We start from the raw sequence: 143,056 nt of genomic DNA, 5'->3' as shown, positions 1-143,056 counted from the left end.
TTAAGTCATGGCCTGTGCCTCTGGGGAGCTTGGGGAGGCTGCGGCAGAGCACGCTACCGATTGACTACCCCGTGCAGAGCTCCGTGCTGACCGTTGTCCCGGCCACGTAGCCCGTGCTGAGTGTTGCCCTACGTACCTGCATTTGAGGGAAGGAAATGTGTCTCCTGCTGCTGTGGTACTGTCCCCAGTGCTCGGCACGGCACCGGGCCTTTGGCTGCGCTCAGGAAACGCCGCTGGTGGATCGGTCGGGCCCGCTTGGCGTGGGTAGACTGCCGGAAACAGCTTGGGTGTGGATTCGGGAGGCGTGTGCTCACCGCCCTTTACCAGAAACAGGGGCGCTCCGGGGCAGCGTGGCCTGTTGCCTTATAAAATTTTAAAGCTAATGACCCAACCCGCTCAAATGGTGATTTTGGCAGGTGCCCGAGTGCATCTTGGGGTGAATAAATTATGGAAGTCAAAGGGAATTGTGATGGCAGTGGACCCCAGATGGGGTAACTGAGGCCCAGAGAAGTTAAGTGACTTAGTCACCCAGCTGACAAGTGGCGGAGCCGGGATTTGAACCCATGACCTTTGACTCCAAAGCCCGGACACTTTCCACTGAGCCACGCTACTCCTGAGAAGCGTGGGAGTCGGCGATCGTAAGTTCTCATCCCCAAGTGCTTAGTACAGTGCTCTGCACACAGTAAGCGCTCAGTAAATACGATTGAATGAGTGAATGGATGTATGTTTGTACAGATTTATTACTCTATTTTCCTTATACATATTTACTATTCTATTTATTTTGTTAATGATGTGCATTTAGTTTTAATTCTATTTGTTCTGACGACTTGACACCTGTCCACGTGTTTTGTTTTGTTGTCTGTCTCCCTCTTCTAGACTGTGAGCCCGTTGTTGGGTAGGGACCATCTCTAGATGTTGCCAACTTGTACTTCCCAAGCGCTTAGTACAGTGCTCTGCATACAGTAAACGCTCAATGAATGAATGAATGAATGAATGAATGAATGAATGAATGAGTTGCAGCCCCAGGGCCAGGGCAGAGGTGGTCAGAAAGGGTGGGATTTGTGTTGGAGAAGGAAAGGGCTAATGTTGAGATGGTCTTGGGTGGGTGGGATTGAGGCGGGGTGGGGGGGTGGTCCCCAGATAACGGTGACGTTGTGGGTAAGGAGAGAAGGACCTTTGAGACGATCCCCAGAGAGACTTGCTGGCACCTCTTGGAAAGTGACTAGAAACCCCAGGGGGAGGGGGATGTGGTGCTGACCACCTGGGAAAACCGGCTTGGGTCCTCACTATAGCATCTTCACCTGGCAGTAGCAAAGATCAATCAATCAATCAATCGTATTTATTGAGCGCTTACTGTGTGCAGAGCACTGTACTAAGCGCTTGGGAAGTACAAGTTGGCAACATCTAGAGACAGTCCCTACCCAACAGTGGGCTCACAGTCTAAAAGGGGGAGACAGAGAACAAAACCAAACATACTAACAAAATAAAATAAATAGAATAGATATGTACAGGTTAAATAAATAAATAAATAAATAGAGTAATAAATATGTACAAACCTATATACATATATACAGGTGCTGTGGGGAAGGGAAGGAGGTAAGATGGGGGGATGGAGAGGGGGACGAGGGGGAAAGGAAGGAAGGGGCTCAGTCTGGGAAGGCCTCCTGGAGGAGGTGAGCTCTCAGTAGGACTTTGAAGGGAGGAAGAGAGCTAGCTTGGCGGAGGGGCAGAGGGACTGGGGGCATTCCAGGCCCGGGGGAGGACGTGGGCCGGGGGTCGATGGCGGGACAGGTGAGAACGAGGCATGGGGAGGAGATTAGCGGCAGAGGAGCGGAGGGTGCGGGCTGGGCTGAGAAGGACAGAAGGGAGGGGAGGTAGGAGGAGGCGAGGGGATGGACAGCCTTGAAGCCCAGGGTGAGGAGTTTCTGCCTGATGCGCAGATTGATTGGTAGCCACTGAAGATTTTTGAGGAGGGGAGTAACATGCCCAGAGCGTTTCTGGACAAACACAATCCGGGCAGCAGCGTGAAGTATGGATTGAAGTGGGGAGAGACACGAGGATGGGAGATTTCAACACAGCAGGGGACTCATTTGAACGATCCAACTGAGCCAGTGTAATACATGTGTGCACACCAAGCCCGAGCAGCGGGCGGAGAAGGAAGTGGCCACCATCGCTCGCCTTCGGGGTGGCGTTCACAGGCGCCATGGGGAGTTCAGATGTGAGCTGAGTGCAAGGTAGGTGCTCTTGTCTCAATCAATCAATCAATCAATTGTATTTATTGAGCGCTTACTGTGTGCAGAGCACTGTACTAAGCGCTTGGGAAGTACAGGTTGGCAACATATAGAGACAGTCCCTACCCAACAGTGGGCTCACAGTCTAGAAGGGACTGTGGCTCACATAGGGTTCACACTCTTAATCTCCATTTTACAGATGAGGGAACCGAGGCCCAGAGAAGTGAAGTGACTTGTCCAAGGTCACACAGCCGACAGGGGCCGGGTGTCAGGGTCCCAAGTCGTTTGGTCTTTGGGTCCTTTGGCTGAAAGGGGCTTTCTGCTGGGAGATGAGGGTCAGCGGGTTTCGACACCGTCCTCGCTTGTGGCCGGGGAGCAGGGGAGGAGTCACGTGGGGCCCTGGCTAACCATTTGGCTTATGCTACAACCCCACCGGCCGGCCCTCGCTATTTTGAGCGGATCTGCTAACTAAATTTCCCAATGTTGAGCTTCCAGTGTCCTTGGTTAGGTTGAGAAGTCAGCATCCAGGTGGAATTGGGCCCGGTGCAGTGATGAGGGAAGACCTGGGGCCGGTTCCGCACCCCTCGGCGTGGCCACCATCATCATCATCATCAATCGTATTTATTGAGCGCTTACTGTGTGCAGAGCACTGTACTAAGCGCTTGGGAAGTACAAGTTGGCAACATACAGAGATAGTCCCTACCCAACAGTGGGCTCACAGTCTAAAAGAGGGAGACAGAGAATAAAACCAAACATACTAACAAAATAAAATAGAATAAATTTGTACAAGTAAAATAAATAGAGTAATAAATATGTACAAACATATCTACATATATACAGGTGCTGTGGGGAAGGGAAGGAGGTAAGATGGGGGTATGGAGAGGGGGGACGAGGGGGAGAGGAAGGAAGGGGCTCAGTCTGGCCCATCCTGAACCGGAGGCGGCAGCTGATGGCTGCAGGTCGTGGCCGGCCCGGCGGGGCAGGCCCGAGGCTACTAGCCCATGGCCCCCGTTGCCACCCCACCCATCCCCTGTCCGCCTGCCCCAGCTGAGTTGGGACTTGGTAACCACCGCCTGCTCAGCGTGGAGACATAGAGGAGCAAAGTAGGTTGGTCGGGGCTTAGTCGCACTGAGACCGGGGCTGCGCCATGGGCAGGATGGGGCAGCGGGGATGGGGACCGAGGGCAGCCGGGCTCCTTCCCTCAGGGCAACTCTGCCCCTGGGTGAAGCAGGGCCTGGCAGACAAACCACCCAAGCTTGCACATACTCTGTTTATTTTACTTGTACATATTTGCTATTCTGTTTACTCATTTATTTTATTTTGTTAATATATTTTGTTTTGCCGTCTCTCCCCCCCCTTCTAGACTGTGAGCCCGCTGTTGGGTAGGGACTGTCTCTAGATGTTGCCAACTTGTACTTCCCAAGCGCTTAGTACAGTGCTCTGCATCCAGTAAGCGCTCAATAAATACGATTGAATGAATGCACAGCTTCCCGGGTGCCCTTGCCCCCAGCTCAGGCCATCCTCCAGACCTGCCTGCTCAGACGTATTTCCTGCAGGCACCAGGCTACAGTCTAGCTCAGATACTGAGGCCCCGCTTCCTGACGTTGCTCCTGCTCCCAGCATCCCCTGTCTGTCACCCATTGTCCAGAGCGCAGAGGTTGGTCAATCAATCAATCAATCAATCAATCGTATTTATTGAGCGCTTACTATGTGCAGAGCACTGTACTGGTCCAGCCCATGGGTCCCTGTAGCCCGCTCCCTGGCACCTCTGCTCAGGAGGTGGGCGGACCCTGATCCTCCCCACGCTTCCGAGCCCTCACTCTAGTGAGAACACAAGACCTGGCTGCCTGCTGGGTGTGTGGAGAGCCATCCTGAGCACATGGGCACACACAAAAGGAGAGGAGACACAGTCCCTGCCCTCGGGGAGGACCCAGTCATACGGGGCAGACCACGCAGAAAACCTAGAGCCAAAAGCCCCAGGCTGAGCCCCCTTTTTCCTCTCCTCCTCCCCACCCTGCCGCCCTACCTCCTTCCCCTCCCCTTAGCACCTGTATATATGTTTTTGTACAGATTTATTACTCTATTTTACTTGTACATACTTACCATTCCATTTATTTTGTTAATGATGTACACCTAGCTTTATTTCTGTTTGTTCTGACGTGGACTTGACACCTGTCCACGTGTTTTGTTTTGTTGTCCGTCTCCCCCTTCTAGACTGTGAGCCCGTTGCTGGGTAGGGACCGTCTCTCTATGTTGCCGACTTGGACTTCCCAAGCGCTTAGTACAGTGCCCTGCACACAGTAAGCGCTCAATAAATATGATTGAATGAATGAATGAATCGATTTTGTAATCTTTCATCTCTGCTCAAGGCCCCTGGGGCCGCTCAGTTTGGTGTCAGGAAGCTGCTTGCCTTCCCAAGATGATTACCTGGCCCCCACGTATGCAGCCTGCGGGGGTCCAGCTGGGCCCCGGAGTCTGGGGTCTGGGCTTGCCATACTGAGACAGACACACTCACACACTCACACTCATCCTTATCTCCAGGATCCCCTTCCAGTTGGCCTACATTTTCACCCAGGGCGGGCCAGGGCCCAGATTTCCCCATCGGCGTCTCCGGGATCCCGTTTCTCCGCCTAATGTTGCTGCTGTACTTTGCCACTTCCACCCTCCCACACAGTAAGGGGCTTGTTGAGAAAGTCCCAAAGGATAAGTAGGAAGTGGGGGCTGCCCCCTGAATCTGGGGCTTGGGTGCGGGGAATGGGAATCGGCGTTATGGGTGCGCAGACTGGGTGGGGGGTCCCACAATGTGCAGGATGGGAGAACTGGGCTGATGCCTTGCGAGCTGTTGCCGTGAGCTGCTCATCTGAGAGCGGACGGACAGTCAGACAGACGGACCAACCTCGATCTTCTCCAGTGACATAATAATAATTAATAACAATGATGATGATGGTATTTGTTAAGCGCTTACTATGTGTCAAGCACTGTTCTAAGTGCTGAGGGAGATACAAGGCAATCAGGTTGTCCCACGTGGGGCTCATAGTCTTTAATCTCCATTTTCCAGATGAGGTAACTGAAGCCCAGGGAAGTGAAATGACTTGCCCAAAGTCACCCAGCTGACGAGAAGCAGCGTGGCTCAGTGGAAAGAGCCCGGGCTTTGGAGTCAGAGGTCGTGGGTTCAAATCCTGGCTCCGCCACTTGTCAGCTGAGTGACTTTGGGCAAGTCACTTAATCAATCAATCAATCGTATTTATTGAGCGCTTACTGTGTGCAGAGCACTGTACTAAGCGCTTGGGAAGCGCAAGTTGGCAACATATAGAGACAGTCCCTACCCAACAATGGGCTCACAGTCTAAAAGGGGGAGACAGAGAACAAAACCAAACATACTAACAAAATAAAATAAATAGAATAGATATGTACAAGTAAAATAAATAAATAAATAAATAGAGTAATAAATATGTACAAACATATATACATATATACAGGTGCTGTGGGGAAGGGAAGGAGGTAAGATGGGGGGGATGGAGAGGGGGACGAGGGGGCCTCAGCTCAGTTCCCTCAACTGTAAAATGGGGATAAAGACCGTGAGCCCCCTGTGGGACAACCTGATCACCTTGTAACCTCCCCAGCGCTTAGAACAGTGCTTTGCACATAGTAAGTGCTTAATAAATGCTATCATTAATAAATGCTATCATTATTGAGTGGCGGAGCCGGGATTAGAACCCACGACTTCTGACTCCGGAGCCCGTGCTCTTTCCACTGAGCCAAGCTGCTCCTCTATGCCCCAACGGGGGTGAAACGAGCGGCTCAGCCTCGGCACCGGTCACTAGCACCTGGCTGGACCCTCGACCCGGACCAGGCCGGAGTGGCGAAACTCAAAGAGAAGTTGGCCAGGCTCCATGGCAGAGGGTTCCCGGGCAGCGGCGAGCTGGGGAGTGGGTGGGTGATCAGGACAGTGGGCGAACCGGGCAGCGGAGACCCCAACAGTGACCCCACGGGTGCTGAGGGGGCTCCGTGGATCAATCAATCAATCAATCGTATTTATTGAGCGCTTACTTTGTGCAGAGCACTGTACTAAGCTCTTGGGAAGTACAAGCTGGCAACATCTAGAGACAGTCCCTACCCAACAGTGGGCTCACAGTCTAGAAGGGGGTGACAGAGAACAAAACCAAACATACTAACAAAATAAAATAAATAGAATAGATAGGTACAAGTAAAATAAATAAATAAATAGAGTAATACATATGTACAAATAGGTGGATCGATCAGTCCGTCAGTCAGTGGTATTCATTGAGCGCTTCAGGGAGGGACTGAATGTGGAATTCCGGGGCTTTTCCATCCCGGTTGACTGTGGTCCTTTTCATCGGGGCATTGGGTTTGCAGACTTGGAAATAAAAGTGTCCATTCATTCATTCATTCATTCATTCATTCATTCATTCAATCGTATTTATTGAGTGCTTATTGTGTGCAGAGCACTGTACTCAGCGACTGGGAGAATACGGTGCAACAATAAACAGACACAGTCCCTGCTCGTAACGAACTTACAGTCTAGATGGCCAGACAGACATTAATATAAATGGATAAATGATAAATAGATTATGAGAAGCAGCGTGGCTCGGTGGAAGAGCCCGGGCTTTGGAGTCAGTCATGGGTTCAAATCCAAGCTCCGCCAATTGTCAGCTATGTGACTTTGGGGAAGTCACTTCACTTCTCTGGGCCTCAGTTCCCTCATCTGTAAAATGGGGATTGAGACTGTGAGCCCCCCGTGGGACAACCTGATCACCCTGTAACCTCCCCAATCAATCAATCAATCAATCAATTGTATTTATTCATTGCTTACTGTGTGCAGAGCACTGTACTAAGCGCTTGGGAAGTCCAAGTTGGCAACATCTAGAGACAGTCCCTACCCAACAGTGGGCTCACAGTCTAAAAGGGGGAGACAGAGAACAAAACCAAACATACTAACAAAGTAAAATAAATAGATTAGATATGTACAAGTAAAATAAATAGAGTAATAAATATGTACAAACATATATACATATATACAGGTGTTGTGGGGAAGGGAAGGAGGTAAGATGAGGGCTTAGAACAGTGCTTAGAACAGCTCCCCAGTGCTTAGAACAGTGCTTTGCACATAGTAAGTGCTTAATAAATGCCATTATTATTATTATTATTATTATAAATTACAGGTATGTACATAAGAGCTGTGGGACTGGGAGGGGACTGATGAATAAGGGGAACAAGTCAGGGCGATGCAGAAGGGAGTGGGAGATGAGGAAAGGAGGGCTTAGTCAGGGAAGGCCTCTGGTTACGTATGCACGTATGCACGCACACATGTACACACATACACACACAGCTTCCTGTGTCTAACCCTGTCATAAGAGCCTGCCGTTTGCGGCTCTGTATTGTTTGTATTGTTTTCTCCCAATGGATACCCGCAACAAGTAGCCTCATCATCAGTGGCATTTATTGAGCGCTTACCGTGTGCAGAGAGAACTGTCCTAAGCATCTGGGGTCTGATGGTGGGTGGTTTGATTTAGGGGTTGACACTGTAACTTTTCGATCACAAGCCCCCTCAAGAGCCAGGGATCGGTCTCCTTCCCACCCGTGTATTCGCTCGGAGTGCTTAGCACAGTGCTCGGTATACGGTGAGCGCCTAATGAGTGCTGTTATGACAAGTTCCAGGAGGAACTGAAAGAAATGAAGCATCGGCCCGGCTCTGGGCCGCCGGCCAAGCGGCTGCCACTGCGGCCGCCGCTGCTGCGTGACTGTTGTTGCTTGTTTCCCTGGGTGGTTCTGTCTCCCTGCACCCCGGCCTCCCCGCTGCCCACCCTCATCCCTCTCAGTGCCCAGATTGCCGCCTCCGCCGGGCGCCCATACCCACCGGAACGGGTCCTGGCAGGCCAGAGGATTCATGGACGTCGTTCATCCTGGCCGTCACCGCCTCCTCCTCCTCCTCCTCTCTCTCCGCTTCTTTCTCCCCTTCCTCCTTCTTCTCACCCTCCTCCCAGGGAAGGGGCAGGTGCCCCCGGAAACCCCTCCGTGCTTTGGGATTGCTTTGCTTTTTGTTTTTCTGAGTTTCCTCTGGGAACTTTGGGAAAAGAAGGAAAAATCCCAATGGAAGCCTGGGCTGGAAGTGGTTTTTTTGTGAAATTCCCAGAGCTCTTTCTTTTACAGTATTTGTTAAGCGCTTATTATTCTTTTAGACTGTGAGCCCACTATTGGGTAGGGACCGTCTCTATATGTTGCCAACTTGTACTTCCCAAGCGCTTAGTACAGTGCTCTGCACACAGTAAGCGCTCAATAAATATGATTGATGATTATGTAAGCAGCATGGCGTAGCGGATAGGGCGCGGGCCTGGGACTCAGAAGGTCATGGGTTCTAATCCCAGCCCTGCCACTTAACTGCTATGTGACCTTGGGCAACTCATTTCACTTCTCTGTGCCTCAGTTACCTCTTGTGTAAAACGACAATTGAGACTGGTGAGCCCCATGGGGGACAGGGACTGTGACCGGATTTGTTTATATCCACTGCAGCATTTAGTACAGTGCCCGGTGTATAGTAAGTGCTTAACAAATACCATTATTGCTATTTTTTTTGATGGCATTTATTAAGTGCTTACTATGTGCAAAGCACTGTTCTAAGCGCTGGGGAGATTACAAGGTGATCAGGTTGTCTCACGGGGGATTCACAGTCTTAATCCCCATTTTACAGATGAGGTAACTGAGGCCTAGAGAAGTTAAGTGACTTGCCCAAAGTCACACAGCTGACAATCGGCGGAGCCGGGATTTGAACCCATGACCTCTGACTCCAAAGCCGGTGCTCTTTCCAATGAGCCACGCTTCTTCTATTATTATGCGTCAAACACTGTGCTAAACGCTGGGGTAGATACAGGTTAATTAGGATGGACACAGTCCCTGTTCCACATGGAGCTCACAGTCTAAATAGGAGGGAGAACAGGAGAACTGAGGCACAGAGAATAATAATGATGGTATTTGTCAAGCGCTTACTATGTGCAAAGCACTGTTCTAAGCACTGAGGAGGTTACAAGCTGATCAGGTTGTCCCTCGTGGGGCTCACAGCCTTCTTCTCACACTGGAGAAGCAGCGTGGCTCAGCGGAAAGAGCCCAGGCTTTGGAGTCAGAGGTCATGGGTTCGAATCCCAGCCCCGCCACATGTCTGCTGTGTGACCTTGGGCAAGTCACTTCACTTCTCTGAGCCTCAGTTACCTCATCTGTAAAATGGGGATTGACTGTGAGCCCCACGTGGCCTGATCACGTTATATCCCCCCAGCGCTTAGAACAGTGCTCTGCACATAGTAAGCACTTAACAAATGCCATTATTATTATTATTATTATTATTAATCCCCATTTTACAGATGAAGTTAACTGCCCAAGGTCACACAGCAAGCATTTGGCTGACCCAGAATTAGAACCCGGGTCCTCTGACTCGCGGGCACGTGCTCTTTCCACTAGGCCAGGCTGCTTCTCCTGCTCATTAGTAGCAGGGGCCCGGCTGGAAGTGGGATGTGCCAGAGAGAGCAGCATAAAGTGAGTTCAGATTATGCTCTAGGAAGGGTGGGCACAGGAGAGAAAGGAGAAGACATGATGCGAGAAGGGAAAGAAAGGAGTGAGTCCGGCAGAAAGTCACCTAAGAGTCATGGTGGACCTCAAACAGGTTCCTAGTTTATAGCAACAGCAGATGCAGCCATCAATCATGGGGATTTACGGAGCCCTTTCTCTGTTGCACAGCTCGGTATCGTGCTCGGGAGAGTACAACAGAGTGAGTGGACATGATCCCTGTCCTCAAGGAGCTTACAGTCTACATGCATGCAGAGCACTGTACCAAGAGCTTAGGTGAGGACAATTTGTACGTATTTATTACTCTATTTATTTATTTTATTTGTACATATTTATTCTAATTATTTTATTTTGTTAATATGTTTGGTTTTGTTCTCTGTCTCCCCCTTCTAGACTGTGAGCCCACTGTTGGGTAGGGACTGTCTCTATATGTTGCCAACTTGTATCTTACCTCCTCCCCTTCCCCACAGCACCTGTAGATATGTATATATGTCTGTACATATTTATTACTCTATTTATTTATTTATTTATCTTACTTGTACATATCTATTCTATTTATTTTATCTTGTTAGTATGTTTGGTTTTGTTCTCTGTCTCCCCCTTCTAGACTGTGAGCCCGCTGTTGGGTAGGGACTGTCTCTATATGTTGCCAACTTGTACTTCCCAAGCACTTAGTACAGTGCTCTGCACACAGTAAGCGCTCAATAAATACGATTGATTGATTGATTGAATGTAGCCAGCAATCATGGGTATTTACGGAGCCCTTTCTCTGTGCACAGCTCTGTATCGTGCTCAGGAGAGTACAGCAGAGTGAGTGGACATGATCCCTGTCCTCAAGGAGCTTACATTCTACATGCATGCAAAGCACTGTACCAAGTGCTTAGGTGAGGACAATTTGTACGTATTTATTACTCTATTTATTTATTTTATTTGTACATATTTATTCTAATTATTTTATTTTGTTAATATGTTTGGTTTTGTTCTCTGTCTCCCCCTTCTAGACTGTGAGCCCACTGTTGGGTAGGGACCGTCTCCAAAATGTTGCCAACTTGTACTTCCCAAGCGCTTAGTCCCGTGCTCTGCACACAGTAAGCGCTCAATAAATACGATTGAATGAATGAATGACAACAATAATAAATTACGGGCAGAGAAAGCGAGGGAGTTTAAACATCTGGACCTAAGTGCTGAAGGGGAAGGGTGGGGGTGAGTACCAAAGTGGTTAATTGACAAGAGAGAACTGAAGTAGCAGCTGGAGCGGTTAGGGGGATAGGGAGCTGAGAGATCAGTCAATTAATAATAATAATAATAATAATAATAATGGCATTTATTAAGCGATTACTATGTTCAAAGCACTGTTCTAAGCGCTGGGGAGGTTACAAAGTGATCAGGTTGTCCCATGGGGGGGCTCACAGTCTTGGCACACAATAACCGCTTAACAAATGCCATCATTATTATTATTATGGGTTCTAATCTCGGCCCCGCCACCTGCCAGCTGGGTGACTCTGCGCAAGTTACTTCTCTGGGCCTCAGTCCCCTCATCTGTAAAACGGGGGTGAAGACCGTGAGGCCCTCATGGGGCAACCTGATCACCGTGCAACCTCCCCAGCGCCCGGAACAGTGCCCGGCACATAGTAAGCGCTCAACAAATACCATCTTTATCATTATTATTATCCCAGCGCTTAGGACAGTGCTTGGCACATAGTAAGTGCTTAATAAATGCAAAGAAGTGGGGGAGGAGGAGCGGAGGCCTTCGACGGGGGTCCGCTCCGCTCCTCACTCAGTCAAGGAAGGCCTCTGGGAGGAGCTGGAATTTCAGGAGGGCTTTGAAGGTGGGGAGAGTGGTGGTCTGCCAGTGACAGATAGGTGAGGGAGTTCCAGGTCAGAGGGAGAGGGTGAGCAAGAGATTGAGGAGGGTGGGATGAGAGCGAGGCACAGCTGGAGGGGAGGGGAGTGTGCCAACTGAGGCAGAGTGGGAGAAGAGCCAGGATAAGTAGGGTACGAAGATCTGTTTGGACGCAGGCGGGCCTCAGCATCCGGCCGAATCTGCTAACTCAGTCTGACCCCTCTAAACTCCGGCGGAACAGCAGGACCCCACCCAGAGTCCTCCGAATCATCCCTCCCGGGGGGGCAGGATCGACCTGGATGTGGGAAACCAGGGGCCAAATGGATGACGCTCACTTCGCAGGACGGAAAAATTGAACCCAAGAGGAAAGGGTCCTGGAGAGGGTGGAGGGGGCGACTGAATAATCACGATGATGATGATGATGATGATCACACTGGGTAGTCATCGAGTGTTTTGATATGTCCCCTGGGCTTTCACATCAGTTGCCTCATTTTCTGCCCATAACATTCCCGGCAGGGAGGGAGGGAGAAGCCGGGAGTGACTCTTCTCTCCTCGTACAGACGACGGCTCTGTCAGTCCGAGGTGCCCCGGCCGGTCAGCGGCAGAGCCGGGGAGACAATCGGTCACTCAGTCAAGCAGTCAGTGGTATTTAATGAAGCCCGTACCAAGAGCTTGGGAGAGCACAGGACAAAAACGGTAGTTCCCTCGATGCGCCCGGGGGCCTCTGGGCCTCCTGATCATGGCACAGTGAGATGTTCCTACTCCTCCCTTCCAGTGTGAACCTCAGATCAGGCCGGTTCGGTCCTGCCCCCACACTTGGCAGCGAGGCAGGCAGCGATGCCAGGAACCTCAGCCCCGCGTGGGGATGTTTCCGTTGAGGAACAAAATGGAGAAATCAGCGATTGAGGGCTACTTCCTCGTTCTGCCTCTCCCAGCCTCGTGGGCAGCGGGAAGAGCGCTTGGGGTTCCACCTCCTTCTGTCTCATTCTTAGACTCCCAGAGCTGGAAGAAACTTCGAGGGGTCATCTGGGCCATTCCTCAGCCTCCAAGCGGGCAAATCCCTAGGCTGCCTGATGTTTTGGGTAGTTCTAGAGGACAGGTATTAAAATGCCCTGTTCTAGAGAAACGGCAGTTGTGCGCTCCCGGGCCTAAGCAGAAATTGCACCCTCGCTGCCACCGTCACCTTCCCCATTACCACCAGATTCATTCATTCATTCAATCGTATTTATTGAGCGCTTACTGTGTGCAGAGCACTGTACTAAGCGCTTGGGAAGTACAAGTTGGCAACATATAAATACAGTCCCTACCCAACAGTGGGCTCACAGTCTAGAAGGGGGAGACAGACAACAAAACAAAACATAGTAACAAAATAAAATAAATAGAATAAATATGTACAAACAAAATAGAGTAATAAATACGTACAAACATATATACATATATACAGGTGCCGGGGGAGGGGAAGGAGGTAAGGGGGGGATTCATTCAATCGTATTTATTGAATCAATAATGGTACCGGATCACCTTCATGAGCACCGTCTCCATTAACGCTTTTGCTGCCAAGGTGGGTCCAGGCTTGAAATAAGACCCAGGTTTTAACCCAAGCCAAGCGGAGCCATCAGCTTTGGTCCAGCCCTGCCAACCCTGACCTTTCCATTTCCAGATCCGACCTAGCGTGGACCCGACACCATGTTTCTCCACGTGTGGATGGTAGGTCTCGGCCTCCACGTTGGGGCCCGATCAAACTACCCGCCCACCCTGGAGCGGGTCCAGGGGAGGGGCCTGCAGCCCCGAGCCCCAGCTCCGTGGACAGCGGTGACCAGGGGCACGGGGAGAAAGAGGGTGACACCCGGGCAGGACCGGCCAGCTTGACTTTCCCAGGATTCTGGGAACAAGGCGAGGAGTGCCTGGCTGCCAGTGGCTGGACGTTGAAATGGCATTTGGGAATTTTCCCGGTGTTCCAACGGGGCAAGATTCTCTTTTAACAACCACCGCCTACCAAAGAGCTTCACCATAAAAACTCCTGCACCTAGTCGAGACCAATGTTTTGCCAAATATAGCCATTTTAAATGCATTCAGTGAAGTCGTGCAGTCGGGAACAATAGCTGAGTCCACGTGCAATAACTGAGTAATGACTACTTTGGAAGATGATTATGGATAATCACCCAGAAGTTTCCAAGTATCATTTCCGGCTAAGAAGGTAGAAAGTTTTCAGGAATAAGGGGGAATGACTCTTCCGGCAAAGCCTTCGGGAAGTTCAACCTGTTCTTCCGCACCCAGAGGAATGGAAGAGCTTTTGCGAAACACGGTTATTTCTGGAGCTCGCAATCCCTTTCTCTATTTAAATAATCCAAACAAGATAGCGTTGGAAACGCCTCAGTTTCCAGAACGGCAGTACCAGCCTATCCAAGAGGAGGGTTCAGGCTGGGGACCTGTCTCCGAGGTGCCCTCCCTGGGTGAAGGTAAAGCGCCCGTCCATAATTATAATAATAATGGTCTTTGTTAAGCGCTTAATCATTTATTCATTCAGTCATACTTAGTGAGCGCTTACTGTGTGCCGAGCACCTTACTAAGCGCTTGGAAAGTACAATTCAGCGATAAAGAGAAACAATCCCTGCCCACAACGGGCTTACAGTCTAGAAGGGGGGAGACAGACATCAAAACAAGTTAACAGGCATCATCATCATCATCATCAATCGTATTTATTGAGCGCTTACTATGTGCAGAGCACTGTACTAAGCGCTTGGGAAGTACAAATTGGCAACACATAGAGACAGTCCCTACCCAACAGTGGGCTCACAGTCTAAAAGGGGGAGACAGAGAACAAAACCAAACATACCAACAAAATAAAATAAATAGGATAGATATGTACAAGTAAAAAAAATAAAAAAATAAATAGAGTAATAAATATGTACAACCATATATACATATATACAGGCACCAATAACATCGATATAATTAAATAGAATTAGAAGGACTATGTGCCAGGCACTGTACTAAGCGCTGGGGTAGATACAAACAAGTCCATCCACCTGTCCATCATCATCATCAGCATCAATCATATTTATTGAGCGCTCACTATGTGCAGAGCACTGTACTAAGCGCTTGGGAAGTACAAATTGGCAACATATAGAGACAGTCCCTACCCAACATTGGGCTCACCCTGCCCGGCTGCCTTCTCACCCCCTCCTTCTCCAGAGCCCCAAGGGGCGGGATGGGGCTGGGGGAGAAGAGGGAAAAGGATGTGGGATAGGGGACTTGTCGTGATCGGATGGAAGTGGTTGCTTCTGCGTAAGGAAGGGCCACCGCGGAGCCCTGGAGTCTGAACAATGTGTAGTCACACCTCGGCCCCGCGTCCCGCTGGATTTCCCAGGCCGTCTCGCCCACAGCTCAACATGCTTGCCGACCGTGCCAGGATGGAGAACTCGGAGCCCGGCTGTCGGGGACGCAACGCCCCGGAGAACGCCGCCAGCATTTTTACTGCTGGAAAACGGCATCTGCTAAATGCGATTGGCCTCTTGGCTTCATTCAAAGAGAAATGCATTTTCCGCTCAGAGTCCCTGTTGGAAGGCGAGCCCTGGGATGTTAAGAGCGTGGGCACTCTTGAGGAAGGGCTTGTGTCACCCTGGCGGCAGCGGCGGGGTCCCCGGTGGGCCGCCCCTGGGCCCCGCCGGCCTCTCTGGAGTTCAGGGGAGGGTGGGGATTGGGTCACCCCATTATCAGAGAAATGGAGGCTGGAGTTTCCAGAGCCTGGACTTCTGGGCTCACCCTTATTCGCCGCTTCTTGGGTTCATCTGCTTCTATGTACAGATCCGCAGTTTGTGGCCAGAGCTGTAATTAATTTATTTATTCATATTAATGTCTGTCTCCCCCTCTGGACTGTAAGCTCACTGTGGGCTTACCAACTCTGTTGTACTATACTCTCCTAAGCGCTTAGTACTGTCCCCCTTTTAGACTGTGAGCCCACTGTTGGGTAGGGACTGTCTCTGTATGTTGCCAATTTGTACTTCCCAAGCGCTTAGTACAGTGCTCTGCACATAGTAAGCACTCAATAAATACGATTGATGATGATGATGATGATGATGCCCCCTCACACAGTAAGCGGTCTATAAATACCATAGATTGATTTTCCCCTCTCCTTTCATCAAAAAGGAGGGGAAATGGGCACCGCCCCGTTAGTCCGCATGGAAATCGAGGTGGGATGGGAGGAGGGAACTCCCGATGGGGTCAATCAATCAATCAATCGTATTTATTGAGCACTTACTGTGTGCAGAGCACTGTACTAAGCGCTTGGGAAGTACAAGCTGGCAACATATAGAGACAGTCCCTACCCAACAGTGGGCTCACAGTCTAGAAGGGGGAGACAGAGAACAAAACCAAACATACTACCAAAATAAAATAAATAGAATAGATAGGTACAAGTAAAATAAATAGAGTAATATATATATATATATATATATATATATACAAACATATATACATACATATATACCCCTGCCAGTCTTGCCCAGGGGCCGGCAGCTAGAGGGGATGAGGGATCCCTGGACATCAGACCCTCTCAAGCGTCCATCGAGATGCAGCGTGGCCTAGTAGAAACAGTAAGGGCCTGGGAGCCAGAAGACCTGGGTTCTAATCCCGATTCCCCGACTTACCCGCTGTGTGGCTTTGGGCAAGTCACTTCCCTTCTCTGTGCCTCAGTTCCCTCATCCGCAAAATGGGGACTCAATACCTGTTCTCCCTTCTACTTAGACTGTGAGCCCCGTGATGAGCTTGTATCTACCCCAGTGCTTAGTACAACGCTTGGCACATAGTAAGTGCTTAACAAATACCACAATTACTGTTAATTAGGGCTGCTTCTCTACCCCACGATCCTGTATCTCAGGGCGGGGAGCTTGCTCTGGCCTTGTTTGGTCAAGGGCACTGTTTAACTGGATGGACTGAGGAAGAAGCTCCGTGATTCCGCCAAAATTGGTGCCCGTCCCCCTGCCCCCCGCCCATCACACCCACCACAGACCTGCTGGGTCACCTGCCGCCAAGAGCTCCGTCCCCAGGCCTCTTGCCCGCCCACCCCGGAGGGGTCCAAGACGAATCTTGTCTCTCTCCTGGTGTGCTTCTAGACTGTGAGCCCACTGTTGGGTAGGGACCGTCTCTATATGTTGCCAACGTGTACTTCCCAAGCGCTTAGTACAGTGCTCTGCACACAGTAAGCGCTCAATAAATACAATTGATTGATTGATCGATTGATGAGCAGGGCGGACCTGTGCAGGCCTGGGCATGATTATCCGTTGTCAACCAGGGCCTGGGTCAGGCAGATCGCTGATTGCCCTTTTTCCTCTCCTCCTCCCCATCCCCACCCGCCCTACCTCCTTCCCCTCCCCATAGCACCTGTATATATATTTGTACAGATTTATTACTCTATTTATTTTACTTGTACATATTTACTATTCTATTTATTTTGTTAATGATGTGCATCTAGCTTTACTTCTATTTATTCTGACGACTTGACACCCGTCCACATGTTTTGCTTTGTTGTCTGTCTCCCCTTTCTAGACTGTGAGCCCGTTGTTGGGTAGGGGCTATCTCTATATGTTGCCAACTTGTACTTCCCAAGCGCTTAGTACAGTGCTCTGCACACAGTAAGCGCTCAATAAATACGATTGATGATGATGATGATGATAGGGGCCGTCTCTATATGTTGCCAACTTGTACTTCCCAAGCGCTTAGTACAGTGCTCTGCACACAGTAAGCGCTCAACAAATACAACTGAATGAATGAATGATTGTCCGGCAAAGCCCCAGCGCAGTTTCTCGGAGAGATTTATTTCACTTGTACATATCTATTCTATTTATTTTATTTTGTTAGTATGTTTGGTGACAGTGAGCCCACTGTTGGGTAGGGACTGTCTCTATATGTTGCCAACTTGTACTTCCCAAGCGCTTACTACAGTGCTCTGCACACAGTAAGCGCTCAATAGATATGATTGATTGATTGATTGATTTGGTTTTGTTCTCTGTCTCCCCCTTTTAGACTGTGAGCCCACTGTTGGGTAGGGACTGCCTCTATATGTTGCCAACTTGGACTTCCCAAGCGCTTAGTAAGCACTCAATAAATACGATTGATTGATTAGTACAGTGCTCTGCACACAGTAAGCGCTCAATAAATACGATTGATTGATAGATTGAATGAGCTGTCGGAGAGGGGGCTTATTCCAGAAAGGGTGTTAGTCTTCGGTGGAGCTCAACCAACTGGCTTGGGTCCTTCGGGGAGCTGCTGGGGGTCACCGGGAGCCCGTCGAAGGTCCCCGCCTGTGACACGCCAGCCGAGGGGTGAGGAGGCCCGGGTAGGGAGCGGCTTTAGGTAGCAGTGCTCTTCGGGTCACCGACACGGTCGCCGGCCAGCCGGCCAGCGACCAAAAGTCTGGCAGGGTGGGGCTGCGGGGGCCGCCACAGTAGGAACTGCAGAGGCCAGCAAAGAATGCAGTCCCAGCCTGCTGCTGCCGCAGCCGACAAGCCTCTAGTTCCTCCTGGCTGGGGGCAGCGGGAAACAGCTGGCCACCGGCCACACGTCCGAGATCATCCGTTCCTGCGGCCGCCCTCGGCCGCTGCTCTGTTGGTGCCCGGCCTGGAGGCCCAGTGGAGCAGCAGCCCAATCAATCAATCAATCAATCGTATTTATTGAGCGCTTACTATGTGCAGAGCACTGCACTAAGCGCTTGGGAAGTACAAATTGGCAACATATAGAGCGGGGCGGGTGTGGAGCAAATAAATACAATTGATTGATTAACACCCAGCTCTGACCACCAGCCCCTTCCTTCCTCTCCCCCTTGTCCCCCTCTCCATCCCCCCCATCTTACCTCCTTCCCCACAGCACCTGTATATATGTATATATGTTTGTACATATTTATTACTCTATTTATTTATTTTAATTGTACATATCTATTCTATTTATTGTATTTTGTTAGTATGTTTGGTTTTGTTCTCTGTCTCCCCCTTTTAGACTGTGAGCCCACTGTTGGGTAGGGACTGTCTCCATATGTTGCCAATTTGTACTTCCCAAGTGCTTAGTACAGTGCTCTGCACACAGTAAGCGCTCAATAAATATGATTGATGATGATGATGATATATGTTTGTACATATTTATTACTCTATTTATTTATTTTACGTGTACATACCTATTCTATTTATTGTATTTTGTTAGTATGTTTGGTTTTGTTCTCTGTCTCCCCCTTTTAGACTGTGAGCCCACTGTTGGGTAGGGACTGTCTCTACATGTTGCCAACTTGTACTTCCCAAGCGCTTAGTACAGTGCTCTGCACACAGTAAGCGCTCAATAAATACGATTGATTGATTGATTGATTGGAGCGGAGATACAGGCCCCGGCCGGGGCCGGGGAGGGGTCTGCCCCACCCGGCTGGGACTGGGCCGTAGACATCAGGCCGAGGAGGGGATGATGGATCTGCCGCTCACACCCTCCCTAGGCTCTCTAATAATAATAATTATGGTACTTAATAATAATAATAATGATGGTATTTATTAAGCACTTACCACGTGCAAAGCACTGTTCTAAGCCTGGGGAGGTTACAAGGTGATCAGGTTATCCCACAGGGGGCTCACAGTCTTAATCCCCATTTTACAGATGAGGTGACTGAGGCACAGAGAAGTTAAGTGACTCGCCCAAAGTCAGACAGCTGACAAGGGGTGGAGCCGGGATTTGAACCCATGAACTCTGACTCCAAAGCCCGGGCTCTTTCCACTGAGCCATGCTGCTTCTCCAGCTTGTTAAGTGCTTGTTCAGCGCTTACTATATGCTAAGCACTGTTCAAAGCCCTGGGGTAAATACAAGTAAATCGGGTTGGACACGGTCCTTGTTCCTCATGGGGCTCACAGAATTCACCCTTATTTTACAGATGAGGAAACCGAGGCCCAGAGAATTGAAGTGATTATTTGCCCCATGTCACGGCAGAAAAGGGGCAGATCTGGGATTAGAGCCCAGGTCCTTCTAACTCCCGATTTGAACCCATGAACTCTGCCTCCAAAGCCCGGGCTCTTTCCACTGAGCCATGCTGCTTCTCCAGCTTGTTAAGCGCTTGTTCAGCGCTTACTATATGCTAAGCACTGTTCAAAGCCCTGGGGTAGATACAAGTAAATCGGGTTGGATGCGGTCCTTGTTCCTCACGGGGCTCACAGAATTCACCCTCATTTTACAGACGAGGAAACCGAGGCCCAGAGAATTGAAGTGATTTGCCCCATGTCAAGGCAGAAAAGGGGCAGATCTGGGATTAGAACCCAGGTCCTTCTAACTCCTGATTTGAACCCATGAACCCTGCCTCCAAAGCCCGGGCTCTTTCCACTGAGCCATGCTGCTTCTCCAGCTTGTTAAGCGCCTGTTCAGCGCTTACTATATGCTAAGAACTGCTCAAAGCCCTGGGGTAGGTACAAGTAAATCGGGTTGGACACGGTCCTTGTTCCTCACGGGGCTCACAAAATCCATCCTCATTTTACAGACGAGGAAACCGAGGCCCAGAGAATTGAAGTGATTTGCCCCATGTCACGGCAGAAAAGGGGCAGATCTGGGATTAGAGCCCAGGTCCTTCTAACTCCCAGATCTGTGCTCTCTCCACTGAGCCACAATGCTTCTCTCTAGACCTCATTTCCCTCATCTGTAAAGTGGGGATAAGATCCCCCCCCCCCATCTTGTAGATCGCAAGTGCCTAGTGGATTGATTTGACTCTGCCTTCTATCTGGCCCGGCCCTTGGCATAACAACTACCATCATCATTCTTATCACATATGGCCAGCGCAGTGTGTCTCCTAGATTTGTGACTTCAGAGCGTGAGCCGTCCTCCTACGAAAATAGCAAACCGTCCAGAACCCAGGGCCTTTGAGGGGCGGGGGGAACCCATCCGTAGAGAAGGGGGCCTTCCCTTCCCTCCGCCCTGCAGAGGGGATTCCCAGAGCCGCCCGCCGGGGCTGGCCAACGACAAGTCCCGTGGACCCGATCTCTCCTCGGTGACCCTGGGCCTGGTCCTCCCCGCCCTGACCCGCCGGAGCATCTTGGCTGTGGGCGGCCAGTGACCTGCTAGACCAAAGCCTCCTTCAGGGCCAGGACGGCAGCTACTAACTCTGTCAGAATAAATAAATAATAATGATGGCATTTGTTAAGCGCTTACTATGTGCCAGGCACTGTCATCATCATCATCAATCGTATTTATTGAGCGCTTACTATGTGCAGAGTACCGTACTAAGCGCTTGGGAAGTACAAATTGGAAACATATAGACAGTCCCTACCCAACAGTGGGCTCACAGTCTAAAAGGGGGAGACAGAGAACAAAACCAAACATACTAACAAAATAAAATAAATAGAATAGATATGTACAAGTAAAATAAATAAATAAATAGAGTAATAAATAGGTACAAACATATATACATATATACAGGTGCTGTGGGGAAGGGAAGGAGGTAAGATGGGGGGGATGGAGAGGGGGACAAGGGGGAGAAGAAGGAAGGGGCTCAGTCTGGGAAGGCCTCCTGGAGGAGGTGAGCTCTCAGTAGGGCCTTGAAGGGAGGAAGAGAGCTAGCTTGGCGGATGGGCAGAGGGATTGGGGGCATTCCAGGCCCGGGGGAGGACGTGGGCCGGGGGTCGATGGTGGGACAGGCGAGAACGAGGGACGGTGAGGAGATTAGCAGCGGAGGAGCGGAGGGTGCGGGCTGGGCTGGAGAAGGACAGAAGGGGCGCTGGGGTGGATACAAGTAAATTGGGTCCCTGTCCCAAGTGGGGCTCACAGTCTCAATCCCCATTTTACAGGTGAGGCAACTGAGGCACAGAGAAGTAAAGCGACTTGCCCAAGGTCACACAGCAGACAACTAGTGGAGCCGGGATTAGAACCCTTGACCTTCTGACTCTCAGGCCCGTGCTCTATCCGCTATGCCATGCTGGAGTCACAATAATAATAATAATGATGGCATTTGTTAAGTGCTTACTATGTGCAAAGCACTGTACTAAGCGTCGGCGGGGGGATACAAGGTGATCAGGTTGTCCCACATGGGGCTCACACTCTTAATCCCCATTTTACTGATGAGGTAACTGAGGAGCAGACAAGTTAAGTGACTTGCCCAAGGTCACACAGCAGACATGTAGCGGAGCCGGGATTCGAACCCATGACCTCTGACTCCAAAGCCTGGGCTCTTTCCACTGAGTCATGCTGTCCCACGTGCCCAGTATTCTTCTGTGCGCGCGCTAAGTGCTCAAGACAACATTGTGCACGCAGTAGCCAACCAGTACAATGCTCCCCATGCAGTAGGTCTGTCTCCCTGCTTCTAAACTGTAAGTCCGGCGTGGGCAGGGATCGTCTCTTTATTGCTGAATTGCACTTTCCAAGCGCTTAGTACGGGGCTTACGCACAGTAAGTGCTCAATAAATACAATGGAATGAATCAATCAATCAGTCAATCGTATTTATTGAGCGCTTACTGTGTGCAGAGCACTGTACTAAGAGCTTGGGAAGTACAAATTGGCAACATCTAGAGACGGTCCCTACCCAACAGTGGGCTCACAGTCTAAAAGGGGGAGACAGAGAACAAAACCAAACATACTAACAAAATAAAATAAATAGATATGTACAAGTAAAATAAATAAATAAATAAATAAATAGAGTAATAAATATGTGCAAACATATATACATATACAGGCGAGAACGAGGTACGGTGAGGAGATTAGCAGCAGAGGAGCGGAGGGTGCAGGGTGGGCTGGAGAAGGAGAGAATGGAGGTGAGGTAGGAGGGGGTGAGGTGATGGACAGCCTTGAAGCCCAGGGTGAGGAGTTTCTGCCTGATGCGCAGATTAATTGGTAGCCGTTGAATGAATGAATGACTGTGCTCTGCTCCACAAGGCACTCAGTACAGTGTTCGGCCCACAGCAGCGGATCAGTAAATGGCACTGAATGACTGACCGAATGAGTGAATACAAGTGAATGGATAATAATAATAATTGGCATTTGTTAAGCGCTTACTATGTGCAAAGCACTGTTCCAAGCGCTGGATAACTGACTGACTGACTGAGGGACGTGCTGCGGGTGCGGCCCGGACCCGCCCATGGATCCGTTTGGCAGTTTGGGGGTCCGAAGCTCGGCCCCTCGCCTGACCGCAGAGACCTCTGTGCCCCCCGGGTCCCTCCCGTGTAGCGCGCAATTCTCGGTGAGATGCCAACGTCTTGGCCTCAGAGAGGGAAGGGAGGAAGCAAAGGGTTTGGAGGTCCAGCCCACCTTGCAATAATAATAATAATAACAACAATGATAGTGGTATTTCTTAAACGCTTATAACGTACCAAGCACTGTTCTAAGCGCTGGGGTAGATACAATCAATCAATCAATCAATCAATCATATTTATTGAGCGCTTACTGTGTGCAGAGCACTGTACTAAGCGCTTGGGAAGTACAAGTTGGCAACATATAGAGACAGTCCCTACCCAACAGTGGGCTCACAGTCTAAAAGCGGAGACAGAGAACAAAACCAAACATACAACAAAATAAAATAAATAGAATAGATATGTACAGGTTAAATAAATAAATAAATAAATAGAGTAATAAATATGTACAAAAATGTAGGTTGTCCCACCTGGGGCTCACAATCTTAATCCCCATTTTACAGATGAGTTAACTGAGGCCCAGAGAAGTTAAGTATATATGTATATATGCTTGTACATATTTATTACTCTATTTATTTATTTATTTATCTTACTTGGACAAATCTATTCTATTTATTTTATTTTGTTAGTCTGTTTGGTGTTGTTCTCTGTCTCCCCCTTCTAGACTGTGAGCCCGCTGTTGGGTAGGGACTGTCTCTATGTGTTGCCGACTTGGACTTCCCAAGCGCTTATACAGTGCTCCGCACACAGTAAGTGCTCAATAAATACGATTGATTGATTGATTGATTAAGCAGCTTGCCCAAGGCCACATGGCAGACAAGTGGCGGAGCCGGGATTAGAACTCACATCCTCTGATTCCCAAATCCGTGCTCTTTCCACTAAGCCAGGCTGCTTCTTAGAAGGTCTGTCTCCCCCTCTAGACTGTAAACTCGTTGTGGGCAGGGAATGCGTCGGTTTATTGTTATACTGTACTCTCCCAAGTACTGAAGGCCTTATACAGTGCTCTGCACACGGTAAGCGCTTAATAAATATGATTGACTATGCTGTGTTGGACCCCTCCAGACCCACCGCATTCACCTGGGGCCAGAGGGAGGGCCGGGTATCCTTCTAGGGTGGGACGAGCAAACTCCCACCCCGACCCCCTCACCACCCTGGACCAGCACAGGGCAACTGGTGGCCAAGGAAGGTGGGAGGGTCTTCTCCCTTCAGCGGGTCAGAGCGGATCCTGGCCCTTATAGTCCTCTTTCAATCAATCAATCAATCAATCAATCATATTTATTGAGCGCTTACTATGTGCAGAGCACTGTACTAAGCGCTTGGGAAGTACAAATTGGCAACACATAGAGACAGTCCCTACCCAACAGTGGGCTCACATTCTAAAAGGGGGAGACAGAGAACAGAACCAAACATACCAACAAAATAAAATAAATAGGATAGAAATGTACAAGTAAAATAAATAAATAAATAAATAAATAAACAGAGTAATAAATATGTACAACCATATATACATATATACAGGTGCTGTGGGGAAGGGAAGGAGGTAAGATGGGGGGATGGAGAGGGGGACGAGGGGGAGAGGAGGGAAGGGGCTCAGTGTGGGAAGGCCTCTTGGAGGAGGTGAGCTCTCAGCAGGGCCTTGAAGGGAGGAAGAGAGCTAGCTTGGCGGATGGGCAGAGGGATTGGGGGCATTCCAGGCCCGGGGGATGACGTGGGCCGGGGGTCGACGGCGGGACAGGCGAGAACGAGGTACAGTGAGGAGATTAGCGGTGGAGGAGCGGAGGGTGCGGGCTGGGCTGGAGAAGGAGAGAAGGGAGGTGAGGTAGGAGGGGGTGAGGTGATGGACAGCCTTGAAGCCCAGGGTGAGGAGTTTCTGCCTGATGCGCAGACTGATTGGTAGCCACTGGAGATTTTTGAGGAGCTGTGAGCTGTGGTGCTGCTGCTACCATTCACTCATTCAATAGTATTTATTGAGCGCTTACTGTGTGCAGAGCACTGTACTAAGCGCTTGGGAAGTCCAAGTGGGCAACATCTAGAGACGGTCCCTACCCAACAGTGGGCTCACAGTCTAGAAGGGGGAGACAGAGAACCAAACAAAACATATTAACAAAATAATATAAATAGAATAAATATGTACAAATAAAATAGAGTAATAAATATTAAGAGCTTACTATGAGCCAAGCTTACTATGAGCCAAGCAATCAATCAATCAATCGATCGTATTTATTGAGCGCTTACTGTGTGCAGAGCACTGTACTAAGCGCTTGGGAAGTACAAGTTGGCAACATCTAGAGACAGTCCCTACCCAACAGTGGGCTCACGGTCTAAAAAGGAGACAGAGAACAAAACCAAAACATCCTAACAAAATAAAATAAATAGAATAGATATGTACAAGTAAAATAAATAAATAGAGTAATAAATATGCACAAACATATATACATATATACAGGTGCTGTGGGGCAAGGGAAGGAGGTAAGAAGCACCACGGTGGGTACAAGCAAATCAGGTTGGACACAGGCTGTCATTCATTCAATCGTATTTATTGAGTGCTTACTGTGTGCACAGCACTGGACTAAGCACTTGGGAAGTACAAGTTGGCAACATATAGAGACGGTCCCTACCCGACAACGGGCTCACGGTCTAGAAGGGGGAGACAGATGACAAAACAAAACATGTAGACAGGTCACTACCGGTGCCCCCACTCAGAGGTCCAGGGAGAGGAAGAGAGGGAGAGGGGAGAAGCTTTGTCTCGGGGCGGGGGAGCAGGGCAAATCACCTCGAGAGTCTGGGCAGGCCCCGTCCCTCCCCGGGAACCGTTCTCCAGGTGCCATGGGAAGTTGGTGGTGAGAAGAAGGGCGGGGGGCGTTTTGTCCTGCTGAGGGTCAAAGGGCAGGGTGGTGGGCATGGGAAAGTCCAAGGAGGAAGTGAGTAGAGCAGAGATAAACAAGTGACAGACACGGCCAAGGCATAGATAGAAGGAAAGACAATGCACAATGCCCCCCACACAGCCGACTGAAAGGGGTGGGGCGAGGCCAAGGGAGGGGATGGGGGCACCGGGGACGGGATGACACGCGGAAGGAAGGGCAATGGCAGCCGCTCCAGGGCCGGAGCCGCTCCAGATCAGGGAAAGGGAAGAAATCCGAGTACCACTCAGGGGGCCTTCAAGGAAAGAGGGGACCGTCTGGAGGGAGGGAGGTTGGCACTTAAACGGGAAAAGCACATGGAAAGAGAGAACTGGAGGGACGGAAGCCCGCGGGCAGGGCCGAACCGAGGAGGCAGCCACCACGTCTGCCTTAAACTGCCCAGGCGATCGCTGACCTCGAACCTACAAACACTGGGGGTCAGAAACTGGGGCGTGAAGATGTTGTTTGACGAGGAAAGGCGGACGATGTTGGCCTGCGGCCGTGTGGATGGGCTATTTTTTCCCCTGAGATGCAACCACAGGCACATCTCCTCTTTGGCCCGGTAGTCTACTTGATTGACAACTCCCGCCTGGGCGTGTTGGTTGCCTCCCGCCAGGGTGACGACAGGCTGGCAGCGGGGGAGAGGTGGTGACGTTGTGCCGTGGTGAGGGGATGCGGTCACCCCGCTCCTCGGGGCAGGCCCGGTGGTGGACCGGATCGATACCGCTGACCCGGAAAGGTGCCGAGCCTGGTTCGCCCCAGGCAGATTCCGGACTGGAACCGGACTTTATCTAGTCAAGCGCACTCCAAAAACGGGCCCCCGGCCGTCCGGGCATGGTGGACTAAGAGATGATTGAAATTCAGCTTCTGGCCTGCCGGGTGGCCTCGCACGCGTCACTTACCCTCCCTGGGCACCCAGACTCTGCCTCTGTAAGACGAGGAGAATCATCATCATCATCATCAATCGTATTTATTGAGCGCTTACTGTGTGCAGAGCACTGTACTAAGTGCTTGGGAAGTCCAAGTTAGCAACATATAGAGACAGTCCTGCCCCAACAGTGGCTCACAGTCTAGAAGGGGGAGACAGAGAACAAAACCAAACATGCTAACAAAATAAAATAAATAGAATAGATATGTACAAGTAACATAAATAAACAAGGAAATAAATAGAGTAATAAATAGGTACAAACATATATACATATATACAAGTAATAGAATATACACTTCTAGACTGTGAACCCGCTGCTGGGTAGGGACCGTCTCCATGTGTTGCCAACTTGGACTTCCAAAGTGCTTAGTACAGTGCTCTGGTCGGCCCTCGCTCCACACGCCTGGATGGGGATGGCAGCGTCGGGGGGCCCGGGATGCCACCCGCCCCAGCCTCTGCCTCCCAAGGTGGAGCTGACCTCCCCCTCCACCCCTCGCCCCCAGAAAGCAGAGGGTGTAATAATAATAATAATAATAATAATATTGGTATTTGTAAGCGCTTACTGTGTGCCAAGCACTGTTCTAAGCGCTGGGGGGGATACAAGGTGATCCGATTGTCCCGTGCGGGGCTCACAGTCTTAATCCCCATTTTACAGATGAGGTAACTGAGGCACAGAGAAGTTAAGTGACTTGCCCAAAGTCACACAGCTGACGGGTGGCAGAGGCAGGATTAGAACCCATGACCTCTGACTCCCAAGCCCGGGTTCTTTCCACTGAGCCACGTGAGGGGCAGCTGCAGCACCAGGTGTGGGAAGGCGGTGAATCTGCCCGGGCAGAAATCCCCGGTGCCCTCGCTGCCAATATGTTGCCAATTTGTACTTCCCAAGCGCTTAGTACAGTGCTCTGCACATAGTAAGCGCTCAATAAATACGATTGATGATGATGATGACTGGGCTGCCCCCTGGGATTTTTGGTGCCATGGGGAGAGACCATGGCAGAGCGCAGAGCATCCCTAGTCTAGGTACTGGACTCTACCTGGAGTCGACACCCAGGACAGGGCTCGACACATAGTAGGAGCTCAGTACAGTGGCCTGTCCCCGATAGACGCTCAGTCCAGCACTCTAGACACAGCAAGTGCCCACAGAAGATTCCCGACACTGCTCCCTGGATACAGGAGACACCCAGAACTCCGAGCTTCAGCTTCCTTAGAGAAGCAGCGTGGCTCAGTGGGAAAGAGCCCGGGCTTTGGAGTCAGAGGTCATGGGTTCAAATCCCGGCTCCGCCACTTGCCAGCTGTGTGACTTTGGGCAAGTCACTTCACTTCTCTGGGCCTCAGTTCCCTCATCTGTAAAATGGGGATGAAGAACGTCCTTCTCCTCAACGACGGGATCCGTGGCCAGGACAGGGCCCTGGACGCAGCAGAGGAGTAGTGATAGCTCTTCCTGAGGCACTCGAAGCGCTTTGGGAAGCCCAAAACCAACAAGTGACTTGTTCCCTCCTAGGAGGAACTTATGCTCCGATGGGGGAGACGCACATAAGAGGATTTAGAAACAGTCATCCAAATAGACACCGTAGTCGCTCCCATAATGGCCGCTATCCAATCTGATTTTTGAGGAATAGGAAAAGGACGAGAGAAGCGGTGTTGTGGGTAGGAGGAGTGGGGTCAGAACGTCGATGGGCACAGACTGGCTTGGGAGCTGGGAGATGGGAGAAGCAGCGTGGCTCAGTGGGAAAGAGCACGGGCTTTGGAGTCAGAGGTCGTGGGTTCAAATCCCGGCTCCACCAACTGTCAGCTGTGTGACTTTGGGCAAGTCACTTCACTTCTCTGTGCCTCAGTTACCTCTGTAACTGAAAAATGGGGATTAAGACTGTGAGCCCCGCGTGGGACATCCTGATCACCTTGTAACCTCCCCAGCCCTTAGAACAGCGCTTTGCACATAGTAAGCGCTTAATAAATGCCATCATTATTATTATTATGGGGGAGGTCGGGGTAGGGGGTGGGGGGTTGGAAAGACCGTAGTTCACTGAGTGCCGGCCGGACATAACCCTTGAGAGAGGGCAGTAGAAGTCAGGGCTACAGTCTCAACTGCCCTCTTACCTCTCCCCTCCTCTTCCCCTTTCTGCCTCCTTCCTTTTTTTGTTTCTCTTTTTTCTCCTGCTCTTTTTAATGCTAGGCTTAATTCTTGGTGTAATAGCCCCTTTCCGTTTTGTGGATACAAAAGTGGGGCGATTAAGCGAGTAAATATGGGAATGACGTGGCATTGGCTCTCGATATAGGTCGGCGTGTGTCTGTGCGTGTATGTAGGGTGAGTGTGTGTGTCTATGTATACTAATTTGAAGGGCTAGCAAAGACAGAGGGTTTATTTGACTTGGGGTGCTGAGAACTAATTGGGGAAGGTGGATGGAGGCTCAGCACAGTGCTTTGCACATAGTAGGCCCCCTCTAGAGGTCCCATGATCATCACTGTCATTTCTCTGACCTTTGTGGATTAGGATGCAGGTTAGCATGTATACTATTTTACTTGTACATATCTATTCTATTTATTTTATTTTGTGAGTATGTTTGGTTTTGTTCTCTGTCTCCCCCTTTCAGACTGTGAGCCCACTGTTGGGTAGGGACTGTCTCTATATGTTGCCAACTTGTACTTCCCAAGCGCTTAGTACAGTGCTCTGCACACAGTAAGCGCTCAATAAATATGATTGATGATGATGATGATGATAATTTGAAGGGCTAGCAAAGACAGAGGGTTTATTTGACTTGGGGTGCTGAGAACTAATTGGGGAAGGTGAATGGAGGCTCAGCACAGTGCTTTGCACATAGTAGGCCCCCTCTAGAGGTCCCATTATCATCACTGTCATTTCTCTGACCTTTGTGGATTAGGATGCAGGTTAGCATGTATACTATTTTACTTGTACATATCTATTTTATTTATTTTATTTTGTGAGTATGTTTGGTTTTGTTCTCTGTCTCCCCCTTTTAGACTGTGAGCCCACTGTTGGGTAGGGACTGTCTCTATATGTTGCCAACTTGTACTTCCCAAGTGCTTAGTACAGTGCTCTGCACACAGTAAGCGCTCAATAAATATGATTGATGATGATGATGATGATAATTTGGAGGGCTAGCGAAGACAGAGGGTTTATTTGACTTGGGGTGCTGAGAACTAATTGGGGAAGGTGGATGGAGGCTCAGCACAGTGCTTTGCACATAGTAGGCCCCCTCTAGAGGTCCCCATGATCATCACTGTCATTTCTCTGACCTTTGTGGATTAGGATGCAGGTTAGCAGCAGGTCGCCCCATCTCCAAGACCATCAGGGTTGGGCAGGTGGGTAGGAGAGGAGAGGGACCAGAGGTTCAGCATCGTTCACCCGACAGCAGCTGTGAGCCCACTGTTGGGTAGGGACCGTCTCTATATGTTTCCAACTTGTACTTCCCAAGCACTTAGTACAGTGTTCTGCACACAGTAAGCGCTCAATAACTACGATTGATTGATTGATTGACAATACAAATACAGCTGTCCCGCCCCAGCCTCCAGCTCTCCGCTGGACAGACCGTCACTCTCCCCACCCTCAAAGCCTTACTGAAGGCACATCTCCTTCAGGAAGCCTTCCCCGACTAGGCCCCCCGGTTCCTCTTCTCCCACTCCCTTCTACCTCGCTCCGATTTGCTCCCTTTACTCACCCCTCCCTCAGCCCCACAGCACTTAGATACATATCCGTAATTCATTTATTTATATTATATTTATTTATTTATATTAACATCTGTCTCCCCCTCTAGACTGTAAGTTTGTTGGGGGCAGGGAATGTGTCTATTAGGTAGTTCTGTTGAACTCTTCCAAGCGCTTAATTCAGTGCTCTGCACACAGTAAAGCATTCAATCAATCCGACTGATTAATTGCCCACCCCCAGCCCCAGCCCAGGCAGGCCCCAGGCCAGACTCAGGCCTCAATTTTGCTGGGAAAATCCAGGGTTTTTCGCACCCCGCCCCAAGGAACTACATCAAAGGGGCCGGCAGTGCCCCCTTGCAACCCAGATGCCAGTCTGGCCAAAAGGCTGCTCTTTGGGCATCAAGGACCCAGATTGGGTAGAGGTCCATGGACGGACATTCATTCAATTGTGTTTATTGAGCGCTTACTGTGTGCAGAGCACTGTACTAAGCGCTTGGGAAGTACAAGTCAGCAACATCTAGAGACGGTCCCTACCCAACAGGTGGCTCACAGTCTAGAAATGATGGCATTTATTAAGCGCTTACTATGTGCAAAGCACCGTACTAAGCGCTGGGGAGGTTCCAAGGTGATCAGGTTGTCCCACGGGGGGGCTCACAGTCTTAATCCCCATTTTACAGATGAGGGAACTGAGGCCCAGAGAAGTGAAGTGACTTGCCCAAAGTCACACAGCTGACAGGTGGCGGAGCTGGGATTTGAACCCATGACCTCTGACTCCAAAGCCCAGGCTCTTTCCACTGAGCCACGCTGCTTCTCATCCGCACTGGCTCACTGGGGGAGTCATGGAGGGGGGGTTAGATGGTCCGTGCTGGGCCACTGGGAGCGAGTCAGGGATGGAGGGGGGAGAGTCAGGGATGGAGAAAGGAGAGTCAGGGGTGTTGGATGGTCTACGCTGGGTCGTGGCGGAGAGTCAGGGATGGAGAAGGGTGAGTTAGGGGTGCTGGATGGTCCATGCCAACCATGAGGGTGGGTGTCCAGGAGGGCATCCGGCACACAGTTTCTCCAAGCATCCTGGTGACCCTCTCGGAGAAAGGGTTGGGGCTGACCAGAGCGGGGGGCTTAGGCGGCCCGTGGAGGTGGAGCAGCTCAGGGTCCGAGTGGACCAGGGGCTGGGAACACGGATGGACGGACGGATGGACGGATGGACGGACGGATGGGAGCCATTGCTCTGAGCTGCTGGAAACAGCTTGTTTCATAGGTATGCTTTCTCAATCCTCTCAAGTCAGTCTCACTTTCTCTTCCTGCTCAGCCGCCTGCCGAGAAGCATTCCGGGCCTGGAATGCCTTCCCTCTGCCCATCCGCCAAGCTAGCTCTCTTCCTCCCTTCAAGCCCCTACTGAGAGCTCACCTCCTCCAGGAGGCCTTCCCACACTGAGCCCCTTCCTTCCTCTCCCCCTCGTCCCCCTCTCCATCCCCCCATCTTACCTCCTTCCCTTCCCCACAGCACCTGTATATATGTATATATGCTTGTACATATTTATTACTCTATTTATTTTACTTGTACATATCTATTCTATTTATTTTATTTTGTTAGTATGTTTGGTTTTGTTCTCTGTCTCCCCCTTTTAGACTGTGAGCCCACTGTTGGGTAGGGACTGTCTCTAGATGTTGCCAACTTGTACTTCCCAAGCGCTTAGTACAGTGCTCTGCACACAGTAAGCGCTCAATAAATACGATTGATGATGATGATGATGATGAACCCTGGGTCTGGCCCAGCCCCCACAGCAGTCAATCAATCGTATTTAATGAACGCTGTGTGCAGAGCACTGTACTGAGCACTTGGGAGAGGACAATATAACAGTAAACGGACGCATTCCAAGCCCACAACCAGCTTAGGGTCCAGAGGACTGTTAAGCGCTTACTATGTGCCAAGCATTGTTCTAAGCGCATTCCAAGCCCACAACAAGTTTATGGTCCAGAGGACTGTGAGCCCACTATTGGGTAGGGACTGTCTCTATATGTTGCCAACTTGTACTTCCCAAGCGCTTAGTACAGTGCTCTACACACAGTAAGCGCTCAATAAATACGATTGATGTGAAGCTCTTACTATGTGGCCAAGCATTATTCTAAGCACCGGGGTAGATACAAGTTAACCAGAGTGGACACAGTCCCTGTCCCACGCGGGGCTCACGTTCATTCCCATTTTATAGATGAGGTAACTGAGGCCCAGAGAAGCGAAGCAACTTGCCCAAGGTGACCCGGCAGACACGTGACGGGGCCCTTCCTTCCTTATCATCTGTTTCCTGCCCCTGTTCCCTCCTCTCCTTCCTCTCCCTCTCCCAGCCTCAGCTGTGCGGATCGGGGACTGGAAAGCCGAGGTCCAGCTCAGTTTGCCATTAGCTTCCCAGTCCCCAGCTTCCCATGGGAAGCATTCATTCATTCAATCGTATTTATTGAGCGCTTCCTGTGTGCAGAGCACTGGACTAAGCGCTTGGGAAGTCCAAGCTGGCAACATATAGAGACGGTCATTCATTCATTCATTCAATCGTATTTATTGAGCGCTTCCTGTGTGCAGAGCGCTGTACTAAGTGCTTGGGAAGTCCAAGTTGGCAACATATAGAGACGGTCCCTACCCAACAGCGGGCTCACAGTCTGGCCTAGTGGTTAGAGCCCGGGCCTGAGATTCAGAAGGACCCCGGTCTAATCTCAGCTCTGCCACTTGTCTGCTGTGCGACCCTGGGCAAGTCACTTCACTTTTCCGGGCCTCAGTTTCCTCATCTGTGAGCCCCACGTGGAACAGAGATTGTGTGCAACTTGATTAGCTTGTACCTACCCCAGGGCTTAGAACAGTGCTCAGCACTTAATAATGATGATGGTATTTGTTAAGCGCTTACTGTGTGCCAAGCACATTAGCTCCCCCTCCCCTCTGTGTCACCCCAACATGCTCCCTTTACCTTACCCCTTATCCCTTAGCTCCCCCGCACAGCAGTTGTGTATATATGTACATATCTATAATTCTATTTATTTATATTAATGCCTGTTTACTTGTTTTGACATATATCTAGAATTCTATTTATTCTATTTATTTATCTTATTTTTATTTTATTTATGTTAATTTTTATATTAATTTTTATTTTTTATAAAAAACTGCTCCCCCGCACAGCAGTTGTGTCTATATGTACATATCTATAATTCTATTTATTTATATTAATGCCTGTTTACTTGTTTTGACATATCTAGAATTCTATTTATTTATCTTATTTTTATTTTATGTTAATATTTATATTAATTTTTATTTTTTATTCTATTTATTTATATTAATACCTGTTTACTTGTTTTGATGTCTGTCTCCCCCCTTCTAGACTGTAAGCCCGGTGTGGGCAGGGATTCATTCATTCAATCGTATTTATTGAGCGCTTACCATGTGCAGAGCATTACTTGTACATATCTATTCTGTTTATTTATTCTATTTATTTATTTATTTATTTTATTTTGTTAATATGTTTTGTTTTGTTCTCTGTCTCCCCTTTCTAGACTGTGAGCCCACTGTTGGGTAGGGACTGTCTCTAGATGTTGCCAACTTGTACTTCTCAAGCGCTTAGTACAGTGCTCTGCACACAGTAAGCGCTCAGTAAATACGATTGATTGATTGATTGATTGATTACTAAGCGCTTGGGTAGTACAAGTCGGCAACATATAGAGATGGTCCCTACCCAACTACGGGCTTCCAGTCTAGAGGGGCGAGGCAGACAGACGACAAAACAAAACATGTGGACGGGTGTCAAAATCGGCAGAATAAATAGAATTATAGCTATATGCACATCATAAACAAAATAAATAGAAAAGCGAATATGTACAGGTAAAATAAATAGAGTAATAAATTTGCACAAATATATACAAGTGCTGTGGGGAGGGGAAGGAGGTAGGGCAGAGGGGGGGATGGGGAGGGGGAGAGGAAAAAACGGGGCTCAGTCTGGGAAGGCCTCCTGGAGGATTGTCTCCATTCATTCATTCATTCATTCAATCGTATTTATTGAGCGTTTACTGTGTGCAGAGCACTGTACTAAGCGCTTGGGAAGTACAAGTTGGCAACATATAGAGACGGTCCCTACCCAACAATGGGCTCACGGTCTAGAAGGGGGAGACATTATCATCACCATCAATCGTATTTATTGAGCGCTTACTGTGTGCAGAGCACTGTACTAAGCGCTTGGGAAGCACAAATTGGCATCATATAGAGACAGTCCCTACCCAACAGTGGGCTCACAGTCTAAAAGGGGGAGACAGAGAACAAAACCAAACATACTAACAAAATAAAATAAATAGAATACATATGTACAAGTAAAATAAATAAATAAATAAATAGAGTAATAAATATGCACAAACATATATACAGACGTGGACAGGTGTCGTCATTAGAATAAATAGAAGTAAAGCCAGATGCACATCATTAACAAAATAAATAGATAAGTAAACAAAATTCTATTGCTGAATTGTACTCCCCAAGCGCTTAGTACCATGCTCTGCACATAGGAAGCTGCTCGATAAATACGATTGAATGAAGTGCTCAATAAATATGATTGATTGATTGATGAATGATGTTTTTTATTCATTATTATTTATTTTTTATCTTGCTCTCCCCCACATTGCACGGTGCCGCGCTGCCCACGGTCTGGGTGAGGCCGAGCCTACGGTGGAGCTGGGCATGGGGGAAGTCTAGGCCCTGCCGAGGTCTGGCCTGCGGCACGGTGATGGAGTCAATCAGCTCTGATTTCTGGGAGCCGCAGCAAAACCTGCACCTGGAAAATTGTCTGTTTATTGTTATATTCTCTCCCAAGTACTTAGTACAGTGCTCTGCACACTCAACAAAGAATAATAATAATAATAATAATAATAATAATGGCATTTATTAAGCGCTTACTATGTGGAAAGCACTGTTCTAAGCGCTGGGGAGGTTACAAGATGATCAGGTTCTCCCACGGGGGGCTCACAGTCTTAATCCCCACTTTACAGATGAGGGAACTGAGGCACAGAGAAGTGAAGTTACAAGATGATCAGGTTGTCCCACGGGGGGCTCACAGTCTTAATCCCCATTTTCCAGATGAGGGAACTGGGGCCCAGAGAAGTGAAGTGACTTGCCCAGAGTCACACAGCTGACAATTGGCGGAGCTGGGTTTTGAACCCCTGACCTCCGACTTTTAGACTGTGAGCCCACTGTTGGGTAGGGACTGTCTCTATATATTGCCAATTTGTACTTCCCAAGCGCTTAGTACAGTGCTCTGCACATAGTAAGCGCTCAATAAATACGATTGATGATGATGATGATGACTCCAAAGCCCGGGCTCTTACCACTGAGCCACGCTGCTTCTCTAACAAATCCGACAGAATGAATGAACGAACTCCCCGAGAGGGGCAGCTGGTGCCATGACCAGCCCCAAGTGACGTGTCGTGCCATCTTTCTTTTTTTTTTTTGATGGTATTTATTAAGCGCTTACTACGTGCAAAGCACTGTTCTAAGCGCTGGGGGGGATACAAGGTAATCAGGTTGTCCCACAGGGGCCTCACAGTCTTCATCCCCATTTTACAGATGAGGGAACTCAGGCACAGAGAAGTGAAGTGACTTGCCCAAGGTCACACAGCTGACAATTGGCAGAGCCGGGATTTGAACCCCTGACCTCTGACTCCAAAGCCCGGGCTCTTTCCACTGAGCCATGCTTTCTTGGGTCTCCACTCACGGTCGGGCTCGGAGGGTGTGGGCAGGGTGTGTCCAGTGCTCTGCACACAGTAAGCGCTCAATAAATACGATTGAATGATTGATTGGGCAGCCTGGACGGCCGGGCGGAACAGGGGCTGCTCTTCTCCTCCAGAAAGGAACTCCTCTCCCCATCCCTGCGGGGAAGTTGTGCACTGTTAATAATAATAATAATAATAATAATGGCACTAATTAAGCACTTTCTAAGTGCAAAGCACTGTTCTAAGCGCTGGGGGGATACAAGGTGATGAGGTTGTCCCACGTGGGGCTCACAGTCTTAATCCCCATTTTCCAGATGAGGTAACTGAGGCCCAGAGAAGGGGAAGCAGCATGGCTCACTGGAAGGAGCATGGGCTTTGGAGTCAGAGGTCGTGGGTTCAAACCCCGGCTCCGCCAATTGTCAGCTGTGTGACTTTGGGCAAGTCACTTAACTTCTCTGGGCCTCAGTTCCCGCATCTGTAAAATGGGGATTAAGACTGTGAGCCCCCCATGGGACAACCTGATCACCTTGTAACCTCCCCGGCGCTTAGAACAGTGCTTTGCACATAGTAAGTGCTTAATAAATGCCATCATTATCATTATTATTATTAAGTGACTTGCCCAAAGTCACACAGCTGACTAGTGGCGGAGCCGGGAATCGAACCCATGACCTCTGACTCCAAAGCCCGGGCTCTTTCCACTGAGCCACGCTGCTTCTCACTGTTGGGGGGGAGGGTGTGTGTGTGCGTGTGTAGGGGGGCCAGGGGCATCCAAGGGGCACCCCAAAGCCATAAGTGGGCACCGGTTTGCCCCACCATCAATCACCAGTTCATCCCAGGGGACCCAGATCATCTTCCGGGCCTGGCCCCCTTGGGGGAGTGGGCGGGCCCCGGGGCCCAGGGCAGCTTGGTGGGCTCCGGGCAGGGCTGGGGCTGGGGGGTCCAGGGCTGGGGGGTCCAGGGCTGGGGGGTGGGCACCGTCCTGGCACCCCGGGTGAGCCCCGCTGCTTCCGCTCGGCCTGGGACCCCCAGCCAGGTCCCGGCCTGGCCGGCCCCTCTCCTCTGGCTCAAGCCAGGATGCCCAGCCCTGGGGGGGGGGGGGGCGGGGAAGAAGAAGAAAGAAGAAGAAAGAAGAAGGAAGAAAGAAGAAAGAAGGAAGAAGGAAGAAGGAAGAAGAAAGAAGAAGAAGAAAGAAGAAAGAAGGAAGAAGGAAGAAGGAAGAAGGAAGAAGAAGAAGAAGAAAGAAGAAAGAAGAAAGAAGAAGAAGAAGAAGGAGGAGGAGGAAGAGGAGGAGGAGGAGGGGGAGGAGGGGGAGGAGGGGGAGGAGGAGGCTGCCCTGTAGGAGGAGGCTGCCCTGGGGAAGGAAGATGCCCTGCAAGAGGGAGGAGGAGGAGGAGGAGGAGGAGGAGGAAGAGGAGGAGGAGGAGGAGGAGGAGGAGGAGGCTGCCCTGTAGGAGGAGGCTGCCCTGGGGGAGGGAGGAGGAGGAGGAGGAGGAGGAGGAGGGGGAGGAGGAGGAGGAGGAGGAGGAGGCTACCCTGGGGAGGAGGCTGCCCTGGGGGAGGAAGGAGGAGGAGGAGGAGGAGGAGGAGGAGGCTGCCCTGGGGAAGGAAGATACCCTGCGAGAGGGAGGAGGAGGAGGAGGCTACCCTGGGGAGGAGGCTGCCCCGGGGGAGGGAGGGAGGAGGAGGAGGAGGAGGAGGCGGCTACCCTGGGAAGGAGGCTGCCCTGGGGGAGGGAGGAGGAGGAGGAGGAGGAGGAGGCTGCCCTGGGGAAGGAAGATGCCCTGCGAGAGGGAGGAGGAGGAGGAGGCTACCCTGGGGAGGAGGCTGCCCTGGGGGAGGGAGGGAGGAGGAGGAGGAGGAGGAGGAGGAGGAGGAGGAGGAGGAGGTTGCCCTGTAGGAGGAGGCTGCCTTGCGAGAGGGAGGAAGGGGGGGCTACTCTGGGGAGGAGGCTGCCCCGGGGGAGGGAGGAGGAGGAAGAGGAGGAGGCTGCCCAGTAGGAGGAGAATAAATAGAAATAAATAGATAGAGTAATAAATACAGCAGCGTGGCTCAGTGGAAAGAGTGCGGGCTTTGGAGTCAGAGGTCATGGGTTCAAATCCCGGCTCTGCCAACTGTCAGCTGGGTGACTTTGGGCAAGTCACTTCACTTCTCTGGGCCTCAGTTTCCTCATCTGGAAAATGGGGATTAAGACTGTGAGCCCCACGTGGGACAACCTGATCACCTTGTAAACTCCCCGGCGCTTAGAACAGTGCTTTGCACATAGTAAGTGCTTAATAAATGCCATTATTATTATTATTATTATAAATAGAGTAATAGAGTAATACACAGTAAGTGCTCAATAAATGCGATTGAATGAATGAATGCTCTGCACACAATAAGCACTCAATACGATTGAATGAATGAATGCTCTGCACATAGAAAGCGCTCAATAAATACGATTGAATGAATGAATGAATGGTCTGCACACAGTAAGCACTCAATAAATACGACTGAATGAATGAATGAATGAATGAATGCATGCTCTGCACATAGAAAGCGCTCAATAAATACGATTGAATGAATGAATGCTCTGCACACAGTAAGTGCTCAATAAATACGATTGAATGAATGAATGCTCTGCACACAGTAAGTGCTCAATAAATACGATTGAATGCTCTACACAGTAAGCGCTCAATACGATTGAATGAATGAACACTCTGCACACAGTAAGCGCTCAATAAATACGATTGAATGAATGAATGCTTTCCACACAGTAAGCGCTCAATAAATACGATTGAATGAATGCTCTACACAGTAAGTGCTCAATACGATTGAATGAATGAATGCTCTGCACACAGAAAGCGCTCAATAAATACGATTGAATGAATGAATGCTCTGCACACAGAAAGCGCTCAATAAATACGACTGAATGCTCTACACAGTGAGCGCTCAATAAACGCGATTGAATGAATGAATGAATGCTCTGCACACAGTAAGCGCTCAATAAATACGATTGAATGAGTGAATGCGCACGCGCGCTGGGGAGTGACAGGCCCGCACAGGCACGCCCCCTGGCGGGCAGCTCGCGCACCCCCCCCGCGCGCGCTCCCCCCGGCACGCGCACCCCCCCGCGCGCGCTCCCCCCGGCACGCGCACCCCCCCGCGCGCGCTCCCCCTGGCACGCGCACGCACGGACGCGCAGGCGCGCGCCTGGCTGGGTGCGGGAGGGGGGGGGCCCGGCGTCCCCCGCTGTCGGTGTCGGGAGCTCCGGACGCCCCTTCTTTGTTGCGGAGGGATCCCGGGCCGGACCATCCCCCGGAAGGGGGGCGGGGGGGGGGCCCGGCCTGCCGCGTCCGCAATCGGCTCCGCCCCGGGACGGACGGAGGATGGGAGGGACGGAGATCCAGGCAGGATCCCGCTCGTGGCCGCCTCTATTTACGTTTGGCTCATTTACATCCGCCCCGCCCCCCCCCGCCCGGCCCTCGACGTGGACCGCTCCGCCCCCCCTGGCCACGCCCCCTCCCCGCCCTTATAAGGAGCGGCCGGCCCTATATGGCGGCGTGACGTCACGGCGCGCTTGCGCACGTCGCGCGGTTTATAGAGCCGGGGCACTTCCGCTCCGGGCTCAGAAGCGGCGCGGCGATGGCGGAGAGAGGGCGGCAGCAGCCAGAGCAGCCTCCTCCGGCGAAGCGGCTGTGCTGCCGGCCCGGGGGCGGCGGGGGCGGCTCGGCCTGCCGTCCGGGGGTCCGGCCCGGAGGAGGAGGAGGAGCGGGGGCGGCGGCGGTGCCCGCGGCGTCGGCGCCGGGACCGGGGCTGCCGCCGCCGCCGCCGGCGCCGGCGCCGGCCGGCCAGACGCAGAGCCCGGAGTCGCTGCTGGACATCGCGGCGCGGAAGGTGGCGGAGAAGTGGCCGTTCCAGCGGGTGGAGGAGCGGTTCGAGCGCATCCCGGAGCCCGTGCAGCGCCGCATCGTCTACTGGTCCTTCCCCCGCAGCGAGCGACAGATCTGCATGTATTCGTCCTTCAACACCGGCGGCGGCGGCCCCGGCGGAGGGCCGGGCGGCAACGGCAACGGAGGCGAGGAGAGCGGCGGCGGCGGCGGGGGGGCCGTCTCCTCGGCGACCACCACCTCCTCGTCGTCGTCGTCGCCGCCGTCTTCCGCGGTCCCCGCCGCCGCCGCCCCCGCCGTGTCGTTGGGGCCCGGGGACGCGGGCGACGAGCCGCGGCTGCCGTTCCGCCGGGGCATCGCGCTGCTGGACGGCGGCTGCGTCGACAACGTCCTGCAAGTCGGTAAGCGCCCGGACCCAACGGGGAGACCGGGGGGGGGGGGGAGTGAATCAGCAGAAGGGGCGGCAGGAAGCACCGGACGGACGGACGGACGGACAAAGGCGTGGGGGGGGGGGAGGCGCGTGCCCGTCTGTGCGCGTGCCCGTGTGCGCGCCCCCGCCGGGGGGGGGGGCTGCCGCAGACAATGCAGCGCGCGGGGCCCGGTTGGGGGGGGGGGGGGGCCGTGACCGGACCGTTGGCTCCTCCTCCTCCTCCCCGCAGCACCTGTAGGGATGTTTGCTTGTATCTATTGCTCTGATGATTTATTCTATTCGTGCGCCTTTATTCTGCTTATTTTCTATGTTTTTTTTTGCCTCCCGGCTCCCCCTTCTAGACCGTGAGCCCGCTGCTGGGCAGGGGCCCTCCCTGTCGTGGGCTTCCCAAGCGCCTAGTCAATCAATCAATCAATCAATCAATCGTCTTTATTGAGCGCTTACTGGGTGCAGAGCACCGGACTAAGCGCTTGGGAAGTCCAAGTCGGCAACATCTAGGGACAGGCCCTACCCAACGGTGGGCTCACGGTCTTGAAGTCCAGTGCTCCGCACCCAGGAAGCGCTCAGTAAATACGGTTGAATGAATGAATGAAGGGGCAGGGGCCGTCCCTTGAATGAATGAAGGGGTAGGGACCGTCTCTAGGTGTTGCCGACTTGGACCTCCCAAGCGCTTAGTCCAGTGCTCTGCACCCAGGAAGCGCTCAGGAAATACGATTGAATGAGTGAATGAATGAATGGGTAGGGACCGTCTCTAGATGTTGCCGACTTGGACTTCCCAAGCGCCTAGTCCAGTGGTCTGCACACAGCACGATTGAATGAATGAAAAGTAAGCGCTCAATAAATACGACTGAATGAATGAATGGGTAGGGACCGTCTCTAGATGTTGCCGACTTGGACTTCCCAAGCGCCTAGGCCAGTGCTCTGCACACAGCACGATTGAATGAATGAAAAGTAAGCGCTCAATAAATACGATTGAATGGGTGAATGGGTAGGGACCGTCTCTAGATGTTGCCGACTCGGACTTCCCAAGCGCCTAGTCCAGTGCTCTGCACACAGCACGATTGAATGAATGAAAAGTAAGCGCTCAATAAATACGATTGAATGAGTGAATGGGTAGGGACCGTCTCTAGATGTTGCCAGCTTGGACTTCCCAAGCGCCTAGTCCAGTGCTCTGCACCCAATAAGCGCTCAATAAATACAATTGAATGAATGAATGGGTAGGGAACGTCTCTAGATGCGGCCAACACGGACTTCGCAAGCGCTTAGTCCAGTGCTCCGCACCCAGGGAGCGCTCAGTAAATATGAATGAATGAATGAAGGGGTAAGGACCGTCTCTATCTGTTGCCGACTCGGACTTCCCAAGCGCTTAGTCCAGTGCTCTGCACCCAGGAAGCGCTCAGTAAATACGATTGAATGAATGAAGGGGTAGGGGCCGTCTCTAGATGTTGCCGACTTGGACTAACCAAGCGCTTAGTCCAGTGCTCTGCACCCAGGAAGCGCTCAGTGAATACGATTGAATGAATGAGTGAATGAATGAATGGGTAGGGACCGTCTCTATATGTTGCCAACTTGTACTTCTCAAGCGCTTAGTCCAGTGCTCTGCACCCTGTAAGCGCTCAATAAATACGATGGAATGAATTAATGAATGAAGTGGCCCCCGTGGCGGGAGGGGCGGCCGGCCGGGGGGCTGTTGAACGCTGAGCCCCTTGTGTTCTGTGCGGGACGCCCTCCTCCTCCTCCTCTTCTTCTTCCTCCTCTTCCTCCTCCTCTTCCTCCTCCTCTTCCTCCTCCCTGCGCCGCTGCGGACCCGGCAGCCTCCCAGGGGAGCGGGCCGCCCCGACCGAGCCCCCGCCTTACCTCCTTCCCCTCCCCACCGCACCTGTATAGACGTATATCTCTTTGTGCGGGTTTATTACTCTTTATTTTGCTTGTACATATTTATTCTATTTATTTTATTTGGTTTATATGTTTGGTTTTGTCGTCGGCCCCCCCGCCCCCCCCCCCGGTCTAGACTGTGAGCCCACTGTTGGGTAGGGGCCGTCTCTAGATGTTGCCAACTTGGACTTCCCAAGCGCTTAGTCCAGTGCTCCGCGCACAGTAAGCGCTCAATAAATACGATTGAATGAATGCACACAGGAAGCGCTCAATAAGTGCGATTGAATAAATGAATGAATGAATGAATGAGGATCCTCCTGCGCCACCGGTCTCTCCCCCAACACACACGCGCACACACACACACACACAAACACACCCGTCCCCTGCTTCTCCCCCTCCTCCTCCTCGGTCAGGACGCTGGCCACCAGCCCCCCCCCCCCCCCCCCCCGAAGCCCCCTATAGAGGCACAGACTCTGCCGGCCCCGGGAGGTGACCGGGGGGGAGGAGGACCGACACGCTCTCATTTTGATGTGTCTCTGCATCCATTTCCGTCTTCTGCCCCACTCTGAAACAAAAGAGCCCGTTCCTTTGTCGGACCCGGGAGATAGAAGACATCTGACAAAGGCGAGCGGGAGAGGGGGCTAGGGACTCTCCCCATCCCCATCCCCTCAGCTGTCTCTTTGGCCGTGCTCTAAAAGGCCCAAAACAAGACAATCCTACTCACCTGCCTCCGTCCTCTCGAAATAGACAAGCCTGAACCGGGCCCCCTCCTCCTTTTCTAGGTTAAGTTGGAGATTTGAGACCTCATGGTGCAAGTGGGCCTGGTACGGTTTGGATCTTGCACATCCAGAATTCCAGTGGAAATTAATCATCGCCCCCCCCCCCCTCCCTCCTTCTCTGTGTCTCTCTCCCCCTCCCTCACTGTGTCTCGCACGCAGGCGCAAACACCCCCACATACAGTCAATTCCTCCCACTCTCCTGTCTACCGGTGGGCCTCCCTCTCCGCCTCCTAAGAGAACTCAGATTTGTTTTCATCCCCGTCAGTCTGCGGTTCATGTGAATTATAACGCAGCCCGCGGAGGTGATTTTTCGCCCGGTCATTTCTTCTCTGGGCATCCTGGCTCTCGATCTTCCGCAGGCCCCCTCGCCCACCAATCTGCCCCGCAGGGCTGGGCTCCCTGGCTCTCCCGGCTCTTGGGGCTCTCGTTAGCAATTCTTAGACTGCCCTGCCTGTCTTCCGCCAGTCTGGAAAGGATCGAGGGCCCCGTTGTCCTCGTCTCCGGTTTCCCGGTGGTGGTGGCGGCGGGCGCGAGGCCCGTGTGCCCCGGCGGGGCGGTGGGCGGGTTTCTTCTCTCCCCCGTGCTTGGCTCTGCTTGCGGGCAATGAGGAATGGCCGGAGCGCGCGGAGGGAGGAGGGTTTCTTGGCTGATTGCGTCTGAGCCAGGAATTCGCTGTGAAAATAAAGCCAAGGGGCGATAAATAAAAGATGCAATCTTCTCCGGGAGACAGACACACAGCATGGGCTTTGCCTGCTTTCAGCCCTGGAAGAGGCCTCAGTGAGGCGTACTGAAAGAAAATAGTCGCTTTTTGTCTCGCCCCGAAGAGGAGGGGCTGTCGACTGACTGATGCTGGCAAGCTCAACGCAGAGAAAGAAGTTATGCCCTTAGGCTGGCTGGAAGGGCAGGCCGCTGGAATGGCCAGACGGGCCCTTAACAGACACTGTCCACATTGGGGAAGGAAGGCTGGGATAAGTAGATGTACGTGCCAGAGAGAGTGTACGCGCGCGCACTTCTCTCTGATTCTGCCGGTTTCTGGGACTCCCCAAACTGGTCCAGTTGCCGTGGTGGAGGGCTACCCGGGGGCCTGTCTGGGAGCCCACCTTGTGAGATAGGACCAGCGGGGGCGAGGCGAACCCCGTCCGCCGCCGGTCCGTGGTGAGTGGCCGGGAGCCGGGCCTCGGCCTGTGCTGCGCAGAAGAGGTCCGGCGGCCATCTGCAACCCACCGCCTTCACTAGGTTCTTTCCAGCGTCGCATTTGGCAAAGGTGCCTTTTGACGATTTGGGGGTAGAGATGGGGAGGGGCTTTATCTCAGGATGTTGCATCTTGTGGCAAACCCTCGTTTACGGGGTGGGAAACGAGTTGGCGCGTGGGCCGACCTCTGGGTACAGAGGTGAGGATGGAAGCCTCCGGAGCTACCTAGCCCCCGAACGGAAGGGCGAGAGAGAGGAGAGAGATTGAGATGGGTTATAGGTCAGTGGAGATGAAAGGCCGGCCAGATTTTTATAGGGGTCCCAGGGCGGTAATGGGCACCGCTGCGGTGCCTGTCACCACTCGGGCGTGTCTCTCCAACGTGGCAAATCAGGGGACCTGAAAGTGGCTCCGCTTTGAGAACTGGTCCAGAAAGGCTCCGTATCCCCTGAGCTTGTCCTTGGGCGCAGGTTCACCGGCCTCACGCAACCCTCGGTCTGGTCTGCGTCGGGGGTCTGGGGAAGCAGCGTGGCTCAGTGGAAAGAGCGTGGGCTTTGGAGTTAGAGGTCGTGGGTTTAAATCCCGGCTCTGCCAGTTGTCAGCTGTGTGACTCTGGGCAAGTCACTTAACTTCTCTGGGCCTTAGTTCCCTCATCTGTAAATTGGGGATTAAGGCTGTGAGCCCCACGTGGGACAACCTGATCACCTTGTAAGCTCTCCAGCGCTTAGAACAGTGCTTTGCACATAGTAAGTGCTTAATAAATGCCATTATTATTATTATTATTAATGAGCTGGAGGGCCAGACCTGAACGGCCCCAGGCAGAGCCGGAGGAGCTCTTCCCAGGGCTGGATCCGGAGGCCGAGCGAGCCAGGCCTGCAACCCGCGTTGCGTCACATCTCCTCTTTATTCCGCTTGTCATTTTAAAAGTACAGCTCTTTCCTGCACATACTTGTGTTTTTATTACCAGCTTAAAGTACATTCAGCCTCTATCGAAGGGCCAACTTCATGGAACTCTTTTTTTTTTTTAAAGGCGACCTTCATGCAGGGGTTCTTTGTTAAATTTCACTGAGTTCCTAGGACCATGTGAATGCCACTTTTTTTTTTTTTTTGGTCCTTTTCCAAATGGAGTTTTTGTCATCCAGAATTCGTTTACGGAGGAGATTTCAGGACAAGAGGAGAGGGCCCAGATGAGCCCAGGATTCTGGCCCTACTCGGGTCCCCGGGTCATACCGAGGAGTTGAGCTTTTCTGGCGACTTCTCTTCTGGGTTTCAGCATCTTGTCTTTCAAAGGCCTCGGTCTTGTTTGCTGGCTCCGGAGCCCAGCTTCCTCCAGTACGTGGAGGGTTGCACCAGCTCTGCTTTCAGTGGCCCACTGGCTACTGAGACAGGCTTCTCGGGGTCCTGCCTCAATCTCATCTGTCTTGCCGCCGGTCCCTCGCCCGTGACCTGCCCCTGGCCTGGAGTGCCTTCCCTCCTCAAATCCAACAGATTCTCCGCCCCCCCTTAGCGAAGGCCCAGCTCCTCCAAGAGGCCTTCCCTGACTAAGCCCCCCTTTCCTCTTCTCCCACTCCCTACTGCTGTTGCCCAGACTTGCTCCCTTTGTCTTCCCCCCCTCCCAGCCCCACAGCGCTTATGTACATATCTCTAATTTATTTATTTGTATTGTCTGTCTCCCCCAACCTCTAGACTGTAAGCTTGCTGTGAGCAGGGAGTGTTTGTTGTACAGTGCTCAGCACACAGTAAGTGCTCAATAAATACGAATGAATGAATTAAAGCTAAAATAGAATTCTTCACACTGCAGTGAAAAAATGCCCTTTCAACCAGGTGGGAAAGAGCTTGCTGCTGACTTGGGATGGGCCTGCGCCTTTACTGTCTCTGAATTCCTCAGCCTCCTTTCTTGGGCCCTCCCCCTCCCGCAGACCCCTCCGCCGTCATCACCCCCCACCAAGCCCCAGGCCTTGGGGGGGCCGGGGTGGGGAGGAGGGAAGAGAGCAGGGTGCTCGAACCTGGCGGTGCCGTTCCGTCGTCGGGGCTGAGGCTGTGTTGGGTACCCCTGACTTGTCAGAGGGGAGAGAGAGGAAGCAGAGACCGCTCCTGAGACACCCTCTTCCTGAGCAGGCGAGCGATGGCTTGTGTTTGAGTGACTTGTTTATGCCAAGAGGGTAGGGCCCGAGAGACCCTGGGGGCAGCCAGTGCTCTGCCCCCAAAAGATCCATGGAGCCTGGCGGCAACGGGTCCGCTGGTCCTGGTCACCCAGCAGAGGTGGGCCCGCCCTGTGGACCCAAGGAGGCGAGAGCGGAGGTGGGGTGGGGTGGTGGCCGGCCCGGCCCGTGGGGAGGGCGGGGGCGGGGGTGGCGTGGCGGCGCGAACACGTCTCCAGCGGACCCCGATCGACGTCGAGCTGAAATTACAAATGTGTTTTCTCAGGAGGTCGGACCGATTCTCGGGTCAGGGCCAGTGGCGGCATCCGGGCTTCCCGGAGCGCCCCCGGGCCCACTCACCGGCCTTCCTGGCTGCCATCCACTTCTCCAGAAAGAAAGAACACCTCCCCCTGCCCCCCCACCCCCCAAACCCAACTCTGACCCCGCCGGCCTGCTAGTCGACCTGGGCTTGTCAGTCTCCCCTCCGTCCCCGGATGTCTCCCGGGAATGCCGTTCGATTCTGAGGGTGGCTGCGTTAGCAGGGGAATCGGCCAGGGCGTTGACCGAACGGGTGGCCGAGGCCGGAAGTCACCGTCGGTGGCGTCCCCTTTGAATGGGAGGAAAGATGCCTCTGCAACCTCTGCATCCGTGGGCATGGAGCTTTTCGCCGCTCCGCAACCCGCGCCTGTGCAAACGTGCCTTGTCGGTGCAGGTCTTTGGGCATTTGGTTCCTTGTTCAGCATGGGTGTCCTGGTGTGGGCCTTTACTGCTTCCCGCTTCACCTTGTTCTTCCTGCTGTGCCTACGAAACCTGTCAAGACCGTGTCTGTCTCCTCCGTTACGTGGGAGGCCCCTTGAGGGCAGGGGACCTGTCTCCCGACTTTGGAGTCCTGCCAAGTGCTTCATACGGAGCCTAACCCTCAGTCAGCTCCCAGGAAAGCCCCTTGGGTCTGGGGTTTGTTTGAACCCTCCTGAAGGTCTCGTGTGGCACAGTTTGGACACTCGCCCCACGCGGCCTGTACCCTGTATCTCGTTTGATTCCTGGAACTTGGCCCACGTAGTAGAGTTGACAGGCAAGAATATTTCCATTTTAACAGAGTTTTCCGAGGTATGTCCCGAGGCCCCTTCTGGAACTAGGTTGCCCTGTCCCGGCAAACACGACCATCCTAGCTCCCGTTCAACACGTCCATGTCGCGAACTCTCCCCTGGCACTTCCTGCACCACTTTCCTGCCCCTAACCCATCCAGGCGTCGGCGATGGGGAGCCAGGGCTTTGGGGGGCGGGTTGGGGGGAGAGGGATGAGCTCCGCAAGTCTGGCCAGTCCGTGTGCTGAGAAAGCAGGGGTCTCCCAGCTCCGCTCCACCCGGGACCCCCCTTCGTTTAACCGCCGACCTGGGTGCGGAAGCCAGTTTTCATTGTTCAGTGGTGGGGTTCCTTAAACACGGTGGCGAGCTATAGGAAACCGGTGCTCAGGAATCCGCTTGGGGAAAATGGCCTTTCCCAACCCTCTCCTTTTCCTCCTCTCAGTCGAATGTGTTGAGTGTGCAGAGCGCTGTACTAAGCACTTGCAAGAATACAGTCTCAAAAGAGTTGGTTCCTCCACCCCCATCCAGACTGTGAGCCCTTTTCATTGCTGTATTATACTTTCCAAGCCCTTAGTACTGTGGTCTGCACACAGTAAGAGCTCAATAAATACAATTGATTGAAATACGAATGAATGGTAGATGCATTCCCAGCCCACAATGAGCTGACAGTCTAAAGGGGGAGAGGGTCATTAATATAAATGACAGATATGTTCCCAGACTGAGCCCCTTCCTTCCTCTCCCCCTCGTCCCCCTCTCCATCCCATCTTACCTCCTTCCCTTCCCCACAGCACCTGTGTATATATATATATATATATATATATATATATATATATATATATACGTTTGTACATGTTTATTACTCTATTTATTTTACTTGTACATATCTATTCTATTTATTTTATTTTGTTAGTATGTTTGGTTTTGTTCTCTGTCTCCCCCTTTTAGACTGTGAGCCCACTGTTGGGTAGGGACCGTCTCTATATGTTGCCAACTTGTACTTCCCAAGCGCTTAGTACAGTGCTCTGCACACAGTAAGCACTCAATAAATACGATTGATGATGATGATGATATGTTCAAAAGTGCCGTGAGCCTGGGAGGGGGAGTTAAGGGGTACAAATCCAAGTGTAAGGGCAACACAGAAGGGAGAAGGAGTAGAGGAAATGAAGATTTAGTCAGGGAAGGCCCCTCGGAGGAGATGTGATTTTTCGGAGGGTTTTGAAGGCGGGGAGAGTGGTGGTCTGTGGGAGGTGAAGGGGGAGGGACTGGCAGGCCAGAGGCAGGATGTGGGCAAGGGGTCGGCGGCCAGACGGACGAGATCCGAGGTACAGTGAGTAGGTTGACATTTCAGGAGCCGGCTGTACTGGCCGAGTGTGTAGTAAGAAATGAGTGAGGTACGGTAGAAGCGGGCAAGGTGTTTGAGTGCTCTAAAGCCAGAGGTAAGAAGTTTCTATGTGAGGTGGTGGACGGGCGACCACCGGAGTTTCTTGCGGAGTAGGAAAACGGACTGAATTTTAGAAAGGTGATCCAGGCATCAGAGTGAAATATGGACCGGAGTGGGGAGAGAGAGGCGGCAGCGGGGTCAGTGAGGAGGCTGATGAGGTAGTCAAGGTGGGATGGGCTAAGTGGTTGGATTAAGTGGCGTGGCTCAGTGGAAAGAGCGTGGGCTTTGGAGTCAGAGGTGACGGGTTCAAATTCCGGCTCCGCCAGTTGTCAGCTGTGTGACTTTGGGCAAGTCGCTTCACTTCTCTGGGCCTCAGTTACCTCATCTGTAAAATGGGGTTTAAGACTGTGAGCCCCCTGCGGGGCAATCTGATCACTTTGTAACCTCCCTAGCACTTAGAACAGTGCTTTGCACACAGTAAGCGCTTAATAAATGCCATCATTATTATTATTTATTATTATTAACATGGTAGCAGTTTGGATGGAGAAGGGAAACGGTGGACTTTAGTGATGTTGTGAAGGTAAAACCGACAGATTGAATATGTGGGTACGATGAGAAATGAGTGGATAACGCCAATTTTATTTTTAATATTTTTTTTAAGTGCCTACTATGTGCCAGGCCCTGTACTAAGTGCTGGGATAGATACAAACTAATCAGGTCTGACACAGTCCATGTCCCACAGGGTGCTTGCCATCTTAATCCCCATTTTACAGATGCGGTAACTGAGGCACAGAGAAGTGATTTACCCAAGATCACAAAACAGACAAGTGGTGGAGTTGGGATTAGAACCAAGGTCCTTCAGGCTCCCAGGCCCTCGCTCTATCGACTAGGCCACGCTTCTTCTCTGCAGGCTTGTGAGATGGAGGGTGGTGATGCTGTCTACAGTGATGGGAAAGTCAGAGGGAGGATACGGTATGATTGAGATGAAGAGTTCTGTTTTGGTCATGTTTAGTTTGAGGTATCAGTGGGACAATTGGCTAGCGATGTCCCGAAGGCAGGAGGAAATATGAGACTGCCGAGAAGGAGATTGAGGAATTGTTCATATAAAGGTGATAGTTGAAGCCATGGGAGCAGATGAGTCCTTTAAGGGAGTGGGTGCAACTGGAGAATAGAAGGGGATCCAGAACTGAACCATGAGGGATTCGCGCAGTAGAGAGTAGAAGGCAGGGGAGAACCCCACAAAAGAGACTGAGAATGAGCGGCCAGAGATAGGAGGAGAGCCAGGGGAGGAAATGTCCGTGAAGCCAAGGTTGGATAATAGTTTTAGACTTTATCAGTCATTCGGGATCTGCTGGTCTAAGTCCAACGGTTCCCCCTCCAGGGATGGACTGTGGAGACCCATGAGGCTGGATGGATGCCCCGGTCCGATTCCTACAACAATAATAACAACAGCAACAACAACAATAATAGTATTTGTTAAGCGCTTACTATGTGCTAGGCACTCTACTAACTGCTGGGGTGGATCCAAGCAAATCGGACTGTCCCCGGTGGGGCTCACAGTCTCAATCCCCATTTTACACCTGAGATAACCGAGGCCCAGACAAGCGAAGTGACTTGCCCGGGGTCACGCAGCAGACAGGTGGTGGAGCCGGGATTAGAACCCATGACCTAAGGCCTCCCAGGACCTTGCTCTTTCCACTACACCATGCTGCGGAATTCCTGTCCTCCTGGTGAACTGGCTCGCTGAGCAACACATAGTAAGCGCTCAATAAATACGATTGATGATGACGATGATGATTCCCCTCGGGGCCAAAGGCTTCTGTCTGGGGTCAGAAGGTGGCGGGGGGCAGAACGGACAACCGGGGCGGGTTCAGCTTGGGTGAAGCGGCCACCGCCGGGGCACGGCCTGGCTCAGCAGACACCTCCGCTGCTGCCCTCGTCCCGCCCTGCGCACCCACACTTCGTTCTTGGTGGCTGATCTCCGGATCAGACTCCACGATCCGCTCTGAAGACCCTCCGACCCTGGGCCTGGTTTTGATCCTGTCGGTCGTATTTGTTGAGCACTTACCGTGTGCAGAGCACTGAACTAAGCGCTTGGGAGAGTACGCTAGAACAGACATGGTCCCTGCCCGCAACGGGCTTACAGTCTAGAGGGGGAGACAGACATTAATATAAATCATCAATCGTATTTATTGAGTGCTTACTATGTGCAGAGCACTGTACTAAGCGCTTGGGAAATACAAATTGGCAACACATAGAGACAGTCCCTACCCAACAGTGGGCTCACAGTCTAAAATAAATAAACTGCAGGTAGTGCTTGGGGACTGGGATGGGCGGGGGGGGGATGAGGAAAAGGAACAATTCGGTGATGCAGAAGGGAGTGGGAGAAGAGGAAAGGAGGGCTTAGTCAGGGAAGGTTTCTTGGGAGAGATGTGCCTTCAGACTTCCCAAGCGCTTAGTACAGTGCTCTGCACACAGTAAGCGCTCAATAAATACAATTGATTGAATGAATGAATGAATGAACAAAGCTTTGAAGGGGGAGAGAGTAACTGTCAGATTTGAGGAGGGAGGGCGTTCCAGGTCAGAGGCAGGACGTGGGCCTAGAGGTCAGTGCCGAAAGTAACCGCCGCCTCCGCCGCACCCCACCCTCCAGCGTGGTGAATGTGTGTTTTGTGTACACACAGCGGTGGTGGGTGCTGATGTGGTGTGCCCACTCTATAGATAGATCTTGGCGCGGTGTCCCCCCGAATGGCTGCAAGCCCTCTAGCTGGTCAGCCCCTTGCCGTTTTCAGAGGGTCATCCATCTATCCGTCCATGATGCAGTCGCTTGCCCCAACTACAAACGGAGGGGTGCTTTTTTAAATTTTAATGGCATTTATTAAGTGCTTACTATGTGCAAAGCACTGTTCTAAGCGCTGGGGAGGTTACAAGGTGATCAGGCTGTCCCACGGTGGGGGGGCTCACAGTCTTCATCTCCATTTTACAGATGAGGTAACTGAGGCGCAGGGAAGTGAAGTGACTTGCCCAGTCACACAGCTGATATATGTTTGTACATGTTTATTACTCTATTTATTTTACTTGTACATATTTATTTATTTTATTTTGTTAACATGTTTTGTTTTGTTGTCTGGCTCCCCCTTCTAGACTGTGAGCCCACTGATATATGTATATATGTTTGTACATATTTATTACTCTATTTTACTTGTACATATTTATTTTATTTTGTTAACATGTTTTGTTTTGTTGTCTGTCTCCCCCTTCTAGACTGTGAGCCCACTGTTGGGTAGGGACCGTCTCTAGATGTTGCCCACTTGGACTTGAGAAGCAGCGTGGCTCAGAGGAAAGAGCACGGGCTTGGGAGTCCGAGGTCATGGGTTCAAATCCCGGCTCTGCCAGTTGTCAGCTGTGTGACTTTGGGCAAGTCACTCAACTTCTCTGTGCCTCAGTTCCCTCATCTGGAAAATGGGGATTAAGACTGTGAGCCCCCTGTGGGACAACCTGATTACCTTGTAACCTCCCCAGCTCTTAGAACAGTGCTTTGCACATAATAAGCGTTTAACAAATGCCGTCATCATCATTGTACTTCCCAAGCGCTTAGTACAGTGCTCTGCACACAGTAAGTGCTCAATAAATAGGATTGAATGAATGAATCTGTCCCTACCTACTGGGTTGGCATTTTCCGCGAGCCTTCCCCCAAGCCGCAGGAGGTCTCAATGTCGCGGGTCTCGGGACAGTTCCATGGCTGGCTGGCGCTCTGGGTTGGTGACTTTGCAGCCAGCCAGGCTCTTCATCTTATTTTGCTCATCTTCATTTTACTTGTACATATCTATTCTATTTATTTTATTTTGTTAGTATGTTTGGTTTTGTTCTCTGTCTCCCCCTTTATAGACTGTGAGCCCACTGTTGGGTAGGGACCGTCTCTATATGTTGCCAACTTGTACTTCCCAAGCTCTTAGTACAGTGCTCTGCACACAGTAAGCGCTCAATAAATACGATTGATTGATTCATCGCGCTCTCGTTGGCCGGGGTTTGAGTGGGCAGCTAATCCGCCTGGGACTCCGCTCTGCAGCCCAGTTTGGAGGCTCACGGTTTGGGGTGGGGCTGGGATGCGCCCCGAGTGACGGAGCAGGGCCGTCTAGTTGAAAGAGCTCGGGCCTAGGAGTCCCCGGGTTCAGGTGCTGGCTCTGCCACAGGCCTGCTGTGTGACCTTGGCAAGTCACTTCACTTGTCTATGCCTCAGTTACCGTATCTGTGAAATGGGCATTAAATCCTCCTCTCTCCTCCTCAAACTATGAGCCCCATCTGGGACAGGGATTGTGTCCAACCTGATTAACATAGCTACCCCAGCGCTTCGAACAGCGCTTGGTATGTGACAAGTGCTTAACAAAGACTTTTGTCCTTCTTCTTCTTGTCGTCGGTGTTGTTATTAGTAGCAGGGAAGGTCAGGCGGCTGGGATGGTGTATACCATGTGGGTAGCTGGGAGTGCTGCTCTGGCCCCAGCCCCAACTGCAACCTTCACAACCTCGCCAAAATCCACACTTTGCTCTTCATCCCAACTGCTCCCACGTTAATCCGATCACTTGGCCTTTCCTGCCTTGATTACTATGTCTGCCTCCTTGCTGACTTCCAGGCCTTCTGTCTCTCCCCGACTCTAGTCCGGACTTCACTCTGCTGCCTGAATCGTTTTTCTACAAAAGATATTCCAGCCATATTCCCCCAATCCTCAAGAAACTCCAGTGGTTCCCATCCACCTCTGTGCCAAACAGAAACTCCCCACCATTGGCTTTAAAGCACTCAGTCACCTTACCACCTCCTACCTTAGAGAACCTTAGAGAACCTCCTACCTTAGAGAAGCAGCGTGGCTCAGTGGAAAGAGCCCGGGCTTTTGGAGTCAGAGGTCATGGGTTCGAATCGTGGCTCCACCACAAGTCTGCTGTGTGACCTTGGGCAAGTCACTTAACTTCTTTGAGCCTCAGTTACCTCATCTGTAAAAATGGGGATTAAGACTGTGAGCACCACGTGGGACAACTTGATCACATTGTATCCCCTCCAGCGCTTAGAACAGTGCTTTGTACATAGTAAGCGTTTAACAAATGCCATCATTATTATTATTATTATTACCTCACCTTGCTACTCTCCTACTATGACCCACCCCTCCCACGTCAGTCCTCTAATGCTAACCTTCTCACTGTACCTCAAGCTTGTCTATCTCGCTGCCGACCCCTCACCCAGGTCCTGCCTCTGGCCTGGAACGCCCTCCCTCCTCATCTCTGACAGAAAATTACTTTCTCCCCCATTCATTCATTCATTCATATTTATTGAGCGCTTACTGTGTGCAGAGCACTGTACTAAGCACTTGAGAAGTACAAGTTGGCAACATATAGAGACGGTCCCTACCCAACAACGGGCTCACAGTCTAGAAGGGGGAGATGGAGAACAAAACAAAACATGTGGAACTATAGCTTGGGAGAGCACAAGACAGAATTAGCAGGCACATCTCTTCCAAGAGGCCTTCCCTGACTAAGCCCTCCTTTCCTCTTTTCCCCACTCCCTTCTGCATCACCGACTTGCTCCCTTTCTGCATCTCCCCTCCCAGCCCCGCAGCACTTATGTACATTATCTGCCATTTATTTACTTTTCTTAATGTCTGTCCTCCCACTCTAGACTGTAAGTTCATTGTAGGCAGGGAATGTGTCTTTACTGTTATTTTGTGCTGTTCCAGACGCTTAGTACCGTGCCCTGTGCACAGTAAGCGCTCAATAAATATGATTGATTGACTGAGAGGCTGGGCCAGTCCTCCATCTGCCCAGCCCTGCTCCACCTCCCTGCTCCCTGTTGAGGCCTCTCCCCAACCCCCTCTCCTAGGTCCTCGAGGAGGGGGACAGGGCATTAAATAGAAATGCTGTCGTTGCTATTATTGCTATTATTATTGCCACGGGAAGCAGCGTGTAGAAAGAGCCCAGCCCCCAGAGTTGGAGAACCTGGGCTCTCATCCCAGCTTTGCCGCTTGCCTGCTGTGTGATCTCGGGAAAGCCATTAAACTTCTCTGGGCCCCAGTTTCCTCATCTGTAAAATGGGGATTAACAACCTGTTCTCCCTTCTGTTTTGTCTGGGAGCTCTGTGAGAGACTGTGACCGGCTGACCTTGTTATTTGTATCTACCCTAGTGCTCTGTACAATGTTGTGGAAAGCAGCTTGCTCTAGTGGGTAGAGCACAGGCTCGGGAGTCAGAAGGACCCGGGTTCTAATCCCTGCTTCGCCACTTGTCTGCCGTGTGACCTTGTGCAAGTCACTTCACTTGGGCCTCAGTTACCTCATCCGTAAAATGAAGATTGAGACCGTGAGCCCCAAATGGGGCAGGGACTGTGTCTAACCTGATTATCTTATATCTACCCCAGTGCTTAGAAAATTGCTTGGCACATTGCAATGCTTAACAAACGCCATCATTATTATCTGGCACATAGTAAGCCCTTAACAAATTCCACTGTGGTTGTTCTTGTCATTATTATTCTTATTATTATCTCGTGCTAAGTGTTGAGATAGATACAGTAAGCGAGCACAGACACACAGGTGCTTGGTTCCCCGGGGAGAAGAGCAACACTGGCCTGTGGGACGGCAGCGGTCACTTGCTCCACTGTAGCCTGGCTCGGGCCTCGGGCCGCCTGATCAGTCAGACGGACGGACAGCAAGCCAGACATGCAATGCTGGACTGGGAAACTGAGGGGAAAGTTCACTCAGGGCAAAGGAGGATCAGGGAGGGCACGTTAACCCCTTGGCCACTGGTGTACAGAAAGTGACTGTCGAACCCAGCGGGCGGAGGCAGGCACACGCTCAGGGGGACGAATGGAACACGGCATAAGACGACTCCTAAGCAGGTCCAGGCTCCCAGAGGATGAGCTGCAACTGGTGAGTGTGTGGAGGATGGGGAGGTGGGGTTGCCCTCCCAAGGGGAGGCCCAGAAGCCCGGGCCTCGTGGGGCCCAGAGAGCGGATCTGGCAGAGCGAGTGGAGGGGCGGACGGGCAAGGAGCCAGACCGCCGGGTCAGAGGGGCCGCCATATGAAGACGGACCTTTCGCTCCGTGGCTGGGCGGCGGCAGGAGCAGTGATGACCGAACACCCCACGGCATCCAGAGTGGAGATGGCCGGAGCTCTTGTAGCCAACAGAAAGGATGACTGTGACGATTACGTAGCGGAATTTGTTCAGCGCTTACTGTGTGCTGGGCACTGGGGTAGATCCAAGCGAAGCCCGTGGTAAACACTCCAGTCTTCACCCCATTTGGGTGGGGTGGAGGTAAGGGTTTGGAGGAAGAGCAGTGGGATGAGCAGGCGTGTCCATCTGTGCCCGGCTCCCTCGGGGCTGCGGTCCGCTTGGCGAGAGCCGGGCTCGGTTCACCCCACGGTCACAGTGGGAACAATTGGCTGCCGCTCTTGCGGCCCAGATGACTGGCATATCCAGGCACCTCCCGGCACCTGGGGAAGCTGCAGCTGGGCAGGGTCTCTGTCCCAGCCCTATGAGCCAGCAGCAGACCTGTTTTTCCTCCTGGAGGGCAGAGCGGGAAGTGGGTTGGCTGTGGGGGCGACCACGTTAGTACAATCACTCATCCTATCCCGACTGGATTACTTTCTGACCTCCCAACCTCCTGTTTCTCCCCACTTCCGTCTCTACTTCACTCGGCTGTCCGGATTATCTTTTTACAGAAACGCTCTGGGCGTGTCTCCCCCCTCCTCAAAAATCTCCAGCGGTTGCCTCTCAATCTCCGTATCAAGCAAAAACTCCTCACCGTTGGCTTCAAAGCTCTCCATCCCCTTGCCCCCTCCTACCTCACTTCCCTCTCTCCTTCTCCAGCCCAGCCCTCACGCTCCGCTCCTCTGGTGCTAACCTTCTCACCGTGCCTCGTTCTCGCCTGTCCTTCTGTCGACCCCTGGCCCAAGTCCTACCTCTGGCCTGGAACACCCTCCCGCCTCAAATCCGTCAAAAGATCCCACTTCCCCCTTTCGAAGCCCTACTGAAGGCTCACCTCCTCCAAGAAACCTTCCCAGACTAAGCCCCCCTTTTCCTCCAATCCCCCATCCCTCCCCATCACCCCGACTCGATCCTCTATCCCCCACCCCTCCACGCTTGTGTATATATGTACGTATTTATAATTCTATTTTTTTATATTAATGCCGGTTTACTTGTTTTGATGTGTACATATCTATGATTCTATTTATATTGCTGCCTGTTTACTTGTTTTGATGTCTCTCTCCACCCTTCTGGACTGTGAGCCCATTGTGGGCAGGAATTGTCTCTCTATTGCTGAATTGTACTTTCCAAGCACTTAGCACAGTGCTCTGCAAATAGTAAGTGCTCAATAAATACGATTGAATGAATGAAGGGTCTTTCTCCCAGCCAACATGGCCCAGCCCCCAGTGGAGTGCCCCGCTCTCCTCTTCACAGTCCACCATGGTCCCGCCAGGCACCGGGGGAGGCTGCAGCCGGCCGGGGTCTCTCTCCCAGCCCCACGAGCCAGCATCAGAGCCGTTGTTCCTCTTGGAGAGCAGAGCGGGAAGCGGCTCGGCTGTGAGAGCTATGGTGGGGTTTGGAAAGCCGGTTCCGTCTGCTCCAGGGTGGCCGGGATAGCTGGTGCCCGCCTGGAAGGCCGAGGGCTCAGCCCACTCTGTGCCTTTCCAGCCGTCCTGCTTCCCTTGGTTGGGGTGGGGAAGCTGGGCTGCATGGAAGGCCTTCCCTGGGGGTCAGAGGCGCATTCACTCCCATAGACAAGGCCTCGCTCGGCTCCCCTGGCTTTCGGTGCCGCCCAGCCACCGGGCCTGGTCCAGTTAGCCGCCCGTGGCGGGTGGATCACAGCCCCAGGGTCGAAGGATGGAAATGTTTCTGGGGATGGTAGTGGAGACTCTGAGGAGTTCTCTGGTGCCTGAATCTGCTTCTCTTGGGATAACAGCAAGAGAACCCAATTGTCTCCCCTCCCACCCCCACACACCCCTCCAGCCCTCATCGCGTGGCAGGTGCTTGGGGAGGTGCCACTGCCATCTACCAGTCAGTTGGTCGGCCTGTCAGCCTCCTCTCAGCTGCTGCGCCCAGAGCTGCCCGTGCCTCGCTTGCATCTGCTCAGCTTGACACCTGGGTCCCCCAAGGCCCTCTGAGGGGCAGACTTGTGGGTGGGGGCTGCCCCCACCAACCAACCAGCTGGGAGGCTGGGGACCGACCACCGCGTTAAGCAAGAGGGAGAGGCCGCCAGACTTAGTAGAGATGGATCCCTGCCCTCGGACAGCCTCCGGTCCAGCACCCGATCTCACAACCTCCCCACCTTTGAACTGTGCTGAGTCAGCCTCATCAGTGGCTCGGTCAGCAGCCGGAGCCCGGGCTCGAATCCACGGTGGCCGAGGGAGGCCCAGTTGCGGCCTGGGTAGCCCAGCCGCTCCGACGTGGGCTCACCACTTAGAGAAGGGCCGTTGGTCAGCAGTGTGGGAGGGACCGGCCCACCCACCAACTGCTCTCCCTGTCCGGGAAAGCTGTCCCCAGAGTTGGCTTGCGTTTGGCTGCCGGTCGAAGCCATTACCCCACTGGGATGGTTTGGCGTCGGATCTGTCTGATCTGGGATCCTGTCTGATGGTGTCTGCTCACTCTCTGTTCTCCATTTTCCACGTGCCCTTTGGATGGCTGGATGCTCGGCACAGCAGTTATTCCTTACGGACCTTGGCTGGTCCTCTGGCCCTGATGGTCCTGCCTCCACCTCCCCACTCCCCCCTGGAGTGGGGAGGATCCTGTGACCTTGGGGTTCTTGGAAAAGGCAAGGCCTCCCTTGAGTCCAGGATGGCTGCAGGGTCACTGGGTGCCAGAGTGGCAAGACTCATGAGTCCTCCAGCCGGGCCCTGAACCAATTCTTCTAGGCCCACGTTCAACACCGCAGCCCTCCAGCTTCCCCTCCTTCCGGCCTTCTTTGCTTTCTTTGCTGGCCCCCTTAGCTGCATCCCTGGCCGGCAAGTGGCCGTCAGATGAGCTCTCCCACCCACTGCCATCATCTTGAAGGCCGCTGCCCAGACAGAGAGTTGGAGAGCAGACACAGCTCGGTTGACGTCTGTGGGTCCGCGAATCCGTTTCTGTTGGGCGTCTTCACTGGCCACCCCCTCCCCTGGTGCGGAGCTTCCTTGGTGTAACTGCAACGCTCTTCTTCCGATCTGTCGTCTTGCTCTAAGGCATTAAAAGCCACCGGGCCAGGGCCGGGCAGGGGTGAGCCGACCTCGGGAACCCTGAGAACCAGGGAGTCCCCGGGAGCCCTCTGGCTGGTTGTTGGGCCCAGCCGGTTGGGGTAGGGGTCAGAATTCGGACGCCGGGTGGCTGTCACAGTGAGGTTGGGGGCACTGGGCCCTTGGCTGTGGAATTCCCAGCCCCGGGGACTAAGGGGGGCTGGGGAGCAGTAGGGGCAGAGGTTCCGAGTCCTGGTCGGATTCCGACAGCTTCCTTACTGGAACAACTGGGGACGTGACTGTTGCTCACTTTTCCGGCACCGAGGAGGAGAGCGGTCGACTTCTGCTTTCGGTGTCGGCAATTTCCTCCCGAGGCTCGGCCGTGATTCGCTTTGACCTCGGGGACAGACCCGCGGCGAGGGAGTCGCCACAGAATCTCTGCCGTCAGCATTCCCTGCCCGCGCCCATCGGCCCCCGCCTCGTCCGGGGGGCCGGCAGCAGCGGCGGCGGCAGCCAAAGCGGCGGGTGGGCAGGCTGGTTGTGGCTCTCAGAGCCCTCTGGTTCTGCCAGTTGTGGGGGGCTGCAAGGGACTCCATATTGGGGCTGGGAGAGTCGGGGGGCGGGGGGGGCGGTCCTGCAGGCTGGGGGAGCGGAGGCGGCGAAAACTGAGTTGTAGGTGAGCCCTCTGCTTCTCGAGGAAGTGGAGGAAATGGGCATAAACTGCCAGTTGAAGACATTGGCAAAGGGAGGGAGGGGGGAGATGAGGGAACTGAGGCCCAGAGAAGTGAAGTGACTTGCCCAAGGTCGCACAACAGATAAATGGCAGAGCTGGAATTAGAACCCATATCACACAATCACCTTCAAAGCTTTATCCAAGGCACATCTCCAAGAGACCTTCCCCAACTAAGCTCCCATTTCGTCTTCTCCCACTCCCTTCCATCACCCTGGCACTTGGATTTGTTCCCTTTATTCACCCCTCCCTTAGCGCCACAACACTTTTGTACATATCCATAATGTATTTATTTGGATTAATGTCTGTCCCCCTGCTCCAGACTGTGAGCTCGTTGTTGGCAGGGAATGTCTTATATTGAACTGTAAAGAACTATATTAAGCTCCTCCAACTGCTTCATACAGTGCTCTGCACACAGTAAGTGCTTAATAAATATGATTGATTAATTGATTCATTGCTTGTGGTTCCCGGAGCTCTAGTCAATTGGCCCGGGCCTTTCCCTGGCTTCTCCAGGAGACGCCAAATGAGGGAAGCACCTGAACTAGGCTGGAAAATGTTCTGTCAGCAAGTGTCTCCACGTGCAGAGTTGGCCCGGTCCTGGCAAGGTGCAACCTTCTGCGAACAGCATCGTGGCCGATCGGCTGGTTGCTCTGTCTGTCTGTCTGCCCACCTGCCCACCTGTCTGTGGTTTGCAAGTTGTTGCCGACTTGTACTTCCCAAGCGTGTAGTACAGTGCTCTGCACACAGTAAGCGCTCAACAGATATGATTGAATGAATGAACATCAGACGAGGTGACCCCTTGAGCCTTCCTGCTGTGGCTGACCATGCACCTGAGGAGGAAGGACACTCCAAAGCCACCTTAGTTTCTAAGGCCCTGCATGGGTGTGGGGGGAGGACCGTCACCAAATCCTGCCGGTCTCACCTCCGCAACATCGACAAGATCCGCCCTTTCCTCTCCATCCAAACCACTACCCTGCTCGTTCAATCTCTTATCCCGACTGGACTACTGCATCAGCCTCCTCTCCGATCTCCCATCCTTCTGTCTCTCCCCACTTCAATCCATACTTCATGCTGCTACCCGGATCGTCTTTGTGCAGAAACGCTCTGGGCGTGCTACTCCCCTCCTCAAAAATCTCCAGTGGCTACCAATTAACCTACGCATCAGGCAAAAACTCCTCACCCTGGGCTTCAAGGCTGTCCATCCCCTCACCCCCTCCTACCTCCCGTCCCTTCTCTCCTTCTCCAGCCCAGCCCGCACCCTCCGCTCCTCTGCTGCTAATCTCCTCACTGTGCCTCGTTCTCACCTGTCCCGCCGTCGACCCCCGGCCCACGTCCTCCCCTGGGCCTGGAATGCCCTCCCTCCGCACATCTGCCAAGCTAGCTCTCTTCCTCCCTCCAAAGCCCTACTGAGAGCTCACCTCCTCCAGGAGGCCTTCCCAGACTGAGCCCCCTCCTTCCTCTCCCCATCCCCCCGCCTTACCTCCTTCCCCTCCCACAGCACCTGTATATATGTATATATGTTTGTACGTATTCATTACTCTATGTATTTATACATATTTATTCTATTTATTTTATTTTGTTAATATGTTTTGTTTTGTTCTCTGTCTCCCCCTTCTAGACTGTGAGCCCACTGTTGGGTAGGGACCGTCTCTATATGTTGCCAACTTGTACTTTCCAAGTGCTTAGTCCAGTGCTCTGCACACAGTAAGCGCTCAATAAATGCGATTGAATGAATGAATGAATTCTATTTATTTTATTTTGTTAATGTTTTGTTTTGTTTTCTGTCTCCCCCTTCTAGACTGTGAGCCCACTGTTGGGTAGGGACTGTCTCTCTATGTTGCCAACTTGTACTTCCCAAGCTCTTAGTCCAGTGCTCTGCACATAGTAAGCGCTCAATAAATACGATTGAATGAATGAATTCTATTTATTTTATTTTGTTAATATGTTTTGTTCTCTGTCTCCCCCTTCTAGACTGTGAGCCCACTGTTGGGTAGGGACCGTCTCTCTATGTTGCCAACTTGTACTTCCCAAGTGCTTAGTCCAGTGCTCTGCACACAGTAAGCGCTCAATAAATATGATTGAATGAATGAATGAATGTAGTTTGGAGGGGCTTAGCGTTCCCTGGGCGCCACAGATTCCCGGGGCAGGTTCGGAGAGCCACTCACTGCTCTTGGGATGAGAGGAGAAGGGGAGAGGGTCACCGGACACGAGCCACTCTGTCCCTGGAAAACCCGGCCGCTTGAAGACGCTGGGCCTTTCTGGGCCGAGCCAGTTTCTCCGTCCAAGAGAGTTGGACGGTCGGAGTCTCCCAGACTGTTTTAATTGCCATTCTGATAAAGGTGGGTTCCACAGCGCCCGTCTCATCCAGCCCCCTGCCCCGGAGCATGGTGGCAGCCCCCCAATTCCCTGAGCCCGTTGGGGAGGGGAGGAGGAGGACTCAGTCCAGGCTCCGGGGCACTGGGAGCATGGGTTGGAGGGCTCCCCACCCCCCAACCCTGTGCCCTGGCAAAGGAAAGTGGAGGCAAGTGTCTGCAGACCGTAAAAGTAGCCCCTGCCTTCTGACTGCTTGCAATCTAATGGATAGAAGAGGAGCTGGTTTTTTAGGCACTAATTTAAGATATCTTTTGATTCCTCATTTGTATCTTCACAGAACCTAGTAAATAAAAGGACGATTATCAGAAATGTCACTTGGTCTTTCAGTGATCTTCAACCTTTTCTGCATTCAAATATTTAAATTGGTGACATTTAGCATAATCATCTATTTCAAGGCCATGGGGGTGTGTGTGTGCATGTGTGTGTGCGCGCTCGCTTGTCTTGTTCCTAAGTATTGGTGGGGTATGTTTGGTTGCCTTCATTCTTCGAAGCACATAAACCGGTGCAGCAGTGCAACATCCCTCAGCTGTTTGACTTTGGGCAAGTCACTTAACTTCTCTGTGCCTCAGTCGCCTCATCTGTAAAATGGGGTTAAAACTGTGAGCCCCCCCCCCCCATGGGACAACCTGATCACCTTGTAACCTCCCCGGCGCTTAGAACAGTGCTTTGCACATAGTAAGCGCTTAACAAATACCATTATTATTATTATTATCCCACACCCAGGGGTGCAGCCATGCAATATTTTGGGATCCCGAGGAATTTTCCACCAAGATTTTTCCTTATTTCTCCTCTCTCTCTATGCAAACATCTTTTGCTGCTTTTGACATGCTGTAGCCCTTGAGGGATCGGATGTCCACCCCCCTCTCTGCTGATCCTCTGTGGTTCCCAGCTCATGGATGGGGCGCGGGGGTGGAGACGGGGCACCGGGCCGCTGTCGGTTGCTGGCTTCCTGTGGGATTCCTGGATTGCGGAGCTGGGCTGTAGTCCTCAGAGCAGTTTGTGGAAGGTCTCTGATTGCCCCCAAAGTTAATCCTTGGGGGTCTACCCTTGCCAAGTGGCCAACTGTAGCTCAAGAGACAGAGCCCGCAGCAAAGTGACAATGGCTGTGGATCTTCCGGAGTGGCCCCGGAGCCTGGCCTTGGTCTTCCCGAGTGACTGCTGATCGTGGTCGTGGATCCGCTTGTTGGCCGTGGTCTTCCCGAAGGGTCGTGTTTGGCCAGAAGCACTGAGGCGGGCGACACCTGGGAAGTAGCTCGTCTCTAGACTGTAAGCTCGTTGTGGGCTTACCAACTCTGTTGTGTTGTACTCTCCAAAGTGCTTAATACAGTGCTCTGCAAACAGTGACGCTTGATAAATACGATCGATTGATTGATCATTTGAGCAGTGTTCCCCAGCGCTGCAGCCGTGTTCGGGACCCCGTGAGCCCTGGAGGGATGGCAGCGGCGAGAAGCTCAGCCAACCCGGTTCCTCAGTGTGTGCGGCGTCTGGAGAGGCATGGGAGGGTGGGGGTGGCGGCTGGTTCTCAGAACTGTGTCCAACCCAGTTATCTTGGATCTACCACAGTGCTTAGTTCAGTGCCTGGCACATAGTAAGCGCTCAACAAATACCACAATTATTATTATTATTAGCGGCCTGCTTGGCCCCCTCGGTCCCCAAGGACCCATTGGAAACATCTCATGCCCGACTTGCGAAGTCTGGAAATATTTCCTGGAAGGGAATTGGGGATGAATGGAAACAAGGGAAGCATTTCATTTCTGTCTCCAAAATGTCCTAAAAGAGAGGCTTCTGAACAGATCCCTTCTGTTACGTGTTTTTAATTCCTTTTTGGCCTTTTTGATGGGGAATTTCAATATAATGTAAAAAATACATGAGGCTGAATTTTCATCATTACCTAGCTATTCCTCTGTCCATAGGGCAGGATAGGGCAGCCAGGAAAACCTCTCCCTGGGCCCCGGGGAAGCTAGCTTGCCTGCCTCTAGACTGTAAGCTCATTGTGAGCAGGGAATGTGTCTGTTTATTGCTACATCGTCCTCTCCCAAGCGCTTAGAACAGTGATCTGCTCACAGTAGGCGCTCAGTGACTATGACCGCCTGATTGACTGACCGGGGACGAACCTCTCTTTGGTGCTTGAGGTGGTAATAATAATAATAATGATGGCATTTATTAAGCGCTTACTACGTGCAAAGCACTGTTCTAAGGTAGCTTTCCCGAGGGTTGGGAGAGTTCCACAGGTGTCACGATTCTTCCCCCGGCAGCGGGTCACCGTGGGGAGAGTCAGGGGTTTTGGGTGGTCCAGGCTGGGTGACTGGGTGGGGGGAGTCAGGAGTGTGGCATGATCCATGATGGATCACGGCAGGGAGAATCATTCATTCATTGTCGTATTTACTGAACGCTCACTGTGTGCAGAGCACTGTACTAAGCGCTTAGGGACAGAGAGGGGAGAGTCAGGTGTTGGATGGTCCTTGCCGGCTACCTGGGGGGGACCGATCCTCCCTCTGACCCCAATCACTTCACTGCCTTTGTGGAAATCATAGGTTGGGTCGTTGTGTGCGACGTGATGAATCTCCTTATTAGGTCTCCCTGCTCCTACCCCCTGTGTTTTATAGCGTTTGTGTATTTTGTATCTATGTTTGTCCCGGAAGCCACCAGCCTGCCATCAGAAATGGGAGCTCCCGCCGCTCCGCCCCTTCCTTCCAGAGGGAGTAGTTAGCCCGGCTTTAATGAGGTGGGAGGGAGCGGGCGCTGGAGGCACAGGAGGAGCACCAGGGCACAGAGCAGAGGAGCGGGAAGCCAAGCCGGAAGCCCTGGCCTCCACGCCAGAGTCGGGCTCTTATTTTCGGCCCTCTGTGGCTCGAGGTCAGGTGGGGAGGGGGGTCATTATGGAAGACTCATTTTTGTATCCTTGAGACCGAGGGCTCTCAGCTTTGCGTGTGGTGGGGTCCCGAGCCCCCGAGCCGGCGATGAGCAGCAAGCACTCGGCTAAAGAGGCCAGGCTTCCCCACTTTTAACGAGCGACTCGGGGTCCCCGTGACCTCTTGGGGCCGGCCGGTTTGGTTTCTCAACTTGGAACCCTTGGCGGCGCAAGCCCATTTTAGCCCGTTCAACCTCGCTCCCCATGGAGCCCAGGGCTCTGGGACTGCTTGGTCCTTCTGGTTGTCGGTCCTCGGGGGCTGGCCTGGAATCCCAGAGACGGGTGGGAGACACCCGGATCAGGACTCGGGCACCCTTCTCCCGGTGCTCCCCGTTCCGTCCCCAAGGGCTCATAGACTGTGAGCCCACCGTTGGGTAGGGACTGTCTCTATATGTTGCCAATTTGTACTTCCCAAGCGCTTAGTACAGTGCTCTGCACGTAGTAAGCGCTCAGTAAATACGATTGATGATGATGATGATGGGAAGCCCCCTGCCCAGGTGATTTGGGCCGGGCCTCTGACTTTCCTAGTAGAGTCTGACTTTCATATGGCGTGGCCTCCCATCGGGCAGAATATTAGGTTGAGAGGGAACCAGATTCAAAGGAGAGGGGCCTTGACAGAACATCCTGGGGCTGGCGGGGAGGAACATTGTATTGAATGTTCTCGACGGTGTGCCAGAAAGTCATCTCGTGGTAATTAAAGAGTAATTTTCTTTCCCCACTGCCGAAGAGTCTGACACCATTTCACTACCCTCGTAATTCTTGTGCTAAAGAATGAGGCTTAATTAAGACGTAGTGGGCATGTGTTGCCGTGGACATAAAATCGATGGCTGGGTTTTTTTCCCCTGCTGGGGGCCTGACGAAGACCCTCCCGCTTGCACTGTCCCCTTTCTCTATTGTGAAGGAGCGGGAGCAAATGGCGCATTCAACTTCATGTCCTCCGACGCTAATTGGGAGCTGTGAGGCTTGAGTGACCTCTGGGGCCAGCTCCGGTGCTTCAGACAAAGGCGTGTTGTATTCAGTCTGCCCGTTGCAGGGGCTGTCCAACCGGTGTCCCACCCCTCTTCTGGACAACATGAAACTCAGCCTTGCTGTCCAGATTTGAATTTTAAGAGGGAAGAGGCGGTGACAGGACTCCAGGCTTCTCTGGGATCGGGTCAGCCGGGCCCTCGGGTCAGAGGAGGCAAAGTGAAGGGTGGACTTGAGTGTCCCAAAATTCTTGGCAGACTTTGTGAAGAAGGTGCTAACCGTTTGTCCGCCCACCTTTGTGGAGCGAGACTGGACCAGAGCTACTTAGCAGGGCAGTGGCTGGGGATAGATGGGTGCGGGTGATGATGGTGGTTGCATTTGCCCCACTATGCATCCCCCCAAGGATCTGCGGCGTCCGTGTGGAGCCTGCAACCCCCCCCCAGCCATCCCTCAGCCGGTGTTGGGCCATCACCTCTGACCAGTTGGCCCACGGCCGTGTGGTTCTGTCCGGACTTCCCTTCCTGCCTACCGAAATGCGGGAGCCCATCCCTGGCCACTCTTTCATCCTCTGCTCAGTCCTCCCAGCTCAGCACCCCGGGGTTGTTCGGGAGCGGGAGCGAGTAAGAGAGGAGCCTGATGGGGGGTTCTGTTTGACCGCAGGCCCAAAGTGAACTGCTCACGAGCATTTAAGGTGAGTCGCCCAAATGAGGGGTCATTAGCCAGGCTGCAGCCCGGAGGAGCATTGTGGAGTCAAAGGAGGCCTTGTGGGTGGAGAGGGGCGGTAGGCTGACCCTGGGCTCTCCCGTAGCAGGAGTGGGCGGCTGCAGGGAGGAAATTCTCTGGACTTGGTTCGGCCCCCGCCAAAGAGCTGAAGCGTCCCCAAGGCCACCTGTGGGGCGGGACAACGGTTCCCTGGCCAGGATGTACGCCGGGCCCAAGAAGCCGCCCTAAATCCGGGGGCCGGGGAAGGCCCCTCAGGGAGCGGCACCGGCCCACTGAGGGAAAAGCTGGGAGCCGTTTCAATCAATCGTATTTATTGAGCTCACCTGAGAGCTGAGAGCTCACCTCCTCCAGGAGGCCTTCCCAGACTGAGCCCCTTCCTTCCTCTCCCCCTCGTCCCCCTCTCCATCCCCCCCATCTTACCTCCTTCCCTTCCCCACAGCACCTGTATATATGTATATATGGTTGTACATATTTATTACTCTATTTATTTATTTATCTTACTTGTACATTTCTATCCTATTTATTTTATTTTGTTGGTATGTTTGGTTCTGTTCTCTGTCTCCCCCTTTTAGACTGTGAGCCCACTGTTGGGTAGGGACTGTCTCTATGTGTTGCCAATTTGTACTTCCCAAGCGCTTAGTACAGTGCTCTGCACATAGTAAGTGCTCAATAAATACGATTGATTGATTTGATTGATTGAGCGCTTACTATGTGCAGAGCACCGTTTCACCCAAGGGATGGTGGGCAGGGTCTGAGCAAACAGGCGGGGAGCCGTGGGGGATTCCGTACCCGCCGCGGCGGCAGGTGACGTCAACCGTAACTTCTCGGTGAGGCGCTGAAGCTTTTGTTGTGAAGTGGTAGGGAAGCAGAGTGGTCTAGTGGAAAGAACAGGGAACCTGGGTTCTAATCCCAGCTCTGCCACTTGCCTGCTGTCTGACCTTGAGCGAGTCACCTCATTTCTCGGGGCCTTGGTTACCTCATCTGCCGAATGGGAGTTAAGACTGAACCAGGCCTATGTGGAACAGGAACTGTGTCCCACCCGATGATCTTGGATCCACCCCAGCACTTAGTTCCTCGCTTGGCACATAGCAAGTGCTTAAAAAAAATGAGCGTGGGGGCGGCTGCCTCTGGCCATGGATGCCGCTCCGCCCACCGCTCCCATGCTTTCAGGGAACGGCTCATCTGCGCAACAGTGGCCCAGAGGGGAAGGCAGACTGGTGGGCAGGAGGGAGAGCCCGGTTGCCGGGAGCCCGGGCCTCCACCCACTGGGGCGCCCAGCTGGGCTGCGAAGCGGACTCGCTCCCTGTGAGCCAGATGGAAATGTGCTGGCCGGGGATGCGACGCGTATGGGACTGGTGCATAACTTCCCGGCCACGGGACTGGGTCCAGGTCACGTCTCCCAAGCACTTAGTACAGTGCTCTGTATACAGTCAGTGCGATAGAAAAATGATTGATTGATTGACTGATTGAGCCTCCTCATTGCAGAGGAAGGGAGGGAGAGATGAAGAGGTAAAAACAAAGCCGGTTACCCCCAGGCTCCCTTTGGGAGAAGGAATTTTGCTTGTATTTCTGTCCCGAGGCAGCACAGGGGTGATTTGGGCAGCGGAGCCCCCCAAGCGGACACTCGGCTCTTCTCCCCGTAAACAGGCCTGAAGCGGGGTGTCTCCCAGCTGGAGTTGATGGGCTCGAATGACTAATTTTCATTAAATCCGGTCGGCGCTAGTCTGCGGTGGAATCTGGAAGTCGGAGAGAAATACGGAATGGTCATGAGCCACCTCTCTATGCTACGCAGATGTTGTCGGTTCTGTTGATGGGACTGGAGTAATCGGATGCATGATTATGATAAATATATTCATCCTTTGAATTTGAAGAAGACGGCTCTGATGGGGAAATTCCTCAGGGGGCACGGGTGTGGTTGCGATGGCCAGCGCGGGCCCCAAGGGCCTGGCCACGTTGTCCCTTGTTGGGTTTAAACGGTTAGCTTTGGCAGCACCTGATGCAGTTATCTCTTTTACCCTCCTTGTCTCGCGTTCCCGATGAAGCTTTTGCTCCAAGAGAGCTGCTCCTTTCTCGACGCCAGACGCCAGGACGCCAACTGCCAGGACGCCAGGCAGTTGACTCCCCTTTTTCAGCTGGGAAGTAGCATTGTCTCTGGCTCCGTCTCCCCTGCCCCCCCATGCTCTCTGTTTCTCCAAGTCAGAGCTCCACAGGGCAAATTTGTGGCTCTTCTGTGGTGGCTCATTCTCCTCACATCATCATCATCAATCATATTTATTGAGCGCTTCCTATGTGCAGAGCACTGTACTAAGCGCTTGGGAAGTACAAATTGGCAACATATAGAGACAGTCCCTACCCAACAGTGGGCTCACATTCTAAGAGGGGGAGACAGAGAACAAAACCAAACATACTAACAAAATAGAATAAATAGAATAGATATGTACAAGTAAAATAAATAAATAGAGTAATAAATATGTACAAACATATATACATATGTACAGGTGCTGTGGGGAAGGGAAGGAGGTAAGATGCGGGGGTTGGAGAGGGGGACGAGGGGGAAACATACCCCATCTGGTGTAGCCGTGTCAAGATGAGCAGAGTTTCGATGCCGTAGAATAATGGCATTCTGGAACATCAGTGTCCGTGATCCCGTGTGGCCCTCTGCTACGGAGCCTGGTCCGCCGGTGCCGCCGGCGAGACTGCTCAAGGTGATGGACGTGGCACCCGAGGGGGCCTTGACCACCCAGCCGTAGGGAAGGCAGGGCAGCGCCACGGCTCTGTCTGCCTCGAGTTCAGTCCAGAGCCCGATACCCTGCTGCTGCCATCCTCTCTCTGGCCGTCTCCCGTTGCGTTGTCTATTATTGCATTGTCAGTCAGCATGCTGCCTCAGTGACGGAATTTTGTGGCAACGGTGGCGAGCTCCTGGGGGCCAATGTGCAGTTTTGGTGGTGCGTGCAGCTTTCTGGGTGCGGATGGGTCCATCCGGGGTAATAGTTGAAGTAGTAGTGGCGGTGGTGGCGACGGTGGAATGTGCTGAGTTCCCACCAGTACTAGACTGTAAGCTCCTTGTGGGCAGGGAATGTGTCTGCTTATTGTCGTAGTGTACTTTCCCAAGCATTTGTACAGTGTTCTGCACAGAGTAAGCACTCAAGAAATATGACTGAATAAATGAATACTAAGCGCCTGAGAAAGCACAAAAAAAGCACACGGTGGGCATTCCCTGTGCTTGAGGAGCTTCCGATCTAATGGGGTCAAGGTAGATGTGACGATTTCCAAGTCGAGGGAGCTGGAGGGAGAGCACCCACTGGAGAGGGAGAAGAACAGTGATGTGAGGATGAAACATCCGGAGAACTCAGAGAGCCTGACGCCCGGGGTGGCCGACCTGTTTGTGCCACTTGAGGTGTTGGGAGGGAATCAGGGAGTGGGTAGGAAGGTGAGCGGCCCGGGACCAAGGCATGTGCTGCCAGGGCCAATCTGGGGGTGGGGAGGTGCCAAGAGGGGCACGGGGATCAGGATTTGCCAAGACTTGAAATCCCCGACCGCCTTGGATGGTTGATGATGATGATGGCATTTATTAAGCACTTACTACGTGCAAAGCGCTGTTCTAAGCGCTTCGGAGGTTACAAGGTGATCAGGTTGTCCCACGGGGGGCTCACAGTCCTAATCCCCATTTTACAGATGAGGGAACTGAGGCACAGAGAAATTAAGTGACTTGCCCAAAGTCACACAGCTGACAATTGGAGCCGGGATTTGAACCCATGACCTCTGACTCCAAATAATAATAATAATGATTTTACGGATGAGGGAACTGATGCCCAGAGAAGTGAAGTGGCTTGCCCAAAGTCACACAGCTGACAATTGGCAGAGCCGGGATTCGAACCCTTGACCCCTGAGGGTGCTCTTTCCACTGAGCCACGCTGCTTCTCTAAGCAGCTTCTTTGTGGTCGGCAGAGGCCAGCCCCAAGCTTTCCAACCGGAGGGAAGAGCCCCTCGCCAGGAAGAGGTTGAGTGGGCAAGGCACTGCTCTGAGCTGCCGGGAGTGGGAGACAGCCATCGGGGGGTTGGGGCGGAGGTGGCGGGGACTGTCTGGCCGCCCCTGGGGCTCCTCCCTCCCTCGTGGGTCCTGATTCTGCCCAGGCATTCTTTAGTATCCCCAGGAAGGGGAAATGGTTGGGCGGTCAGGGGAGGCAGGGGGACCGGAGAGCGGGCCTCCCAGCTTCGTTTCCTCACCACCCCGACTCAGCCTGTGGGCTACTTCTCCTTCTGGGGGCCTCTGGTCACGAGGGGTGTGAGTGCTGTGCAGCGAGCACGGTCTGGGCCAGTGCCCGGGAACCCTCAGGAAGGCTCATTCGGGCACCTGGGTCCCCACTTCCACCGATAAGGAAGTCACAAACCGCAGGGGCGGAGCCAGTGGTACTTCTGCACAGAATCTGGTGGCAGCTGACTGGTGCCCTGTGGGCTGCCCTGGGTCCCCCGTGTCTTCCTGCCGGCCTCCCCCGACCTCTTCCCACTTCCCTTCTGAGCCTCTGCCCCCCGCAAGCTGACCAACTTGTTGCCAACTTGTACTTCCCAAGCGCTTAGTACAGTGCTCTGCACACAGTAATCGCTCAATAAATACAATTGATTGATTGACCCGAGCTCTCTGCGTCCCCGAGGCGCCTGGACCCCCCGCTCCCCGCAGGCCAGTTTCCTCAGCGAGGCCGTGACTGGCTGAGACCCACCCGCCTCGTGCCCTGGGTAGGGCGCTGAGGGAAACATGGTCCCCACGTGAAAGGCCTCATTTTGGAGGGGTTTGGGCCGAATTCCAGACCAGGTGATGAGGACTAGGGAGAAAGAGCTGAAGAAGGATTTAGAGGCAGTCGTGCCAATGAGAGCAGTCCGCAGGAACCCAGGGGCTTCAGCTTCCTTTCCCTCCGACGCTAGTCCGAGGGAGAGCATCCTGCCCCCTGCCCCCACACCGGTTGGGCCTGTGGCCCCATGATTTCCCTGGGACAGGAAGGGGGTGCCGTGTGCGTCGGTTGTGAGAAGCACTGGGCCCAGCGTGACAGGCCCTCCTGCCTGGTGCTGCAGTGGCCGCTCAGCGCAGAGGCTTCCCGTACGTGAACCGTCTGAGGTCAGGCCGTGCCGCCCACTTTCCCAGGCTCAGATCGGTGCCGGAGGGGCAGCCCATTCCCCCGGCTGGCTTTGACTCCATTTACTTGTCTCTTTTAGACAGTCTCTTTTAGACTGTGAGCCCACTGTTGGGTAGGGACTGTCTCTATATGTTGCCAACTTGGACTTCCCAAGCGCTTAGTACAGTGCTCTGCACACAGTAAACGCTCAATAAATACGACTGATTGATTGATTGATTTACGGGGACTCCATCCCTATTTTCCCCTCCCCCTTCGACTGGAAGTCCCATGGGGGACAGGGCTTTTAGATCAGTGCTTGGCACATTGTAAGTACTAATAAGAACTGTAGTTGTTATTATCATTATTATTGTCATTATTATTATTGTTATTATCGAGCTCTCTTCCTCCCTTCGAAGCCCTACTGAGAGCTCACCTCCTCCAGGAGGCCTTTCCAGATTGAGCCCCCTTTTTCCTGTCCTCCTCCCCATCGCCCCCCCGCCCTACCTCCTTCCCCTCCCCACAGCACTTATATATTTGTACGTATTTACTACTCTATTTATTTCACTTGTACATATTTACTACTCTGTTTATTTTATTAATGATGTGCGTGTATTCATTCATTCATTCAATCGTATATACTGAGTGCTTACTGTGTGCAGAGCACTGTACTAAGAGCTTGGGAAGTACAAGTCGGCAACATGTGATTCTAGTTATTCTGACAGTTTTGACACCTGTCTGCATGTTTTGTTGTCTGTCTGTCTCCCCCTTCTAGACTGTGAGCCCATTGTTGGGTAGGCACCGTCTCTATATGTTGCCGACTTGTACTTCCCTATCGCTTAGTCCAGTGCTCTGCACACAGTAAGCGCTCAATAAGTACGATTGAATGAATGAATGAATTGTTATTATTATCAGTACATCCTTTAAGGGATTTTGGATTTGAGGAATTAGGTGGTCTAGGACCCATTTGTAGAATTTTCTTGGTTACACTTGGCAGGAGCCCAGTCTCACAAACCCCCCTCCCCACCCCCTCAAAATCCCATCCCTGTGTCGAACATATGAGTACATCTGTCTGCTTCCCATCCAATGGTTTTGTTCCCTGTTTTTGTTTTTGGGTGACCCACTGCTTTTTCATTCGTCCATTTGTTCATTCAGTTGTATTTATTGAGCACGAACTGGGTGCAGAGCACTGTACAAGTGCTTGGGAGAGTAAAATATAACAATAAGCAGACACATTACTTGCCCACAATGAGTTTACAGTCTAGAGGGGGAGACAGACAGTAATATAAGTAAATAAATTACAGATATGCACACGAGCGCTGTGGGGCTGGGAGAGGGGATGAATGAAAGGAGCAAGTGAGGGCGACACAGAAGGGAGTGGGAGAAGAGGAAAGGGTGGCTTAGGGAATTCCCCTTGGAGGAGATAGGCCTTTGATAAGGCTTTGAACGGGGGAGAGTAATTGTTGGATTTGAGGAAGGAGGGTGTTCCAGGCCAGAGGCAAGCGGTGGGCCAGGGGTCAGCTGGGAGATAGAGGAGATCAAATCATAGTGAAAAGGTTAGCATTAGAGGAGTGAAATGTGCTGGCAGGGTTATAGTAGGGAAGTAGTGAAGTGAGGTAGGAGAGGGCAAGGTGACTGACTGCTTTGAAATGTGAGAAATTTTTTTTTTTTGATGCGGAGGTGGATGGGCAACCCCTGGAGTTTCTTGAGGAGTGGAGAAACATGTCATGAACGTTTTTATAGAGAAATGAACCAGGCAGCAGAGTGAAGTATGGACTGGAGGGAGGAGAGACAGGAGGCTGGGGGTTTCTCCCTTCTGACTGTAAGCTGTTGGAGGGCGGGGGCTGGGCTTCAACTGGCCGAGCCTCCCAACCCCGGTGCCGGGGACTGGGCCCTGCCCCCAACAGATGGTTAGTTCACAGCGTCCTCAGCTGCCTCCTCACTCCCCTTGCCTCCAACTCGGGCTTCCTTCTTCCCCACGCCAATTTGTGCAACACAAGATCGCGTCAGACATCTGGTCTCCCTCGCCTGCCTTGGTTCTCCAGGCGCCTCCCTTCCGGAGCGAGCCAGAAGAATGGGTAGGTTGGGGGCCCCAGGGGGCCACCCTCCTTAGTCGGGGAGAGGAGCCTCCCCTCAGCTGGTGTCCTCTCGGTGCAGGAGACCTGGAGGTCCGTGGTCGGAGACCTGTTGTGGGAAAGGGAGGCTGAGAGCATCTCCGACCCGTCAGACCCCCTGGACCCCCTGGGCTTGCATCCCCTGGGGCCACAACGTGGAGGAGCCTTTGACCCTGCAGGTTGGAGAGTGCAGGGAAGAAAGGCCGGATTTCAAGCATCAAGCTCAGGATTACCACATCCACATTTCCCCCCCAAATGTTCCTGTGTCGGTCCCGGCACTTGCCTCTCGTGTGGTTGATGGCCCGTAACTCTGAGTCCAGAGCACTTGGGGGAAGCATCGTGACGCGTTCACAACGTTTCATTTCCTGACTCTGGTTTGCATTAAACATCGTCGTAAGCTCCTTGCGGGCAGGCATCTTGTCTACTTCCTCTCCTGCCCTCTCCTGGGTGCCTCCTCTGTGCAGAGCGTCCAGGTGGCGCGTTCACCACTGGGCTGGCCCCGGGGTGTGTCACGCGGGTAAATGCCAGGGGAGATTGGACTCTGCTGGGCGACTTCCCGAGTGCTGGGGCACTGAGCTAGGGTGCCTGAAGGCTTTTTAATTCATCATAATAATAATAATCATCATAATAGTAATATTTGTTAAGCGCTTACTCTGCCAAGCACCATCCTAAGCACTAGAGTAGATGCTAGGTAATCAAGGTAACTCCTCACTATTGGCTTTAAAGTTCTCCATCGCCTTGCCCCCTCTTACCTCACCTCCCTTCCCTCCTTCTCCATCCCAACCTCCACACTCCGCTCCTCTGGTGCCGCTAACCTCCTCACTGGGCCTCGATCTCTCCTCCGACCCCTGGCCCGTGCCCTGTCTCTGGCCTGGAACGCCCTCCCTCCTCATTTCTGCCAGATAATCACTCTCCCCCCTTCAAAGCCCTGCTGAAGGTGCACTTCCTCCAGGAGGCCTTCCCAGACTAAGCCCCACTTTTCTTCAGCTTCCTCTCCCTTCCCCATCACCCTGACCTCCCTTCCTTTGCTCTCCTCGCCTCTCCCCGCTCTACAGCACTTATCTATAATTCTGTTTATAGTGATGCCTATCTGCTTGTATTGATGTCCATCTTCCCACCTCTAGACTGTGAGCCCGTTGTGGCCAGGTATTGTCTCTCTTTATTTGCTGCATCGTACTTTCCAAGCGCTTATTACAGTGCTTTGCACACAGTAAGCACTCAATAAGCACGATTGAATGAATGAATAAATTCCGGCCCCAATCCCCGGGGCTGAAACAGCGGAGGCTGCTTAGAAACTGGCCCGGGCAGGGGCACCTGGCTCCCGTCACCTGGCTCCCGTCCCCCGGCACACCCTGAAAACTCGAGCTACCCGGCTGATCCCCCGAGAGCCGCTTTGCGTGAACAAAATCTGCTTCCAGCTGCTGTCGGGAATCCCGGGCGGGACACATCGCCTAGGAGCAGTTTGTCGGTCCCCGGGTCCCAGGGTGGCTGCCTCCTGGGTCGTTTGAGCCCAGATGCTGCTCAGCGGAGATGCCGCATCGCGATATTAATTCATTAGTTAATTCATTCTTCATATTAATGTCTGTCTCCCCCTCTAGACTCTAAGCTCCTTAATAATAATAATGGCATTTATTAAGCGCTTACTATGTGCGAAGCACTGTTCTAAGCGCTGGGGGGGATACAAGGTGATCAGGTTGTCCCACATGGGGCTCACAGTCTTAATCCCCATTTTCCAGACGAGGGAACTGAGGCCCAGAGAAGTGAAGTGACTTGCCCAAAGTCACCCAGCTGACAAGTGGCGGAGCCGGGATCTGAACCCATGACCTCCGACTCCAAAGCCCGGGCTCTTTCCACTGAGCCATGCTGCTTAAGGGTAGGGAAGGGGTCCACCAACTCTGTTGTGTTCTCCGAAGCGCTCAGTACAGTGCAGCGCACATAGTAAGCGCGCAGTAAATCCCGTGGACTGACTGATGTCTGACTGATGTCGGATGACTGACTGACTTCTAGACTGTGAGCCCACTGTTGGGTAGGGACCCGTCTATGTTGCCAACTTGGACTTCCCAAGCGCTTAGTCCAGCGCTCTGCACACAGTAAGCGCTCAATAAATGCGATTGAATGAATGACTGCATGTGATAGCCCACCTCTGCCCTTCCGTGGTGGTGCTCTGCACATAGTAAGCGCTCAATAAATACGATTGATGATGATGATGATGCTCACCCCGCCTCTCCGCTCTCCCCCTCCAGGCTTCCACCTGAGCGGTACCGTGACGGAGCCGGCCGTGCCGGCGGAACCCCAGACCGTCTGCAACGTCGCCATCAGCTTCGACCGCTGCAAGATCACCTCCGTGACCTGCAGCTGCGGGAACAAGGACATATTCTACTGCGCCCACGTGGTGGCCCTGTCCCTCTACCGCATCCGCCGGCCCGACCAGGTCAAGCTGCACCTTCCCATTTCCGAGACCCTGTTTCAGATGAACAGGGACCAGCTGCAGAAGTTCGTCCAGTATCTGATCACCGTGCACCACACCGAGGTTCTGCCCACCGCCCAGAAGCTGGCCGACGAGATCCTCTCTCAGAACTCGGAGATCAACCAAGTCCACGGTGAGCGCGGCTTCCCTCCACCTGCTTCTCCCCTGCCTCCTGGGCGCCGTCCGCGGGCACCGTGGCGGGGGGGACCGTTAAGGAGCTTCTAGACCGTGAGCCCGCTGTTGGGTAGGGACCGTCTCTATATGTTGCCAATTTGGACTTCCCAAGTGCTTAGTCCAGTGCTCTACGCACAGTAAGCGCTCAATAAATACGATCGAATGAATGAAAGAAGCTGGTGACGCCGGAGTTGAGCGGCCCAGAGGTCGCGGGATCGGAGTTGGGCTGGGTCATCATCATCAATCGTATTTATTGAGCGCTTACTGTGTGCAGAGCACTGTACTAAGCGCTTGGGAAGTACAAGTTGGCAACATGTAGAGACGGTCCCTACCCAACAGTGGGCTCACGGTCTAGAAATAGTGATAGAAATAGGTAGAAATAGACAAATAGTGATGCATTTCCAAAAATCAGCAGTGAAATCCTGGGTGATTAATCTGGCTCTGCCACTTGTCTGCTCTGTGACCTTGGGCAAGTCACTTCACTTCTCTGTGCCTCAGTTCCCTCATCTGTAAAGTGGGGGGTGGAGACTATGAGCCCCACATGGGATAGGGACTGTGCCCAGTCCGATTTGCTTGTATCTACTCCAGCGTTTAGTACAGGGCTTGGCACATAGTAAGTGCTTAACAAATAACACAATTATTATTATTATTATCATCATTCTCAGAGAGGAATTCTGGGTGAGCTGCTGTTGCCAGTCACTTAGTGGGAAGAATTAGCTGCGTGCGTGTGTATGTGTATGTTTTCTCTGTCCTCTGTGTCCTCCTCTGCCTCTCCTCCCCCTCCTCTGTCTCTCTCCTTCCTCTGTCTTTCTCCTCCCCCTGTCTGTCCTCTCTCTGTCTCTCTCCCCTCTGTTTGTTTCTCCTCCCTCTGTCTGGGAAATGGCGGCGGAAAGAGTAGAGAGCAGCCTAGAGGGTGGAATGCTTGCCTGTCAAGTCTCCGCCTCATTGTGTTTCTGATCCATTGTCATTGTCCCTGAGAGGCTCAGGGCCTTAAAGGAGGACAGCAGCCAACACAGCCATGTCAGAAATTCAAATTAAAGACACTTCTGGACGATTGGAACACTTCTTTTGGACCAGTGTCAGCTTGGAGGAGGATGAGTGGGATAGAGAACCAGACTGCAGTGTCTGCTTCTGGAGGAAACAAACCAGGGGTTTCTTTGGCTGTTGTTGAGACAGATATTTCTCCGTGGGAAAGTCAATGTTCCCATCCCCAAATCTCAAGACCAATTAGCCCCAGGGAAAAAAAAAGAATCAATTCGTCATTCATACATTCAATTCAATAGTATTTGTTGAGTGCTTACTGTGTGCCGAGCACTGTACTAAGCGCTTGGGAGAGTACAGTAAAACAATAAACAGACACATTCTCTGCCCACAACAAGCTTACAGTCAAGAATGGGAGCTAGACGTTAATATCACTGTAAGAGGCCATCCTTCTCTTGTGGATAAGGGAAGAAAGCTGTAGAATACCAGGATTTCTGGAAAAGATATTGATGACCCTCTGGCCACTTTGATAAGGGGGAAGAAGAGTCAAATGTGAGATGGTAGTCCAGGCTGGGTCACTGGAGGATAGAATCAGGGATGAGGACGGGGCGGTTGGTGCAGTTGGCTCTGAGGATGGGTGTGCGGGAGAGCAGGAACCCCATGGTTCCTGTGAGCCTCCTGCTGGACCCGATCTTGGAGCAGTGGGACCGTGAGCAACTCCCTCCTGCTTTTCAGAGAGAGGTGTTATTGGAAATATTTCCACTTTCCCCATGAGGATGGCGTATAACGAATGAGAAGAGTTATCCTGAGGCTAGTTGGGGTTGGTCAGGGCCTCCTGCCAGCTGAAGCTCCGTGGGGCGGTGGGGTGGGAGCCCGGACCTGGGATCTCAGAGTTAAAACTTCCTGGCCCGGCTTCTGAGTCCACTGTCCACCTACCCAAAGCTCCCCTCACCTCCTCCCCACCAGACCGGGGAATGAAGAAGCAGCCGCAGTGGCCAAAGCAGACACAGTCGGTACCCGTGTTAGTAATCTTACCCAGCCGAGGGTCTTAAAGGGGTTTGTATGTCCGTCCGTCGTCATCTCCCCCTGCCCCGGAGTACAGCAGCTGCTCCATCTCCTGCTAAGGGGTAGCGGTTCTCGGTTTTTACCGGCTTTTACTGGCTTTCCTGTGATGAAAGACGAGGGCCAGGTGGGTGGCGTAGAGCAGCGGTATTGGGAATGCTCACAGGTTAAGCAGAACGTCCCCTGAAGGACTTATTTTTGGTCCTGTCTCCCGATTTTGAAAACTCTCTTTCCTGGGTGCTTTCCTACCCAGGCTCATATGAAAAATCCACATTTATGGCTCTGTTACTGAAATCTCCAAGTCCATCCCATGGTGGCCAAGACGTCTATTTGGGGACCGGGCCAGGGGGCGGCAGGGTGGGGGTGTCGGCAGACTGGGCGTCTTTCAGAGGGGACAGGAGGACGCTGGGCCAGCTCTCGGAGTCTGTGGGCCCAGGCCCGGCATCACTGCCTCGTGCTCAGCATCCGGAGTCCTCAGAGCCTCTGCCCACCCGGCGTCTCTCCTCAGGGCACATGGGGACAGGGGAGAGGTTAAGGCAGGGGGGCCTGGCTCGGGACTCAGGGTGGCCGCTTTTTTCTCGCCTCAGGTGCTCCAGACCCCACGGCCGGAGCCAGCATTGATGATGAAAACTGCTGGCACCTGGACGAAGAGCAGGTCCAGGAGCAGGTCAAACTCTTCCTGTCCCAGGGCGGATATCACGGGTCCGGCAAGCAGCTGAATTTGCTCTTTGCCAAGGTAAGGGCGGGCGGCGGAGCCCGCTGCGTCCTCATCTCTGACGTCTTCCTCCTGTCTGGGTGGGCACGTAGGCCAGCCGCCATTGAGACCAGAGACCAAACAGTACTCAGAGGCTGCAGATATAAATCCTCAGGGGAAGCGGCCGGGCCTGGGCCACTCCACGGTGTGAGGTGCTGCCGTAAGCACTGAGTCTGTTTTCCGTGTTTTCACCCCCTGAGGACTCCCTCCTCAGTACACTGCCCCAGTCCACCGCTGAAATACCTGAAGGCTCAGTTTCCCTCAGAGCATGCATAAAGGGAGGGAGCACGGGAGGAAGGTATCTTTGTGAAGCCCCTAGTCCCAGCCCCCAGCCTCATGTCTGGAGCGGCCAGCTCCAGTTCCAAGGCATCTGGGTGGAAACATCGCCTCGGGGCCGGGCGGGTTTGCCATGGAGAGAGAGTTCTCCTGTTTCTCTTCTCTTGCCCTGGGCACCAGCCTTCCCCGAGCCGTCACCGCTGTGGGCGGGTGGGTGGCTGTGGCGTTCAGGGGACGATCGTCTCTGGCTGGGTGAGGCAGATCATCTATTAATTCTCTTCCTTCTGCCCCACAGGGTGGCGGGGGATAACAGAGGGTGGGGTTTCTTCCCGGCGGTCAGTGCCCCCACCCTCCCTGCCCGCCACGCAGACCTCTCACGACCCACCCGCCTCATCCACAGGTGCGGGAGATGCTGAAAATGAGGGACTCGAATGGTGCCCGCATGCTGACACTCATCACGGAGCAGTTCATGGCGGACCCCCGCCTCGCCCTGTGGCGTCAGCAAGGGACAGCCATGACGGACAAGTACCGGCAACTCTGGGATGAGCTGGGTAATTATAATAATAATAATAGAAAAATTATAACTGTGGTATCAAGTGCTTACATGTGCCAAGCACTGAACTAAGCGCTGGGGTAGATACAGATAATCACGGCCCAGTGGAAAGAGCCCGGGCTTGGGAGTCAGAAGTCATGGGTTCTAATCCTGGCTCCGCCACTTGTCAGCTGGGTGACTTTGGGCAAGTCACTTAACGTCTCTGGGCCTCCGTTACCTCTTTTGTAAAATGGGGATTAAGACTGTGAGCCCCATGTGGGACAACCTGATTACCTTGTATCCCCCCAGCGCTTAGAATAGTGCTTTGCACATAGTAAGCGCTTAACAGATGCCATCATTATTGTTATAATCAGGTCTCACATGGAGTTCACAGTCTAAATAGGAGGAAGAAGAGGTCTTGAATGGCCATTTTGCCAGTGAGGGAACTGAGGCATAGAGAAGTGAAGTGATGTGCCCAGGTCACACAGCAGACAAATGGCAGGGTCAGCATTAGAACCCAGGTCCTCTGCTGCCCGAGCTCTTTCCACTAAGGCATGCCGCTTCAATGATCCCCAGAACAAACACGCACATGCCTGCTCCACAGTCGGTGTGGGGGGCTGCCCTAGACCCAAGCTGCGTGTTTGTAGGGGTTGAGGGAGGGTGGCAGAGTTGGCCAGGGGAGAGACGGGGAGAGTTGGGGGTTGGTGGGGTGGGGAAGTGATGCAGCCGGGTAGATGCCGGTGGGGGCCACCAGCCAGGAAGGAAACGAACCGAAGGGGCGGGTTACGGCCCCCACACCAGTGGCACTGGGAAAGAGGGCCCCAGCTAACAGCGGGGAGGACAAACAGGAAATGCAGCAGTTGTATCAGGAAGAAGTAGCCGAATAAAGGATTGACTAGATCAATCGCTAATATTGACAAAGCCCCTATCCCAGGCTTGGGAGAAAACTATCTATTCTAAACACAACCCCTAACTTTGAGGAGCTGCCAGTCCGGCAGGAGAGGTCGGTACTGAAATAAGTTCAGGTTGGGAGGGACTCCCTTTTCCTCTACAAATATGGTGTCCCCAGTACCTAAGCGCTGGCCTAGTGGAGTAATGAAGCGTAGTCGTCCTGTGGGTAGGCAGGAGTTGATGTAACTGGGGCCTGGAGAATGAGTCAGAGCAGGCTTCCCCGAAGAGATGGGACTTTGGAGCTGGGGAGAGCTGTGGCCTGGCAGATTTGGGTGGGCAGGGAGTGCCAGGCCGGGCAGACAGTGTGGGCGATAGGTTGGAGGCCGGAGAGGTTAGAAGGCCAGAAGGAGTTCGGCGGATTCCGAGAGCCGGAGGGTAAGATGCGAAGGGCCGGCCGAGAGCCTGGAAGCCAGGGCTCAGCCGTGTCTTCCTGACACCAAGGGAGCCGGGCAGCCGGCATGGGGGCTTCGGGAATGGGGGAGAGCTGTGGACTGGGGGTCACTTGAGGAAGGGGAAGTGGGCGGCGCTACGGAGAGGTCGGAGGCAGGGAGACTGGCAAAGAGACAGGAGCCAGTCAGAGTAGGTGGGAGGCCAGCAGTGTTGGGGCAGAAGAAGAACCGGTAGGTTCTCGCTGGGGACAAAGGATGGTTTAACCTTCCGCAGAGACAGGGCTCTAGACTCTGAGAGACGCTGGCTTGGCCGAAAAGGGAAGCAGCGTGGCTCAGTGGAAAGAGCCCGGGCTTTGGAGTCAGAGGTCATGGGTTCAAATCCCGGCTCCGCCAATTGTCAGCTGTGTGACTTTGGGCAAGTCACTTCACTTCTCTGGGCCCGAGTTACTTCATCTGTAAAATGGGGATGAAAACTGTGAGTCCCCCGTGGGACAACCTCATCACCTTGTAACCTCCCCAGCACTTAGAACAGTGCTTTGCACATAGTAAGCGCTTAATAAATGCCATCATTATTATCAGCGCTTAGAACAGTGCTTTGCACATAGTAAATGCTTAACAAATGCCATCATAATTATGTTCTGCTCCACGGGCTGGTGTCCGCTGGTGGATTTTTCCAGAACCATGTGCCGCTGACTGCCCTGGTTCTGAGACCGAACCAGGCTGCCCCTGACCGTGCCCTCTGCCCCGTAGGGAACCTCCAGCGGCTTCCCCTACCCTCCGGCCCCAGGGAATGGACCTTGGCTTGCTCAAAGCCCACAGACAGAGAGCTTCCTCTCCCACAGCCGAGGGCGGATGTGTTGCAGGGCAGAGGAGGGCTGGGGGGATAACTGGGAGGCCCATGGTGACACTGAGCCCGGGCAGGAGAGCGGGCTGTGATTTATCAGCGGATGGGAGCTGCAAGGTCATTTTGGGATAGGATAAGGCATCAGTTGTATTTATTGAGTGCTTACTGTGTTCCAAACACTGCACTAAGCACTTGAGAGAGTCCAACTCAACAGAGTTGGTAGACGAGTTTCCTGCCCACAAGGAGCTTACAGTCTAGAGGGGGAGACAGATGTTAATGTAGTGTATGGACATAAGTGCTGTGGGACTCTGGGTGGGAAAGGAATCTTCAGACCCCTGAGCCCCAGGTATAGTTCAGGAACACGTAACTAGGGGGTCACTGCCTCCAGGCAGTCCAGCCCTGGCCGTCAACCACGGCCCTTTCAGCCCGGGAATCGCCCGGAAGCCAGAATCCCTGTTCGCTTTTCCCACTCTTCCACGGTGTTCTTAGGAAAAATTAAGTGATGGATTGATTTAAAGGAGAAGATGCTGTTGGGGAAGCTGCAGAAGCAAACTAACCTGGAATTGCTGCCCATGGGTTTGGAGTGAATCGTTCCACTTTTCAACCCTGCCTGTAGCTCCCCCACCCCATCCAGGGCCGGCTACCTGGCGGGGACCAGACCACCCCCATGGCGACTGAACCATGGCGAGCCTAGCCACCCACCCTCCCCCTCCCTCCGTCCACCCATTGCGAGGGAAACATCAGCCGGCCGGACGGCCCTGGTTCAGTACTTCCTGCATCTGGCCCGCGGTGCCCGGAGCCTGGTCGACCTGCCGGAGGACTGGCGGATGAGCCTCTGTCTGAGGAGCCGCCGCCGTCCCCTTTCTGCACAGAACACCGAATTGGGTCTTGACAACTGGGTGGCTTCAACCAGGGGCTTCCTGGCCATTGGCCTGGAATTAGATGGTCACCATTCCAGACAGTTGGATTCCAGTTCGGCCAAGGGAAGCGAAGCCCTCTTTCCAAGGCTGGGTGCTGTTTCACAGACTGAATTTTCCCCTGCTTCCAGGGCCCTCATTCCCTAGTGAACTGACTTAAAGCGTTCGAATGGCAGGGCGGAAGTGTTCTGCCCCCCAGGCGGGTTTCCTCCTTTGCACAGGTGGGATTTGTGTGGCTTTCCCTCCCTTTCCCCCTCCCCTCCCCGACCTGATCAGGGTCCTATGGGAAGCGTGGCCGAATGTGGCCACGGGTGAGCTTTCTGTCTGCTTGTGGCCAGTCACCCCGACCCTGGAGGGGCCTCTCAGTCCTCCTCCTACCTCTCTCCAGATTTGTCCTTCATTGTCCAGTGCAGCCTTGCCCCACAGTCCCCTTCTGTCCCTTCTGCTTCCCCTCCTCCTCCCCGTCCTCTTCTTCTCAGAGCCCAGCCTGTCATCTGTCATGGGGAAGCAGCGTGGCTCAGTGGAAAGAGCAGGGGCTTTGGAGTCAGAGGTCGTGGGTTCAAATCCCCGCTCCGCCACCTGTCAGCTGTGTGACTTTAGGCAAGTCACTTCACTTCTCTGGGCCTCAGTTCCCTCATGTGTAAAATGGGGATGAAGACTGTGAGCCCCTCGTGGGACAACCTGATTACCTTGTATCTACCCCAGCGCTTAGAACAGTGCTTTGCACATAGTAAGCGCTTAACAAATACCAACATTATTATTATTATTATTATTATTATTATCTGTCCCCACTCCCCAACAGACCCAGACACATTCCCTCCACCTCTTTTCTTTTGCTTCACCTCCCTCGCCCCAAAGAGCAGGGATTCCCCACATGTTCAGGCTGCAGGGGAGATCTGGCAGTGGCCAGTCCACTGGAGGAACTACAGAACTGTCAGTTCGGCGTACTGATTGGCATCGATTGGTCAACAGTTAATTCAGGAATAGGGTGGATTAGAGGAAGAGCGAATTAGTTTTTTCTCCCAGAAGCCCGGTGCCCCCAAAGCAGGTTCTTTGGTATGCCTCAGCAGGAAGAGCTGTGGGGAGAGGTGAGGTTTGCTTTTCCCGGATAGATTCACAGCCCCAGAAGGGATTTCTCTGGGGCTCGGCCAGCTCGAGGCCCCTGGAGTGGCCACCCCGCCCTGTGAGGAAACGCAAACCTTCTCGGTCTGGGCGGGCACACGTGCGGGCCATGCTTGGGCACCCTCCGACGTCGACTGAGATAGCAGGAGACCGATTGGGGGGTCCTGCTGGGACCCTGGGGGTCGGTGGGCACCCGGCACCCACCGGGGGAAGCACGTTCTCGGCCTCCGCCAGCCTCATTCACTCTCCAAGCCTCCCCATTGCATCCCCTCGAGACCAGAAGCTCCCTCAGCAGCTAGCAGCAGCAACACCACCAGTGGTGTTTATTGAGTGCTTCCCGTGTTCGGAACACTATTCTAAGCGCTTGGGAGAGTACAGTACAACGCAGTTGGTACACAGCCCCTGCCCACAACGAACTTAGAATCTAGAGGGGAAGGTGTCTTCCAAATTCGTTAGATTTTAATCTCCCAAGTGCGTAGTGCAGTAGCCTGCCCATCATAAGCTATCAGTAAATACGCTGATTGAACAGCCGAGGCCGGGCTCAGACAGGGACCACGGTTTGGGAAAGAAGAGCGAGAACGAGTGAGAGGGCATGTGGTGTCTTTGCCACCCTCCTCTGGGCCCCGGAGCCAAGCTGAATGGGACAGCATGATGGGCACCAGTGGGGACAGAATTCTGGGCTTCCGGGGACGTGATTCCCTCCTGGCACCCCCCCACCACTTCCTGCATCGTCTGTTCAGCGGGGCCGCTTTTCGAACAGCCTCAGAGAGGAGCTAACTTTCATTTCCCACCCCTTCTGAGCAGATCTCCACCACACCCAGGGGGTTCTAGTGGGATGGGACGGGCAGGAGAGGCTGGCAAGTGCCACCTGGATTAAAAGATTACCTACCAGGATATCAGGAATCAGAGTCGGGATTGATTGATCGATTAATTACTTAACCTTGGCTTCACCACCACTGTCCTTTCCTGGTTCTCCTCATATCTCTCCGACTGCTCTTTCGGTCTCTTTTTCAGGCTCCTCCCACCGCCTAATTCTGGGTCCCCTCAAAACTCGATTTTGAGCCCTCTTCTATTCTCCTTGTACACCCACTCCCTCAGAGAACTCATTTGCTCCCACGGCTTCAATTATCTCCATGGATAATTCCCAAATCTACCTCTCCAGCCACGACCTCTCTCTCTCTATAGTCTCCTGTTTTCTCCTGCTTTCAGGTGACCTGCCAACACCTCAGACTAAGTCGCACGTCCAAAAAGGAGCTCCTCACCTTCCCATCCAAACCCTGTCCACTCCCTATCTTTCCCGTTACTGTAAACAGAATCACCGCCCTCCCTATCTCCAACAAGCCCCTTAGCCATGGCATCATCCTTGACTCTGTCATTCAGCGAATGTCTCCGATCTGTCACCAAGTTATGTCAGTTCAGCCTTCACGACATTGCTAAAACATTACTAAATATTGTGATGGGGGTGGACGAGTGGTTAAGGAGTTGGACTGCAAATCTATCACGCTCTGCTCGCGTGGGTTTGAATCTTGTCATCTAGATTTTCCCCTCTAGACTGTAAGCTCATTGTGGGCAGGGAATGCCACTTTATTGTTGTATTGTACTCTCCCAAGCGCTTAGTACAGTGCTCTGCACACAGTAGCGCTCAATAAATCTGATTGAATGAATGAATGAATAAAATCTGCCCTCTCCTTTCCATCCAAACCACTATGCTGATCCAAGCGCTTATCATATCCTTGCTGAACTACTGCATCACCGTCCTTGCTGACCTCTCTGCCTCCTGTTTCTCCCCACTCCGGTCCATACTTTACTCAGCTGCCCAGCTCATTTTTCTACCAAACCACTCAGTCCCCATAATAATAATAATGATAATAATGTTGGTATTTGTTAGGCGCTTACTACGTGCCGAGCACTGTTCTAAGCACTGGGGTAGATACAACATCTCTCTACTCCTCCAGAACCTCCAGTGGTTGCCCATCCATCTCTACATCAAGCAGAAACTCCTTACCATCATCTTTAAAGTATTCAGTCGGCTCACCCTTCTGCTGATTTTTTGCTACAACTCAGTCCTCACTTTTCATTCCCCTAAAGCCAAAAGCCTACCCACTGTACCTCAATCTCACCTGTTTCATCACTAACCTCTGGACCGAAGCCCTCTCCCCCTTCATATCTGACAGACCACCACACTCTTCACTTTCAAAACCTACCTGAAATCACATTCCTCCCCAAGAGGCCTTCCCAAATTATGCCCTCATTTCCCCTGACCCCTCTCCCTTCTCCATCGCCTATTCACGGATTCCTTTAAGCACCCGACGTTCACCACCACAGCACCTACGTGCATATCCGTAATTTGTTTAAACATCTGTCTCTCCCTTTGGACTGAAAGCTCCTCATGGGCAGGGAACATGTCAACCAAGTCTGCTGTATCATACTCTCCCAAGCGCTCAGCACAGTGCTCTGCACACAGTAAGCGCTCAATAAATACCACGGATTGATGATGGGGGGGAAAGGATGACCGACGTGGTCTACGAGGGCAGGTCCGTCCCTCGACCTGATCGGTCTTGGCTCCATGAGGCGGGCAGAGGCGTCATCTGCCCTCGGAACGCTTCTCCGTGGTCAGGAGGCAGCCCAGGGAGGTGGCCCTTCCTCCGGGACATCTCCTCTCGGTCTGGAGGCGTAGGCGGATTGAGACCTTCCGGGATCTGTGCTTTGCTGGTCTCCTAAACCCTGAGTCCCAAGCAGGCCAGGGACCCTGTCTGGTCTCTGTGTGTTGCCTGTGCACCAGCGCTCAGCACAATGCTTGGCACAGAGCGATCGGACAAGGCTACGGCTGGCATCTGGTTCAGTTTCACAGGGTCAGCGATTGCTGGTTGTGGACATTTTTCCAATGAGTATGGAAACCGTTGGAAATCCGCCCCCCGTTCTGCACCCCCCCAAGCGAGGGAGGGGAGGGAGAGGATGGTGTGGGTGGTGTGGGTCCCACCCAGGGCCCACGCTTCTCCCGTGTGCTCATGTGTGTCTTTGCGCCAGGGGCCCTGTGGATGTGCATAGTCCTGAACCCCCACTGCAAGCTGGAGCAGAAGGCCAGTTGGCTCCGACAGCTGAAACAGTGGAACAGCGTGGACGTGTGTCCCTGGGAGGACGGAAACCATGGAAATGAACTGCCCAATCTGACCAATGCTCTGCCTCAGGGGGCCCACGCCTACCAAGGTGAGCCTGGGGAGACCCTTGGGAAGCGGGAACCCCTGTCCTTCCTGTGCTCCCCTCTCATGCGGGTGCCCTCCTGCGTAGCCCCAAGGTTGGGGGCTTCCGTGGTGGTGGCTTGGGGCAGCCGGGATCAGCCCCCGCTCTCATCGTGCCTTCCGAGCTTTCCACTGGCTTGGCCTCTCCGAGGCAGAGGCTGGTGATTCTGGGCCACGTCTGTCCCGTTGGATCTGCCCCTGACCGGTGCCGGGGGCAGGGGGGATCGGTACGACCCGAGGAGCCGCCGAGCGACTGGCCCTCCCACATGCAACTTATTGGCATCTCATGGTTGTCCATCCACCGACTGAGCGAGAGGTGACCGTTGAACGTCAAGCGCCGCCCTGGGGCCCAGCGCCGGGGATTAGGCCGCGTGGGTCCTGGTCCTGCCTCTGCCTTCTGGGCACGTGCCTTTGGCAGTGAAGGTTTCTGTTGGAAGAATCACCCGGGTCATTCCATGAGACGGACGGGCCCGACGGGAAACTGGAAAAACCGCTGACCGATGCGGGCGGCAGAGCCCACATGCCCGCTGATGTGCGTGGCTTCAGCCTAGTAGCGGCCCTTGGCTGCTGACCCTTCGGCCGTCATGACACTTTGGATTCCACATGGAAGAGACCTCTGTGGGCCCTTCGCCACCGGGTGCTTGCCGTGCCCTCCCTCCACCCCCACCCCGCACCCACAGCTTCGGCCGCTACGCCCCCTGCCCCAGCAGGCATCTGGTGGACAGGGACAGGACGGCACTCGTGAAGCCACGCCAGCCACCCGCACTGGAATCAGCTCATTCGTCCACCATTGCCTCCTTTAGGGCACCTGGGGACCAGTGGTCTGCGTCCCTTCAAGTTCTTTGCCCTGGTTTCTTAGAACTGAAAACTTGTCTCTTCCGAGAGTGAAATCACCATCTCCCACGTGCCCCGTTGAGGCTGGAAGGCGGAGCTGGATTACACTGGAAGGAAACTTGTCTTCCCCTGGCACGAGGGGCACTTCCCACTGAACGCCGGGCAGCCAGGAACATCAGGAGGTTCAGGAGGCGAATGGATGAGGTTGTGGATTAACATCCAGGAGGGGCTCCTGCCGCAGGATCCCTGCTGGGTCACCGGAGGGACAGTCAGAGATGGAGAGGGGGACGGTCGGATGTCTGGTGGTCCATCTTTGGGTCACCGGAGGGACAGTTGGAGATGGAGAGGTGATAATCAGGCTTAGGATGGTTCATGTGTACGTCACTAGAGGGTCAGTAAGAGATGGAGAGGAGACGGGTATCGAATGGTCCATGTTTGGGCCACCGGAGGGACTGTCAGAGATGGAGAGGAGAGGGTCAGAGGTGTCGATGATCTTTGTGTAACCAGGAGGTCAACCAGCACCCGGTTCCTCCAAGTTTCCGCCTGCTGCTGGCCGGCAGAGTTCTGGACCGGGTGGGCTGTGGTTCTCCCAGCAGCTGTCCGTGCTCAGGAGCAAGTGTTCTTAACCTATCTACGGACTTCTCCAGATGGAGAACTAGCAAGTTTCGTTTAGATGGATCGATTAGTAGTAATGACTGAGTGCCCACTGTGTGCGGGGCACTGTGCTGAGCGTGCGGAAGAGTCCGACAGAGGTGACGGACCCGATACTTGCCCTCGAGGAGCTTCTAGTACAGCAGGGCAGACGGGCTTCAGAGAAAACTGCCGCCAGGAGGAAGAAGGGAAGGGTGACCGGTGGGCCACAAGTGCGCAGTTGGCGCAGGACTGCAGACGGCACCGAAGGGGGCTGTGTGGCAGGGAAGGCCTCAATCGATCAGTCGATCAATCGTAGGTATTTGTGATGCGCTTTCTGTGTGCAGAGTAGTGTACCAAGGGCTCAGGAGCTCAATATGGCAGAGTTGGTAGACACGTTCCCTGCCCACAACGAGCCTCTCAGAGGAGAGAGGATCTCAGGAGAGCTTAGAAAGACGGAGGGAGCAGCGACTCACCCGGTGGGCTGTGCCGGGCCGGAGCCGGGAAGGGATGAGCTCGAGGTCGGCCCGAGAGCAGTGAAGACCACGGCCTGGTGGCAGCGGAGAAGCGGGTAGGAGGGAGAGAGCTGAAGGCGAGTTGTAGAGGCAGCGCGCTGGAGGTGGAGAGGATGGATGGGTGGATGGATGGATGGATGGATGGATGGCCGGCCCCTGGGGGCTTTTCGAGGAGTGGAGAGAGAGGCAGAGAGGCGTGCAGGACGGCGCAGTAGAAGGCTGGAGAGCAAAGTCAAGGGGCACGAGAGGCACCGCCACGAGGCCCTGGAGCCTTGTGAGCTGGCGCCCAGTTACCAGGAGCCAGGAGCAGGCGGGAGCCGGCCCATCGTTCCCCCAACGTTTGTCTTCCGTAGGACTTGGCACTTTGCTCCTCCCCAGATGGTGTGCTCCTGCCCGCTCGCGGTGCCCGGCGGCCCGGGCTCTGCCGGGGGCATCACACCGGTCGTGAGTCTCTGCCCTGGAGCCGGAGCCGGAGCCGGCCCGTGGGGGCAGGTAAGTCCGGTGCCGGGGGCTCGTTAACCATGCTGTGTGGCTTTGCGGCGCGCCCTGGGCCGCCCGCCTCTGCGCCCTTGCGGCCGGGCCCGTGCCCCGGGGCCTCCTCTCCCCCCGGAGCAAAACCGCACAGGATCGTTAAAGGAAAACCGGGAGCCCCACACTGCCGAGAGGAAGCAAGCGCCCGAGGCCCAGGAGGCTCCGGCCAGGCTCCGGGGCCGACGTGGCGTCGCGGGGCCGGGGAGGGAGCTGGGGACGGAGGCCCGGGGCCCGGCTGATGAGATGTTCACGCCGCCCTCTGAATTGTGGCAATGACAGATTCGCCGAACAACAGGCCCCACCGGACCGTGTTCACCCGGGCCATCGAGGCCTGCACCCTGCATTGGCGGGACAGCCACCTGCAGCACATCATCGGCGGCGACCTGTACGCCGGCTACCGCTACCGTGCCGACGCCGACGGCTCCCTCTTCGACGCGCACGGCTGGCCCCTCTGGCACGGTGAGCGGGCGGGCGGGCGGACGCGCGAGCGCGGAGGGGCCGGGCCGGGCCGAGGGATCCCGAGGAGCCCGGCGACGGCCCGGTGGGGTCTCCCTCGGCAGCGGGGCCGCCTGACGCCGCTCCCCGCCGTTCGGCGTCCGCAGAGCACGTCCCGACGGCCTGCGCGCGGGTGGACGCCCTGCGGTCCCACGGGTCCCCGCGGGAGGCCCTGCGGCTGGCCATCGCCATCGTCAACACGCTGAGGCAGCAGCAGCAGAAGCAGCTGGAGACGTTCCGGGCTCAGAAGAAAGGTGCGCGGGTCCCCTGGCCGGCTCGGTCCTGGGAGGACGGGGTGGGCGACGTCGGTCGGGTGGTGCCCCGCTTCTCGGGTCCAGCGGGGATGAGGTGGATCTGGGGCCTGGGGGCTCGGGCCAGCCAGGGGGCCGTTTTCGTCGTCGGGGGCCTCGGGGCCCCAGGGGAGGTGGCCCGACATGGGCCCCGGTTCTCACTTGGACGTTTTTGCAGCTGGGTGGGGGCAGGGTGCCGTCTGCCTTAGTTTACCAGGGGTTCCAGGGGCAGAGAGCCGAGGGAGAGGATCCAACTGGGAGCTCGACCTGGTCATCCGAGGGGGACGGGGAGCCCAAGTTGCTCTCGGGAGTTGGCCGACCCAGAAGCGCACTGTTAGCAGGCAGCGCCACCGTGGATTTCTCTAAACTCTAGCGGGTTGACGTGGTCGGGCGGCATCCTGGATTCCTTCCACGCTGGCGGGGGCCGGCAGTGCCGTGCCGGGCCACGCAAGCCCGCTCCCACGTCCGTCCGCCGGGGCGTTGGGGAACCCGGGGCCAGGCAGGCCGGTCGCTCTCCCCACCGTCCGGCCGCTCGACTGACGGCGGGTGCCCGCGTGTGCTTCCTTCCCCGGGGCCGTGGCGGACGCAGAGCTCCTGCACAGAGGGGTCACGTCCATCAGCAATCTGGAGGGCTGGGTCGGCCACCCGCTGGACCCCATCGGCACCCTCTTCGGCAGCCTCATGGAAGCCTGCAGGGGGGAGGACCACAGCTGCGCCGGTGGCTCCGACTTGGCCGGTACGGCGTCGGGCTGGCCGTGGTGCGGGGACTGCGGGTGCGCGCGTGTGTATGCGTGCCCCTGGGCTTTGTGCGTCCGCTTCCCGGCCTCCCCGGTTCGCTACGAAGCCGGCGGCTGGCATCGCTTCCCGCATCGTTCACAAGGGAGATCTCAAAAATTCAGGATAGACTCTGTGGCCCCGCCGAGCCCTGCTAAGAGGTGCCCGTGTAGACTCTTAGTGAGGGAAGAATCACATCAGTGAAAGCCAGACTGGTTTCTTTTTCTTCTGAAAACCAGCCTACATTGCCCTCGCCCCCGGGCGGGGTGGTGTCGCTCAAGTGGGCGCCTGCGCCCACAGACCAGGGTATCAGGCAGACGGAGGCCCTGCTAACACAGCCTTCAGATAGAGGAGTTTATTCTCAGAGGCCCCGGCCCTTCCCAAGCTGGCTGCTTTCTCCCCCTCTCTCCCTGGCCCAGCTCAGAGGTCGGGTGTGCGAGGGTGTGAGCGTTTTTGTGTGCGTGGGTGTGTGAGTGTGCATCCACACATGCGGGCGGACGTTTGGGGGAAATGGGCAAGCGGGGCCGTGGGCCAGGCAGAGGGCAGGGCCAAGGGCTGGGCCGTGGGCTTGCCCGTTGTCGCCCAGCAGTCACTGCCGCTGCTTGGTAGCATTTCCCTGGACCCAAGCAAGGGACTATTTCCGGGGTCATTACAGTCGAGTCCCGCTGTGATTGCTGAGCACTGGGGTGGATTCAATGTCGGGACCCCTCCCTCCCCACCCCGCCCAATTCCAGGCATGAGGAAATGGAGGGCCAAGGGTCCTACCTGCCTAAGTGGCCTAGCGGGAGGTCAGGTCAGGGGCCAGACTGAGAGCGGAGCTCCGGGCTCTCACTGGCGTGCCACCCCCACCGTTAGGACGCACGAAACCCCTCTGGGACCGGGCCTCGTGGTTTCTGGCCCATTTCCCTCCCCGCGTGGGCACCGTTGCCGGGGGGCGCGGGGGTGGGCCGGGATGGGTGCGGCCCATCAGCCCCGTCCCGTCCTCGTCTGGGCGCAGAGGGCACGGGGCCGGGGTAGGCGCGGCCCGTCATCCCCGTCCCGTCCTTGTCTCGGCGCAGAGGGCACGGGGCCGGCCAAGCCCCCGGACCCGCAGCACCCGCCGGCCGCCCCGCCGCAGTTCCTGGCCGAGGGCGAGTCGTACCTGAGTCTGGCGGTGGAGGTGGCGCTCATCGGGCTGGGGCAGCAACGCCTCATGCCGGACGGGCTGTACACGCAGGAGAAGGCCTGCCGCCACGAAGAACACCTCATCTCCAGGCTCCAGGAGATCCCCCTGGACGACACGCTCGTCAAGATCTTCCGCAAGCAGGCCGTCTTCCTCCTCCAAGGTACGGCCGGGCGTGGTGGAGGCTCCGCCCTGGGGCCGGTGGTTGGGGACCACACACCCGGGCGGGTGGCAGAGTGTGAGGACGACCTCCCCTCTGGGTGCCGAGCGACCTCGGGGCTGGTGGCGGGGGACACACCCCTTATGGGTGCCGAGTGCCCCCAGGGCCAGGCGTGTGGCTACTTGGGAGTGTAGAGCGAGTTGTAAGCTCGTGCCCGCGGGGACTGAGTCTGTAGTGCTTTGCGCAGACGCTTACTAAAACACACTTCTACCGGGTACTGTCCTGTACTCTCCCTGGTGCTCAATACAGAGCTCCACACAGAGTAAGTACTCAGTAAATACCACCGACTGAGCAGGAGTCCTAGACATGTTTCGTGCCCATGAGGCGCTTTCACTCTCAGGGCATAGAGACAGTTTTCAAAACTGACCGCACCTGACGAGTAATAGTAATTTCGGTCGATACCAATTATGTGCCAGACGCTCTACTGAGGCACAAGATAGGGTGGACACGGTCCCTGTCCCACCCGGGACTCATAGTCTAGGAAGGAGAACAGGTATTTAATTCCCCCTTTTACAGATGAGGAAACTGAGGCCCAGAGAAAGTTAAGTGACTTGCCCAAGGTAAGCACAGCAAGCGAGTGACTGAGCCAGGATTAGGATTTAGACCTGTTCTCCTTCCACTAATAGTAATTGTGGTATCTGTTAAGCGCTTACTATGGGCCAGGCACTCCAAGCGCTGGGGTAGATATAAGGTAATGGGATTGGACACAGTCCCTGTCCCACCTGGGGCTCACAGTCTTAATCCCTATTTTCAGATGAGGTAACTGAGGCCCGGAGAAGTGAAGTGACTTGCCCAAGGTCACCGAGCAGACAAGCGGCAGAGCCGGGATTAGGACCCAGGTCCTTCCGACTCCCAGACAAGGGCCGTATCCACTAGGCCACGCTGCTTCTCTCCCACCTGGGGCGGGGGGCGAGACGTAAATAGCTGTGTGACCGCTGGAGCTGTCGGGAGTTGGTGTGGCCGAGACGGGGAGCCCGGGGCCGAGAGCTGGATTGGTGTAGCAGGGCCTGGCTATTCACAGCTAGACTGGAAGCTTGTTGTGGACAGGGAATGTGTCTGGTATATTGTTCTGTTGCACTCGCTTAGTTCAGTGCTCTGCACCCAGTCAGTGCTCAATAAATACCTTTGATGATGATGACAGCGGCAGTTGCCGCCACCTTGGGCCCCGATGCCCTAGGCGAGGAACGGAAGAGGGCCAATCTGACCCACTGTGGTGGCGGTGGCGACAGCTACCCGGGAAGTTTGGGGGGCGGTACCTTTCCGTTATTCTCTGGCCAACGGTGTTGCGAGCGAGGGTCCGGTGGGTGGGGGTCCCGGCCAAGTCTGCCTAGAGCGGGAGGCGGGCAGCTCACGGACAAGCCAGGGGGACGGGTGGGAGTGAGCGGAGAAGCAGGAAGCTGCGACTGAGCGCAGGGGCGGAGGGATCCTTGGGTCACCCAGAGTACAGATCAAGGAACCGGCCCTGCTTCGGGAAAAAAAAAAGGGGCCGAGTTGGAGGTTTTAACACTTCCTGTGCCCCAGGGCGTGCCGGGAAGGGGGAGAGGGTCATGGCAAGGAAGCGGGTACCAAGTGGGGGTGGGCCACAGTGAGAGTGAGGAACCACCGCTACCTTGCCCCCGCCAAACGTTTCCCCGAGGGACCAGCCGGCAGCCACGGGTCCAGTGGGAGTTGGGCTTCCCCCTGCAGCCATCCCCGCTCTCTGCTCAGCACAGGGGCTGACGACCTAGGGTGGGTTGGGCCATCCCCACATCGGATCGATCGTCTTCCTCGCGATACCTGAGAGGCGGCAGCCCGGACAGGAATCTAGGCCGCTTAGCCTCTGTGGGCCAGGGGGAGTCCACAGTGTGTTTGGCCAGCTTCCTGCCTGCCTCCTTCCCTCTTTTCTCTCCCTCCCTCCTTATCTCTCTCGGCTGGCTTGGTTCTTTGCCTGGCCAGAGTCCCCGCCTGGACCCTTGCTCCGTGGCCTCTTGTGAGGACGTCTGGGCCAGGTGGAAACTGGGTTCCCTGCTCTCCCTGCTCTCGGGCCTCACTGGGCTGGTTCTTCCTGGGGAGGCAGAGATGGAGTCAGGATGCGTAGAAGAGGGGCTGCTGGAGGGCATCCAGACCCACCCAGCGGAGGCCACAAGGTTCAGGGACGGGGCTGCTGGGGGATGTTTCCACAGCCTTGCCCACTGAGGAGGAGGAATTTGATGGCGAGAGGAACTTCCTGGGCCGTGATAAGAGAAGCCATCTGTTCACCCTGCACTCTGTGTGTGTGTGTGTGTGTGTGTGTGTGTGTGTGTGTGTGTGTGTGTGTGTGTGCGCGCGCGCGCGTATGTGTGTGTGCGTACATGCACATTCTTCCCCCAGCCGGGCCCTACAGTGGACTGGGAGAAATCGTCCATCGAGAGAGCGTACCGATGCACACATTTGCCAAGTATCTCTTCGCCTCCCTCCTACCTCACGATGCCGAGCTGGCGTACACAACCGCGCTGAGGGCGATGCGGTACGTGCTGGGGGCTGGGAAGGGGGAGGGAAGGGGCGGCCCACCCGTCTACCCCCGTTTCCTGGGAATGATGTTGCAGATTACCAAGTAGCTTCTCACTTCTGGGTAGTTCAGTTTTTCCGAAAAGGGGGGAAGAATAGATGTACGTCTGATGGATGGGTCAGTGTGGCTCGGTGAAACTCGCCTCCGCGTCCCCCAAGCACAGTGGGGGTGTCCGCGGGCCGACGGTGACACTATCCAGACCCGGTCCGTGGGCAGTCTCTCCCAGAGACACTACGCCAGTGCCCTAGACAGGCAGGAGTTTGGGTGGGCATGGCACTGGGAGCGGGGCTGGGGGGTACCGGAAGCCGGAGCCTGGCAGTTTGAGAAGCAATGTCCCCACGCCACGCTTCTGCCGGGGCCTCAGCTTCAGTAATGGGGGCTGTCGGGCCACACTCTCCCTTCTTGAGGGGGAGAGGGGCAGCAGCAGGCTGCTCGGCAAAGGAGCAGGGTCAGCGGGTGGTGCCCGGAGCCGGCCATCCGGGAGTGCGGCGGGTGAGAGCTGCGCGTTGTCCACAGGTTGCTCGTGCTGGAATCGACCGCACCGACCGCGGACCTGGCCCGTCCCCACCACCTCGCCTCTGTCGTCCCCAACCGCTACCCGCGCTGGTTCACCCTCAGCCACATCGAGTCGCAGCAGTGTGAGCTGGCGTCCACCATGCTCACCGCGGCCAAAGGTACGCACCCTCCGGCCCGGCCGAGCGGGCAGGATCCATCTGCATGAGCGCCTCGGGGCACCCGGGGCCCCCCAACCCCCCACGGTGACTGGGGCCTCCTTCTGCACCGCAGGCGACGTTCGGAGACTGGAGACCGTTCTGGAATCCATCCAGAAGAACATCCACTCGTCAGCACACATCTTCAAGCTGGCCCAGGACGCCTTTAAGATCGCCACTCTCATGGACAGCTTGCCCGACATCACGCTGCTCAAAGTGTCCCTGGAGCTGGGCCTTCAGGTACTGCGCGGCGGCAGCGGCGGCCCCAGCCAGCGTGTCCCCGTTCACCGGCCGCCGGCCGCCCCGGCCCGGGATTCCGGAGGCCGTGTCCACGCTAGTTAGTCCCAGCGCGGCACGGCCTCCTCTCCCGAGGCACGCTAGGGATGGCGGCCGCGGTGACAGAACCACCCTGAGCCTCTCGGCCCCCCTGCCCCGTTCCCATGGCGCCTGCCGGTTTCCATAGAAACCCTCGGCTCCAGCTGAGTTGTGCAGGCGAAAGGGAAGCCCCGGGGGCTTCTCCCCGGGGATGGCCTTCCACCCCTGGGAGAGGAGAGGCTGCGAGGAGGCGGGTCCCTGGCCTGCCGAATCAACCCCTCACCACGGGCTCGGGGGCCGTTCTACAGGTGATGCGGATGACCCTGTCCACTCTGAATTGGCGTCGCCGGGAGATGGTGAGGTGGTTGGTGACGTGTGCAACAGAAGTAGGTAAGCAGGCGCCTTCCCGGGAACTCGGCTCTCCGTCCGCCTCGAGTCCCGCGCCGAGACAGGTGGGGACCTGGAGGCCAGCAGATCATCTCCGGCAACCTGGGCTTCGTTCTGGAGTCCCCGGGTGTCGGGGCTCCCGTCTGCTGCAGGGAGGGTGGGCGGGCTAGGTTTCGGGGGCTGCTGCTGCCGCGCCAGCCTTGCCTGTACTCTCCCAAGCGCTTAGTACAGTGCTCTGCACATAGTAAGTAGTCGATAAATACCACTGATTGATTAATAGTAGCAAATAGCTGCGTTGCCTGAGCGCGCGTGAGGCCCCAGACTCCATACTAGCAAGTGACACCGACGCTGGCCAGAAGGAGCTTACACTCTGCCCAGGGAGACGGACATAAGCACATCTACAAAAAGAGAAATCAAGAGGAAATCATTACTTGGACAACAGGAAACATGGGGGATTCAGGCACCATGGTGAATGGGTTTCCCTGACTTGGGGGTGAGGGGAAGGAAGGGGCCTTGCAGGAGGACTTGAGTCGCAGGGAGAGCTGTGGTCTGTCGAGCGTTGGGTGGGAATCAGCATCAGACTCCTCGCTGACCTCCTTGCCTCCAGCCTCTGCCTCCTCCTGTCCATACTTCACTCTTCTTCCTGGAGCGTTTTTCTTAAAAAACCATTCAGTCCACATCTCCTCACTTCTCAAAAACCTCCAGTGGCGGCCCATCCACCTCCACATTCAACCGAAGCTCCTTACTGTTGGCCTAAAGGCACTCAGTAGACTTTCCCCCTCCTAAATTGTGTCACTGATCTCCTACAACTCATCCAACAGGCTCCAGTCCTCCAACACCAAACTACTCACTGTATCTAGGTCTCTTCTGTTTCACCACTGACCCCTTTCCCGCATTCTTCCTCTTGCCCAGAATCAATCAGTCAGTGGTATTTCAATCAATCAATCAATCAATCGTATTTATTGAGTGCTTACTGTGTGCAGAGCACTGTACTAAGCGCTTGGCAACATATAGAGACAGTCCCTACCCAACAATGGGCTCACGGTCTAAAAGGGGGAGACAGAGAACAAAACCAAACATACTAACAAAATAAAATAAATAGAATAGATATGTACAAGTAAAATAAATATTAGTAGTGTCAAATAGTATCAAATCAAATAGTATTTGAGTGCTTGCTGTGTGCTGAACACTGTACTGATCGCTTCGGAGAGTGCAGTACAACAGAGGTGGTAGACACATTCCCCGCCCACCAGGAGCTTACAGTCCAGAGGGGAAGACAGACATTGAACTGTGGATATTTACATGCACGTCGTGGGGCTGAGGGTGGGGCGAATGTAAAACGCTTTAAAGGGTACAGATCCAGTGCATGGGCAACGCAGAGGAGAGTGGGAATAGGGGGAATGTGAGCAGTCGGGGAAGGCCTCTTGGAGGAGATGGGATTTTAATTACACTTTGAAGGTGGGGAGAGCAGTGATCTGTCAGATAGGACGGGGGAGGGAGTTCTAGGCCAGAGGGAGGATGTGGGCGAGGGGTTAGCCGCAAGATAGATAAGGTCGAGATACAGTGAGTCGTTCGGCGATAGAGGAGCAAAGGGTGCGGAGTCGGTTATAATAGGAAATCAGGAAGGTAAGGTACGAGGGGATGAGCTGAGTGAGTGAGTGAGTGCCCTGAAGGCGTCGGTAAGGGCTTTCTGTTTGATAACAGAGGTGGATGGGCAACCGCCGAAGGTTCTTGAGGAGTGGGGAGGCATGTGCTGAATGGTTCCGTGAGAAATGGTCCAGGCAGCATTCATTCATTCAGTCAGTCGTATTTATTGAGCGCTTACTGAGTGAAGCAAGGATTGGAGTGGGGAGAGACAGAAGGCAGAAGCAGTAAGCACGACGGGATAGGATAAGGGCTTGGATCCGTGTGGAAGCAGTTTGGGTGGAGAGGAAAGGGCGAATTTTAGCCATGAGGCAAAGGTAGAACTGACAGGATTTGGTGACAGATTGTATATTTGGGTTGAATGAGATCAATTGGTCAGGGTAATGTCAAGATTATAGGCTTGCGAGATGGGGAGGATGGTGGTGGTGTTGTCTGTAGAGATGGGAAAGTCAGTGGGGCGTAGGGGATTTGGGTGGGAAGAAGAGGAGTTCTGTCTTGGTCATGTTCAGTTTGAAGTGATGGCGGGACATTCCTCTAGAGATGCCCTGAAGGCAGGAGGAAATGCGAGACTGCAGAGAAGAGAGATCAGGGCTTGGAGAGGTAGATTTGGGAATCATCCATATGGAGGTGGTAGTTGAAGCTGTGGGAGCAAATGAGTTCTCCAAGGGAGTGGGTGTAGGCGAAGAACAGAACTCCCGAAACTCCCTCCCCCAGTTCATATCTGACGGTCCACCTCTCTCCCCTTCGTCAAAGCCCTCCTAAAATCTCATCTCCAAGAGCCCTCTTTTACTCTACTCCCTCCCTCCCTCTCTCTTCTGCGTCACGTATGCACTCAAATCTGTACCCCTTAAGTACTTGATATTCAACCCGCTCCCAACTCTGCAACACTTATGGATATATCCTAATACTCAAGTATTAAAATAAATTAGAGAGGGGAAATGGCAGTCTCCCCCTCTTAAACCGTAAGCTTCTTGTGAGCGGGGGTCGTGTGTCTCAGTTTTAAAAACGGTGGTACCTGTGAAGCGCTTAATGTGTGCCGGGCACTGTACTAAGCGCTGAAGCAAATACAAGGTAATCAGATTGGACGCAGTCACTGCCCCACATGGAGCTCACAGTCCAATGGGGAGGGAGAACAAGCATTTCAACCCCATTTTACAAGTGAGGTAACAGACGCAGAGAGTTTAAGTGAGTTGCCATAGGATACCGGTAGGCAGGTGGCAGTGTCAGGATTAAAACTCAGGCCCTCCGAAACCCAGGTCCTTACTCTTTCCCCTAGGCTGCACTGTTTCTATTTTTTTTTACCCTCTTAAACGCTTAGTACAGTGCTCTGCACGCAGTCAGTGCTCAATAAATACCATTGCATGAGTGAAAAGGGAGGGCGTTCCAGTCCAAGGGCACAGAGGTGGGAGACTCCAGACCAGGCACCCAGTAAATACTTTTGGTTGAGTGAAGTACAGATTGGAGGCAGAGAGACCAGTGAGGAGCCAAGGCCTAGAACCAGAGCTGGGACCCGAGTGTAGGTGGAGAGGAAGGGATGGATCTGGGAGGTGTCTGATGTAATAATTAGGTTTTTGTTTAAGTGTGGACACAGGATAAGTGGATCGGACACAACCCCCATCTCTCATAGGGCTCACGGTCCAGGAGGGAACAAAATGCTCATCCTTATTTGACCCTGAGGCCCAGAGAGGTCCAGCAACCTGTCTCAGGTGATACAGTAGGCAGGTGGCGGGACTGGGACGAGAACTCAGGTCCTCAGACGCCCGGGCCTGCACTCTTTCCACTAGGCCCTTTAGACTATGAGCTCGCTGTGGGCAGAGGACGTGTCTACCAACGCTGTTGTGTTGTACCCTCCCAAGCATTCTGTATTTTTACTTGTTTTGACCGGTACATATCTATAACTCTACTTGTATTGATGCCTATTTACTTGTTTTGATGTCTGTCTCCCCCCCTTCTAGACTAAACCCGGTGTGGGCAGGGATTATCTCTCTTTATTGCTGAATTGTACTTTCCAAGCGCTTAGAACAGTACTCTGCACACAGTAAGCGCTCAATAAATACGGTTGAATGAATGAATGAATGAGTAAAAGAACCGCCACGCTTCGGCAGAAGATTGAATGAGTTGAGGGACAGCAAGAGTCCAGTTTGATGCTGAGGATGTTGGTTTTATCGGTGGAGAGTGAATAGCGAGATGCGATGGATTTGGCAGAAGATGGCAAGATGTGAGGAGCCGGTGGGTCAGCCGAGTGGACAGGCGGGATCGGGGCTGGAGAATTAGGGTTGGGAGTTGCCGCCACCCTGGGAGCAGACGTGCCCCCTCAACGGGCATGGGGAGAATGAGAAGAGAAAGGGCCTAGGACAGGACCTCGCCGGCCCCCGGCAGTGAAGTGGGGAGAGGCAGAGGAGGAGCAGTCGGAGAGGGTGGAGGAGAACTGGGTTAGTACAACTGGGGCCTGCAAGGGTTTCGGGGAGGAGGTCGGGGGAGGCGGGGTGGGGGCGTCCCCCTTGTCAGAAGCCGCTCAGAGGTCAAGGAGAAGCAGGACAGAGTAGCGCCCGGCAGATCTGGCTGGAAAGAGGCTGTCGGTGACCTTAGCGAACAGTGTGGTCCCGGTGGGTCCAGAAGAGGGGTGTTCCAGAGGAAGTTGAAGGCAGCGTGGAGGATGGGGGTCAACAACCCTGGGCCGGGAGCAGGAGAACTGGGGCCGAAGCCCAGGGGGCGGCCCAGGGGATTGACGCGGGGCCTCTTTTAGGCAGGAGGGGAGAAGGCTGGGAGCGAGGGCTTTTTGGAGAGAAGGGGGAAATGGTCAGCAGCACAGGTGCCAGGAGGGGATCGATGGATTTCAAGATCAGGTAGGATAGCGGAGTGGGGGGACTTGAGAAAGAAGCAGCGTGGCCTTTTGAAAAGAACACGGGCCACCCGGGAGTCAGAGGACTTTTCTGCTGTGTGGCCATGGGCAAGTCACTTAACTTCTCTGTGCCCGTTAACTCATCTGTGGAGAGTAAGACTATGAGCCCTATGTGGGACAGGGACTGTATCTAGCCAAATTATCTTGCATCTACCCCAGTGCTCAGCATAATGCCTGGAATAGAGTAAGCACCTAACAAGCACCTTAAAAATGCCATGATACTTTCTATTTTGCCAACCAAATGATGGGTGGAGCCATCGAGGGCGAGGGAGGGAGGGAGGGAAGCAGTGGGAACGCCAGGGGTTGCCAAGAGAGAGTTCAAAGTTTGGCAGAGGGGATGGGGATCTTGGGCATGGGATTTGAGGAGGGAAGAAGAGATGAGGAGGGGAGCAGACAAGCCTAGGGCAGAAGCCAGGCCAGGCCCAAATTTCCTTCTGCAGCCCCGGGCGGGGAACCGAAGTGGCAGGCCCTGCGGGTGGGCCGTGCGAGGAGAGCCAAGTCAGTCAGGCGGGTTGGGGAGGGCAGAGGCTTGATTTTGTTGGTTGTTTTGGGGTGGGATTTTTTTGGTATGTAGTGTTTATTACGTGCCAAGCATCGTACTAAGCGCTGGGGTAGATACAAGCTGATCAGGTTGGACCCAATCCCTGTTCCACATGGGCCTCACAGCTTTAATTCCCATTTTACAGATGAGGCAACTGAGGGCCACAGGGTGAAGTGATTTGCCCAGGGTCACACAGCAGACAGGTTGCGGAGCCGGGATTAGAACCCAGGTCTTTCTGACTCCCAGGCCATTGCGGTCTCTACTAGGCCACACTGCTTTATTTGTTGAGACGCAGGCCTGCGTTTGTGTCAGTCAGTCAATCATATTTATTGAATGCTTAACCTGTTCAGAGCACTGTACTGAGTGCTTGGGAGAGTACAGTGTAACAGTATAACAGAAACATTCCCTGCCCACAACGAGCTTACAGTCAAGAGGGGGAGACTGACATTAATAGAAATAAATAAATTAGGGATATGTACCTAAGTGCTATGGGGCTGGGAAGGGGATGAATAAAGGGAGCAAGTCAAGGTGACACAGAAGGAAGTGGGCTAAGAGGAAAGCCTTCTTGGAGGAAATGTGCCTTCAATAAGGCTTTGAAGGGAGGGGAAGGTAATTGTCTGTTCCAGGCCAGGGGCAGGACGTGGGTGAGAGGTCGGCGGCGAGATGGGTGAGATCAAAGTGCAGCGAGAAGGTTAAAATCAGAGGAGTGAAGTGCGCGGGCTAGGTTGTAGTAGGAGAGTAGCGAGGTGAGGTAGGAGGAGGCAAGGTGATGGAGTGACTTCTGCCCGGGGAGGGGCAGGAGTGGAGAAAGGTGGGATGGGAATGGAGACGCTAGGGCTCAGAGGAGTGGGCTCAGAGCCTGGATCTGTGGGTCGAAGGTTGCAGTTAGAGATGGTGTGGTGTCTGAGGTGACCAGAGCTGGGGTGGAGGGGAGGCGTGGGGTTCTGCCCTAATGGATGGCAGGGACAAAGGAGGGAAGCAGCAGGACTGGCAAGAGAAAGGAAGCGGCGTCCAGCCAGTAGGAAGCCCAGTAGGGGAGACCGGGCCGGTGGCAGAGACGGAAAGGCCCTGACCCAGTCGGCTCACGGCGGACTTGGGCCCGGGGCTGGGCTCCAGAGGGTTTCGGTGGGCCGGAGGTAATCCCCCTCCTGCTGGGGGCCCCCACCGGGCCCGGCTCAGCAGACAGGGAAGGAAGGAGACGAGCGCTCCTTTCAGTTTCTTTTTTCTGCGCCCGGGCTCCCGCAGCAGACGCCCAAGGCAGGACCATGGAGAAAACCCACCTCCCCGGCTGTCCCGGCCTCGGTCAGGCGGTCTCACCCGTTGGATGCCACATACTGTGCCGTGCAGTCCATCATATGGGACCCCATCCCCGTCCATAGGGAGGTTACGTTATAACAGGGAGCTCATCCCCTACCGTGATTTCAGTTACCACACCTTTGTGCGCTTATGTGACATTTCCTCCCGCCCCCGGGACGCTGCTTCATGGCTGTCCCGCTGCCACCTGGCACTCAGCAGGTGATGCCCAAGTCCTGTCGTCCCCCTGAGCTTTCCGCCACCACTGACAACCAAGTCTAGCCCCCTCCCCATCCCCAAAGCTCACGTCCTCGGATTCCTCCCTTCGAACTGTCGCGTTCAGGCTTTGTGTCCCTCACAGAGCTTTTCCCAGCTGGCTTCTGCCCGGATGGCCACTGGGCCGATCCACAGGTCCACCCAGACTGCCGGTTCAGCCTCAGTCTCCCCGCCTCCGGCCCGCCCGTCCCCTCCATCACCCGTCCACCCTAGGCTGCTGCCTAGGTCATCTTTCTAAAACAGCGTCCCACGCCTGTTTCTCCACCCTCCAGAGGCCTCCGATAGCTACCCGTTCATCCCGGACCACCGCAGACATTCACCCTCTCCATCATCATCAGCTCACCCCACTTACCGACCTAGCTCTGTGGTCTCCTCCCACTGTCTTCAGCCCACCTTCTCACCGTGCTTTGTTCCCAACTCTTCCCTGTAACGACCCCTGGCACCCACCCTTCCTTCCGACTCCCAACTCTGGTCCCTTCGCATCCTTGTACCGCAGTTCTCCTCATCTCCGAAACCCTTTCCACATCTTACTTGATCCGGCTAAGAGGCTGGATTTTTGGGCTGTTAATTTCTCTTCTCCCCGGACAGACTGATTGTCCAACTAATCAATTAAATCATATCAGTCTATAGATTTTTATTGTGCTCCTGTTCTACGCGGAGCACTATACTGAGCGCTTTGGGAGGGTACAGAAGATTTAGTAGGCATGACCCCTGCCCTGAATGGAGAGGCGGAGACTGAAATACTTGCGAGGGCGGAGGAATCTGCCGAGTGGAGAGAATAAAGATATGGACCTTTGGGCCCACTTTTATACACATCACGTCATGAGCCCCTCTGCCTAGTTGTAAATTGTTTTAGTGCCAGCCTTCCCCCTCGACTGGGTGCTTCCCGTGGGCGGGATCGGGTCTCTCTTACACTCAAGGAACCTAGTAAACCTTGATGGGCTTGGAGAGGCAGAGACGGACAAACCCAGGAATAGATCAAAAAGAGTCACCAGAATGAAGCCCTGCCTGGACAACCTGTAAATTCTCAAGGGCCGGAGGCAGAGTTGGCAGTGCTGCAGTCCCCTCTACTCTGTAAGCACCTTGTGGGTGGGGGTTTTGCCTGCCCCTTCTCTGTTGTGACTCCCAAGCGCTGACCGCAGCGGTCTACGCACAGTAAGTGCTCAAAAAATACCACCGATTGGAGGCGGAGCAGGTGTGGCCACCTCCCTGATAATAATAATAATAATAATGATGGCATTTATTAAGCGCTTACTACATGCAAAGCACTGTTCTAAGCGCTGGCTGATCCTGATCCTGGGCTACCTCAGTGTGCCTCTCTGGGAAATGGGGAAGATCCCTGCCATCCTCACAGGGAGGGGGCGAGTACCACTGGATGCAGCGCAGGCTGGATGGTGGCTGAGGGGCAAGCCCCGTGGGCCACCTCCGGACGGGGGCCTGGGAGCCGCCAGCTGAGGGTGGACAGCCCCGACCCACACGCCCCCCATTTCCCGGTGCGCCGGGCCTGGGGTGCCGATGCGGGGGGCAACGGGGGGAGCCTTCGCCTCCTTTGCCTCGGTTTCCCGCCCAGGGATCAGTCCCGGAGGGCCGGCGAGTAAGGACTCGCCTTACTCAGGCCTTCCCCGACTGAGCCCCTTCCTTCCTCTCCCCCTCGTCCCCCTCTCCATCCCCCCCATCTTACCTCCTTCCCTTCCCCACAGCACCTGTATCTATGTAGATATGTTTGTACATATTTATTACTCTATTTATTTTACTTGTACATATCTATTCTATTGATTTTATTTTGTTAGTATGTTTGGTTTTGTTCTCCGTCTCCACCTTTTAGACTGTGACCCCCCGGTTGGGTAGGGACTGTCTCTATATGTTGCCAATTTGTACTTCCCAAGTGCTTAGTACGGTGCTCTGCACATAGTAAGCGCTCAATAAATACGATCGATGATGATGATGATGATGACTCCGTTCGGGGCGCTGAGGCCGTTCCCGAACCAGACGCATCCTCAGCGGCCACAGACTGGGAACCGAGCCGGCGCCGGGCGGCCGTGTCGGTGCCCCGGGGGCTCAGCCGGGCCCCCGTCAGAGCGCGAGGCAGGGCCGGGCGATGTCCCCGTGGCGGCGGCGGCGGCGGCGAGAGCCGGCCGGCGGGGTCCCGGCCGGCCAACTGGGCTGCGGCTGGGGGAGGCGCGACGCCCCCGGCCCCTGCTGACGGCCCTGCCGGGCTCTCTCCTAGGTGTTTACGCCCTGGACAGCATCATGCAGAGCTGGTTCACGCTGTTCACGCCCACCGAGGCGACGAGCATCGTGGCCACGACGGTCATGTCGAACGGCACCATCGTGCGCCTGCACCTGGACGCCCACCAGCAGGAGAAGCTGGCCGGCAGCGCCCGGACGCTGGCCCTGCAGTGCGCCATGAAGGACCCGCAGAACTGCGCCCTGTCGGCCCTGACCCTGTGCGAGAAGGACCACATCGCCTTCGAGACGGCCTACCAGATCGTGCTGGACGCGGCCACGGCCGGCATGAGCTACACGCAGCTCTTCACCATCGCGCGCTACATGGAGCACCGCGGCTACCCGATGAGGGCCTACAAGCTGGCCACGCTGGCCATGGCGCACCTCAACCTCAGCTACAACCAGGACACGCACCCGGCCATCAACGACGTGCTGTGGGCCTGCGCCCTCAGCCACTCGCTGGGCAAGAACGAGCTGGCCGCCGTCATCCCGCTGGTGGTCAAGAGCGTCAAGTGCGCCACGGTCCTGTCGGACATCCTGCGCCGCTGCACGCTCACCACGCCCGGCCTGGTGGGCCTGCACGGGCGCAGGAACTCGGGGAAGCTCATGTCCCTGGACAAGGCCCCCCTCCGCCAGCTGCTGGACGCCACCATCGGCGCCTACATCAACACCACGCACTCGCGCCTCACGCACATCAGCCCCCGCCACTACAGCGAGTTCATCGAGTTCCTGAGCAAGGCCCGGGAGACCTTCCTCATGGCCCACGACGGACACATCCAGTTCACGCAGTTCATCGACAACCTGAAGCAGATCTACAAGGGCAAAAAGAAACTGATGATGCTGGTCCGGGAGCGGTTTGGCTGACCGCCCCCCCCCCGCCCCGCGGGGGCCGGGGGTGGGCGCGGCGGGGGGGGGGGGGGGAGGGGGCCGAGCGGACGAGGGGCGGGTGGGGGGGGCGGGGGGAGGTTTGTTTTTACTTGAGCCTGCCTTTGTATCCTTTTTAACTTAAAAAAAAAACAACAGCGCCACACCGGTATTATATGTATAGTTCTATTGAGTTTGCAAACTAAATTGTCGTGTTGTGGAAGTTTGTGTGTTTTCCATTCTTTTCCCTCTTTTCTGTTTCGTGTGTGTGTGTGTGTGAGAGAGAGAGGGAGAGGGAGAGAGAGGTTAAAAAAAAAAAGTTTGGTTTACACTGAGTCTATGTTGTCAAGTGGCAAAGCCCCCCCTCCCCTCTCCTGTCTTCTGTACACGTCCAGAGTCTCCAGAGCACACGGCAGTGGCTTTGGAGAGCCAACGGAACGGCGGCGGCGGTGGTGGCGGTTCCTCCTCCTCTTCCTCCTCCTCCTCCTCCTCGTCCTCCTCTTCCTCCTCCTCCACCACCCCCTCCCCCTCCTCCTCCAGCCTGTGACGACAAGTACCTCGAGCGGACCCAGCTTTACTCCTCTGTAACTCCTCTTTGCATTTCAGCGGCTCGACGCCACCAATGGGGAAATCCACCGGGTCGGGGCCCGGCCCCGGCCCCCCGCCTCCCCCAACCCCCGGGGGAGCTCCGCCGCCGTTGGGCGGGGGTCCGCGCCCCGGGGGGGGCCGGGGCCGGGGTGGGCACGCTTGGCGGGCGCGCGGGCACGGGGCACGCGCTCGTGCGCGCGGGAACGGAGCGACTGTCAACATACATTCTCAGGGATTTATCCAAAAACTAAAAGAAGAATGAGAGCATTTATTGTACTGTATATATATATTATAGTCTATGTCTGAGGAATATTGAAAAGTATAACATTAACTAATTTATAAAGAATATTCTATGTAATGCAAAATACTTGAAGCTGCGGGAGCTTGGTTTGAAAGCGAGGAGGCGGGTGAGAAGGGATGACCGACTCCGCGCCCGGCTCCGCCCCGGCCGGCCGCGTCCGCGTCCCCATCCCCGCCCCGGCCCTCCATCCCGCCCTCCGTCCTCACCGGGCACGGGGGGGATGGCGACGGGGGGATCAGGAGGGGGGCGAGGGAGCAAGTCGGGCCGAACGGGATGGGGCCTGGGGCCGCCGGCCTGCAAAACCGAGCAAGGAGGCCCGAGGCCTGCAGTCGCAGGCACAAAACGTTCTCCAGATCCCGGGACATCCATTACGCCTTTGCAGTGAGCTAATAATAAGCTAACCTTTGTGCACAAATAACAAACATTATATATATATATATATATTATATATATATTCTGCATAGGTATTTTGACTTTGTGCGGGACAGAAAGTTGTGTGGGTAGGTGACTGTTCGACTTTTCCGTTCTTTTTTTTTTTAATATATTTTTATTTTCTCTGTAGAGTTACTCAAACAGAAGCAGCCTTCTATCTTGCCTTGTCTTAATGCTTTAAAATAACCAAACTGGAGATCGAACTACCAAACCGTTCATTCTATGATTAAAATACCCACTTGGGTGACCGTCTAGTTAGCGTCTTTACTTTGGCGGTTCCGTACTCTTGTGCTTTTTAAAACGATTTCTTTTTCTTACGTTCTGGTGCGAAAAGTGTCCCGTGTCTGTCTCTCGTTCCCTTCATTAGCGAACATGCTAGAGGTATGTTTGTAGTTCTCTTTGTTTAGAGAAACGATTTCCTGCTCTCCGTTTTATTTATTATACTACTAGGGAAAAAAGGGTGTACTTCCCCACCCGTGGCAACATGCTCCTCAAGTGGAAAAGAATTAAGATTTGATACACTGATATCAATTTATTTATGTAACTAAATCACTGTTTTATAAACTTGTTAATGATCAACAATTTTTGTTTTGATTAAAATTAGTTTTTTGAAAGTTGATTCTGCCTCCTTTATGGTGTGTGTTTCCCCGGCCAGCCGTGTGCGGGCGGCTGCCGCCGCCGCCGCCTCCTGGGTGCCCGCCCCGCGTGCTCGGTCCGGGACCAGATTTTGCGCCAACCCGGGCAGGGCACGTGGCATTTCTGGGGCAGCGGTGATTCCCGCGTGCCCCGTCCTGACCGTGAGCCCGGGCAGCGGGGCTAAAGGGGACGGTCTGTGGGCCGTGCTCCCGGAGTGGGGGGTTCCTGTCCCACGCGGGGCTCAGTCTTGAGCTCCCTTTTGCCGATGAGGTACAGAGAAGTGAAGTGACTTGCTCAAGGTCACACAGCAGACAAGTGGGGGAGCTGGGATTAGAACCCATGACCTTCTGATTCCCAGGCCTGTGCTCTATCCACTCAGCCGTGCTGCTTCCTTCCCCAGCTCTCCGTGGGCCCGAGGGAAAGGGGCTGAGACCGAAAGGCCGACGGGCCCCTGGATGGGCTTCTGGCCTCCTGGCTGTGGCTGATGCCTACGATGTCCACCCCCCGACATCGCTCCTACGGACCACAGACGGAAAGACCCCCTTCCCTCCCCTGCCCCCGACGCTGGCGGCCAGGGACTGGCAGGTGGTTCTGTTTTGGCAGACGAAGCGAGGACTGGCCAAGCAACTCCGGACTGACCGTGTCCTCCCCAAGGCCCGAGAGCCGTGCGGAGTGCGACCCCATCTGCGCATAAACCAGTGCTAAGCGCCTAGTACAGAGCTCCGCACACAGTAAGCGCTCAATAGGTACGATTGAATGAATAAACCCCGGCGAGGGGTGGCTGACGAAGAGGGAACGCTGGCTGCTTTCTAGAGCGGGAAGGAGCACGTCGTTGGAGGTGGGCGGTCCCGCCTACCTCGTGGGGACTCTGGAACACGCGGTGACCTCCACCTCCGTGACCCGTGGGGTGTTCCCATCAGCCCCTGACTTTCTAAAAGGGGAACTCAGGGCCGTGGGTGTCCCATCAACTGCCGCTCCGTGACCGCCACGCTGGGTTCGCTCCCGGCCTTCCCAGCCAGCTTCCCCCCCGCCCTGGGAAATCATGACAGACTTAACAGTGGGGGCATGTAGAAGCCACTGACCCACCCGTCCACACGAGCCATTGCTTTCCGGGGGTCTTCTCCCTCAAGCCATTTCTGAAGCCCCGGCCACAGAGAGGGACCACGGAAAGGCCGGTGTCACTGTCGGAGTTGGTCGCCTAGACTCTGGCCTCTCCAACAAGGGAGCCGGTGGCCCGGCGGGAAGCTGTGGGTGCAGAGCAAGCCCCAGGCTACCTCATCTTCTCTGCTCTGCTTCCTGTGCGGTCCTCGGTCTACCTCCTGCTCCCCTCGTCCGCAAATCATTTCTCTCACCGCCTCTGTCAGATTGGAAGCTCCTGGGAGCAGGGAATAGGTGTGTTTCGCTACCTCCGAACTCTCCCAAGCATTCGGTTCAGTGCCTAGCACTTAGTAGGGGTTTAGCAAATATGAGTGACTGACCGGTTCTCCTGAAAGCCCACCTCCTCCAACATGCCTTCCCTGCTCCATTCCCAGGGTCTCTAATCATACCAGCCCATCAATCATCTCTAGCCCTGGTGTACTCCTTGTACTTATCTATCCTCGGTACTCGTGTGTGTGTGTGTATGTGTGTGTGTGTGAGCATGTGTTTGTGTATACATTCAGTTTTTTGACTACTCTGTAAATATTTTCATGTCTGTCTCCCTGTTTTGTGGGCAGAGAACGTTTTCAACTTCATAAGTGCTTGGTACACAGTGCTTTTATGCAGCAGTTGCTCGATAAATGCCATTACTACTATTACTACTCCCAGACTGAGCCCCCTCCCCCCACCTTACATCCTTCCCTTCCCCACAGCACCTGTATATATAAATATATGTTTGTACGTATTTATTACTCTATTTTACTTGTACATATTTATTCTATTTATTTTATTTTGTAAATATGTTTGGTTTTGTTGTCTGTCTCCCCTTTCTAGACTGTGAGCCCGCTGTTGGGTAGGGACCGTCTCTAGATGTTGCCAATTTGTACTTCCCAAGCGCTTCGTACAGTGCTCTGCACATAGTTAGTGCTCAATAAATACGATTGATGATGATGATGATGTTGCCAACTTGCACTTCCCAAGCGCTTAGTCCGGTGCTCTGCACCCAGTAAGCGCTCAATAAATGCGATTGAATGAATGAATGAATGAATGAATACTACGACCACTACCTTCTTCCTTCCCTCCCAAATTACTCTCAGCCTCGTTCCTCTCCACGACAGCCTGGAGGTCCCAGGAACGTAACTGAACTTCTCAGCCCTGTTCCGTGGTCACTTGGAGTGGGCCGTGGGAGACCACGTGTATCCCGCCCACTGGGGCCGGGCGCGTCGTGGGTAGGGGTGGGCCCGAGGCCAAGCCGAGCCCACCGTCACCTCCGACCAGTCCGCCCAAATGTCTTGCCTGAGAGTCTCGGTATTTATGGGCCGTGAGTTTCTCATTAAATACTAATTAATGCCATCACCAGCCTTGTCAGCCTTCCCCATCCTTTACCACCACTGTCACTTTGATTAATGCGGCACCATTTATTCGCTTCTTTAACAAGCCGCCGCTCTGCCTCTGGCCCAGCTCGAGGAGACGGTCCTCAGAGCTGCCTCTTAAGTGCACAGAGAGACTTCTGCACTTAATAAAAATCGTCCGCAATAATTTTCACTCCCTGCAACCTGAAATGATTGGACGGGTTTCCCTGTTTGATTTATACCGTGTGGAATCGTCCCGCCCGTCAGCGCAACGGAAAAGTTCACTGCAGCTCCATCGTGGCGGGAGTTCTGGCGTCCCGGCTGCCCGTTGTCTAACTTTCGCCGCAGTTGCAAAGATAATTAATGTCCTGACCAGAGACTAAAACACCCGCTAGAAGGAGATAATTAGAGGCATAAATAATGTTTAGGCCTTGTGGGTTGCTTTTCTTAATTAATTGTTTTGTTTTGGAAGGAAGCGGGAGTTTGCCGTGCCAGTCGGGGGTGAGGCTGGGAAAGCTCGTCGAGGGAGGGAGGGAGGGAGGCGTGGGGCACAAGGCCTGGGAATCAGAGGGCCTGGGTTCTAATCCCAGCTCTGCCAGTTACTAGCTGCGTGACCTTGGACAAATCACTTTCCACTTGAGAAGCAGCGTGGCTCCGTGGAAAAAGCCCGGGCTTTGGAGTCAGAGGTCACGGGTTCAAATCCCGGCTCCGCCAATTGTCAGCTGGGTGACTTTGGGCAAGTCACTTCACTTCTCTGGGCCTCAGTTCCCTCATCCGTAAAATGGGGATTAAAACTGTGAGCCCCCCGTGAGACAACCTGATGATAATAATAATAATAATTGCATTTATTAGGCGCTTACTATGTGCAAAGCACTGTTCTAAGCGCTGGGGAGGTTCCAAAGTGATCAGATTGTCCCACGGGGGCTCACAGTCTTCATCCCCATTTTACAGATGAGATAACTGAGGCCCAGAGAAGTTAAGTGACTTGCCCAAAGTCACCCAGCTGACAATTGGCAGAGCTGGGACTCGCATCCGTGACCTCTGACTCCAAAGCCTGTGCTCTTTCCCCTGAGCTACGCTGCTTCTCGATCACCTGATCACCTTGTAACCTCTCCAGGGCTTAGAACAGTGCTTTGCACAAAGTAAGCGCTTAATAAATGTCATTATTATTATTATTATTATTATTATTACTTGACTTCTCTGCGCCTGTTTCCTCAACTGTAAAATGGGGATTCAATACTTGTTCTCCCTCCCATTTCAGCGGGACAGGGACCGTGTCCAGCCTGATTGACTTGTACTTACCCCTGCTCTTGGAACAGTGTTTGACACATAATAAGCGCTTAACAAGCACCATCAAACAAGCACACTCGCCTAGCCTGGTCGAGCCAACAGCTCCCTTAGCACCTGGATGTTTCCGCCCACCCTCAGCGCTCTCTACGTCCTCTGATGAATCAATTCATGGTGTGAATTGGGGGTCTACTGTGCACAGAGCACGGAATCAAGCGCTCAGTCGAGCGTCATAGTAGGAAGGAAAACAAAACATATTAACAAAATAAATAGAATAAATATGTACAAGTCAAATAGAGTAATAAATATGTACAAACATATATACAGGTGTGGTGTCAGCTGTGTGACTTTGGGCAAGTAGCTTGGCTTCTCTGTGCCTCAGTTCCCTCATCTGTAAAATGGGGATGAATAATAATAATACTGATGATGGTATTTAAGTGCTTACTATGTGCAAAGTAAATATTTATTTGTTTATTTATTTATCTTGTACATATCTATTCTATTTATTTTGTTTTGTTGATATGTTTTGTTTTGTTCTCAGTCTCCCCCTTCTAGATTGTGAGCCCGCTGTCGGGTAGGGACCGTCTGTAGATGTTGCCAACTTGGACTTTCCAAGCGCTTAGCACAGTGCTCCATCCCCCCCGCCTTACCTCCTTCCCTTCCCCACAGCACCTGTATGTATGTATATATGTTTGTACGTATTTATTACTCTATTTATTTATTTTACTTGTTCATATTCATTCTATCTATTTTATTCTGTTAATATGTTTTGTTTTGTTCTCTGTCTCCCCCTTCTAGACTGTGAGCCCACTGTTGGGTAGGGACCGTCTCTATATGTTGCCAAATTGTACTTCCCAAGTGCTTAGTACAGTGCTCTGCACACAGTAAGCGCTCAATAAATACGATTGATTGATTGAAGGAGATGTCTAGAATCGGTAGGCTGTGCTGAATCCCTGACAGTCTTGGTTGCGAGTTAAGGTCACATCTCCTCCAAGAGGCATTCCCTGATTAAGCCCAGCTTCCTCTCCCTTCTGCGTTGTCTATGCCCTTGGATCTGGGACCTTTGGGCCTTTGATATTCACCCACCCTCAACCTCACAGCACTTTTGTACATATAAACTATATATCATAAATTATTTATTTACGTTAATGTCCATCTACCCTTCTATCAATCAATCAATCAATCAATCGTATTTATTGAGGGCTTACTGTGTGCAGAGCACTGTACTAAGTGCTTGGGAAGTACTAGTTGGCAACATATAGAGACAGTCCCTACCCAACAGCGGGCTCACAGTCTAAAAGACCATAAGGTCACTGTGGGTGGCGAACATGTCTACTAACTGTTGTACTCGCCCATGCACTTGGTGCAGTGCTGTGCACACAGCGCTCAATAAAAATTGATGATGATGATGAGGAGGAGGAGGTGGAGAAGGAGGAGGAGAGCTCTGGGCTGTTCACCTATCCAATCAGAGCAAGTTACCACCAATTCCCAGGAAGCGAAGGGGATGGGCCCACTACCTGGATGGAGCCTAGCCCCCTGAGGTTTCTTTTCCCTGGGTCCTGTGGAAGGAAAAATGGACTCTTGCCTCTCTGAGAGGAAGCTCCACCTGAGCTAACAAAACTGATGGGAAAGGCAGGCCAGAGAAGCAGGGGGCTGGTGATTGGTTTCGGGGGTTTCTGCTTCTGATCTTCCGGTCTTAAAAATCTCCATTCCAAATTCCTCTGCCTTCTTCTGGGTCATCTCGCCGATAACACTGCTTGCCGGCCCACCTGGGGCAAGCTAGATTTGGGAAGACTCCCTTTGGGCTTCTGGCCAGAGATCCCCGTGAAGGCCTGGATTAATGGTGGGGGTGGTCCTCTGTCTTCTCATTCCATGCACGACCCCCGGCCCCCAATGCACGGGAGGCTCACAGGATATCAGCTAGGCGTTCGGCTCTTCATTCGTCTCCCCCAAACAGACCTTTTCTGGCTGGCCCGGGCAAATCCTCGTTCCTCTGCGGTCTAACGTCATGGGTAAATAATAGTTGTCTGGCTGGGTCCCAATCCAGGCTCTTCCACTTGTCTGCTGTGTGTTCTTGGGTGAGTCACTCTACTTCTCTGGGCTTCAGTGTCCTCATCCGCAAAACGGGGATTCAATATTCATTCTCCCTCCTTCTTATGTAGACTGTGAGTCCCATCAAGCGCTTAGTACAGTGCTCTGCACACAGTAAGCACTCAATTAATACGATTGAATGAATGAATGACAGGGACTGTGACCAATCTGATCATCTGTCTCTACCCCAACACTTAGTACCGTGTTTGGCACATTGTAAGCACTTCTTCTAGACTGTGAGCCCGCTGTTGGGTAGGGACCGTCTCTATATGTTGCCGACTTGTACTTCCCAGGTGCTTAGTACAGTGCTCTTCACATAGTAAGCACTCAATAAATACGATTGAAGGAATGAATGAATGAACAAATACCACAATTATCATTTTTCAGTCAATCAGTTGTATTTATTGAGCACTTACTCTGTGCCGTGCACTGTTCTATGCTCTTAGGAGAGTACGATATAACAGAGTTGGTAGTCACCTTCTCTGCCCATAACAACCTTACAATCTAGAGGGGGGAAACTGACATTAATATAAATAAATAAATTACAGATATGTAACTTGGCGTTGAGGGAGTCAATTTGGTCATCAAGGGAAGGTAGTTTGGGAATGAGAACAAAATGAGGCATGATGACTTGGAAAAATTGGTGTGGATCAAGAGATTGGAGGTCTCTGTGGAGGAACAGGATCGATTTGCCGGTGTGTGTGTGAGAGAGAAGGCAGGTGAAGAGGTCCGGGTGAGATAGAGGGATTTCAGAGTAGGCAAAGGTAGAGACTGTAAAGTGACGAGAGATGATGAGATTATTTGTCCAAGTTGGTGAGTGAGTTTAGTTTTCAAGCTTTAAAGCACTCAATCACCTTCCCCCTCGTCCCCCGTACCTTACTTCTCTGATTTTCTACTACAACTCAACCAGCTCACTTAGCTCCTCTAACACCAACCTACTCACTGTATCTTTATCTTGTCTATCTCACCGCCAACCCCCCCGCCCACATCCTGCCTCTGGCCTGAATCAATCAATCCTATTTATTGAGTGCTTGCCGTTCGCAGAGTACCCTACTAAGCACTTGGAGAGTCCGATATATCAATAGAACAGACACATTCCCTGCTCACTGGGAGCTTACAGTCTGGAGGTGGAGACAGACATTAATATAAATAAATAAAATTACAGATATGCACATAAGTGCTGTGGGACTGAGGGGAAGGGGCGAATAAAAGGAGCAGATCAGTTTGACACAGAAGGAAATGGGAGTAAAGGAAATCGATCAATCAATCATATTTATTATGTGCAGAGAATACGATATAACGAGTTGGCAGGCATGTTCCCTCCACACAGGGAGCTTCCAGTCTAGAGGGGGAACTCCCTCTCCATTCATAAGAAGCAGTGTGGCTTAGTGGAAAGAGCCCAGGCTTGGGAGTCAGAGGACGTGGGTTCTAACCTTGGCTCCACCACTTGTCTGCTGGGTGACTTTGGGCGAGTCACTTAACTTCTCTGTTCCTCAGTTACCTCATCTGTAAAATGGGGATTAGGACGGTGAGCCTCGTGTGGAACAACCTGATTACCTTGTATCTGCCCCAATGCTCAGAGCAGTGCTTGGAACATAGTAAGTGCTTAACATGCCATAATATTATTATTATTATTATTATCATTATCCATGAGACCACCACTCTCCACACCTTCAAAGTCTTTTTAAAATGACATCTCCTCCAAGTGGCCTTCTCCAACTAAGCCCTCATTTCTCCTGCCTCCTTCCTCTCCCTTATCATCATCATCATCATCAATCGTATTTATTGAGTGCTTACTATGTGCAGAGCACTGTACTAAGCGCTTGGGAAGTACAAATTGGAAACATATAGAGACAGTCCCTACCCAACAGTGGGCTCACAGTCTAAAAGGGGGAGACAGAGAACAAAACCAAACATACTAACAAAATAAAATAAATAGAATAGATATGTACAAATAAAATAAATAGAGTAATAAATATGTACAAACATCTATACATATATACAGGTGCTGTGGGGAAGGGAAGGAGGTAAGATGGGGGGGATGGAGAGGGGGACGAGGGGGAGAGGAAGGAAGGGGCTCAGTCTGGGAAGGCCTCCTGGAAGAGGTGAGCTCTCAGCAGGGCCTTATACATCGCCCTGGCACTTGGCTCTGTACCCACTAAGCACTTGATATTCAGCTCACCCTCAGCTCCACAGCACTTATGTAGACATGATAATGTTGGTATTTGTTAAGGGCTTACTATGTGCCAAGCACTGTTCTAAGCACTGGGGTAGATACAAACTATTCAGGTCGTCCCGCATAGGGCTCACAGTCTTCATCCCCATTTTCCGGATGAGGCAACCGAGGCACAGAGAAGTTAAGTGACTCGCCCAAGGTCACACAGCTGACAAGCGGGGGATTAGAACCTATCACCTCTGACTCCCAAACCCGTGCTCTTTCCACTAAGCCACGCTGCTTCTCTGCTTCTACATATCCATAATTTATTTTAATGTCTGCCTCCCCCCTCTAGATTGTAAGCTCCTAGTGGGCAGGGAACATATCTACCAATGTTTTTATACTGTATTCTACCAAGCGCTTAGTACAGTGCCCTGCACACAGTAAGCACCTCAATAAATACGTTTGATTGATTTATTGAGCGCTCATCATCATCATCATCATCATCAATCGTATTTATTGAGCGCTTACTGTGTGCAGAGCACTGTACTAAGCGCTTGGGAAGTACAAGTTGGCAAAATATAGAGACAGTCCCTACCCAACAGTGGGCTCACAGTCTAAAAGGGGGAGACCTTTCTGACTCATAGCCCTACTGGACCCTTACTTGTCTGTTCCATCAATTGAGCCTCAGTTGTTGACTCATTCAGTCATTCATTCGCAAAGCACTGTACTAAGCGCTTGGGAGAGTGCAATACAGAGATAAATAGTCACATTCCCTGCCCATAACGGGCTTACAGCCTGTGAGTAGCGTGGGGAAGGATTTTAGTCTGTCCGTCTCCCCTCAGAATGTCATCTTCTCGAGGGCGAGGACTGCGTCTGCTACATTTATCGCCCGTTGCCAAGGGCTCAGCTCAGCCCTTCATCTGTGGCTGCGGCCCCGCAAAAAATCAGTGGGAAAAAAAGAAATTGACGGAACACAAGGAGCGACGGACATGCAGTGTTCAGGTGAGGAGGATGGGCAGAGATGGGGAAAGGAGAGCCTAGGAGGTTCTGGAGTAGGGGAGAGTGGAAAAGTCAGAGAGGCCGAGCTGGGGCGCAGCCCTGAAGCCAGAGATAAAGAAGTGGAGGTGGAGGGAAGTGAGCAGCCCGTGGAGGTTCCTGAGGACAGGAGAGATACGATTTCGATGGCGCTGCCAGGGTGGAGAGGGTCCATAGATATTGCAGGGGAAAAAACAGACAGCGAGTAGAGAAGGACCCTGGGCTGAGGGATTCAATAATAATAATAATAATAATAATAATAATAATGATGGTATCCGTTAAGCGCTTACTAGATGCCAAGCACAGTTCTAAGAGCTGGAGTAGATTCAAGGTGATCAGGTTGACCCACGTGGGGCTCACAGTCTTAATCCCCATTTTCCGGATGAGGTAACTGAGGCATAGAGAAGTGAAGTGACTTGCCCAAAGTCACACAACTGACCACTGGCAGAGCCGGGATTAGAACCCACGACCCCTGACTCCCAAGCCCCAGCTCTTTCCATTAAGCCACTCTGCTTCAGGGATGAGGAGGATCGCACTGTCGCCGACTGAGAGGGGGAAAGTGGGAGGGAGGTTGAAGGGCTCGACCTGAGCCGGGTCGAGCAGAAGGGGCAGGCGCGCCATCAATCAATCAATCGTATTTACTGAGCGCTTACTGTGTGCAGAGCACTGTACTAAGCGCTTGGGAAGTACAAGTTGGCAACATATAGAGACAGTCCCTACCCAACAGTGGGCTCACAGTCTAAACAGTCGCTGGGAATGTCATGCAGGCCAGAGGGAGGGAAGCGCCACACGGTCTTGGATCTGGACGTGACGTGCTGGCTTGGCTGGATGTCTGGGATACAGCGGCCAAACCCACCAAACCCGGGACAAGCCTTAGCTTCTGAACTTTTTTTATTCAGTGCTGTCGTGTTGTTTCCGATTCGTAGCGACTCCATCGATACACTTTCTTCAGAACGTCCTGTCCTCTGCCATAATCCACAACCTTTCTAACGGTTCTTCCATTATCTAGCTGCCGGTCTGCATCTTCCGTGTTTTCCCTGGACTTTTCCTAGCATTACTGTCTTCTCCAGAGAATTAGTCCTTCTGATTATGAGTCCAAAATATGCTAACCTAAGTCGAGTCGTTTGGCCTTCCAAAGACAACTTTGGTTTAATTTGCTCTAAAATCCATTTGTTTGTTTTTCGGGCAGTCCGTGGTATTCACAAAAGCCTTCCCCAACACCACATTTCAAAAGAATTCATGTTCTTTCTATCCCATTTTTTTCCACTGTCCAGCTTTCGGATCTGTGCACTGTCACTGGAAGCACCATAGATTTGACAATTTGCATTTTTGTGGCAATTGTTACATCAGCACATTTCACGACTTTTTCCAGGCTCTTAGCTTTCGGAACGGGACTCAAAAACACAAATGGCAGAGAACCTAGATGGCTTTTTAAATGTGGGATGAGTCCAGCTCTTTAAATAAAACACTGGGGGCTTGAAGGGGGGTGGGGGGCACAAGAATCCTTCTCGGTCTGGAGCGAGGAGGAAGGAGGGAAGGAGAGGAGCAGAGCAGGGAAAGAGACAGAAGGGAGAGGACGGGGCGGGGAATGTCGGGGATGGAGGAAGCGAGGGAGGGAAGAAGCCGGCTCCAATGGGGCTCCTGGGACAACGGAAGGGGGAACCCAGTAGTTCGTTGCCATGGAGACCCTGGACCTACTGCTGATGAAGTATCTGATGGGAGGGAGGAGAGGGTCTGATGTCCCTGCCCGCAGCATGGGACAGGAGTGAGTGTGTGTGTGTGTGTGTGTGTGTGTACGCGCTCATGAGAAACGTGCAGTGTATGTGTGTGAACGTGAAAGCATGCAGTATTACCATTATTATTATTATTGTTGGAAAGAGCACGGGCTTGGGAGTCAGAGGACACGGGTTCTAATCCCGGCTCCGCCACTTGTCTGCTGTGCGACCTTGGGCAAGCCGCTTAACTTTTCTGTGCCTCGGTTCCCTCATCTGTATAATGGGGATTAAAACTGTGAGCCCCACGGTGGGTAGGGACTGTCTCTATATGTTGCCAACTTGTACTTCCCAAGCGCTTTAGTACAGTGCTCTGCACACAGTAAGCGCTCAATAAATACGATTGAATGAATGAATGAATGACAACTTGATTACCTTGTATCTACCCCTGTGCTTAGAACAGTGCTCGACACATAGTAAGCGCTGAACAAATACCATAATTATCCTCTAGACTGTAAGCAGGGCAGGGATTGTCTCTCTTTCCAGCACTTTCTACAATGCCTGGTACATAGGAAGTGCTTAACAAACGCCAGTGTTGTTATTATTATTGTTATGGCATTTGTTAAATGATTACTCTGTGCCAGGCACTGTACTAAAGGCTGGGGTGGATACAAGCAAATTGTGTTGGACACAGTCCTTTGTTCCACATGGGGCTCAATCTCAATCGCCATTCTACAGATGAAGTCACAGAGACGTCAGATGACTTGCCCAAGGTCACAAAGTAGACAAGTGGGGGAAGCGGGATTTGTATGTGTGTGTATGAGAAAGCATGCAATAATAATAATAATAGTATCTGTTAAGTGCTTACTATGTGCCAAGCACCGTTCTAAGATCTGGGGCAGATACAAGGTCATCAGGTTGGACCCAGTCCCTGTTCCACATGAGGCTCACAGTCTCAATCCCCATTTTGCAGAAGAGGGAACTGAGGCCCAGAAAAGTGAAGCGACTTGCCCAAGGTCACACAGCAGACAAGCGGCAGAGCCGGGATTCAAACCCAAGCTTAATGGCTCTGGCCATTAAGCAATGTGCATTCAGTCGCATGGGCCGGGAATGTGTCTTCCAATTCCGTTGTATTGTGCTCTCCCAAGCGCTTAGTACAGTGCTCCGCCCAGTACGGACCACTGATGGATCGACCGGAGGAAGAAGAGTAGCTTGAAATGTGCGTCCTCCCAAGTGACCCGAGGAGGTGTCCCGCCCCACATCCAAATTCTGCATCCCCCCCGGCCCCACTTCTAGACTGTGAGCCCACTGTTGGGTAGGGACTGCTGCACTTCACGGAAAAGAGAAGTGAAGTGCAGCGTGGCTCAGTAGAAAGAGCTCGGGCTTTGGAGTCAGAGGTCATGGGTTCAAATCCCGGCTCCGCCACTTGTCAGCTGTGTGACTTTGGGCAAGTCACTTCACTTCTCTGGGCCTCAGTTCCCTCATCTGTAAAATGGGGATTAAGACTGTGAGCCCCCCGTGGGACAACCTGATCACCTTGTAACCTCCCCAGCGCTTAGAACAGTGCTTTGCACATAGTAAGCACTTAATAAATGCCATCATTATCCTGCTTCCCCTACCCACAGCACCTGTATATATGTATATATGTTTGTACGTATTTATTAATCTATTTATTTTATTTGTACATATTTATTCTATTTATTTTATTTTGTTAATATGTTTTGTTTTGTTCTCTGTCCCCCTTATAGACTGTGAGCCCACTGTTGGGTAGGGACTGTCTCTATATGTTGCCAACTTGTACTTCCCAAGCACTTAGTACAGTGCTCTGCACACAGTAAGTGCTCAATAAATACGATTGATTGATTGATTGATTGATTGATTATTCCCAGAAGCCTCTCAGCCCCCCGGGACCTGGCAGCCTCTCCCCTGGCCAGCCAGACCACCTTAGGCCTTTCGTTTCTCCTGTACATATTTATTATGGTTGTACATATTTATTTCTCTATTTATTTTACTTGTACATTTCTATCCTATTTATTTTATTTTGTTGGTATGTTTGGTTCTGTTCTCTGTCTCCCCCTTTTAGACTGTGAGCCCACTGTTGGGTAGGGACTGTCTCTATGTGTTGCCAATTTGTACTTCCCTAGCGCTTAGTACAGTGCTCTGCACACAGTAAGCGCTCAATAAATACGATTGATTGATTGATTGAAGAGAATTCAGATGGTTCAAGAGGTGGGGAAATGCCGGAGGTCTGTCCAGGGCCACAGCTCTTTCTGCCTTTCATTCATTCATTCATTCATTCATTCATTCATTCATTCGATCGTATTTATTGAGCGCTTACTGTGCACAGAGCACCTTACTAAGCGCTTGAAAAGTAATAATAATAATAATAATAATTGCATTTATTAAGCGCTTACTATGTGCAAAGCACTGTTCTGAGCACTGGGAAGGATACAAGTTGATCAGGTTGTCCCACGAGGGACTCACAGTTTTAATCCCCATTTTCCAGATGAGGTAACTGAGGCCCAGAGAAGTTAAGTGACTTGCCCAGAGTCACACAGCTGACAAGCGGTGGAGCAGAATTAGAACCCATGACCTTTGACTCCAAAGCCTGTGCTCTTTCCACTGAGCCATGCTGCTTCTCAGTAGAGAAAGCAGCCTGGCATAATGGAAAGAGCCTGGGCTTGGGAGTCAGAGGTCGTGGGTTCTAATTCCGCTTCTGCCACCTGTCCGCTGTGTGACTTTGGGTAAGCCATTTCACGTCTCTGGGTCTCAGTTCTCTCATCTGTAAAATGGGGTTGAAGACTGGGAGTCCCAAGTGGGACCCCCTGACTTCCTTGTATCTACCCCAGTGCTTAGAACAGTGCTTGGCACATAGTAAGTGCTTACCAAATGCCATCATCATCATTATTATTATTACAATTTGGCAACAGATAGAGACAATCCCTACCCAACACTGGGCTCACAGTCTAGAAGGAGGGAGACAGACAACAAAACAAGTAGCAGGCATCAATAGCATCAATAGAAAAAAACAGATTTATAGATCAATCAATCAATCGTATTTATTGAGCTCTTACTGTGTGCAGAGCACTGTACTAAGCGCTTGGTAAGTACAAGATGGCAACATATAGAGGCAGAGTCCCTACCCAACAGTGGGCTCACAGTCTAAAAGGGGGAGACAGAGAACAAAACCAAACACACTAACAAAATAAAAGAAATAGAATAGATATGTACAAGTAAAATAAATAGAGTAATAAATATGTACAGACATATATACAGGTGCTGTAGGGAAGGGAAGGAGGTAAGATGGGGGGATGGAGAGGGGGAGAGGAAGGAAGGGGCTGAGTGTGGGAAGGCCTCCTGGAGGAGGTGAGCTCTCAGTAGGGCCTTGAAGGGAGAAAGAGGGAGGGCATTCCAGGCCCGGGGGGAATCTATAGATGTGCACAGCTATCTATACACATCATTAATAAAATAAATAGAATAATATGTACATATATGCACAAGTGCTGTGGGGAGGGGAGGTCTCGGCCTTCCCCATACTGAATGTGCCTGGCCCGGCTCCTTTCCGCCTAGAATGGGGATTTCCCAAATTCCACTCGAGGACTCCCATTTCCCAAGGACGGCCCCAGATGTATTTTTGCGGGGGGGGGGGGGGGGGACCCTGCTTCCCTGTCCCCTCTCCCTGCCCCTCACCCTGCCCTGCTCTCCACACACTTCCGAGCCCCAGCCCGGATTTGGGGGAGACCAGGAGCTCCTGCAAGCCGGGGGCATCTGTGCCTTTGCACGTTCGATGGGCCCCCTCACTGCCTCCTGCAGAGTTCATTTGTCAGTTTATAAATTACCACATTAACTTAAATGCTGAATGCCTCAGAACACAAATGTATGCACCGAGGGCTTGAATACTTAATAATGATGGTATTTCTTAAGCGCTTACTATGTGCCAAGCACTGTTCTAATAATAATAATAATAATAATAATGATGATGATGATGATGGTATTTGTTAAGCACTTACTATGTGCCAAGCGCTGTTCTAATAATAATAATAATTATGATATTTGCTAAGCGCTTACTATGTGCCAAACTGTTCTAAGCCGTGGGGTAAATACAAGGTAATGGGGTTGTCCCACGTGGGGCTCACAATCTTAATCCCCATAATAATAATAATGATGGTATTTGTTAAGCGCTTACTATGTGCAAAGCACTGTTCTAAGCTGTGGGGTAAATACAAGGTAATTGGGTTGTCCCACATGGGGCTCACAATCTTAATCCCCATAATAATAATAATGATGGTATTTGTTAAGCGCTTACTATGTGCACTGTTCTAAGCTGTGGGGTAAATACAAGGTAATTGGGTTGTCCCACGTGGGGCTCACAATCTTAATCCCCATAATAATAATAATAATAATGATGGTATTTGTTAAGCGCTTACTATGTGCAAAGCACTGTTCTAAGCGCTGGGGAGGTTACAAGGTGATCAGGTTGTCCCATGGCAGGGGCTCACAGTTTCAATCCCCATTTTACAGATGAGGTAACAGAGGCACAGAGAAGTGAAGTGACTTGCCCAAAGTCACACAGCTGACAGGTGGTGGAGCCGGGATTTGAACCCACGACATCTGACTCCAAAGCCTGTGCTCTTTCCACTGAACCATGCTGCTTCTCATGTTACAGATGAGGTAACTGAGGCCCATAGCAGGGAAGTCATCGGCTCAAGGTCACACAGCAGACAAGTGGTGGAGCCAGGATTAGAACCCATAAGCGCTTAGTACAGTGCTCTGCACACAGTAAGCGCTCAATAAATACGATTGATTGATTGATTGATATCCACAAAGATTCCCAAGCGCAGGCTCTTTCCACTAAGCCACGCCGCTTCTGGAAGCGCTCGGGTTCTAGAGGGAAATGATTTTGTCGTCAGGCGGTGGCAGAGCCGGCGCCGTTCAGGATACGAGGCCATTTTCATCCGCGCTGGGGGTCGACGATGGGTCGGAACCCTGGCGAGGTGGGGGTGGGAGGAAGGGCCGGGGGATGGGGGCGTCATCTTTTATCACTATTGTGTGCCGTGCAGGTCCAGATGGAAGATAAAACATGCATGAGTTGCCCGCAGCTCTGAAAATAATTACACTCATTTGCCAGCGATGGAGAGAGTGCGTCCAAGCACGCTACCAGCCACCCCGGAGAAACGCCACTCGCATACTGATGAGGCTGGGAGGGGCCCAAGACAATGGCCGGGGGACCCCGGCCGCCCAGACGGGAAGGACAGGCTGGGCAGGACGGACCTCGCCGGCCACGGCACGTGGGACTCCCTCCCGGGGTCATCGCCGGGCTGGTTGCGTTTCCAGACGCGCAGGGCGCCAGGCCCTTGACAGCGTTGCCACTCGCTTTAATAATAATGATAATAATGTTGGTATTTGTTAAGCGCTTCCTATGTGCAAAGCACTGTTCTAAGCGCTGGGGGAGATACAAGGTAATCAGGTTGTCCCATGAGGGGCTCACGGTCTTCATCCCCATTTTACAGATGAGGGAGCTGAGGCCCAGAGAAGTGAAGTGACTGGCCCAAAGTCACCCAGCTGACAAGTGGCGGAGCCGGGATTTGAACCAATGGCCTCTGACTCCAAAGCCCGGGCTCTTTCCACTGAGCCACGCTGCCCAGAGGAAGGACAGACTTTCTTGTTCCTTTGGCCTAAGAAATCGCAGCCAAAAATAGCCGCTCCCCCTGCCCTCCCCAAAGTTCCCAGACAGTAGTGAGGACACATGCCTCTTGGCGCGTCTGTCCACCCGTCAGGACAGGCTGGGCAGGACGGACCTCGCCGGCCACGGCACGTGGGACTCCCTCCCGGGGTCATCGCTGGGCTGGTTGCGTTTCCAAACGCGCAGGGCGCCAGGCCCTTGACAGCGTTGCCACTCGCTTTAATAATAATGATAATAATGTTGGTATTTGTTAAGCGCTTCCTATGTGCAAAGCACTGTTCTAAGCGCTGGGGGAGATACAAGGTAATCAGGTTGTCCCATGAGGGGCTCACGGTCTTCATCCCCATTTTACAGATGAGGGAGCTGAGGCTCAGAGAAGTGAAGTGACTGGCCCAAAGTCACCCAGCTGACAAGTGGCGGAGCCAGGATTTGAACCAATGGCCTCTGGCTCCAAAGCCCGGGCTCTTTCCACTGAGCCACGCTGCCCAGAGGAAGGACAGACTTTCTTGTTCCTTCGGCCTAAGAAATCGCAGCCAAAAATAGCCGCTCCCCCTGCCCTCCCCAAAGTGCCCATCCAGTAATGAGGACACATGCCTCTTGGCGTGTCCGTCCACCCATCCGCCAGCCTGGTAGGAGAGAAGGGCGCGGGAGTGTGCCCCGACACCCCGGGCCCCTCTCCACTGCAGAGGAATTGATGAATGGGTTTTTAAAGTGCACAATCAGAATGAATACAAGAGGGTCCCGAGAGAATCCTCCTCTAGCTGGAGAACGGCTCCCCAGCCGGGGTCTTCGCTTTCACCGGAGGAGCCGGATGAAAGGGCGACCCACGGTGTCCCCCACGGCCTAGGCCGGGGTGAGAGAAGTTGCATTCATTCATTCACTCCTTCATTCATTCAATCGTATTTACTGAGCACTTACCGTGTGCAGAGCACTGTACTAAGTACTTGGGAAGTACAAGTTGGCAACATATATTATTATTCTTATTATATAGAGATGGTCCCTACCCAACAACGGGCTCACAGTGTAGAAGGGGGAGACAGACAACAAAACGAAACATGTGTCAAGTCATCAGAACAAATAAAATTAAAGCTAAATAATAATAATAATAATAATAATAATAATAATAATAATGGCATTTATTAAGCACTTATTATGTGCAAAACACTGTTCTAAGCACTGGGGAGGTTACAAGGTGATCAGGTTGTCCCTCGGGGGGCTCATAATAATAATAATAATAATAATGGCATTTATTAAGCGCTTACTACATGCAAAACACTGTTCTAAGCGCTGGGGAGGTTACAAGGTAATCAGGTTGTCCCACGTGGGGCTCAAAGTCTTAATCCCCATTTTACAGATGAGGGAACTGAGGCCCAGAGAAATGAAGTGACTTGCCCAAAGTCACCCAGCTGACAATTGGCAGAGCCAGGATTTGAACCCATGACCTCTGACTCCAAAGCCCGGGCTCTTTCCACTAAGCCACGCTGCTTCATTGACATCACATTAAATGCACATCATTAACAAAATTAATAGAATAGTAACCCGGCTTGGGGGCTGCTCCCTCACCTCCAGGGAACCCTGAAGGCCAGTGGGCCTCTTGGGGCTCGGCCCACTGTCCTCGCCTCCCCGAAACCCCGATTTGATGGAACCTCTTTTGGGGGTGAGGAAGAGGAGTGATTTTGTGGGTTTACAGTATTTCGAGCCAAAAGCTGAGAAAGTCAGCTGAGCCTGGAGCAGGCTAATAAAAGTCAGTAGTGGTGGTATTCATCCAACACCCACCTACTGCCGTGAATAGACACCCTCCTTTTCCACCGTCTGATGACAAGCACACCTAGCAAGGCTGTGTGATCCTGTGGAGCTTAGGGCTAGAGATGGGCATTTGGTGGTTGGAAATTAGACTTGGCAAAGGACCTAGATTCATTGGGGGAACTGAGCCTTCAACTGGCATTAACCCCGAGCTTGGCCCTCACTCCTAAGTGGACGCCTACCCTCGTTTCGTCAAAACCGAAACCCCCGCGCCATTCCGGGACCCCCATAGCCCCTGAACCCCAGGCCCCAGGGCGCGACGGGGCAATGAAACGGCATCGCTGTTGTTGCTCGTTCTGTTTCCTCCCAAGAATCAGGGGCTGAGAATATTCCAGAGAAGCATGTTTCACCTGCAGAACAGAGCTAGTAAAGAGCTAACTAGGAAGACCAGGGCATCCCCGTCGGCAGAACCTGTGTATATGTATATATGTTTGTACGTATTTATTACTCTATTTATTTATTTTATTTGTACATATTTATTTTATTTATTTTATTTTGTTAACATGTTTTGTTTTGTTGTCTCTCTCCCCCTTCTAGACTGTGAGCCCTCTGTTGGGTAGGGACTGTCTCTATATGTTGCCAACGTGGACTTCCCAAGCGCTTAGTACAGTGTTCTGCACACAGTAAGCGCTCAATAACTACGATTGAATGAATGAATGAATGAACAGTTCTCCACCTCCCTTAGTGGTGTCCGCACCAGTGTGGGCCAAGAGATTAGCCACAATTCCCCCCCCAATTCCAATTCATTCCTTCATTCAATTGTATTTATTGAGCATTACTGTGTGCAGAACACTGTATTGAGTGCTTGGAAGAGAACAATTTAACAATAAACAGACACATTTCCTGCCCACAATGAGCTTACAGTCTAGAGGTGGAGACAGACATTAGTTCCCACAAATGACAGATATTTACATAAATTCTGTGGGTCTGAGAGGGGATATGAAGAAAGGGAGCAAGTCAGAGAGCTTGCGAGAGAGCCATAGGGTTGGGCAGGTGAAGAGTGTGATCGACCTCTAGCCGTCCATCCTATTTGGACTGTAGACTCTAGACTGTAGGCTCACTGTGGGCAAGGAATGTGTCTACTGACTCTTATACTGGTCATTCATTCAGTCAGTCATATTTATTAAGTGCTTATTGTTTACAGAGCACTGTTCTAAGTGCTTGGGAAAGTACGATACAATAAAATTATGAGAAGCAGCGTAGCTCAGTGGAAAGAGCACGGGCTTGGGAGCCAGAGGTCATGGGTTCTAGTTCCGGCTCTGCCACTTGTCAGCTGTGTGACTTTGGGCAAGTCACTTCACCTCTCTGGGCCTCAGTTACCTCATCTGTAAAATGGGGATTAAGATTGTGAGCCCCCCGTGGGACAACCTGATCACCTCGTATCCCCCCAGCACTTAGAACAGTGCTTTGCACATAGTAAGCGCTTAACAAATACCATCATTATTATTATTATAAACAGTGACATTCCCTGCCCACGGCGAGCTCACAGTCTAGAGAGGGGGAGACAGACATCAATACAAATACAGAGAAGCAGCATGGCTTAGTGGGCAAAGCATAGACCTGGGAGTTAGAAGGTCATGGGTTCTAATCCCAGCTCCTCCACTTGTCTGCTGTGTGACCTTGGGCAAGTCACTTCACTTCTCTGGGCCTCAGTTCCCCCACCTGTAAAATGGGGATTGAGACTGTGAGCCCCATGTAGAACAGGGACTGTGTTCAACCCGATCTGCTGCACATAGTTAAGCACTTAACAGATACCATTATTATTATTATTATTATTACAAATAAGATTGTTCTCTCCCCAGTGCTTAGCAGAGGACACTGCACAGAGTAAGTACTCAGTAGATACAACGGATTGATTGATTTGCAGAAGACAGTACTGCACCTGCATAGTGAGCCGACCCAACTCAGATCTTCTTCAATCTCCGTGCCCCACCACTCAGATGACCTGAGTTCAAACTGGGACTGGGAGCCAGGCAGGAAAACAACTCCCCACTGGGGAAACCCGGCACAGGCACCCAGTCGGAGCCGGGCATAGTCTGATCTCCCACCTCCACTGCATCCCATCGCATCTGATTAAAGCCCTTACCCCGTCCCTTCTTTCCTCCCGGACCACGATTTTCAATCGCTCAGTCTCTGACGGTTCCTTCCCCACTGCATTCAAACATGCGTATGTATCCCCTATCTTCCCAACTCCCTCCTTCCATTCCTCTCCAAATTCCTTGAGTGAGTTATCTGCACCACTGCCTCCACTTCCTCTCCTCCAATTCTCTCCCTCACCCCCAGCAATCTGGCTTCTGCTGCCTTCGTTCCAGAGAAACCACCCTCTCCAAGGTCACCTTAGATGATCTCCTCCTTGCCAAATCCAACGGCCTCTACTTCATCCTATTCCTCCTCGACCCCTCAGCTGCCTTTGACCCTGTGGACCACTCTCTTCTCCTGGAAACATTATCCAACCTTGGCTACACTGACACTGTTCTTTCCTGGTTCTCCTCCTATCTCTCTGGCTACTCACTCTCAGTCTCTATCACAGGCTTCTCCTCTGCCTCCCACCCGCTAACTGTGCAAGGCTCAGTTCTGTGTCCTCTGCTATTCTCCATCACATTCACTCCCACAGAGAACTCATTCAATCAATCAGTTATATTTATAAAGTGCTTACTGTGTGCTGAGCACTGTACTGGGCGGTTAGGAGAGCACAGTATAGAGAAGTTGGAAGACACGTTCCCTGCCTACAACCAACTAAGCAGTCTAAAGGAGGATACAGACGTTACTATAAATAAATGTTCTGGAAATGTATATAAATGCTAAGGGGCCGAGAGTGGGGGTGAAGAAAGGATGCAAATCCACGTGCAGAAGTGACACAGAAGGTCTGCACTTCACTCTGTTGCCCGAATCATTTTTCTAAAAAAATGTTCTATGCATTTATTCATTCATTCATTCAATCGTATTTACTGAGTGCTAACTGTATGCAAAGCACTGTACTAAGCACTTGGGAGAATACAATATAACAACAGACAGCTCCCTGCCCACAACGAGCTCACAGTCTAGAGGAGGAGACACATAAATATACATAAATAAATAACAGATATTTACAGATATAAATAAACGTGTGCGCTATGGGGATGGGAGGGAGGATGAATGAAGAGCAAGGAAGAGAGGCACAGAAGGGAGTGGGAGAAGAGGAGAGGAGGGCTTAGTCAGGGAAGGCTTCATGGAGGAGTTGTGCACATCTCCCCACTCCTTAGGAACCGTCAGTGGTTTCCCATCATCCTCCGCATCAAACAGAAACTTCTCACCATTGACTTTAAGGCATTCAATCCGCTCTCCCCCTTTCTAGCTAACCTCGCTGCTCTCCCACTATAAACCCCAACAACACACTTAGTTCCTCTAACACCAACCTACTCAGTGTACCGCAATCTCATTTCACTCCCCACTAATGCCTTGCCCGCATCTTCCCTCTGGCCTGGGGCTCCCTCCCCCTTCTTATCCCACTCTCCCACCTTCAAAACCCTCCTCAAATCACGTCTCTTCCAAGAAATCTTCCCTGACTAACCCCACATTCCTCCACCCTATTTACCCTCCTGCCTGCATTACTTAAGCACTTGGTTCTCTATCTTTCAACACTGGATTCTCAGCCCACCCCCAGCCATTATGTCCATATCCTTAAACCTAGTTATTTCCTGATCGGTAATTTATTTTATTGGCTGCCTCCCAACTAGACTGTAAGCTCCTTGAAGGCAGGGATCACGTCTACCAACTCTACCGTACGGTACTCTCCAAAGTGGTTAATACACTGCTCTGCACGTGGTAAGCTCTCAATAGATACCACGGATTGACTGATTGCCTCAGGGAAATGAGGAGATGCCAGGCTTTCCACATCCTGGCTCTGTTGTTGAGCCACTGGCCTGGGCAATACTTTTTATTGTTGTTGTTTGGTTGTTTTATGGTATTCGTTAAGCACTTACTATGCGTCAAGAACTGTACTAAATGTTGAGGTAGATATAAGGTAATCAAGCTGGACGAAGTCCAGAGAAGCAGCGTGGCTCAGTGGAAAGAGCACGGGCTTTGGAGTCAGTGGTCGTGGGTTCAAATCCCGGCTCTGCCAATTGTCAGCTGTGTGACCTTGGGCAAGTCACTTCACTTCTCTGGGCCTCAGTTCCCTCATCTGTAAAATGGGGGTTGACTGTGAGCCCCCCCGGGACAACCTGATCACCTTGTATCCCCCCAGCACTTAGAACACTGCTTTGCACATAGTAAGCGCTTAATAAATGCCATTATTATTATTATGTCCCACAGTCCACATCCCACGTATACTATACGTATACTATACTATACTACGTATACGTATACTATACGTATACTATACTACACTACTGTACTATATTTTTCTAGACTGTGAGCCTGTCTTCTAGACCATGAGCCCGTTGTTGAGTAGGGACTGTCTCTATATGTTGCCGATTTGTACTTCCCAAGCTCTTAGTACAGAGCTCTGCACACAGTAAGCGCTCAATAAATACAATTAAATGAATACTGTTTCCCCCCTTCCTAATTTTCATAATAATAATAGTAATAATGATGGTATTTGTTAAGCGCTTACTATGTGCCAAGCCCTGTTCTAAGCACTGGGGTAGATACAAGGTAATCAGGTTGTCCCACGTGGGGCTCACAATCTTTAACCCCCATTTTCTAGATGAGGGAACTGAGGCACAGAGAAGTTATGTGACAGGAGTTGTGTAGTCAGTGGGGGCTGCTCGGATAGCGTGACCAGGAAGGTGGTCTTCCTGGCAGAGGCAGGATCTGGGGAGGTTCTGAATCTGGATGCAACTGAGGCCTGGTGGGGAATGGGGAGTTAAATGGGGAAGGGAGTCTGGGAAGCAGGAAGGGTCTTTTCAAGGGGTTGGAGGTGGGAGAATCGAGAATGAGGGACAGCTAGGAAATGAGCTCGGGACGATCAATTGATCAATGGTATTTACTGAGCGCTTACTCTGTGTAGAGTCCTGTACTAAGTGCTTGGCAAAAGACAATGTGATTGAGTTGGTAGACACGACCCCTGCCCATGAAGAGCTTACAGTCTTCAGGGGGAAGCCAGACATGAAAATGAACTGGGGAGAGGGGGAGCAGTAGCGTATAAGGATAGCTATGTAAGTATTGAGGAGCTGGGGTGAGTATCAAAGTGCAGAAGGTGCTCACAGCCAATTGCAGAGTTAACGGTGAAGACCACCTCCCTTTTAGACCACCTGGTCTTTCAGACTGTGAGCCCACTTGTTGGGTAGGGACTGTCTCTATATGTTGCCAACTTGTACTTCCCAAGCGCTTAGTACAGTGCTCTGCACACAGTAAGCGCTCAATAAATACGATTGATGATGATGGTCACGCTATCCAAGCAGCCCCCACTGACTATGCAACTCCTCACTGTCATTTGGCTCTCCCAGACAATCATTAGTTAAATCCCGCTAAGCCTGAATTAATGTCAGTTTATTCATTCATTCATTCAATTGTATTTATTGAGCACTTATTGTGTGCAGAGCACTGTACTAAGCACTTGGGAAGTACAAGTTGGCAACATATAGAGACGGTCCCTACCCAAAAATGGGCTCACAGCTTAGAAGGGACATAGTTTTGAATTTATGATTTCATCTTTCTTATTGTTTCTGGTCCCCAAACCCTTCTCATCTCCCTGACAACCCAGGCTGGGGAGTCATTCATTCATTCATTCTTATTTATTGAGCGCTTGCTGTACTAGGCGCTTGGGAGAGTACAACACAACAATGAACAGACGCATTCCTTGCCCACAATGAGCTTACAGTCTAGAGGAGAGCTGGGTTCCAATTCCCACTCTGCTAGTTTCCTACTGTGTGACCTTGGGTGAGTCATTTCACTTCTCCGTGCCTCAGTTTCCTCATCTGCAGAATGGGAATTCTATACCTGTTCTCCCTCCCATTTAGAGTGTGGGTCCCATCTGGAACAGGGATTGTGTTCCACCTCATGATCTTGTATCTACCCTAGGAGTCCGGTGTTGGGCACTTGGTAAGTGCTTAGACACCATTGAGCAGAAGATTGATCGACTGGACAGTCAGCCCATATCGCTGGGAAGAGGCGGGAGAGGTCATTTCTGCCGACTTGGGCTGGGGTCAGGAAAAGGCCCAGGTGCGCTCATCTTAAATGATCTAGTGAAATGCGATTGCCTTCTCTTCCAGACCGGGCAGGTTCTTGGCCCAGGTCTCGGGGCCGTGGCGCTTCCCACCGATCGCCAATCTGTTCCGGCAGCTGCCAGGAGCCTTCCGGTCATGGAGCTTAGCCTGACGCACACAAAAAAAGGACAAAATCCAGCTATTTCCCCTCAAATGATCTTTCCAATTCCCATTTTATCCCAGAAGAGCATCTCCCCGAGCTGGCCAGAGCAAGCGTCTGAGCTGGCCCTCAGCCAGGTCCGTCCCCACCACCGGGTTCAGGGGTGCACAGCAGGGGACAAGAACAGGAGGAGGAAGAGGGAGAAGAGGAGCTCTGTTCAGCCGACCCACGGCCCTGAGCTGCACCCTGGGCTGCTCCCTGCCCGGCCCGGCCTAGCTCCAGCTCTGGTCTTCCCACTCTGCAGCACCGCTGGGACCCAGGCATCAGCACGGTAGGAAGGACGCTCGAGACCCTGGACTGGTCATTTCTAACGAGGTAGAGGAATCTCGCCTCCCCACCCTTCCCACCCCCAACAAGTCCCCACTTTCTTCCAATTCATCGTCTCACTTCACTGGCACCTACCCCATCCAGGCCCATTTTCCCTTCCCCCCACCCTCCCACTAGTCTGGGGGAGACGGCGGGGCTGACCCCCTCAGGCCGGCACCCCCCCGCTTGCCCAGTCCAAACACGGCCAGGCCGCCCGAAGGGTTAACCGTCTGTCGTTCTCCCATCCCTCCTTAGAAGCCTAATTATTTTGTGCATCTTCATTTCATTAATGAATTGCTGCTTTTTGCCGACGTCCCCTCCCCCATTGCTTTTGTTTAAACCTCCTGGTGGGAAGGGAGAGATTAATTTTGTTGTGCCCTAATGAAACTGTACGCTCCATTAGACTTCACCATTTGCACACACTGCCAACATCACCATTACGCATAATGAATGGGTTTGGGGGAATCCCAGGCATCCCACGTGACGCGGGGCCGCAGGGTTCCTCTGGTCCAGATTGCCGGGCGCCTCGGCCGGCCCAGCCTCCCGCCCGGTGCCGGCCACCTACCCAGGCCAAACGGGGCCTGGGACTTGGCCTCAGGCCTGCAGTCTCGCCCGGAAACTGTGTGGCCTAGTGGATAGACCGTGGGCAAGTCACTTCGCTTCTCTGGGCCTCAGTTATTTCATCTGTAAAATGGGGATTAAGACCACGAGCCCTGTGTGGAACAGGGACTGTGTCCAGTCCGATTAGTTTGTGCCTACCCCAGTGCTCAGTACAGTGCCTGGTGTTTCACAATGGCCCCAGGGGGAACGGGAAACCCCAAGCCACCGGTACGGAGGGCAAATGGGCATTTTTCCTAGATGCTGCCTACCGGGAAGCTGCCGAGGGTCAGGGGGATGGGGCAGCTGCTGGACTGCCGCCTCAGTGCTCATTGAGCACTAATGACTCCCAACCACCAGGACCACATCTGTGCGCATCAACTTTGAATCTTAATACTCCCACACCCACTCATACACTCATCTACTTTTCTTCCTCTCATCTGTAAATGATTTTAGCGTCTGTCTCTCCTGGCCCTCATTCGGCGCTCCCCTTTACTTAGCCTTGCTCATCTCTCACTATGACCCAGTTTGCACACTCCGCTCCTCTAAAGCCAACCTACTCACTGGACCTCGATCTCGTCCCCCCTGCAGCCGACCCCTCGTTCATGCCCTCCCACCTGCCAGGAACTCCTTTCCCCTACGTATCCGACACACCACCGCTCTCCCCGTCTTCAAACCTCGACTGAAATCCTATCTCCTCCAGAAATCCTTCTGAGACTAAACTCTCATCTCCCCTCTCCCGTGCATTGAGACCCAAGCACTTAGATTTTTCCCTCCATCCCCACGGCAACTATGTACCTATTCTTCTACTCAATTGCTTCCCTTCCCTGTAATTTATCTTAATGTCTGCTTTAATACGTCTCCCCCTCCATTAGGCTGTAAGCAGGGATCATGTCTACCGATTGTATTGGACACTTCAAAAGCTCAGCACAATCCACTGCACACAGCAGATGCTCACTAAATGCAGCTTTTTTTTTTGATTGACTGATTGAGGAGACCCTGAGTCAGGATTCTTCAGTCTGGGAAGATGCAGGCGGAGAGTGGGGGAGGATTGGATTTCACAGATCCTGGGTGAACCCAGACTTGCCGCACCCCAAATTGCACCCACCAGAACGAAGGGCACCAGTTAGAGCTGGGAATAGGGGGGCAGGGGGTGGCAGGTTCAGACCAACAGCAGGAAACGTCTCTTTCCCCAGCAAGGGGTGAGCACAGCGATTCCTTTCCCACAGGGAGCCATGTGGCTGGAAACACTGGCAGCTCCAGGGGGGATTATATCCTCCTGTAGACCAGTGGCACTGGGGGAGAGTCGGGGTGGAGAGGGGAAAGTCAGGGATGACTTGAATGGTCCTAGCTGGGTCACAGAGGGAGGCAGGAACAGATAAGGGAGAATCAGGGAGTGTAGGGAGGTCCATTCCTAATCAATCAATCATATTTATTGAGCGCTTACTGTGTGCAGAGCACTGGACTAAGCGCTTGGGAAGTACAAGTTGGCAACATATAGAGACAGTCCCTACCCAACAGTGGGCTCACAGTCTAGAAGGGGGAGACAGAGAACAAAACAAAACATATTAACAAAATAAAATAAATAGAATAGATATGTACAAGTAAAATAAATAGAGTAATAAATATGTACAAACATTATACATGTATACAGGTGCTGTGGGGAAGGGAAGGAGGTAGGACGGGGGGTTGGAGAGGGGGACGAGGGGGAGAGGAAGGAAGGGGCTCAGTCTGGGAAGGCCTCCTGGAGGAGGTGAGCTCTCAGTAGGGCCTTGAAGAGAGGAAGAGAGCTAGCTTGGCGGATGGGCAGAGGGAGGCCATTCCAGGCCTGAGGGAGGACGTGGGCCGGGGGTCGACGGTGGGACAAGAGAGAACAAGGCACGGTGAGGAGATTAGCGGCAGTGGAGTGGAGGGTGCGGGCTGGGCTGTAGAAGGACAGAAGGGAGGTGAGGTAGGAGGGGGCGAGGTGATGGACAGCCTTGAAGCCCAGGGTGAGGAGTTTCTGCCTGATGCGCAGATTGATCGGTAGCCACTGGTAATCATGAGGATGGGTGTCCAGGAGGGCAGTGTCTACATGCCTGTCCATAATTTATTTATTTATATTAATGTCTGTCTCCCCATCTAGACTGTAAGTTCATTTGGGGCAGGGAACATGCCTACTAAGGCTATTTTACTGTACTTTCCCAAGCACTTAGTAGTGTGCTGTGCACACACTAAGCGCACAGTATATACCACTGCTTGGTTGATGTGCCCAGTTCCACCCAGAGTGAGGAGTCCTGTCAGACTCCGGCAGAGCCCTGGGCTGGGTGGGCCACAGGGCTGGGTGGGCCTCGATGGTGTCGCTTGGTGGCCAGGCTCTTGCTCCAATGCGACATTTGCTAGTCATCATCATCATCATCATCAATCGTATTTATTGAGCGCTTACTGTGTGCAGAGCACTGTACTAAGCGCTTGGGAAGTACACATTGGCAGCATATAGAGACAGTCCCTACCCAACAGTGGGTTCACAGTCTAAAAGGGGGAGACAGAGAACAAAACCAAACATACTAAGAAAATAAAATAAATAGAATAGATATGTACAAGTAAAATAAATAGAGTAATAAATATGTACAAACATATCTACATATATACAGGTGCTGTGGGGAAGGGAAGGAGGTAAGATGGGGGGATGGAGAGGGGGACGAGGGGGAGAGGAAGGAAGGGCTCTTGCTAGAGAAGCTGAGTGGAAAGAGCCTGGGCTTGGGAGTCAGACGCCATGGGTTCGAATCCCGCCTCTGCCGCCTGTCAGCTGTGTGACTTTGGGCAAGTCACTTCACTTCTCTGTGCCTCAGTTACCTCATCTGTAAAATGGGGATTAAGACTGTGCGCCCCCTGAGGGACAACCTGATCACCTTGTCATCTCCCCAGCGCTTAGAACAGTGCTTTGCACATAGTAAGTGCTTAATAAATGCCATCGTTATTACTCTCCATCACCTGTTCAACCAAGATGTCTATAGGGGTCTGAGTCCAGTAGCTGGAAAACACAGCAGTCCCCAGGCCCCCCACAATCACTCCCTCAGTCATAGAGAAGCAGCATGGCCTAGAGGATAGAGCACCAGCCTGGGAGTCCGAAGGACCTGGGTTCTAATCCCGGTTCTGCCACTTGTCTGCTGTGAGTCACTTCTCTGTGCCTCAGTTCCTACATCTGTAAAATGGGGATTAAGACTGTGAGCCCTGTGTGGGACAGGGACTGTGCTAACCCAATTACCTTGTTTCTCTCCCAGTGCTTAGAACAGCGCCTGGTACCTAGTTAAGTGCTTAACAAATACCATAATTAGTATTCTCTGTGCCTCCGTTATCTCATCTGTAAAATGGGGATTGAGGCTGTGAGCCCCTCATGGAACAGGGACTTGGTTTGACCTGATTTGCTTGTATTTAGTCTAAATATATTAGATTGTATTAATATAATATATTGTATTAGATTCAGTCTAAATCCCCCTTTTAGACTGTGAGCCCACTGTTGAGTAGGGACCATCTCTGTATGTTGCCAACTTGTACTACCCAAGCGCTTAGTACAGTGCTCTGCACACAGTAAGCGCTCAATAAATACGATTGATTGATTGATTCAGTGCTTAGTACAGGGCCTGGCACAGAGTAAGTGCTTAACAAACACTGTATTTATTATTATTCATTCATTCATTCAATCATATTTATCAGGCACTTACTCTGTGCAAAGCACTATACTAAGTGCTTAGGAGAGTACAATATATAACAATATTATTATTCCCCACCAACTCCCACCTGCCGCATCTTATTATTAGGTATTTATTAAGCTCTTCCTATAGGTGCCAACCCGAGTCCAGGTAATAATGGTAATTGCTGATTGCCATGTGACAAACACTATGCCAAGCACTGGGGTAAATGCAACCGGATTGCACACAGTCCCTTCTGCACATGGGTCCCACAGTCCAAGTGGGAGAAACAGTGGGTCTGTAAACTCTATTTTATGGATGAGGCAAGTGGAAGTGGCAGGATTAGAACTCAAGTCTCCCGGCTCCCAACCCTGGGCTCTTCTCGAACATTCTAATAATAGGCTATTATAATAAGCGTTATTATAATAATGAGTATCCTGAAGGCTAGTGCTAATGGCGAGGATAATGATGAAGGACCAGGCATGGTGTAGTGGATAGAGCACGTTTGGGAGGCAGGAGGTTGTGGGTTCTAATCCCGGCTCTGCCACTTGTCTCCTGTGTGACCTTGGGCAAGTCACTTCATTTCTCTGTGCCTCAGTTACCCCCTCTGTAAAATGGGGATTGAGACTGTGAGCCCCACATGGGGCAGGGACTTTGTCCAACTCAATTTGCTCACGTCCACCCTAGTGCTTAGTACAGTGTCTGGCTCATAGTAAGCACTTAACAAATACCATCTTTTTTTTGGTATTTGTTAGGTGCTTACTATGTGCCAAGCACTGTTCTAAGCCCTGGGATAGATACAAGGTTATCAGGTTGCCCCACTTGGGGCTCACAGTCTTGATCCCCATTTTACAGATGATATAACTGAGGCCCAGAGAAGTTAAGTGACTGGCCCAAGGTTGCACAGCTGACAAGTGGCAGAGTCGGGATTAGAACCCACGAACTCTGACTCCCAAGCCCGGGCTCTTTCCACTGAGCCATGCTGCTTCTCATTATTCTCATTATTATGATTATTATTGGTAAGGCTAGAGCAGTGAACAGGGAGAGCAGTTCCAAATGTCCTTATCCACCCCAGTGTTTAGTACAGTGCCTGGCCCATAGTAAGCACTTAAGAAATACCATCATTATTATTATTATTGGTAAGGCTAGAGCAGTGAATGGGGAGAGCAGTTCCGAATGTCCTTATCCACCCCAGTGCTTAGTACAGTGTCTGGCCCATAGTAAGCACTTAAATACCGTTATCATTATTATTATTGCTAAGGCTAGAGCAGTGAACGGGGAGAGCAGGTCCGAATGTACTTATCCACCCCAGTGCTTAGTACAGTGCCTGGCCCATAGTAAGCACTTAACAAATACCATCATCATTATTATTATTATTGGTAAGGCTAGAGCAGTGAACGGGGAGAGCAGTTCCAAATGTCTTTATCCACCCCAGTGCTTAGTACAGTGCCTGGCCCATAGTAAGCACTTAACAAATACCATCATTATTATTACTATTGGTAAGGCTAGAGCAGTGAAGGGGGAGGGCAGTTCCGAATGTCCTTATCCACCCCCAGTGCTTAGTACAGTGTCTGGCCCATAGTAAGCACTTAACAAATACCATCATTATTATTACTATTGGTAAGGCTAGAGCAGTGAACGGGGAGGGCAGTTCCGAATGTCCTTATCCACCCCAGTGCTTAGTACAGTGCCTGGCCCATAGTAAGCACTTAACAAATACCATCATTATTATTATTATTGGTAAGGCTAGAGCAGTGAACGGGGAGTGCAGTGCCGAATGTACTTATCCACCCCAGTGCTTAGTATATATGTATATATGTTTGTACATATTTATTACTCTATTTATTTATTTATCTTTTTTGTACATATCTATTCTATTTTATTTTGTTAGTATGTTTGGTTTTGTTCTCTGTTTCCCCCTTCTAGACTGTTAGCCCGCTGTTGGGTAGGGACTGTCTCTATGTGTTGCTGACTTGTACTTCCCAAGTGCTTGGTACAGTGCTCTGCACACAGTAAGCACTCAATAAATACAATTGATTGATTGATTGATTAGTACAGTGCCTGGCCCATAGTAAGCACTTAACAAATACCATCATTATTATTATTATTATTGGTAAGGCTAGAGCAGTGAACAGGGAGGGCAGTTCCGAATGTCCTTATCCACCCCCAGTGCTTAGTACAGTGTCTGGCCCATAGCAAGCATTTAACAAATACCATTATTATTATTATTATTATTGGTAAGGCTAGAGCAGTGAACGGGTAGGGTAGTTCCGAATGTCCTTATCCACCCCAGTGCTTAGTACAGTGTCTGGCCCATAGTAAGCACTCAACAATTACCATCATCATTATTATTATTATTGGTAAGGCTAGAGCAGTGAACGGGGAGAGCAGTTCCAAATGTCTTTATCCACCCCAGTGCTTAGTACAGTGCCTGGCCCATTGTAAGCACTTAACAAATGCCATCATTATTATTATTATTGGTAAGGCTAGAGCAGTGAACAGGGAGAGCAGTTCAGAATGTCCTTATCCACCCCCAGTGCTTAGTATAGTGCCTGGCCCATAGTAAGCACTTAACAAATACCATCATTATTATTACTATTGGTAAGGCTAGAGCAGTGAACGGGGAGAGCAGTGCCGAATGTCCTTATCCACCCCAGTGTTTAGTACAGTGCCTGGCCCATAGTAAGCACTTAACAAATACCATCATTATTATTATTATTGGTAAGGCTAGAGCAGTGAACGGGGAGGGCAGTTCCAAATGTCCTTATCCACCCCAGTGCTTAGTACAGTGTCTGGCCCATAGTAAGCACTTAAATACCATTATCATTATTATTATTGCTAAGGCTAGAGCAGTGAACAGGGAGAGCAGGTCCGAATGTACTTATCCACCCCAGTGCTTAGTACAGTGCCTGGCCCATAGTAAGCACTTAACAAATACCATCATTATTAGTATTATCGGTAAGGCTAGAGCAGTGAACGGGGAGAGCAGTTCAGAATGTCCTTATCCACCCCCAGTGCTTAGTACAGTGTCTGGCCCATAGTAAGCACTTAACAAATACCATTATCATTATTATTATCGCTAAGGCTAGAGCAGTGAACGGGGAGAGCAGGTCCGAATGTACTTATCCACCCCAGTGCTTAGTACAGTGCCTGGCCCATAGTAAGCACTTAACAAATACCATCATTATTAGTATTATTGGTAAGGCTAGAGCAGTGAATGGGGAGAGCAGTTCAGAATGTCCGTATCCACCCCCAGTGCTTAGTACAGTGTCTGGCCCATAGCAAGCATTTAACAAATACCATCATTATTATTATTATTGGGAAGGCTAGAGCAGTGAACGGGGAGAGCGGTGCTGAATGTACTTTCTAGTGGGACCGGCCAGGCACACATAATCCCTATGTCTGGGAGGCAGAGGGTGTTGGAGGAGAAAGCACGGGGCAGGGAGCCAAGAGACCTGGCCCTTAATCCCAGCCCCGCCACATCCCTGCTGCGTGGCCTCGGTGAGTTACTTAACCCCCCTGAGCCTCATCTGTTCACCTGTAAAATGGGGACAACCACAGCTGCCTCGGTCTACCCCACCCACGTCCTGAAACTGAATTTCTCCTTTTGGTTTGAAAAAGGAAAGTTTCCAGTCACCTCAGGAGACGGCAGTTTGGGGGGCAGAGGAATAGAGCTGGGTGGTTCTCATGGAAACCAGGTGGAAAATAGCTGAAGGGAACGTCGCAGGAAGCTGAATAATAGTGACAGGTAGATGCTAATTAGCAATCAGAACTTAATTGAGATTTAACAGCTGTTTCCCACCCCAGTTACCGGGAGGGAGGCTGAGAAGATGATGAAAATCGCCCAAGATCTGCTTTGTGACGTTGGAGCTTCTGAGTGAGCGGTGAGATTAAGGGGGATTGAGATTGTGCATTGACCGGTCAGATGGGGGGTGCACTGTTAATAATAATGATGGTATTTGTTAAGTGCTTACTATGTGCACAGCACTGTTCTAAGCGCTGTAGAGAGTGCTCTAGGGAGTGGGGGAGTCAGACTGGACGGATGGACCGTGGGTGGGGTGGAGGATAATAATAATAATAATGGCATTTATTAAGCGCTTACTATGTGCAAAGCACTGTTCTAAGCGCTGTAGAGAGTGCTCTAGAGAGTGGGGGAGTCAGACTGGACGGATGGACCGTGGGTGGGGTGGAGGATAATAATAATAATAATAATAATAATAATGGCATTTATTACGCGCTTACTATGTGCAAAGCACTGTTCTAAGTGCTGTAGAGAGCGGGGGAGTCAGACTGGACGGATGGATCGTGGGTGGGGTGGAGGATAATAATAACAATGATAATGGCATTTATTAAGCACTTACTATGTGCAAAGCACTGTTCTAAGCGCTGTAGAGAGTGCTCTAGAGAGTGGGGGAGTCAGACTGGACGGGTGGACCGTGGGTGGGGTGGAGGATAATAATAATAATAATAATAATGGCATTTATTAAGCACTTACTATGTGCAAAGCACTATTCTAAGCGCTGGTCAGAGGATGGTCAGAGGGGCTGGAGGTGAAAGCAACAATCCAGCACATGGGGAGTTGGGTGAAAGGCCAAGTGGTCAAGCCTGGGGGAGACAAACTGGTGTTTAGTATAGTGCTCTCCACACAATGGGTGCCACTCCAGTGCCCTGCACATGGTGGGGGAAACAGGGTGGTTTAGTGGATAGAGCACAGGCCTGAGAGTCAGAAGGACCTGGCTTCTAATCCTAGCTCCACCGCTTATCTGCCGTGTGACCTTGGACAAGTCACTTTACTTCTCTGGGTCTCAGTTACCTCATCTGTAAAATGGGGATGGAAGTGTGAGCCCCAAGTGGGACAGGGACTGGGTCCAACCTGATTAGCTTGTATCTACCCCAGCGCTTAGAACAGTGCTTGGAACATAGTAAGTGCTTAACAAATACTGTGGTTATTATTAGTAGGTGTCCAGTACAGGTCTGTTGATGATATTCCTGACTGTCCCTCCAGTGTCCCAGCCTGGACCATTCAGATCCATCTGAACCCTCTGGAAACTACTGGTCCGTCTTGCCCGTCCGGCTCCTGTTGGGCGGGATCCCACCCGTTTAACCTCCCGCTTTGGCCCAGTGCTGGAACTGGTCTGTGCTGGGTCTACTGGGACTCCAGACCTCCAGCCCAGCCCTGTTTCCCGGGGATTGCCAAACAAGGTGCCAGTGAGGGAGC

General features: G+C 52.7%; 1 protein-coding gene across 1 annotated transcript; it reads left to right on the top strand.

Moving 5' to 3' along the window:
- Positions 1-39,626: 39,626 nt before the first annotated feature.
- ZSWIM6 (zinc finger SWIM-type containing 6) lies at positions 39,627-106,736 on the top strand. Its single transcript, XM_038765712.1, has 14 exons — positions 39,627-40,272; positions 76,101-76,457; positions 79,129-79,277; positions 79,972-80,122; positions 87,354-87,533; positions 90,355-90,534; positions 90,678-90,824; positions 91,450-91,596; positions 92,693-92,959; positions 95,366-95,501; positions 96,060-96,217; positions 96,330-96,493; positions 96,877-96,958; positions 105,839-106,736. The coding sequence occupies exons 1-14, from the start codon at positions 39,627-39,629 to the stop codon at positions 106,699-106,701; spliced, it is 3,627 nt and encodes a 1,208-aa protein (XP_038621640.1). The 3' UTR covers positions 106,702-106,736.
- Positions 106,737-143,056: the final 36,320 nt, after the last annotated feature.

The sequence above is a fragment of the Tachyglossus aculeatus genome, chromosome 23, assembly GCF_015852505.1.
Source record: "Tachyglossus aculeatus isolate mTacAcu1 chromosome 23, mTacAcu1.pri, whole genome shotgun sequence".
NCBI classification, from domain to species: Eukaryota; Metazoa; Chordata; class Mammalia; order Monotremata; family Tachyglossidae; genus Tachyglossus; species Tachyglossus aculeatus.
The sequence above is the reverse complement of the archived record's forward strand: the minus strand, read 5'-3'. Positions and strand labels throughout refer to the sequence as shown.

What these genes read in the sequence shown, in the direction of transcription:
- ZSWIM6 (XM_038765712.1), top strand. Translation starts at nt 39,627, where the DNA reads ATGGCGGAGAGAGGGCGGCAGCAGCCAGAGCAGCCTCCTCCGGCGAAG. An exon ending in TGAATTTGCTCTTTGCCAAG is followed by an intron (nt 79,278 to 79,971) that starts GTAAGGGCGGGC and finishes CCTCATCCACAG; the next exon opens with GTGCGGGAGATGCTGAAAAT. An exon ending in GTTCCGGGCTCAGAAGAAAG is followed by an intron (nt 90,825 to 91,449) that starts GTGCGCGGGTCC and finishes TGGCGGACGCAG; the next exon opens with AGCTCCTGCACAGAGGGGTC.